At 42.0% G+C, this 121,896-nt stretch overlaps 1 protein-coding gene across 2 annotated transcripts; it reads right to left on the minus strand.

The window, feature by feature from the left end:
* Nucleotides 1-22,355: 22,355 nt before the first annotated feature.
* On the minus strand, nt 22,356-115,812 carry DCAF5 (DDB1 and CUL4 associated factor 5). 2 transcript variants are annotated; one of them, XM_027552257.1, is made up of 9 exons: nt 115,697-115,812; nt 89,817-89,960; nt 87,270-87,306; nt 86,185-86,324; nt 84,304-84,433; nt 64,792-65,005; nt 49,132-49,198; nt 32,692-32,819; nt 22,356-27,025 (listed from the first exon to the last, which is right to left on the minus strand). In XM_027552257.1, exons 2-9 carry the CDS (start codon nt 89,926-89,928, stop codon nt 25,256-25,258), a joined length of 2,598 nt encoding a protein of 865 aa, XP_027408058.1. In that variant the 5' UTR covers nt 89,929-89,960; nt 115,697-115,812; the 3' UTR covers nt 22,356-25,255. The 2 variants fall into 2 exon arrangements, with proteins under 2 accessions (XP_027408058.1, XP_027408057.1); XM_027552256.1 differs by having other exon boundaries at nt 115,518-115,784.
* Nucleotides 115,813-121,896: the final 6,084 nt, after the last annotated feature.

Genomic DNA, 121,896 nt, shown 5'->3' on the forward strand with positions numbered 1-121,896 from the left:
GTAAAGAATCTTCCTGCAAGGCAGGAGACCTAGATTCGATCCCTGGGTTGGGAAGATCCCCTGGAGAAGGAAATGGCAACCCACTCCAGTATTGTTTCCTGGAGAATCCCATGGATAGAGGAGCCTAGCAGGCTACAATCCATAAGGTTGCAAGAGTTGGACACGACTTAGTGACTAGACAGAGAGAAGTATAATCTTGTGAGGCTCATACTACGAAGGCAGCCTTGGCTAGAGGTGGTGGGTACAGAGAAGTCATTGTGAGATAAAATACGTGCAGTCATTTTGAATAATAAATAGAATTGCTAGCATTTAAGCACTTAGAGTGTGTCAGGCACCATAGCAACTGCTTTACATACATTGTTTTATCTAATCCTAACAACAATTCTTTAGCAGTGATTCTAAAAGTGCATTTTCCCGGCGTCTGGGGGTCCCAAGACTCTTTCAAGGGATCCTGTAAGGTTTAGAGTATTTTCATTATAATACTAAGATATTATTTGCCTTTTTTTTTTTTTACTGTGCACTTATGGCACAAAAGCTATGGTGAACAAGACTATTGATGCCTCAGCATAAATCAGGGCAGTGGCACCAAACTGTACTAATGGTCATTGTTTTCTTCACCACCACACAGCTGTGGAGGAAAGATTTCAGTTTCAGTAAAGAATGTCCTTGGTGAAACAGTAAACAGTATTAATCTTATTAAATCTCCCCAAGTACATGTCTTTTTACTCTTCTGTGTGACAAAATGGGAAACACACAGAAAGCACCCCTACTGCCTTCCAAGGACAACCATTGTCTCGGGAAAAGTACTCATATGACTGAGTTGTGAGCTATATCACCCACCTTTTACATGGAACATCATTTTTATTCAAAAGAATGCCTGAGAGACAAACCACGGTTATTCATATTTGAATGTTCGGCACACGTTTGTTGAAAATAGACAAAAATGAGCCTGCTACTTCCAGGAAAACAACAGTATAGTAGAGTGTTGTAAAACTTGTATCTACCACTATGATCGCAACACTTCTCATGCTTAAAGACTTCCCGGATGAAATCAGGGATGTTGTTAGCCATGTGGTTTTTCTAGGTTGATAAAAAAAATGTGTCAACTTTTGGAAGATTTGGATAGTCAATAAAAAGTACTCTCTAAATGACCAATGCACAAAATTATACAATCATGCATAGGAAAAAAAAGATTCACTTAAACTGTAAGATAGACCTATGGATTTTAATATGACAGACTATGAAAAGATTACTGAATAGTTTTTCTCAGTAAATTTTTTTGTTTTGGAAAGTTCAAGTAACTTTGAAAAATTAAAAATAATTTTCACGTATAATGGATTGGACTGTTTTATAAATTTTATTTATTTATTTCTTGGCTGCACTGCGACTTTGTTCCCGTGAGCAGGCTTTCTCTAGTTGTGGCGAGTGGGCTGCTCACTGTGGCCGCTTCTCCTGCTGCAGAGCACGGGCCCTAGGGCACATGGGCTCAGTAGTTCTGGCACACGGGTTTAGCTGTCTCTTGGCATGTGGACTCTTCCTGGACCAGGGATCAAACTCGTGTTCCCTGCATTAGCAGGTGGATTCTTTATCACTGGACCACCAGGGAAGTCCTGGATTGGATTGTAAAATGTTTATTATTTTTTATTGAGGTATGGTTGATTTATAATATTATATTAGTTTCAGGTGTACAACATGGCTATTGCTATTTTTAAATGAATAAAGATGTTTTCATTTCTCAGTTTTAATGTTTAATATGGTAAATCTATGAGTAAATAAATATATTTATAAATAATAAATAATTTGGTAAATATGTGGATATCTAAATATATAGCTATAAACCAAACAAATACAAGCTCTTTGTGGTCTTTCATACTCCGTGTTCATGCTGTTGTTTTCCTGGAAGTCACAGGTCCTAAGGCCAAAACTGCTGCCTTCGAGGTAAAATTATTAACCAAATCTATGGCTGAGGAAACTGAGATTTAGAGATTAAATCACTTGCCTGGGTCACATTGTCCCTGGGTAGCAACATCAAAATCCAAGTTCTGTTCACTGCACAATGGTTGTTTAAAGGCATGACATGCTGTAGCCATTCTGAAGGTCTGAGCTATGCCCCTGGCTTACATAAACTGTCTTCTATTTGTATAGGCTGAGAGCTTGCCAATGAAGCATTTCTGCACAGGTTATTTAATTTGATCTCTGTGAAAACTTTGAGTGGGAGGCTGGGCAAGTGTCACTGTTCCATTGTACAGAAGAGGAAATTGAGGCTCCCAAGATTAAGTAAGAAATTGATCATTGTGGGCACTGATGACTTATGAGAGAGGGGTAGGAGAATGATTATCTTTACTTTATATTCTTTTATGCCTTTTGAAAGTTATACATATGCATGGATTAACTATTCAAATAATCCCATTAAATGGCTTTTGTAAATGAGGTCAAGCAACTCTATGAAGGTCCCAGAACTAGTAAGTGACGGCACACTGGGATTCCAGCTCTAGTCACTGGGCTCCGGAATCATATCTTAACCATAATGCTTTCTGCCCTCCTAGAATATGCTGTCTTCTGGCTTTAAACACTGTGAAGCATGGACATGAATGCAAAATATTTGTATCATTATTAATAATAGCACTAGACAGAGGGCCTTTTGAGAGGCTGAGACTTGGAACTGTCAGGAGCTGCTTTTGTCTAATGAAGTGAGTTAAGCCAGTTAAAGGGGGCAGGGGTACCATCCTTGGACACTGGGGAAGGACAGCTCCTCTCCAACCCAGTGCTGATGAAGCAGAGAAAGCTGGTCCACTGAGAGAGCAGGTGAGAGACGATGGACCACTGAGATCTATGAAGGCGGGTCATCCACTGATTTGCTCGTTCCCGAATCCAGATTCCCTTCCATCCTATTAACTACCAGCTACAACCAATTAGGGCTTCCCTGGTGGCTCAGGTGGTAAAGAATCTGCCTGCAAAGTGGGAGACCTGGGTTCGATCCCTGGGTTGGGAAGATCTCCTGGAGAAGGGAGTGGCGGCTACCCATTCCAGTATTCTTGCCTGGGATATCCCATGGACAGAGGAGCCTGGCAGGGTAGAGTCCATGGGGTCACAAAAACAACTGAGCAACTAACACACACACACACACACACACCCAACTAGGTGATGGGTTTCTGCTCCTGGAAACTAACCCAGTTCTGACAGAGTCCATGCATTAGGCATCTACTGGCCATGTTCTTTGCTTTCACACTTGATCTGCTTCTCTGGCCAGGATTATTATTACAGCCTCCCAGCTGGTCTTCCTATTTCAGGCCTTGCCCTCTGCTTATTGTCTACACAATAGCACACACAGGATGATTCTGCTAAAATGTTAGTCAGATCATTTCATTCCTTTGGACAAAATCTCAGAGCAAAAGCCAAAGTCCTTTCTACAGCCCATAAGACCCTAAACATTGCAGGTCTTGACCCGTCTGACCTCATCTCCCATCACTCTTCCCTCACTTAACCACAGTTACACGGGCCAGAGAGAGTCCAGAAATAAAGTCATATATCTATGGTCCATTGGTTTTCTATAAGATTATCAAGCCATTCAGTAAAAAAAACTGTCTTTACAACAAATGGTGCTGGGACAACTGGACAGCCACGTGTAAAAGAATGAAGTTGGACCCCTACCTCACACTTCATTTAAAAATTAACTCAAAAAGGGTCAAAGATCTAAATATAAAACGATGAAAGTCTTGGATGTAAATGCTTATGACCTAGAAGCAACCAAAAAAGGGGAAAAAAATTCGACTATAATACATTAAAAAAAACCATCAAAAGGTGAAATGAAAAGCCACAGTACAGAACAGTGTACTTACAGATCATGTATCTAATAACAGTCTAGTATTCAGAATGCAGAAAGAACTCTTAAACTCAACAATAAAAAGACAAACCACCCGCTTTAAACATAGCCAAAGGATTTGAATAGACATTTCTCCAAAAATGATATAAAAATGGGCCAATGTCAGTAATCATTAGGGAAATGCAATTCAAAACCAAAACGAGATACCACTTCACACCTACTAGAATGACTGTAATACTTTTGTTTTAAAGAAAGAAAGTGGAAAATAATGAGTGTTGGCAAGGATATGAAAAATTCAGAAGCCTCATACATTGCTGGTAGAAATATAAAATGGTATGTATGGCCACTTTGGAAAACAGTCCTTGAAGTTCCTCAAGAAGTTAAAGCATAGAGTTACTATATGACCTAGCAATTCCACAAGAGAATTGAAACATATGTTCACACAAAAACTTATACGTGAATGTTCACAGTGGCATTATTTGTAATAGCCAAAAAATGAAAATAACCCAAGTTCCCATTAACTGATGACTGGATAAACAAACTGTGGTATGTCCATACAATGGAGTATAACTCAATAATAAAAGGGATTGAAGTCCTGATACATGATACATGTGGATTTATGCTAAGTGAAGGAAACTAGACATAAAGGCTACACAGTGTACTATTTAATTTATATGAAATGTTCAGAATAGGCTAATTCATGCAAACAGAAAGTAGATTACTGGTTAACAGGGGATGGGGAAAGAGGGAATTGAGAGGTGTGGGGTTTCTTTTTGATGTGATGGAAACATTCTGGAGTTCAGTAGTGGAAATGGTTGCTCAATGCTGTCAGTATAGTAAATACCCAATGAATTATACACTTTAAAATGGTTTCAATAGTGAATTTTATGTTATGTGGAATTTATCTCAATATAAGAAAACTTAAGTAAGTTGATTAAAAAAAATCTTTCCATAAAGAAAATTCCAGGTCCAGATGGCTTCAGTAGTAAATCCTACCTAATATTTAAGGAAGAAAATGTATCAATTATACACAGAAAATGAAAAAAAAAAAAAAAAGGAACACTTCCCAACTCATATTTTCAGTCAAGCACTACTCTGATACCAAATCAGAAAAAAATTTGATTATAAGATTGCAAGAAAAGAAATAAATTTCTAATGAACATAGACCCTTAACAAAATTTTAGCAAATCAAATCTAGCAACAGATAGAAAGGGAAATGAGGTATGACCAAATCAGGTTTATTCCAGGAATGGAAGGTTTGTTTACCATTTGAAAATTAATCAGTGTAATTCACCATACTAGCACAATTTAAAAAAAAACAAAAATTACCAAACAACTATATGATCATCTCAATAGCGTTGCAAAGTTTTTTGACAAAATTCAAAAGCCATTCAGTAAACAAGAAGTAGACAGAACCTTCATAACTTAATAAAGGACATCTATGAATAATCTCCAGCTAACATAATACTTAATGGTGAAAGACTGAATGCTTTCCCCCGAAGACTGGGTAAGGGCAAAAATGACCACCTTAGCCCTTGTTTTCCACATTGTACTGAAGGCCCTAGAGAGTGCAATAAGGAAAGTAAAACAAATAAAAGACATATAGATTGAAAAGGAAACTATCTTTATTCGAAGACAACATGATTGTCTACTTTGGAAGTCCTAAGATAGCTACAAAAAGCTATCAAAACTAATAAGTAAGTTTGGCAGGGTCACATGATACAAAGTCAATGTACAAAAATCAAATGTATTTCTGTATATTAGCAATAAATAGTTAGAAATAAAAATATAAAATACCATTCACAATAACACAAAAACCTAGTATCTCAGGGATAAATTTAACAAAATATATGAGGAACTCTATATAGGAAACTATAAAATATTCCTATGAAAATTTTAAGACCCAATTAAATGAATGTTAAATGGACAGATACACCATGTTTATGGATTGAAAGCCTCAATATTGTTAAAGTATAAATTCTCCTCAAATGAAGCTATATTTGAAAAGCAAATTGTTCTACGAAACCCCCAATTAGGTGCCAGTGGTCTTTTTTCTTTTTTTTTTCAAAGAAATTGAAAAAAAGCTGACTACATCTGTATATAAAATAGGTAAACAATAAGGTCCTATTATATAGCACGGGGACCTATATTCAATATCCTGTAATAAATCATAATGAAAAAGAATATACACAAATAACTGAATCATTTTGTTGTTTATCAGAAACATGCACAACATTGTAAACCAACTTCACATCAATTAAAAATTTAAGGATTGGGAGGGACATGGGTGAACCTATGGCTGGTTCATGCTGATGTTTGGTAGAAACCAATGCAATACTGTAAAGCAATCATCCTTCAATTAAAAGTTTTTAGAAATTAAATAAAGAGAAAATGTATGTGGGAATAGAAAATACCTAGAATAACCAAAACAATTTTATAAAAATTGAAGAACATGGAGGGACTTCCCTGACAGTCCAGTGGTTAAGACTATGTGCTTCTACTGCCCAGGGGCACAGGTTCAATCCCCGGTCTGGGAAATAAGATCAGTGCAGCCAAAAATTAAAAAAAAAAAAGAAGAAGAACAGGGAATTCCCTGGTGGTCCAGTGGTTAGGAGTCTGTGATTTTACTGTTGAGAGCATGGGTTTAATTCCCGGTCAGAAAAGTAAGATCCTACAAGCTGTGCGGTGCGGCCAACAAGTAAGAACAAAGTCCAGCTAAAGAAAAGAATAAAATTAGAAGACTTACTTTATCTGATCTCAAGACTTATTACAAAGCTACATAATCAAGACAATGTGGTATTGCTATAGATTATAGATCAATGGAACATTATAGAGCCAGAAATAGGCCAATACATATATAAACAGTCAGATGTTTTACAGAAGTGCCAAGGTTATTTTATGTAGGAACAGCGTTTTCAACAAATGGTGCTGGAACAACCTGATATCCAACTAACTTCAACCCTTCCCTCACACCTTCTTATACAAAAGTTTTTTTTTTTTTTGCTAGGTCACTTCAGTCATGTCTGACTCTGTGGGACCCCATAGACGGCAGCCCACCAGGCTCCCCCGCCCCTGGGATTCTCCAGGCAAGAACTCGGGAGTGGGTTGCCATTTCCTTCTCCAATGCATGAAAGTAAAAAGTGAAAGTGAAGTCGCTCAGTCGTGTCTGACTCTTAGTGACCCCATGGACTGCAGCCCAGCAGGCTCCTTCGTCCATGGATTTTCCAGGCAAGAGTACTGGAGTGGGGTGCCATTGCCTTCTCCGATACAAAAGTTAATTCAAAAATTAATACTAGAAATACAATTGATTTTTGTATATTGACTTTATATAATGTGACCTTGCTGAACTCACTTGTTAGTTTTGGCTAAGGAGATGGGTAGTCGGGATGGGGAAAAGTGGGGTCGGGGGGTCATGTGTGAGACTGGCTAATTTAGAACTGGTGGTCAGGGAAGCCCTCCTGGGAGAGGTGACATCTGAATAGATTTGAAAGAGGCAGGGAAACCAGACATGGAGTTCTTTGGGAGGTGGAATTGGTGTCTCCCAGGTCTGCCAGAATTTATACTCACAACAAAGCTGGCAGCAGAATCAGGGGCTGAGCCCAGGTCTGCCCCTTGGAAAAAGTCTGAGAGAAGAGGCTTCTTTGGGGTGGGGGCAATCAGCCAGTAACTTGAGACACAAAGACACAAAGACTGCTCAGGTAGCAGGCTGACTGCCTGGGGAAGGGAGTGCCTATCCTCTGGGTGGAGTGGTGTATGGAAAACCATTTGTCACCTCCCTAGGGTGGCTGGACACCAGCACTCTAGCTGGGGGGCCAGTAGCTTCCCCAGTGTCTACTCGGACACAGCATATGTCACAGTGTGATACTTCATGTATTCATTCACAGGAATTCCTTGGCGGTCCAGTGGTTAGGACTCTGCGTTTCCACTGCAGGGGGCCTGGGTTCAGTCCCTGGTCAGGGAACTAAGACCCCATAAGACACATGGCACAGCCAAAAAAAAAGAAAGGAAAATATATATTCATTTACTTATCTGTCATCAGTGTCATGAAAACATGAGCTCCTTGGGGACAGAGACCCTCAAAGAACAAGCAGGTGATTCACACAATTTCTGTGTGATGAGGGACTTCCCTGGTGGTTCAGTGCTTAAGACTCTGCACTTTCAATGCATGGCACATGGGTTTGATCCCTGATCAGGGAAGTAAAATCCCACATGCTGTGTGATGTGGCCAAAGGCAAAATAAAACAGATCCATGTGATGAGCAATCTGGCAAGCCCTCCATTCCCCTCTTAAGAGAGGAAGTCAAAGTGGAAGGCCAGATGGCCTGGCCCAGGGGTAGTTCAGGCTCTGGGAAAATACTTGAGCTGAGGGTGATTCATAATTCCCATCCCACGCAGTGAAACCAGAGACTATGTTGCTTATACTTTTACTTCATTCAGTGCTCACAAATGCCCTCTAAGATAGATTATACTCTCACCATTCCCAGATGAAGAATCCCTGCCTCAGTGTTGAGATACCTTTACAAGGTTACATAGCTGATAGATGGCAAAGCTGCTTCTCTCCAGGACCCAGAGTCTGTCTTTCCACCCTGAGCTTTAGAATGGGGTTTGAAGTCACAGGTGGTTGTTATGGCAATGGGGTGGGATGGCAAAGGTGAGCTCCAACAGGTGTTTTGACTGACTGCTGGCATCTGTTAGACACCAGAAGCCCTTTGGCAGGAGAGGTGACTTGGGTCAGATCCTGCTCCACTCGGACAGCCATCTTGCCCTAGAAACACTGAGTATCACACAACTCTCTGATCTGGCCAAAAGTCGCAGGCCCAAGAGTAAATCCATTCAAATGGAGGGAGAATCCTGTGACAAAGGGTATCGTTATCCAAGGGCCTAGCTTGGAGCACCTGTGAATTCACAGGGGAACAGCACACCCAGGGAGTCATCAGGTTTAAAGCACCTGGTTCTGTGTCTAACACACCGTAGGTGCTCAATCTTGGGTTGCTGTTATTATGATAAAGACACTATCCTTACGCAGAAATTAGTAATAAATTGGAAAGCTGAATTTCCTTCTGGGCTGAGAGTTGGAGAGCTCCCCAGGGCCAGGGTTGTGGGAACCAGATGAAATTTGTTCCTAATGAGGGTTCTGTGGAAGCTCAGCAAGTAGTTCTATCAAATTAACAGGCCCAGCGGACACAGGGAGCAGATTTCTTCCTGAGCCCGGGCCCTGCCATCCCTCAGCCCTTGGAAATCAGATTATCGGGTGGGCAGGGCCAGGGAGGAAACTGAACTAAATACAATTACCAGCCCCTGCTTGTCCATCTGAGCCTGGAACAGGGCAGGGAGGAGGGGAAGGCAGAGGGGAGTCAGAGCCTCGCTCAGGAAGTTACAAATCCAAGGAAGTGGACAGGACAGGCCCATCCCTGCTGGAGGGCCTTGTTTCCATGAGCCCATCCTGGGATTAATTGTCTCATCCCCATGCTGTTCCCACAAAACACCAGTAACCCAGGCCTCCTTCCTTGGAGATAAGTGCAGTAATTCCTTTTATAGCTATGATCCCATCCAGCCTTGGCTTGAATCTCCCTAGTGATGGGGTGTTTGTTACCCATCAAGTTCTTCCATTCCATTATTGATTCAAAAGCAGCCAACTGTAGGCAAAAGCCACTGATATCTGGCCTTAGATCTGGCCACAAAGTAGATGTAGAACCGCGGGTGGGCTTGGCCGCATTTCCTCACCCGTGAGATTTGTGGCTTGTGGGAGGCACTGGGCGCGTGTTCTCCATGTCCTTCCACGCTCTCCCATGGTGAGTTGTGACTTTCCAGGCGGACTCTGGCTCATTGAAGGACATCAGCCCATCATGGTCTTGAGTCGACCTGGGCATTGCCTTGGCTGTGGTGGTCCAGGCAGAGCCACCCCTTCAGACTTTCCTGCCACGACTGCAGGAAACTGCTCTTGCCAGATGAGAACAAGACAGCCTTTGCTCTGAGTGCTGATGATGAGGGCTACCCCGCCGCCATGGAGGAAGCCAGCCTGACACAAAGCAGACACACACGGAGGCAGAGCCGAGAGCTGCGGGGGAAAGGATAGGGCCTGAGAAATAAATGTCCACTGTATCCCAGAACTTTTCGGTTATGGGGGAGCCGATAAATTACTATCATTGTTCCATGCAGTTGGTTTAAGCTGCCTTTTCTGCCACTACCAGTCTCTTAATGGGCGGAGATGCCTTAAACGTGTGGAGATTTTTCCTATAAACCGGCTATACCTCAATGAGGAAAATAATAAATTTTATTTAAAAAGTGAAAAAAAAAAAAGTGTTTTCCTAATAGGAAACTGGCTTCTCGGAGTTTCGATTCAATGGCTGTGGTTATGGCACTGGCCATGCACACTGTTTCCACAGGAAGCGAGACCAGGGATCTGCTGACAGTCCCTCAACTCCCACCCAGGTCAGCAGTAAGCCAGGAGGGATAGGAGTTGTTCTCAGCTCATCCAGAGAAAATGCAGCAGAGGAAGAGGAGGAGGAACAGGAGTCCCAACAGCTCAGCTCATTACTGAGCCACCGCATTCCCTTTTCAGCTCCTACCGAAGCTGGGTTTAAGTTGGGTTTCTGTCGCTTGTATAGACATCCGACTCCTAAAACCATTCTTTCCATCTCTGCTCCCCAGCACCCAATACTGTCTGGCACATAAGAGACTCTCAGTTAAGATTATGCCTTTACTTCCCATGATTTGGAGCCTTCTACCAATTTTGCCAAATTCAAGAATATGTTAGTGTATGTGGTTGTCTCTTTGGAGGAGCAGGTTCGATTTTTGGAAGGCAGGTTCAGCAAACGTCTCTCAAGTACTGTGCCAGGGGTTTTCACATATATTACTTCATCTACTATCCAAACCGCTGTAGGTAATTCTGTGCCCATTTCCCAGAGAGAGAGAAACTGAGGCTCAGAGAAAGTTAAGCAGCATTTTAAAGTCACCCAGCTAAAACTGACAAAACCAGGAAGAGAAGATATGTCTTCTTAGAGTGACGCTGTTGACTGGTGATAAACTTTCATCTAGTTAAGAGAACACCAAAGGCCTTGCGGGTCCCTTTCAACTTCCATTGTGAGAAAACCCTCCCCCACAGGCTGGCTGTGACCCTCTTTGGGCACTGGCGGACATGGTCTGCGTGTAGCTATAGTCAGTCCTGCCCTGGAGTCAGCTTTGAGTCAGTCCCAGGGAGCCTTTGCCAGTGCTGGTTTTTGAATCAGAAATTGTTCGCTGTGTTCTTAGCAACTTCAACTTAGAAGTTGCTAAGTTGTGTCTGACTTTGTGCGACCCCAGGGACTGCAGCACGCCAGGTTTCCCTGTCCTTCACTATCAAAGTCCATCGAGCCAGAAGGGCCAGAGGTAAAAGTGCACGTTTGAGGGAAATGGCCAGCGGGCAGGGTTAAGGTAGGTGAACTCACCCAGTTCCCTGTGAAACCAGAAGCTCAAAGAGGAAGAAGTTACTGGCAACCATGTGAGCATGCCCTCCCCCTCTGCCCATTCAAAGTGTACAACAATTGTTTTTGATACACACACACACACACATATATATACACATACAGTTGTACAGCCATCACTATAATCTAAGTTTAAAACATTTTCATCACCCAGAAAGAGACCTTATACCCATTAGCAGTCACTCCCCATTTGCCCTCAATCTCCCTTCCCCCAGTGCTAGGTTACTTAATCCACTTTCTGTTTCTTTAGATTTGCTAATTCTGGACATTTCATAAAAATGCAATCACACATCTTGTGGTCTTTTGTGCAGGTTTCTTTCACTTAACATAATGTTTTCAAAGGTCATCCACGTTGTAGCATGAATCAGTACTCTATGGCCAAATACTACCACATTGTATGGATGTACCAACTGATGGAGTCATCAGTTCATGGACATTTGGGTTGTTTCTACCTTTTGGTTATTAGGAATCATTCTGCGATGAACATTCAGGTGCAAGTTTTTGTGTGGTCCTGGTTTATTTATATATTCATCTCCCTTCCCCATTCTCAGGTTCCTTCCCACACAGGTAACTGTTTCAGTTTATGTAATGTTTTTTAGTTAATGTGTTTCTGATTAATGATTCCTCTTGGGTGTGTGCATTTTTAATTTGCTCACATGGTGGTATTATGTTGCAGTTCATTTTCTGTACTTTTCTTTACTCAGCTCTGTAGTTTGGGGGTCCGTCCATGTTGCCATGAGCAGCATCTGGTCCACTGTGCTATCAGCTGTGGGTCCTTAGGGGTGGGCTACTACCACATTTTGGACCCCCATTTCCACTTTATTGTCCACTTTGCTGGCACCACACCCAAACCCACAGTGGACATCTGGTATGTGTCCCCTTCAGAACCTGGCAAGAATGGCTAGAACATATGTCTGAGAGAGGATTCCTGGGACATAGAATATGTGCGTACTTACTTTGAGTGGTGCCTGACTATGAACAGTCTCTGCTGCTGGCAGACAAGACTGGGGCTGCAGAATTGTTCTTTTCATCCAATTTCCCCACACGGAAATAATAGCCTCAACAGATACTTGCCATCCCGACTTGCAAAGCCTCAGGACATCAGTACTGAGATGTACCATGTCTACTGAACGACAGAGATAGACACACCTTTTATTTCCTGTCTCACATCTCTTTACTAAGTTTCTAGGACACTGACTACATTTATACTTCCTGAGCTCATAAAGTGAGGTTGTTCTTTATCCCTCGTGGATAAAATTTATGAAGAAAAACTTTCACAATTTTTGTTTTGCTCTTGGGGTGCAAAGATCTTTGACCCTATAATGACCATCTTCTTTTTTTCTAACCAGGAGGTGAGTGGGAGGGGACTGGCTCCTTAAACTCTCCCAGCACTAGGAGCACCAAGGAACTGGGAAGAGAAGGGAGGATTCAAGGGATCAGCTGGGAATTTCTCTGGGGTTTCTGCTGACTTCCTAGAGACAGACTAAAACCCTTATGGATGGTGGAAACTGTGAAATTTCTTCCCTGGGAAAATGTCCTACATTTTGGGAGGATCAACCATCTGGGCAAAGCCCGAAGTTAACACATCCCTTGGAGTCTCCTAGGGGACTGGTTTCTTTTTGTTTGTTTGTTTTGGCTGCACTGCGGGGCATGCAGGATCTTAGCTCCCTGACCAGGGATCGAACTCATGCCCCCTGCAGTGTAAGTGCAACAGGGAAGTCCAAGTGGTTTCTTTTCAAGGGACTGGCTCAGAGCTTACCCTACAGCCCTACACCCATGGGTGCATCTTTTCACAAAGCACGTGCGTGTCATCATAAGTCTTTTGCAAAGAATCCATTTGTATGTAATGTGAATCCCTTTGTCCTCATTCTGGTTCCCTAAGTTCAGATTTCTCATAACTGGCTTTTCTTAAGTGAAGGCTATCCTCCTACTGGACAGACCAAACCCCTGCTGGACGGTCCCAGTGAGTCACTGGTAGGGCCTGGTGGACAACTGGGAGTGGCTGCTGTGCCTGTGAGGGTTAGAGCTCTCTCTGCCTGTCGTCACTTCTTTTCCCTCACTGGCTCCTGGTTTTCAAATTCTAGCTCTGCTAAGTGGCTTCTGTGGCTGGCTTTATTTGAAAGTATTTAGGACAAAGAGAGAACCCAGCATTTCAAAATACTGAGCTGCACTTCCACGCCGCTTTCTCATAAATGCTGAGAGGGAACAGATTAGGAAAAGGAGATGACGCCTTTGGAGAAGTCATCCTGATTTTTCCCACTTCCAATGTCCTCAACATTTTGCTCAATACTGGCATCAAAGACATGAGGTCAAAGGTCAGCAGGTCACTGGACCTGGAAGAAGATTATTATTCCTTAAAACAACCCATTTAAAAAAATTTTATTTATTTTTTAATATATTTCTGGTTGCACTGGGTCTTTGTTGTTGCGAACGGGCTTTTCTCTAGCTGTGGAGAGCAGGGGCTATTCTCTAGTTGAGGTGCATAGGCTTCTCACTGTGGCCACTTCTCTAGTTGCGGAACACAGGCACGCGAGGGCTTCAGTAGTTGTGTTCCTGGGCTTAGCTGCCCCGCAGCATGTGGGATCTTCCCCAACCAGGGACTGAATCGTGTCCCCTGCGTTGGCAGGCAGATTCTTAAACACTGGACCACCAGGAAGCCCGAAGACAAGATTATGATGAGACAAAGAGCGGCACTCTTTATCCAGTGCCTACTTGATGATGGATGTTGTGCTAATACTTGGGCCACTGGATGTGAAGAGCTGATTCATTGGGAAAGACTCTGATGATGGCAAAGATTGAAGGCAGGAGGAGAAGGGGATGACACAGGATGAGATGGTTGGATAGCATCACTGATTCAATGGAGATGAGTTTGAGCAAATTCCGGGAGATCGTGAAGGACAGGGAAGCCTGGTGTGCTGAAGTCCATGGGAGTCGCAGAGTCAGACACGACTGAGTGACTGAAAAACAACAAATATATATATGTATGTATGTATGTATGTATACACACACACATATCCCTTTCCCACTAACTGTGACCATATTATTGCAAGGTAAGCCTTATCTCAGCTTTGTGTAGCCTACAACCCCAGGGTACCCTGGACACCACTATCTACCCAACTAAGACCCTCATCTCTCTCTGACTCACTCTTCTGCTATTCGAAGGTGACTGGGCTCTGACTCAGAGCATGGGGAGGAAGAAGATTCCTTGGCACCAGGAAGGGGAAAGGGACGCAGGGCTGTTAGTTCCCTCTCTGTGGGACCGAAGGCAAGCAGGGGCAGGAGAGAAAGGCCCAGGAGTGGGCAGAAAGGGGCACAGAGGGTCTGGTCACCAGAAGGCAGGGATGGTGCGGAAGCTGTTTCTCAATCCCACCCTCTGACCCCTCAGTCCTTCATAGAGCAGGACCCACAGAGTGTCCCAGGGGGAGGGCTGAATGGCAGAAGCACCTGGGAAACCGCACAGCTGACCCTCTCTTGGCCTTGAAGTCACCCTGAGGGCTGAGAAGAAGATTCCTGTGATGTCAGCCTGGCAGGGGTCACGGATGTGTGGTGGGCTCAGGTTTTCCCTCCACCCGGCCTGTGCAATGACCTGGTCCTTGTGCTAAAGGCTGGTCAGAATAGGGGAAGGAAGGGAGACTGGGGAAGGGAACCCTGTAGGGAGGGAGTCCACAGTGCACTTAGCAGAAGGGTGAGGAGAGAATGAAGGAGACTGGGACTCAACATGCCTCCTTTTCTGGACTGGGAGCGCCACTGGAGGGGGCTGGCAGGATCACGGTGTGCAGCTGAGCAAATGGTGCCTCCCACCGCACTGGGAGGTGCCAGTCATGTAGACCACAGTGCAGATGGCAACCCCTAGGGTCAGGCGCTCCACAGGCTGCAGGGCATAGGAGTAGTCACGCCCTCTGTGCCTAGTTGCTGTTGTTTAGTCACTAAGCCGTGTTTGACCCTTTCAGGCCCCATGGATTGCAGCAGGCCACACTCCTCTGTCCTCCATTATCTCCCAGTTTGCTCAAATGCATATCCATTGAGTCAGTGATGCTATCTAACCATCTCTTCCTCTGCCGTCCCCTTCTCCTTTTGCCTTCAATCTGACTCTGTCTGAAAAGCAACAGAATCTTTTCCAATGAGTTGGTTCTTCGACTCAGGTGGCCAAAGTACTGGAGCTTCAGCTTCAGCATCAGTCCTTCCAATGAATATTCAGGTTGATTTCCTTTAGGATTGACTAGTTTGATCTCTATGCAGTCCAAGTAACTCTCAAGAGTCTTCTCCAGTACCACAGTTCAAAAGCATCAGTTCTTCGGTTCTCAGCCTTCTTCATGGTTCAACTCTCACATCTGTTCATGACTACTGGAAAGACCATAGCTTTGACAGTACGGACCTTTGTCTGAAAAGTGGTATCTCGGCTTTTTAATACATTGTCTAGGTTTGTCTCTGTGCCTAGAGAACATTTTAGAGGCTACTGCCTATTCTAGACTTTGAAGGTAGGAGCACTCAAGACTTGAGCATTGTCCAGGAATTGAAGAAGCCTTCTGAAGAGGCCATCATCAGTCATAAGGTCAAGTGGTTCTGGCAGGGGCCTGGCCAGAGAGGCCTTCCTGACTGCCATGTCTTGTCCCTGGCCCCATAGGCACCCAGGACTGAAATGGCAGAGTTCTTGATCTTTCCCTGCATCACCAATCACAAGAGTCAATCCCAGTTAAAAAGAGAAAGTCTAAATAATCTCAGGCACACATGAGCCAGTCCTCTACAATGAAGACACAGCGTTGCCTCTTAGGCCTGCTGCCCCAACCGTTCCATCTAGCTTCTAAGTTTGACTTCTTTCCAGTGGAGACCCCAGAGGCATGCTTGCCGTTGGTTCTTTGCCTTTTCAGGTCCCCATCCCTCCTCCTGGATTCCCATCAGTAAAAAGAGTGTAGATGTTTAGTGGGCAGGGGGCCCAAACCCCACCCCTCAGGGATGCCTCAAGTATACTCGCCCATCTTGGGGGGAAGCGAGGTTGCCCAAGGGATCCCAGATTAGGGGAGCAGAGAGAGGAAGTCAGTAGTCAGACGGAGCTGCTCACTGGACTCAGTTGACCTCACAAGGAAGACACACAGCACCCCGAATCAATAGGAGCCAAGCCTAGGGCATCCTCTCCAGTCTCTCTGTAGAAGGACACTCTGGGAGAGTTGTAGGATTTGGACACTGGCCTTAGCAGAAGGACAAACTTGCCTTTGTGTCAGCTCTTGCCCCCATGGTCAGCCAGACATGAACGAGGCAGGGTCTCTGCCAGCTCTTCCATCTGTTGGGGCTGCCCTGCTGTCCCCAGTCAGGCTAAACTAGGTGGCACCTGCTCATGGAATGCCAACCCAGGCAGGTGCTTGCAGAGCAAAGTGTTGGAGTTTTCTTTGAGCAGGGAAGTTTAAAACTGAGATAAAGATGAAGAGATCTGAACTGTAAGCTGCTTCTCACAGCTAGTTTAGGAAAAAGATCTTACCAGGACCCCACAGCCAAGATGAGTACAGAGATTTGGACAGTCTTCTTTGGTCTCCAACTGGGTAGATTCCATTTGAAATGTGTTCCTTCCTCTTCTGGTCCTTGGGTGCTCGTAACTGGAAAGTTCTTCTCTCATTCTTCAGTGCCAGCATACCTAAAACCTAATGAGCTTACACAAAAAATCTACAAACAATAAATGCTGGAGAGGGTGTAGAGAAAAGGGAGACTTCTTGCACTGGAGATGCCTTTAAAAACTAGGAATAAAACTACCATATGACCCAACAATCCCACATAGGCATGTACCCTGAGAAAGTCATAATTGAAAAAAGTTACATGTACTCCAATGTTTACCGCAGCACTAGTTACAATAGCTAGGGCATGGAAGCAACCTAGATGTCCATTGACAGGTGAATGGGTAAAGAAGCTGTGGTACATATACACAATGGAATGTTACTCAGTCATAAAAAGGAAAACATTTGAGTCAGTGCTCATGAGATGGACGAACCTAGAGCCTATTATACAGAGTGAAGTCAGTCAGAAAGACAAATATCGTATATTAATGCATGTATATGGAACCTAGAAAGACGGTACCGATGAACCCACTTGCAGGGCAGCCGTGGAGATGCAGATGTAGAGAACAGACTTAGGCACATGGGGATGGGGATGGTGGAGAGGGTGGGGTGAATGGAGAGAGTAGAACGGAGACATATTCACTAACATATGTGAAATAGATAGCCAGTGGGAATTTGCTGTATGACTCAGGGAACTGAAAGTGGGGCTCTGTGATAACCTAGAGAGGTGGGATGGGGTGGGAGGTGGGGGGAGGTTTAAGAGGCAGGGGACATATGTATAGCTATGGCTGATTCATGTTGATGTATGACAGACACCAGCACAATACTGTAAAGAATTATCCTTCAATTAAAAATAAATAAAAAACCTACTGGCCATCCTCTGATCCCTTTGATCTTTTCTTCCAGTCTCCCAAGATGTTTATCAGTCCCCTCTGAAATTCACCCAAGAGATGTGCTGACCTTTCTGGGCACTGAAACATCAGGATGGCACTCAGCACCCTACGAGCCATCAGAGCTGCTGAGAGGTGCAGCGACAAGAAACGTTAGTCTGAGGGTAAGGGCCCTGGTGTTGATTTTCTGCAGGTGAGGGCGGTCCAAGCTCAGCTGTCTCTGGTCTTCCTTTGCACAAGGCTCTTCCCTCCTCGCCCTGCCTCCTTACAGGCCATCTTCAATCCCCCACTAGGGCTGTGTACTGTCGTCAGAGCCCTGCTGGAGTCACACTGAGGGTGGGGAGATCAAGGTAAGTGCCCCCCTTCCTCCTCCCCCTAAGAACTACATCTAGGAACAGCATGATGTAAGGCAGGTGTCGGACTCAGAGGCCAGGCCAAGCCACTAACTGGCCTTGGGCTCTCCTCAGAAAGGAGAGGGTAGACTAGACAATACAGCTACCCACCCCACCCCTTCAGGAGCAGCCCTTCCACCCTTTCTTTAGCTTCTCTTCCGGCAGATGTGTTTTATCTAAAAAGTTCCCCGCCTCACCCAACCGCAGTATAATTTCACTGTCTCTTTTCCACCAGCAATTCAAATCCATCCTTTCTCCTATTCCTCCGCTTACCCTCTTCAAAGGCCTGTGCTCTTGAGATCTCTATTCCAGATCTGGCCTGAGGCTTTAGTGGGTGGGGACTGAACTCTGACCATTTCCGCTCTTGGCTTAGTCGGACTTCTTTTGTTTTTTTTATGGTTGAACTTCTTCTTAAATTAGATGTTACAAAATATTTAACACACATACACATGTGAAACAATCCTGCATGGAAAACTCTGGTCAAAACTTTTCTTTGGCACAAACACAGAACATTTCCATGGCTTCCCACTTTCTTGATTCTCTAGGGCTGGCCCATGGCCAGATGGAGGAATTTTAGCTCTCAAGGCCAGAGAGAAGTTTGCTGTCCCAGCTCCTGAGGTCTGGGTCATCTCCAGTACCACCATATTAAGACTGTAGTTTAATAAAATCTGCCAGTATACCCCGCCCCCTAGCCCCGAAGGCTTGCTAATAGCTAAGCAAGGATCTATGGGCCCTGTCAGCCAAGTCTGGTTCTTTTTTAGAAGCTCTTAGACAAAGCCTTTAGACAGCTGGCTCCCTATGTAGGAGGTAGTGTCCAAGGCCTCAAGCTCAGCTTTAGTCTGGTCCATTATAATGGGGATAATTTACTCTTTTCTATGATTTCAGAGTAAGAATAAGGTTTGCTTTTGTTGAATCTGTGTGCATGCTCAGTGTCTGAATTTTTGCGACCCCGTGGACAGTAGGCCACCAGGATCCTCTGTCCATGGAATTTTCCAGGCAAGAATACTGGAGTGGGTTGCCATCTCCTCCTTCACGGGTTTCCAACCCAGGGATAGAACCCATGTCTCTTGCGTCTCTGGCATTGGCAGGTGAATTCTTTACCACTAGCGCCACCCGGGAAGGCCCAAGGATTGCTGCTGTTGCTGCTAAGTCACTTCAGTCGTGTCCAACTCTGTGCGACCCCGTAGACAGCAGCCAACCAAGTTCCCCCGTCCCTGGGATTCTCCAGGCATGAACACTGGAGTGGGTTGCCATTGCCTTCTCCAATGCATGAAAGTGAAAAGTGAAAGTGAAGTCGCTCAGTCGTGTCCGACTCTTAGCGACCCCATGGACTGCAGCCTACCAGGCTCCTCAGCCCATGGGATTTTCCAGGCAAGAGTACTGGAGTGGGGTGCCATTGCCTTCTCCGCCAAGGATTGCTAACAAACAGTAAATTCTTTCTCTGAAGGAGAAGTTACTTTCTATATTCCTTGGCAGACCCCATCCAAAAAAGCCTTCTTCATGGTTGCTATCAACAAGCAATGAGGGCAGAGTAGAGAGGAATAATGAATGCAAACACTTTAGTGCTTTCTATACATCGGGCTCTAAGGCACAATAATATGCACGCACCCATGCACGCACATGTGTGCAAATGTTTTATCCTCTAACAATGTACTGGCATTTTCCCCCATTTTACAAATGAGGAGCTTGAGGTTCCGAGCAGCTGTATACTTACCAAAGATCTTGGCTCAGCGGTCGGTTCTGGTGGGCACTATAGTGATGTCTCAGGAATGAGAACTCATAGGAATGGGATGTAGACAGTACATGGAATTGTTAGGGGAAACACACTGACTGAAACTGCCCACCCTGGCCAGGCACCACAGTAGCCATTTGCACATTATTTTACGACAGGAGGTCCTGGTAAGGAACACAGAACGAACAAGCTACTGCCAACCAGAATTCAGGAAAGGTCAAAGGCAGATGCCAGGTGTCCTGCCACCTCCCAGAATCCTTCTCGCTGGCACCCATCTTGGCTGAGCAATGCACAGGGTACCAGGAAGGACCCTGACTCAGAGTGACTGGCCAGAGAAAACCCAGAAGTTAATCCCATCACAATAAAAATGGAAACTGCAAGCCACGTGCCTGAGCAGTCTTCCTAGGTACCCTTACCTTCCTGCTTTCCACCCAGGTGCCCATTTTCCCAGTAAAGTTTCTTGCTTTGTCAGCACATGTCTCCTCAATTAATTTCTGAATGTTAGACAAGAGCCCACTCTCAGGTCCTAGAAGGCTCCCCCCCCCCCACCCCCCCACCCCGCAAACTTCCTGCAACAGTATGGAAAGAATGACATTTTGGAGTTGAGAGGGACCTCGATTGTACAGTTCTCAAGAATCTGAGTGATCTGCCCAAGGTTCATGAAGCTACTCCATTGAAGAATCAATACAGAATCCACTTCTTTTGTTATTTCAATGCTAGTTCTGTCCTGCTCACAGGTGTCTCTTATGAGGGAAAACAGATATTAGCTTTAGTAATTTAAGGTAGGGTCTTGGAGAGGCTAGAAATGTTAAAAAAAAACACTGACTCTGAAAGAAAAAATAAGTAAGGGGAAGCCCGAAATAGTGTCACGGACCATAGCATCTACGAACAGTCCAACAGGGAGATGTTACCCTCTGAAAGCCTATACCAACCACTAACAATCATACTCATCTGTTTTGGGTACTTGTTTCAGTGTGCTGGTTCTCAGGATTATTTTTTCTTGGAATGTATGCATTCCAGCAAAGCAAATTTCTCCCAAACCAATCCTTCACTTTTATGACTTCCATTATAAATTTGGCAATTTTCAAGAATCTTGATGACCCGGTGTTTGAGGCTGATGTGGCACGTTCAACGCTAGTTCTGTGATCTGGAAGCAGTGCGAAGGCACCTAGCATCTCACTCCTCCTACTGCAGCAGTCCTATTCTTCCTCCCTTCAAACATCTTCCATGTCAGCTTCCCTGGACCACATCTCTCGTGGCTAAAGATCTGGGTTAGCACCCTGGTAACTTTTTGTTTTACTACCTTTCTCCAGCCTTGGTGGAGGTACTGACAAAGTCAGATACAGGGAGACTCGAAAGCTAGCACTCTATATTTCAGCTGGAATATTCCATTAGCTCATGGCTTTGGGCTCCAGAAAGGAGTCATTTCCCAGAAATTTGAAATACTAGATACTCGATTTCCTTACAATGTGACTGTCTTGTAGATAAGCGCTGTGGGCCCCTGCTGCACAGCTCAAGTAAACTGTGGGTGAACAGGACTGACCAACTCTTCCTGCTGTCCCTGGCCAGGTCAGCGCTGGCCCAGTCATTTATCTTTGCCTTTCAGCCTCCTTCCTTTTTACTTTGCTTACCACCTTTTTACTAAGAGTGAAATGCAATTAGGGTACAGATGGCTTAGATTTTCTTTTCATATACATTTTTCTTCTGCTGCATGTGGGAAGCACTGTACTTTGAAGAAATTCAAAATTATTCCCAAGACACTTAATGTTATTTTTACTCCAGCATGAGTGCTCAAGGACAAATGAGCACTTAAGACGGAAACATCCCGCCTGAGAGAAACACACAGCTTGTCCAAAGCCCTTATCCTGATGCTGTGGGCAAGTCTGGACTCACCGAGCTGTACTTCACCTTTGTATTTCAATTGCTGGCATGTTGCCTTGCTTAGGTCATAAGGGATGGATAGTCTTCCTTTGGCAGTATAGATTTTCCTCACAAGAATTTTGGTTGGCAAGAACTTTTCAATTAACTGAAAGAGGCAGCTTTATAGGCAGGAGATATATGATGGGTTGGGTTTATTTTTAATTTCTGTTAGAAGTTTACCATGTATGTCTGGGACAGGGCAGGAAAAGCAACTTGATATTTGGAAACATCAGAAAACATAATTCTTTTGAGGCTGTCTGCAATGTCACTTTGCTGCATCTTTCCCTCAGTTCTGACTAACAAAAGGGTCAATTCCAGGATTTCAGTATCCTAAGTCCATCTAAGCCTGGGAAAGGAGATCAAGTAGATACTTCCTCCAACTCTAAATTTTGTGGTCCTAATGTGACCTTTGTCCCAATACCTAGAAATGACCTTGACCACTGGCATTGAGGCAGTGTACCACAGCTTTTCTTCTAGTGTTCAGGGTGGCTTTGAATCAAGTTTCCAATTAGGAAAGAATTGAAACAGGAAAGGAATAAAGGAGGAGGGGTGTCTAAGCAACCAAGTCTTCCTTGGAAGAGAAGAGGAAGCCATGAGAAGTGAATAATAGGTTTATTTGCATATACATAAGAGAAGAGCTAGCGTTGCTGGGAGAGAGGCAGGGCTTGTGAGGAGGTAAGGCTTCAGCAGAGGAAGGCACCTTGACAAACAAGGACTCCGGGCTCAGTAAACCAAGCACAGTTGCAACCTTCTTTCGCCCCAAGCCCACTACTCATTTAACTCATTTACCTGTTGTCAGAGAGACATGGGAATCACTTACAAAACCAGGTGGTAAATAAAGTGGAGGGAACCAATTTTATAAATCTGGACCAGCCACTTAAAACTTTATGTACAGGATGCAGAAAAAACCCATAAGAGGCACCTTTGAATAGTTCAAACCTAATCAAGTGCCATCTGCCCTGTTAGTAAAAATAGCTATCACGGAAGAATCTGGGGATTAAATGTGCCTCCAAAGTTGAGGCCTCAATCCTACAAGTTTAGGCAAAGGGACCCTAGAAGTGGAAGTTCCTGCCAGGTTTGCAGGACCATGATCACAGACAGGAGATCTCTGGGGATCAGAGTGGAATGGCTACAGAGACAAGCATTTCTCAGCCTGCTTCTGTGGCTACGCTGTGGGGCCGAGCTCCTGGCAAGCAGAATCTGGGGTGTCTCCCAAGGATGGAAGGCATCCTTGCTAAAAACATCTTTTCTTGGATTCTAAAGTTGAACCAGAATGAACTTTGACTTCTCTTCTGAGTACCCAAATGAGATAAAGGCTCTTAACACGAAAAGATCAAGTTCTGCATTTGGGAACAGTAACTACCCAGTGGCTAGTTCTCAAGGGAGCTTTACCTACTTCTTTTTCTCCAGGAAGATATGTGGATTGTCCTTAGAGAAGTCAGAAGTGGCCAGCTGCTGCTAGATGCAGTAATATAAAACAAAAAGATTGGACATGCTGACTAGGAAGGGGAAGAGAAACACACACTGAGTGATTATATCTTTTTTTTTTGTATATAAAGGATTAAAAAATTCCAATTTAATAATAAATTTTGGAAAAGCAAATGTAAAATGACTTGGGCTTATAAAACCAGAATTTACAATTATCTGTGTATAGTCAAAGACAAATCATAGAACCGTTCTGATTACAGATTAAAGTAATTCTACTGGTTACAGAATCACTGACCCACTCCCCGGTGAGATTACAGTTGTTCAATTGTAAGCATCTCCACTACTACTCACACTCCTTTGTCTCCTCCTCCTCAGACAGTGTTTTCACACCCAAGTCACAGCACACACACCAGGCACGTCTTTCTTTTCACAAAACTTAGCAAGATGATCCCTCCTTCTGGCTTAGATCAACAACCTTCTTTTATAAATAACCCCCCTTCCCCTGGTCACTAAATGCGTCCACGTCTTCATCCTCCACAGGCTCCCTCCCCTTGGTCCCAGTTCCAGTAGGACATGTTCATCCCTAAAAAGAACGCTGGATTTGTGAGGCCACACCAGTCACAAGCTAGGACCTCCCCAGGCCCATGGCGCTGGGCTCCTGGTTGTCCAGTGCCTTTGTGCTCAAGAAAGCTGTAGTGTTCTCTCCCCCTCATCTCTGCCCAGCATTCTCCTGCCCTTTCATGACATCCACGCCAACAAGCTGTCTGCCATTCTAGGTTTCCCTGTCTTGTACAAGCCTTCATCAATAACCAAGTGACTGTAACTACCACGGCAATGCTGAAAAGATCCTTGTCTTTTCCTCTCTCAATCTTTATCTACCTTCATGAACAGAGTCTCTTCTAGAGGCCAGTGACTCTTCTCTCCACACACTCTGCATCCTGAGGGACCTACTCAATAAGAATCTGTTACTCTGAGATACCTACTCTGCAAGATCCAGTCACAACACCACAGCCTCTGTGAACTGCAGGCTGGAGGGAAGATGCCAGGCCCACCAATTCTGATCGATCATTTCGGGTTAAATTAAATGAACGCAGTACCACACTCTGCTCTTCCCTACACTTCTTCATTAACACACCTATAACATCCACTTTAGTAGTCTGAGCACAAAGCTCTTGAGAGCTGTCTTTCCCCTTCTTTCCATAGGCCGAGACACCACCAGGTGGGGCCAAGCAAGTGCCTGCTGGCCTTCTGAGTGCCTCTTAGGAACTAGCACCTAACTTGTTAAAGTGTTACCCACAACCAGTTATATTCTACGGCCCCTACAGAATGGTGCTGCACCATCGATCAATTTGCAACCAGTGAGCTTTATCAGGGATCTATGTTCTCTCGAATCTGATCTTAACTGCTAACCTCTCATGAGCATGAAAATCGCTCCACTTTTAGTACACCTACTTTAATGCTCAATGAAGAAGTGCTACTGAGAAAACACGGAAGATTTCTTTAAGAAAGGAACCATGCTTTCCTTCCCAGCACAGCCAGTGGGCTGAAGGCCTGTTTCCACTCGTCTCCATTCTCTCAGCGTGAATCCACTACTCACTGGCAACACAGTCTGATTTAGCAGGCACTCGTCATTAAAACCAGAACATCTATGGCATATAAACGAGGTGAGATGGCAAAAAACACAGATCCAGAGAGCCTTTCTGATGGAGAATGGAAAGACAAGTCTGAGACAGTGAGCTCACGTGTGCCAGTGCACACACATGAGAACGAGTCAAACATCTCAACAAGGATTTACTGTAACAGAATCTGCACAGGTACACTATGCTCAAGTCTTACTAGAAAGGACTCACTTGCATTTTTTCCCTTTCTTAACGCAGCACGACCAACGGCCAGCTAAACATCAGACCCATTGTTGAATAGAAGGGAGCAGCATCAGACACAAAATTCCAGGCCCTGGTTTTACGTGCCTTTAATACTATTTTTCCTTTCCTCTGTGTTCACTAAACAGGATTTAAAATTTTTGTAAAGCTACTTTTCATAGCTTTTTGTTTTCCCTTTGTATTTATCATGTTTTTAATTTCTTCTCTGAGGAGGAATTCTCCGAATCTGGGTCTTCCAATTCGATTCGGTGCCTCTTGAGGCCACTATGGCCATGAACAGCCCTGCTGCTGTCTGTGTCTGGGGGGTCAGTGGGGTCCTCTCTCGTTCCAGCACTGGGGGACTCACAGGCCATTTCAGACCCACAACAGTCTTTGTGTAGGAGTATCCCTGTCAGGGACAAGTTATCGTGGTCAGTGTCCACACGTCCTGGGGAAGAGCAGGCCAGTGCCTCCAGCTCCCCGAAGTTCTGCCCATTGCTGTGGGGATGCGGGGGGCGGGGGTGCAAGCGTCCATTGTTGTGGTTGGCACAGATGGTTTCGAGGCTTCTCTCCTCACTGTCATCAGACTGGGTCCTGAGACAGTTGCCAGACCCGCTGCTCAGAGTGGAGCCAGACGCCTTGGGGACAGGAGGGGAGGGTGGCTCCTCAGCCCGGCTGCTCAGGGCCTTGCTTAGGGCCTTTCCATTGAGCTTCTTGGTTTCAAAAGTGTGTTCTACAGTGCCACCATTGTTGGAGTCCTGAGAAGCATCCTCGGGTGCCTCTGCCCAAGGGTGGCCACTGGGCTCGGGGCCCGGGCCATTGTTGGGGCTTACGGCAGAAGTCCCTTCTTTAAAAGTGTCCTTGCTGCGGCCTTCCGGCGGCATGTCCTGGGTCCTCTGGGCTACCGCCGAGTTTAGACAGGCTTCCTTGCTGGAAGAAGGGGCTGGGTTGTCCTTGTGGCTGGTTCCCGCCCTCCCTTCATCGGCCTCCCCAGACACGAGCGAGCTCTCTCCATCTTTGTTGTTTGAGTAGGAGATGTAGGAGTAGCGGAGCCACTTGTAAGCTTTATAAATCTTCCGCTCAACTGACTCTATGTCGGAAGTTGGCGATGCTCGGCTTGGCTGAATCTCCAGAGTGGACGCGCTCCGATCAGGGGAGGAGGTGGGGGAGGAAGAGAGGTCATCTACTTTGATCTGGGGGTAATCATAGTTGTCTTCGCCAATGTAGGTGTCGGTGGGCTTGGGAGGGGCGCCAGGCCTCTCTTCTCGAGGCGTCTTCTGACGGCGCCGCATGGCATTCCGCTGCCGGGTGGATGCGCGCCGTTCGTTCAGCTCCTCCTCTTCCTCAGAGCTGCTGGAGCTGCTGGAGCTGCTGGACTCGTCTTCGGGGCTGGGAGACCGTGGCCGGGGAAAGAGGTCTGTGTCCAGTTCCACCTCACAGGCATTCTCTTCAGAGTCAGACTCGTTGGAAAGGGCCAGGAGGCGTTTGTCCTGGTAGCGCCGCAGGGCAGACAGGCGCTGCTGGCGAGACGTGGCATCCTCACATGAGGGCAGCGGCGGGGTGGACGCCACCACGTTTGTGGCAGTGACCCGCAGGGGGCCCAGGTGGAAGGCGCTGTCGGCAGACTCATCCACTGTGGGCGGAGGGGAGCGGGGCAGCGAGGCCGAGGACTCGGAGTCGGTGTAGCCAGAGCGCTCGCTGACCCCCGCGTGCAGCTGGAGGATGGTGCTCTCGCTGAGGTCACTGTCCGAGTCAGAGCTCCAGCCCTCGATCTCGCGACGCACCAGGGAGTCAAAGAAGGCCATCATCCGGGGGTCTTCCTGCACAGACTGGTTGGCGTAGTCGTGAGACAGGCCACTCCCACTGTTCAGCACAAGGCTGATGTACTCTTCGTGGGTATAGAGACAGCGAGAATCATCCTCAATCCGACCGTCCAGATCTCCGGTACATCCTGGCTGCTTGTACGGGCTCCAGATCTGCACAGAAAGTGAAAACAAAACCAAGGAAGCCTGATTGGAATGTATTCTAAAGCTGTTGGCCATAAAGAGCTTCCCCAGACTCTCCCTGTCATTTAGCCAGGACTTGCTAACCAACTTTAAGCCCAGGATAAACACATACCATGACTCCCACTGCCCCCCTCCCCTTTAGCTTCCTCTACCAGTAGCCTGGAAATCACAATAACCCCCTACATAATATCAGAGGACAGAGGATGACTTGAAGATTGCCCAGTGTGTTCAAAACTCTCAGAAGACTGGAGAGGTACCACTTTTCCAAAGTGAAAACAGACCAGCAGTCAGTCCTCTGCAACAGTTAATATTTCAGCCTATAACTACTTCTCCCCAAATGCAACATTTCTATTTTTAACTAATGGGAATTGCTTAGTGGAGCTTGGGAAGAACAGCCAGCTGCCTACACTGCAGTTCCCTCTTGGACATGCAGGCATCAGTTACCCAGGAAACTGGGTTCCCTTACCCAGGGAGCTGCTGGCTTGCTCCCCAACTATTCTGTTAGCTATTGGAGTAGGCAGGACTCACCCTCCAAGCCCACAGACCCATCTCTTAATACATTCCACAGTCAGACCTTCGCGCTCATAGCCAAAAAGTGGCAGAACTAGGATTCAGACTAAAGTCTGTCTGAATGCAAAAGCCCAGCTTTATGAGCTGAATTAAGTTATGCAAAAGTGGAGTTCAAGGTAATTAAGCTGTCACTGCAGATGAGAACGATTAGCTTCACCTGACTCTGCCAGACTGGTCCTGAGCAGCACAGAGAAGCTCGGTTATATCAACTGGTAGTTATGGCAACTCAGATGAAATTCCAGGTGATTTTCTTGCCTTAACAGGCTCCTGTCTATCTTTAGATGGCACCCAACCCAGAAAGTAGTGGCTTCTCATTCCCTATCCTCTATCAAGCCAATGGCTTTGCTTCCCCAAAGTTATCCAAGGACAAATTCGCCTTCCTGTGAGCATGCTCCTGAGGCCTGCTCCCTCTATGCTTTACTTTGATCTCCCAGGAGGCAGCATCTCTCAGGAGGATCCCCAGTTCAAGAGGGGCTGAAGAAACCTTCTAGACTAGGTCTCTTCACCAATTCCCAATTCAGATTCATTCCTCCTTCAACTTTGTCCCCTGCCCACAACTCCTCAGGTGTCCTCCCACTCCCAGCTTCACAATCTCACCCAGGGGAGGGTTAAGGCAGTGATTCTCAAACTTTGGTGTGAATGTGAATTACCTGAAGAATAATTAAAACACTGACTCCTGAGCCCCACCCTCAGAGATTCTGATTTAGTAAGTCATGGGGAGGTTACCAGGGCTCTGCACTTTTAATAACCACTCAAGGAGTGTGAAAGTGGAGGCACCAACTTTTAAGAAACACTGGAATATATTAATAGTTAGCATAAAATAAGTTGCATAAAATAAAGGCTTTGTCTGAAGCAATTCTCAAATTCTTTGTGAGACTCAATGTTTGGGAAACATTTAGATCTGGTCTTTAGCAACAGGCTCAAGCTATAAATGACTATCTTTGCAAACAGATGTCTCTGGGAATAAAAGTTTGGTGGCTTAGGAAAAAAACTGAAAGGTTCAACAAGCAAAAGCCCTTAGGATGTTTCAGAGTCGTAGTCTATATGCTGGGCTAAATCTCACTCCCCCAGTTAAAAATGGAAAATGTTACTAACCATGTTATATAATATGAAGATAAATCCTTATGTACTTCCCAGAAACTCAGAATTTAACAGAAGAACAAAACGTTCATGGTGAGATGCTTGCTGGCCCAACTATCCAACGAGCCTGGGTTTAGTCTACTGCCCAGCCCCCTGCATCTTCACTTCAGGAATGAAAATCACAACACTGAAAGCTGGCATTTATATGCACTCTGGAATGTATTAAGCTGAGGTAGACTTCATTCCTGAAGCCTGGAGTAATGGAACAAAATGCTGGATCAGAAGGCAAGAGGCTTGAGTGTGGGTTCCCACACAGCTCTCGTTTGCTCAGCTCCCCATCCAAACAGTGAAATTAGACGGGTCTCATGCAACCCGAAGATTCAGAGCAAAACAAAAGATCCATCCCAGATGGCCAGTCTCCAGTCCTCAAGGGACCTATAGCACAGAGCTGTGGGAGAGGCAGAACAGGTAGGGACCTGAGCCTCCTCACTCACATGGCCCAGAGCAAATGACTTCGCCCTTGAAGGCTCTTTCCTCAGTTGTAGACATGAGAAGGATGAAATGATGCAACATATACCAAAGTACCAATAACTGTAGTGCTTCCTCCTTCATTTGGCAAACGAGTACCTTAACTAGAGGTTTGAGACTCATCCTCAAACAGACTTTTGAACACCAGAGGCACTGACCATCCCAATTATGTTAGTCCTCATCCTTAAAACATCAATTTCAAACATTTGTGAAATTATCTTTTTAATACTGAAAGTCAACAACTCAGAAGTGAAGCAATGAAAGCACAGCTTCCTGTTGCATGTGAACTGTGGCTAGACATCCCTCCTCATGGGACAAGGTTCATGAGAAAAGGAGGAGGGATGTGCAGCTTTCTCTTGAAGCCCAGTGACAGTGACAAGTTTAGCTCAAGAGGCTGTTGAGCAAACAGATGCAGTTCAATTCTTATTCAAAAATCATCGAGATGGAACACAATTTCAGTAACAAGTGTTCTGACCCACACAGGTGACCGTGACATGCTTGATGTAGCATCTCTAAACCCTCTTCTCTCTCTGCACTATTATACTAAATTCAGACATCTGGCCACCTACCAAGAAAAACGACACAGACAGAGACTTAAGTTGTTATTCCAGGAGCGCTTCACACTCTCTAATCTGGATTCCAAGACTCCCTGGGCCCACCTGTGGCCTACACCTTCCCAGTCTTACATCCAAGCCCTCCCCTTTCTGTGCTCTTCACTTTGGCCAAATGATCATTTCTTAAACAGGCCCTACACTTTGCTGCTTGTGAGCATTTACTCATGAGCATACTACCTGGAGTGCAGTAGGTGATCAATAAATATTTATTGATTCAGTAAAATAAATATCCAATCTCTCTCTTTAAAATGGCCTTCCCATCTTATTCCTTTTCTTTTGCAGACTTTTTTCTTCAAAATCTGGTTCAAGTATTACTTGAGATAGTTCAAGTGTACTGAGATTACCCCAGATGGGGGGAAAAAAATCTCGGCCTCCCCACACAGCAATGTTTCTATCTCTCATGTACTTTGCACTTTTCATTACTTTTATTTGTCTTCTCTCCTACTGGGTCATCAATTCCTATGGGGACCTGCATTCCTCACAGGGCCTAGCGCAAATCACACACAGTAGGTATGGTTCACAAATACTGGGTGAATAGACAAATATTGGTCTTTGAGGAAAAAGAAAACGCCAGCAATTGTTCATCTTTCTCTCTCTTATGTTTAACTACAAAATAACCCTGTTTTTTTGCTAAGTGTGGGCATTCAAGAGGATATAAGATCTGTTGTGGGTGAGAAGAGGCTGGCCCTGACTCCTTTCCTCCAGGCTAGTAAGGCATCAGTAAAGGACAAGTCAGGGAGAAGAAGGTGGAGCAGAGACAGGTGGAGAGAGAGGCTGGCTGGATTAAAGTATGGTGGAATGATGCTCTTTGAGCCATTGACTCTCTCAGAAAAAACACAAGAAAGAAAGAGATTGTTTTTTTAAGTTTTTTTTTTTTTTTTAAGTGGACTATTTTTAAAGTCTATTGAATTTGTTACAGTACTGCTTCTGTTTTATATTTTAGTGTTTTGGCCATGAGGCAAGTGGGATCGTAGTTCCCCGACCAGGCATCAGACCGGCCCTCTCTGCATTGGAAGGTAAAATCTTAACCATTGGATTGCTAGATAAATACCTGAAAGTGACTTTTATTAAAATAGAAACTGTCAGGCACAGGTAACCTGTAAGGCACTCCTAGGTGTCATTCACTTGACAGATGGGAGACAGATTCAAAGAGCTGCCCAAGGGTACTAACTGTTACTGACTTAAGGTTTCCAGTGGCTAAACAAGCCTCCTGGTGGGGCAGGGTTCAGACCCCACTGGAACCTGGAAGCAATGAGTTCTACAGTTTAGTCTGAATATTTTCACAGAGAAAATATTTTCTCCTTTAAGAACTTGGCTAGTCTCCAACCTCTAACCTCTTGGTTAAGGATTCCAACTGACTAAACAACGATCGGAGAGACTTAGCACAGAAGCATCCTAGGGTGTCAGCCAAGCAGGAATCTCTCTTCTAAAGGAGATGCTCAAGCAGAGCTCCCTGATAAAGAGAATGATGTCAACAGGACTACGGAGGACATGCTACTATGCCAACCTGTGAGTCACATGCTAAAGGAAAAGGGAAAGCAACGCAAGGGACAGGGCGGCTCAGTGATCACCCAAGTGAAGGACTGCTGAGAGGAACAGATACAGCGGGAGCGCCAGGCCACCTGCTGCCTTCCCACCAGCACGGGAAGGGCGGCTGGACACCGAGGAGAGCAAAGAATGGGGCCCGGTGCTGGCCTTACCACTGCTAGCTATATAATTAACCCCAAACAGTAAATTTATAATTTTCATCTCATCCTCTGCGAAAAGAAAAAGTCTATAAAAACCGTCTAAGTCTAGGTCTAGCCCTGTTTATTTATGGGTAAATAAATGTATGCAATCATGAAAGTCAGCCCTGATCAACAATAAAACCTAAATAAAGGGAGTTGGAATAATGACAAATAAAAATACCGACCCATACTCCAACATTACATTTCTGATAGTTTCCTCTGTCTCAGACTTAAGTTGGATAGTTTTTAAAAAAAGAACAAAAGAAAATGAAAACTATCCATTTGTTACAAATCAATCTTCACATTTCCCCTGAAATCTCCCTCAAGTTTTCAATTGTTATTTTGGGGGAAAGTGAGGAGTTTTATGTTTTGCTGGGGGGAAGAGGGAGGAGATATCACCTATCTTTACTTAAAAGTCAAGTCATCACAGGGTCCTCAGGAATTCATCATTTGTCTTGAGCCCTCATTTTCTCAGCTGTGGAGAAGGGTTACTAGCAGTCCACTGGAATGTGAGTGATGGGCAGTGGGCCATCCTTCCGTGGACACAGGCCAGACTGGGTCTCTCATTTACAAGCTCTGAAAATATCCCTTGGCAGGGTTACGTTCATTCAGTCAATGCACAACTGATGCCAAGTGTTCATCCTCAATCACAATCACATCAAGTGGTTTCTGATATGTCCTGAGACAAGTTAGCTATGGTTCTGGAAGTCACTTGTTGTATCTGTGCCATATGAGAACAGCAATTAATGCAAAGTGCACACCCAGTAACTGAGGGGATGGTAGCTTCTTTATCTCCAGATGGGGTTTGGAAAGCAGAATTCATCAGACTCCAGATCAAACGCCATTGGAAATGCAGCAGCATACAGGTAGTATTTGGTTTCAAAGCCTCGTGACTAATTTTTAAGAAAAGAGTCCCTCCTGAAAGGAGGGTTTAAAAACCGCTCTATTTATTATAACATAAATTTTTCCATATTTTGTAATATGCCAAAAGAATTAAGAATTCTGATAGACCTTTAGTTATGTTTAGCTATGACGTGCTACATACATTGTTTTGTTTTTTTCCATTTATTAACTTGCAGTGATTTCTCTAAAAGGACAAAAGGGGAATGTGCCTCACCTTGATAATCTTTTCTACACCAGAAGAGCAGATCATGTAGGTGTGGGGGTTAAATCGGACCTGGTTAACAATAGACCGATGCCCTTTCAGCACCATGAAGGCTCCGTTGACCACCCTACCAATGCCACCTGGGAAGACAGAAGGAAACAAAAATCAAATGATGAAACAGATGGAAGTAAACAGGCTCCAGTAATAGCAAACAAACAGCTCTGAACCAGAGTCGAAATTTTTTACTAACTGATCACCAGCAGAATGCCTAATCTTACAGATAAAGTTGCTATGGAAAGAAGGAAGATGAAATATCTCTCAACATATGTGCTCTTACCCAGAGCCTTTATTTAGCCTTTAAGCATTGCCCACACCCACCCACTGCAATTCCATTGTCAATGAAGCCACAGCCACTTAAAACATTTCTCAAGTTTTTGATCCTTAGGATAGAATCCCAGTGTTACCTTAGAAAAGGCCAGTCATAAGCAAAATGAGACTGATCTGCTTGGGAACAGTTAGGCAGCTAAGCCAGGGACATGCAGAACCAGAAACATATAATTACTTAAGTGTACCCAAAACATCACTGATCTAGTTGCCCTCAATTTCTATGATGAAAGTAGCAAACAAAACATACAAAAACCTCTGGGAAAATAATGGAGAAAATTCTGTCTTCACTCTGATAGGGAGAACTAAGGATAAAGCAAGGAGATACGGGTCACTTTCACAGTAAGCAGACTCCAAGTATGGAAAATTACAGAGGGTGGGCCTTGAAGACATCATGTATGGAGGCTGCTGATAGAAACCAGTATCTTATGGACCATCCTGTAGGCTTTCTTTTTTGATGATGAGAAAAGTACCAGAGGCCTAGAACTTATAACACAGATGAAAATGTCACCATTTATGAACTTGGGATAATCTTAAAGGTTCAACTTCATTGGTAAGGGCATCACACTCCCACAGGACACAGGCACCCAAGTCTTGAAAAAGCTCACTTTTAAGCAGCCATCAACAGCTCAGTACACACAGGCTGACATGTGCTCCTGGTCGACTGGCAAACTGTGATGCATACTGCCGCTGCTGCTGCTAAGTCGCTTCAGTCGTGTCCGACTCTGTGCGACCCCATAGACGGCAGCTCACCAGGCTCCCCCGTCCCTGGGATTCTCCAGGCAAGAACACTGGAGTGGGTTGCCATTGCCTTCTCCATTGTGTGAAAAGTGAAAAGTGAAAGTGAAGTCGCTCAGTCGTGTCCGACTCTTTGCGACCCCATGGACTGCAGCCTACCAGGCTCCTCCATCCATGGGATTTTCTAGGCAAGAGTACTGGAGTGGGGTGCCATTGCCTTCTCCGGTGATGCATACAGACACAGACAAATGAGTGCTCATTTATTTAAGCAGGGAGAGCCTTCCCAGACCTTGTCAGGAGTGCGGCATCGCTGGGGCACAAAGTGCCATTGGCACCACCTTGGCTCCATGTGCTCCACCCCAGGGCCAACTTCACTCAGTTCAAACATTCATGCCAAACATTTCTCATCTCACTATCTGCAAAGAAAATGGCTAGAACAATATCCCTCTTCCAGGGATAATCCAGTTCTGCAGAAGGCGTCTTCTGCTTTTGGCCTCCTGACACAATTCCTCTTTCACCTGTCCTGCCTCATGAGAGATATTCCTCTCTACTGACATGTACATAACGTATCTTTTTTTTTTTTTGGCAACAGCAAGAGGTTGGAGATTGCACTGATTTACTTCTGAGTGGTGTCAACTTGGCTAGCACCAGGTGCTTACTCTACTTGCCGAGTGACAAAAATGTTCTTTCCCTAAATTTTGCCCCATGTCTGACATTATTAACATCTGAATAACCCAGAATGGACACTACACTTATAGCTATTCGTATTTCAGCCCAACATCATCACATTTGCTAATAAATCATAAAAGAGAAGAAAGTAACTGGGACATAGGTGTGTTTTTATGGAGACAAAAGAGTCAGGAAAGGTTTAAGCACCCAGGTAGGCTGCCATGACGGGACCACTGAGGCATCCTGAGTGTACCAGGTTCCTAAGGTGGGGAGGGAGGAGGGGAAGGTAGCCTGAGCCTAGTCAAAACAAAAAGAAACTTGAGAGAACTAAGAGGGATCCATGGGAATCTAAAACAGTTGTCTCAACACACCCCCAAAGAGTTCCTTTGGGTCTGTTTCTTTTCTATAAATGGTTGATTCAATAAGCAGCAATCCGGCTCACGCATTTCTTCTCAATCCTACGTTTCAACAGCCCACTCCTATCCATGCCTCCACTGGGGTGGTCACTAGCAAAGAAATTTAGGCTTGAACCCAGTGCCAATGTCATTGAATCCTTCTGCTTCTAAGAAAAAGAATTTAAGTGACTCAGAGAATTTCACTGACTTCTTCCAACTAGCTTGGCAGAGCCAGAATTTGAACCAGAGTCTGTTTGGTTTTAATGCCTAATATCCTTTCCATTGTATAAGTGGCCTTTAAGAGATGAAAAGGTTTGAATAGGGATAGAATCAGAAGGTCATAACCAATTTCTAAATCCTTCTGGCAGTCATCATATAAGTTGGTTTTCACTTTAAGTCCTAAATTTAGTAGCGGGTGGGGTGCTTCCCAGGCGGTGCTAGGCGTAAACAATCCACCTGCCAATGCAGGAGACGCGACAGAGGCGGGTTCGATCCCTGGGTTGGGAAGGTCCCCTGGAGGAGAAAACGGCAACCCACTCATGTATTCTTGCCTGGAAAGTCCCATGGACCAGAGGAGCCTGATGGGCTACAGTCTATGGGGTTGCACAGAGCTGGACATGACTGAGTAACTGAGCACAGGCAGAAGCGGGTAAGGAGAAGATTCTATCCAATGGTATCCTGAGTGCAAGGTCTCTAGTATCAGCACAGGACATTTCATTCCATTGCCAACACCAAACAGTCTATGAAGGAGAACTGGATCTCCTGCACACCTAGAACCTGGAGTGCAACACCTGAACTAAAGCAGGTAACCACTGTTGAACAGACAATGTTTCAGGAGAGCGCAATTCTAGAATAAGTACCACTAAAGGAGGACTTTGGTGAGATAGAAGGTCGCATGTCTTAAAGAAACAGCTACCACAGAACCAAGGTTTATTAACTAAACCAATCTTTCTGTCGAAGATGACTTACAATACAATTACACTAACTTTCAGATCTAAAGAATAATTGAAGGGTATCAGTGCTTGAAAAATTCAGACCACGGAAAATCTGTTTCTACTGCTCTTTCACACGCTGTGACCTCATTTGGTTTCTCTTCTTGGCAGTAATTTTAATACAAGATAGTGTCTCATTCCTACCCAAGAAACCTGAAAAAGAGGAGGACGTCAATAAAGCCAAGAGACTAAAAGTGGAACAGGTACAGAAAGAATTACTGCTGCCATCTGTATAAAGTAATCCAGGCTATTCACAGAATCACAGCAATGAATAGGCTTCAGAGAGGTTCTCTATAGTCCCTTTCCAGTTTTCAGGTTTCAAGTGATTGAAAACAGCTGCTACTGTACAATTTACATAGAATGAGTTTAGACAAGAAATTTTTATCAGTTCTGGAGATGTGTATAAATCAGATAGATTCCTTGAGTCTCAAATGACTAATGTCAAGACGCCAATACCAGTAAGAACTTGGGTTCTCCTCTCCTCCATTATCCAAGCAGAGCCTGCCCATCAACAGCAAAATCAAGCTTAAAAAACTTAGGCAGGGAATATTTTTGATAAAAACTACATAACCTACATAATCTCCCTTTAGGGTCATCACTCATCTGTGGGTAAGAGGCCTGGTAAGGATCAACTCCACCCCATGGTTACTATGTTATTACTAATAATGGTACCAATAAATATAACAGTACATACTCAAGAATAAGATCCCTGGTCATTCTTGAGTTGTCATTTGTTTATAAAGTTCTGTACAAACCAATGGTCATTTCTCTAAACCATCTGCTCTGGCTGGCTCAGCCAAACGTGCCGGTACCATTTTGTAGGTTTCTTTTTAAGCTGAGGTCAAAGTTTCCATATATCCATCTTTCCTTTGTTTCAGAAGGGATACTAGGGAGGTGGGAAATGTTATATCTTATCTGTTCTACTTCTCTATTCTACTGCAAGACCTCAGAAAAGAAAATGAGTGAGAGGGCCATCTCATAAGACCCCAGCATTAGTGATTCACTCACTATCCTGAGATTCTAGGCAACACAAGGCACTCAGAAAAAACACCTTGTTCAGAACCCTGATAAAGACCTTTCTAAAATGCCATGGCCAAATGTTCGCACAGAGAAGAGAAACGACTAAGCCAACATGTGTTCACTGCTCTCTTTTCTTAACTATGCTCTTTTCATAAGATTCAGCCAGAGATTTGTCCCCTCAAGCCTCTCAAGAGGGTCAGGACACCACTCCCACTTCTTGCCAACTTCAATTACTTCTGTTTCTTGTCAATTTCATTCATTTTCAACAAAGTCCTCCAAGAATGAGGATGTTTTCAACCCAAAAGCTAAAAGCACCCTGGTCAGGATTTCTAGATGCTTTGGTTCAAACAGAAACTTATCCACTGTGCTAGGGTGTGATCCTCAGCAGCACTTGGGACTGACTACAGAACAGGACACTGAAGTATTTTGTTCTGAAATAAACTCCGAATCAAACTGGGTAAAATGGCAGTATTAGTTTTCTTGTTACAGCCTTTGGATTTTCCACTCCTTCCTAAGAGTCCATTAATTAATGGGCAGGACAAACACCTTTGTGAGAATGGGAAGGAGAAACAATGGACAACACAGAGATTAAGGAGGGGGAGCCTCACAGCAAGAGTGAGGAACCAGAACAGGGACTAGATGACTGGAAGGGTCTGTTGGAAGATAAGAAATTAGGACTGCAGGAGATAGATTTGTGTTTCAAAAAAATAGAGCACTGGGTCCTCATGAAGAGGGTAAACATCCTTGATCTTCCAGGATTTCTATGTTGATATGTCCAAGGATAATAAGAGCTGGGTGTATAAGGACTTAACAAATGACGGTTAAATTGAAATTAGTGGAGAACACTGTTAAGAGCAGTGCTTCGCAGGTGGCTCAGTAGTTAATAGAATCCGCCTGCCAATGCAGGAGACACAGGAGATGAAGGTTCAATCCCTGGGTTGGGAAGATTCCCTGGAATAGGAAATAGCAAGCTATTCCAGTATTTTTACCTGGAAAATTCCATGGACAGAGAAGCCTGGCAGGCTACAGTCCACGGGGATCACAAAGAGTTGGAGAGGACTCAGCACTCACGCGTGTACTGTTAAGAGTGGTATTTTTAAAAACTTAATACTCAAGTTAAAAAAACACAGATTATGGTACAGGAAATGCTTTCAGCACTTCATGGGAGGACTTCATCTGGTAGCTCTAGATTAGGGCAGGACACGGACGGCTGCAGAACACACGGATGGGGCGAGGTGGCCAACGAGGACGTAAATGGCACCACGTTACAGAGAAAGAAGCTGGAAAATCCGGTAACAATGGTTATCTCAGTGATGCAACTGACTTCAAAACTCTGCAATTACCTAGTCCTCCCCTAAGCAATGAGACTTGGCTCGGTGTTTTTCACCAAAGAATCCAATGGTTAATTCAGTTTTCATCCTACTCATCTCATCTGACTTATTGGCAAGATTCAGCAGAGCTGCCTCCTCATGTGATGTTTTTTCCACTGTATTCCTAGGCTTATCCTCTTATGGTTTTCCTGCTACTTCACTGGTCACTCCTTTTTTTTTCTTTTAAATTTTTTACTGAAGGATAATTGCTTTACAGAATTTTGTTGTTTTCTGTCAAACCTCAACATGATGTTCACTCCTTTTTGATTTCCTTTTTGGCTCTTCTCCCTGGCTTCTTGACATCAGACTGCCTTAGGGTTCAGTCTTTGGTCCCCTTCTCTTTACCTAGTTATACTCACTTCACCCACTGCTGACCTCATATAGTCTGTGGCTTCAGATACTACCAATGTCGTACCAAAACTTCAGACAGCACCTACGTGCTGATACCAAAACTCAAAATGTTACCTCTAGTCCAGGTCTTCCTTGAACTCCATACCTCTACATCCAAACTGTTTACTCAGCATCTCTAGAGACATCTCAAACTCTACCTGCTCACCTTTTCTCCCAATCTACTGTATCAGAAATTCTGATGGCTTTACTTTCAAAACCTAACTAGACTCCAACCCCTATTACCTTGGTTCAAACCACCATCACTTACTCACCTGTATTATGAGAGAATCCTGTTGGTTCTCCTCATTTTTATCGCTGGCAGTCCCATTCCCATCATTTACCCCCAAAACTCAGTAACCAGAGTGATGCTGTTAAAACATGTCAGATGAAGTCACTCTTCTGCTCGAAATTCTCCAATGGCTCCCATTTCACTTATAGGAAGAGCCTACATGACTGGACACCCCTATATCCCACTTACCTCTATGACTGAGCTCTATTCTTCTCCCCTCTCTCATTCCGCTTCAGCACATTGATTTCCGTGCCATTTCTCAAACATAACAGACACACTCTCACTTCAAAACCTTCATGCTGGTTCTACCTCAAATTCTCTTACCCTGGATTTCTGCAATGCTCCCGCACCATCATGAGGTTTTATTCAGATGTGACCTTTTCAATGAGGACTATATTGAATATCCTATTTAAAATGACATTTCCCTGATTCCCTTCCCCACACTACTTCCTATCTCCCTCATTCTGTTCTAATTTTTCCTTTTCCAAAGCACCTTTTACACACACTATGTAATTTATTGTATCTATTGTTCATTGTCTGTTTCCCCAACTAGAATGTAAGCTCCATTCTAGCAGGGCTGTTTTGTTCTTCTGCTGTACCCTAAGTTTCTAAAACAGTGTCTACGTAGCACATGGTAAGTTTTCAACAAGTATCTGATGAATGAATGAAAAGGCATGTATATTAGACTTTGGAATATAAGAATGCAGGAAAAGAACCTAATCTCCACTGGTGGGCTTCAACATCCAACATGTGGATTATCCAAGTGTCTCTCTCCATCTTCCTGATGTCAATTTTGGATGTTTCTTTTATAGCATTTCTGACTACAGTAGGAGTAGAGAAATAAAGAAGCTAAGATTCTACCTATCCTTCATGATCCTTTGAAACACTAATTCCATAAAAACTTGACTGATTCCCCAAATCTGTTCAAGCTCTCCTTAATTATCTTTTTTATAGGCCTTGGAACCCATTTTAAAATTTAGCATGCGCGCGCACACACACACACACACACACATACATATACCCTTTTCTCATCTCTCTTGGAGTAGAAGTTCTTGGAGGGCAAGAAAGTGTTTATCTTTCAATCACCCATTGGATTTGTATAACATTTTATCTAAGGGTACTCAATAAGTGAACAAATTAAAGTAAATCTCATTATTTTCTCTGGAACAAGGCTTGAAGGAGAAGGCTAAAGCTATTATCTACTAAAATGAGGTCTGGTAAGTCCTGTTCAAGCAGTTAATCTATTTCATTCCTGACTCTACCAGCAGAAATTAAGAAGGGCTGTGAGGGGCAAGAGACCACTACTTTTTCTCACTATATCTAAAAAAGAGTTGTCCAAACAATCTCTTAGTAATTCCAAAAGGTCTGCATGAACATTCCCAGGGCTCCAAGTTTCCAAACATAAAGAGAAATACAATCAGGGTAGTGACAATACAGAGAGAGCAGTGGCTGCTTCCTGGGGATCATGTAACCACTTAAGAGCTAAGAAAAGCCAGATGGGGATAGTCAGTGCTGTCAGTAAAGCTCAAAAAGGCCCACAGACAGCAACACTTAATTGTACAAAAAAGTCAATTACACTAAATTCTTCTTTCATCATCTGTATTTCACATGTGTTTGCAACCAACTACTTGTGAACAATTAAGAACAGTTGTTCCTCCAATTACTTGGGAAAAAGCAGATGCCCAGGTCTGACTCCCTGAGAGTAAATGCATCTCTGAGAGTAATGAGAGGAGAGACAGAGTATGCACACACAGGCAGGCTCATGGAGATGCACCGACAGCTGTTTCCAGCCTCCCTCCTCAGCCTGCTGGCAGTGGGGGTGGCTGCAGTGAAGAGCTGTATGCTTCCCCCTCCATTCAAGGAAAAATCTGTCATAGGACTTTCCCCTTTTAAACTATCAATGAGTCAAGAGCAGCCTTCGTGCAAGAAAAATGTAACTGACCATTCAGGAGGGTACCAGATAAGGCCCAAATCTTGGTCTCTAAGGAGTTTTTCAGAGGAAAGTTAAAAAGGAGAAAGCTTTTAAAATGAGAAATAGGCAAAACCAATACAATATTGTAAAGTAAAAAAAATAACAATAAAAAAATTAAAAAAATAAATAAATAAAATGAGAAATAGCAGCACTTATTATAAATAGCAACTCAGTAGCTACTGAGTACACTTAAAATATCCCTAAGAAACTAGGTATTATTATTACTGTTGTTATTGTTTACATTGTTAATATTCTTATCTTACAGAGAAGAAAGTTTTGGCAAGATTAAACAATTTTCCCAAAGCCTCGGACTAGAAGGTGAATGTATCAGAAATTTTAAGCCCAGGCCTACCAACTCTATTACACTGTGCTTCTTTCCATAAATAGTACGGCCTTAGTGTAGAGGCATATCTGAGGGGAAGCAACTCAATCAGTGAAAACCCTAAAGCCCTTTCCAACAAAAATTAGGAAAAAGGGAAGGAGAAGGTCATACGAATATTTTCCAGAGACACCCACCTCTACCACATGTTATCAAATCCTCCATTACTTCTATTACCTAAGTTACTAGGGAGCAAATACTTTGGAAACTATGGATCTATGAGCACTGATCTTATCCATAGCAGTAACGATGTCTTCCATTTGAACACATCTAGTTTTCAGAAAGCCTTCAAGACTGTTAAACCATTCCATGATATGAGTTGGTAGAGTGAGGGGTGGGGGTAGCAATTTTACAGAAGAAATTGAGACCCACAATTGCTGTTACATAACCTGCCTAGAATCACTCAATCCGTTATTGGAAGTACTGGACTTGAATCCAGGTATGATTTTAAGCCTAATGCTCCTTCCTATATACCATGCTGACTCTATACATAACTGTCAGTCTGTTTATCTTCAGAACTGTCACATAAAAACAGATGCTCTTCCTACGTACTTCAGAGGTGTAAAACATATTCTGATGGGTTGTTTTTTCTTTGCCACAGTGAAATTCCCAGTTCTATTCCTTCCTCTGATTTTTAAACAGGTTTTTAGAAATGAGTTGTTATTTGAAATCAATTGAAAAAATTGAGCCTAATTTTCCAGGTAGGAAGTTTTATCCTGAGTATTAGGTCTTACATCTTGAAATTATTTCCTCAACCTACTAGCAAGCCCTTTGTGAATTATTTAGCCAACTGGCTAATTCTGTTTATATAATAATGGCAACCCCTGGTGGCTCAGAGGTTAAAGCGTCTGCCTGCAATACTGGAGACCAGGGTTCTATTCCTGAGTCGGGAAGATCCCCTGGGGAAGGAAATGGCAACCCACTCCAGTATTCTTGCCTGGAGAATCCCAGCCCTATGTGAATTACTTAGCCAACTGGCTAATTCTGTTTATATAATAATACTAAATTCTGTTTATATAATAAATAAATTTCATCTCTTCGGCATTTGTGTAGCAAAACATTTCCCCAGTGATTGTCAGTCTTTCTGAACAGAAGCGTGCAGAAGAAAAAGATGCCCTTGCTCTTGGCTCACACTTAGCACTGCTCTCCATCTAGTTCTCAGCATTTGGCATGCACTGAGAAGCACACGGCAGGCATTCAATAAAAAATGTCGACTGCGTGTCATCTGATTATGCCATTAAGGCATATAACAGCAAGCCAACTTCCCCACATAGCCTGCCTCAGTATCTTACTCTGAAATGGCATGAACAGAGACAGCAACTCAGCCTCATTCCAGATCTGTTAAGTCAAAGAGGCAGTACATTAGATTAGGAATTTCCTGACAGACTTTCCATCATCTAAGCATTCAAAGCTAAGACTTAGGGCCACTTTAAGCCCTTATATGTTATGTCTGGCTCACTGAACCTTGCTAAATGTTTCTTAAAACTACAAATGGCCAACAGTTAAAAATAGAGAAATTACATAGAAGAAATTTCTAATCACTGGAGTTGCTCTGGGGCAACAAGCATGCTATCATGGTGGGCAACCTAGCAGAGGGTTTCAGTTAAAATTCCTCAATAAAAGTGTACTTGAATATATGTTAAGTTATAACTCAAAAAAATTATTGTGGGGATGGGTATGTGAGCAGAAAATTCTATAGACCACTGATCTGGGGTAAATAAACTCCAGCATGTAAATGCCTTTGCTGGGATATCATGTTTTCATTTTTATTCATTTAATAAAATTTTACTTCTATTGTGATTTTTCTTTGACAAACGTTTATTCACTAGTTTTTTATTTTCTTTCATCAGGGAATAAAAAAAGGGTACCAAAAATAGCATAAAAAGTATAAGTTAGGGCTTCCCTGGTGGCTCAGTGGTAAAGAATCCACCTGCCAGTGCAGGAGACACAGGTTTGATCCCTGGTCTGGGAAGATCCCACATGCCACTGGGCAACTGAGCTCATGCGCCACAACTATTGAGCCCGTGCTCTAGAGCCCAGGAGTTGCAGCTACTGAAGCCCCTGTGCCTGGGGTCCCATGCTCTGCAATGAGAGAATCACTATAATGAGAAGCCCTTGCACCACAACTAGAGAGTAGGCCCCCCTCCCCCGGTCACCGCAAATAGAGAAAAGCCCACACAGCAACAAAGACCCAGAACAGCCAAAAGTAAATAAAGGAAAATCATAAATCAAATAAAATTTTAAAAAGTATAGCTTAATGAAATTTTGTAAGATGAACACCTATATAACCAACACCCAGGTCAAGAAATGGAATTGTTCTTGGCCATTCAGAGGCCTCTATGTGCCTCATTCCTATTACAGCCTCTTCCCTTCCCTAGAGAAATCATTATCCTGGGACTTCCTGGGTGGTCTAGTAGTTAGGAATCCACCTGCCAAGGCAGGGGACATGGGTTTGATCCCATATGCCGCAGAGCAACTTACTCGGGGCTCGGCAACCACTGAAGCCTACATGGCCTAGAGTTCAGGCTCCACAGCAAGAGAAGCCACCACAATGAACAGCCCGCACATCTCAATGAAGAGCAGCTCCCACCTGCCGTAACTAGAAAAAGCCCACACTCAGCAAAGACCCAGGGCAGCCAAAAAAAACAAAAACAAAACCCCCACAAATACACCATTACCTTGACTTCTGTATTAATCACTTTCTTGCTTTTTAAAACAATTTTTATTCATTTCAGTATACATTCCTAAATACTTTTCATTTGGGGAGGGGGCGGTGGGCGGTGGGGACACCACACAGCTTGTAGGATCTTAGTTCTTCAACCAAGGATCAAACCCGGGCCTTCAGCAGTGAAAGCATGGAGTCCCTAAACCACTGAACCGCCACTGAATTCCTCCAGGGAATTCCCTACTAAATACTTTTGCTTTGGTTAATATATCTTTTGGATTTTTTATACAATAGGTTACCCCCTGTCCATCCTTTACCATCAGAATGTATCTGTTGAAGAACATAAGATCATTTCACCTATAGTTTCTGACAGTCTGGGTTTTGTGGATTGTATCCTCATAATGTAGTAGTAATACAATACACCCCTCCGTCCTCTGTGCTACCTGCAAATTAAAGCTAGATCCTGAGGTCTGATCAGATTCAGGGTTGTTGTACTTTGCAAGACTCTAGGCACCGCCATATTTCTCATCAGCATGCTCATGTCTAGCTGCCTTTCTTTTTGTAATGCAAATAACCAGTAGATGCTCAGTGTTTAGATGGATTAATTCATGAGGGCTGCTAAGTAATTATATTAAAACTCTGCAATTTCTTTTTTTTAAATGCCTTTTATTTTACCTATATTTTTGAAAGATATTTTCCTCGTGTATAGAATTCAAGGTTGGCAGGTTTTAATTCTTTAAGCACTTCAGAGATATCATTCTGTTACAGTCTGGCTCCCATCGTTTGATCATCAATCTTACTGCTATTTATTTACAGGTAACTTGTCCATTTTCTCAGGCTGCTTTTAGGCTTTTTCTCATTATCTTTTGCTTTCAGTAGTTTGACTTATGATGTGCCTGGGTGTGTTGTATTTACTCTGCTTGTTTGAATCTGTATTGTTATATTTACTCTGAGTTTTTGAAACTGAAAATTGGCATATTTCATTTGTTCTGGAAACTTTCAGCTATTATTTCTTCATATATTACTTCTGCTTCACTTTCTCTTATCCTTCTGGGATTTCAATTTCATATGGGATATGTTAGATCATCTATGTCCCTCTTGTCTCTTACATTCTGGTTTAGCTCTTTCCATTCTCTATTCTCATTGTCCTTCAATTCAAATGTCTTCTATTGACCTGTCTTCGATTCACCAAACCTGTCCTTTCACAATTAAACCCAGCCAAAAAATTCTTAGTATTAGACATATTTTTCAGTTTTAGAATGTCTACATGATTTTTTTCTAAGTAGATTCCAATTTTCTGTTGAAATTCTCCATCTTTTTATCCATTTTGTCCATCTTTTCTATTTTCTTTATCACATTTACAATATTTAAAGTTCCTGATTATTTGACTTCAATATCTAGATAATATTGTGGATTGGCTTCTTTTGATCCCTGACCACATTTTCCTGTTTCATAACTTTTTTATTGCATACTGGACACTGAGAATAAAGAACCACAGTGACTGTTATGGACTGAACTGTGTCTCTTGCAAATTCATATGTCAATGCCCCAACCCCTCAAAGTGACTATTTGGAGACAGAGGCTTTAAGGAGATAATTAAGGTTAAACAAATTATAAGGGTAGGACTCTAATCCAATAAGACTGGTGTTCTCATAAGAGGAGGAAGGGACATTAGCAATGAGACATTAGCAAGAAAAGGCCATGTTGAGGGTACAAAGAGAGGACAGTCATCAGCATGCCCAGGAGAGAGGTCTCAGGCGAAATCAAACTTGCCAGAACCTTGATCTTGGACATCCAGAACTGTGAGAAAATACATTTCTGATGTTTAAATAACCCAGTCTGTGGGATTTTGTTATGGCAGCCATAGCAGACTGATACAGAGATGAAAGTCATGTCCTCCATCAAGCATTTACCCATTCTACTTCTTTGTAGAAGTAGATTGATCATCCTCAATCCAATCAGGAGGGACCAAGTCAGGGCTGGATTGCTTCTTTAGTCAGACTAAGTCTACTTCTGGTTTAAAATCTCTCAAAGGCAAGGCCTGTAGACTGCATGTTGCAGGTCTCTTCCACTAATGGGAGTTTGTGTCCTCCACACCAGGAGACTGCAAGAGACTACACTTTGCCTTTCTGGTCCAGCTCCATCCTCGAGTGTGGCCTCTTGGGCTTTTGATGGACAGCCTGTGAAACCTCTGTTCTCTGCTTCTGTCCTTTGGAGATTTTAAGCTTATCTCTTTGTTATCCTTTTCCAAGCAGGTTCAAAATGTCCTGTGGAGCAGACCCCTCCCACTAGGGGAACTCTGTCTCCTAAGCACTGTATACCATAGGCATTTCATTCTGCTTTCCAGTCTAGTCCCCTAACTCTCAGTGCAACCCCAGCACCCAGCAAATGTCCTACAGAGAAGATGGGTCTTGTGCTTGGGTTCCTCTGAATCTAATATATCCTATCAACCCACGTGGCTGTTGAAAACTCTGATTTCCTTTGACCCTGGTAGAGGCTGTCTCCACGGCAGCTCCATTGACAACCTGGGCACAGATGCCATCAGGACAGAGCACAGCCAGACCTTCTGCTCAGTTGGGAAGGTTCTTCCTTCTTCAGAACTTTAGTTCTTCTCACACACTATTACCACAGCTCTCTGACATCTTTAAAAAGGTGGCTTTTGTAATTTGAGTTTTGTACTTATTGCAGTGGGAACTTGCTGCATCCTACACGGACTCTTCTGCTGCTGCTGCTAAGTCATTTCAGTTGTGTCCGACCTGTGCGACCCCATAAACGGCAGCCCACCAGGCTCCCCCGTCCCTGGGATTCTCCAGGCAAGAACACTGGAGTGGGTTGCCATTTCCTTCTCCAATACGTGAAAGTGGAAAATGAAAGTGAAGTCGCTCAGTCATGTCCGACTCTTCGCGATCCCATGGACTGCAGCCTACCAGGCTCCTCTGTCCGTGGGATTTTCCAGGCAAGAGTACTGGAGTGGGGTGCCATGAAGTCTAACTAATTTTTAATAGAAATTTTACATCATTCCTTTTTCCTCTTTGAAATAACATTTCTACTTTACTTACTTTCCCCCAAATTTCAACACAATATATTTTTATAAAAATTCTATCAGACTCACCAACAAAACTGTAAATACAAATTCAATTTTTTTTTTATTTGCTGTGACCGTAAGGCTCTAAGTGTTAACATTTTGGTACTGTATAGGATTAGAGTTATCATTACAATTCTTTTGCTCAGTTGCTCAGTTGTGTCTGACTCTTTTGTGACCCCATGGACTGTAGCCCGCCAGGCTCCTCTGCCCATGGGACTTTCCAGGCAAGAATACTGGATGGGTTGCCAATTCCTTCTCCAGGGAATTACAATTCTTACTGGAACACAACTGATCAAAACAGATACACTTTTAATGTTTTATAAAAACCAATTATTATAAAATAAAGAAGCAATTTATTGTATAAGAAGATAAGGGAGAAGGGAGGGGGCGGGTTGCGTTATAGCCCTATGATGAAAGAATTCTTTTTTTTTTTTTGCCACCTTAAGAGATTTTTATACCTTAGGGGCAATGCACCATGCCAAGGTTCAAGTGGTCAGATATTTCTGGAGTATTTCTGATTTTCTGGTATTTTTTGATTGTCTGTCTGTTTGCTTCTTTTTCTGTAAAGTGGGAGAAGGACAATGGGAGAAGGAGGTGGGAACAGCCAATACACATGGAATTTAAGAATCTACAAATGGATTCCTTTAAACTAACTGTGCCTGTACAATCCTTGGAAGGTCCAGGCACCCATTTCCCAGTTTCAGTACTGCAGTCCTATATCAGTTCTGAGGGTCCCTGCCAACCCAGAGATTGCATAATCATCTACATATAAAGGCAGCCTAACAGTGGCCCATACCCTAAGCCAGTACAGAAATCAGCAGGGGAAAAAAATCTACAATACTACTGCTAATTCTTCCCCCTTCTCTCAATACAAACATGAAAAAGATTCCAGAGAACAGTCCTGGGAGAGGGAAATTGTCCACCTTCCATTTTAAAAGTCACATAGACTTAATAATGAAAAGTTTTCAAGATCATGTAAAAGATACAATTAAGCCCAAAGTTTATTTCTCAGCTAATCAATCTAAGATGTATGGGGGTGGGAGACTTAATACAGGACTAATTCTAGAGATAGAACATCATTTTTGTTCAGATAGACTGTTGCTGTCCCATCTGGTTGTACATCAAAGGTAAGATGCTTCATTCACACTTTCCAAATTCCAGAAGGGGAAAAAGGCCTTTTGTAACTTGTTTAGTAACCAGAGCATAGCAATAGGATAGTTTTTCCAAAAGTAAGCCTCATCAAGTTCTGAAAGGCAGATGTTTGGTAACAATATTGTTAATTCAGCAATAGGCAAGGCAACAACTTTCCTCAACTCTAAGCCCTTGACACATTTTGTGTAATATTATCAGCACAGTCCTCTATTCCTTCCCTACCATTTTCCAGTTTGATGCCATGTATCACCTGGAGCAGATGGCTGTATTGAACTGTCCTGAGAATAAAAAATAGGCATTTTTCTACCAGTAGGAAGCCACCAATGAAACACTCATCTGAGCACGTGAGGACACTGGTATCAAGAATGATCCATGATGCCTGAAAGCTCAGATGGCCTAGATCCAAACTTATAGAAAGCTGTCTCAGAATACATCTAGAGCAAATGCAGAAACATTTCTTCCTAATTTCTCTCATGTATGGGATCAGCCAAACTCCAGGGAGTACAACTGTCCATTAATAAAGAAAGTTTCCTTTTAATTAACATCACCAGGGAGGCCAAAGGAAGGGCAGAGGCCCTAACAACTGTTTGTAGAGTAATAAGTGGAGCAGGAATGTGTGCATCGATAAAGGAAAAGCAAGGTAAAAAATATTCCAAGTGTGAAACAGGAGAGAGGAAAATGAAGAGGAGGCGCTCTAAGAAGTTTAAAGAAAAGTTCTTAGGAGAAAAAAATCTGAGCATGATTATGTCAGATAAAGGTATGCATGAAGGTTATAGCTAAATCTGGCTTCTAATTTTTATTTTAAAGTTTACTCTCTACTCTCTAATAAATTTATTATATTAAAGGAGAAATATTTTCCTCTGTTTCTACAGATCTGCCCTTTCAGGGCACAGCATGCAGAAGGTCAATAGTGCCAACATTAGCAGCAGGTTCATACTAAGGATATGCTCACCTGCTTCTGGATCTGCAGGAATTCTCCACATGTACAGGTTGAAGTCATCAGAGCCTGAAAGGATATACTGTTGAAACAAAAAAAAAAGTATTTATTACTTATGTACTGATTGATAATATATGTATCTACCTATCTATACAGGAAAAGATTTTTTAAAAATAAACAAGATAAATGAACATATAGTCATAAGGCACAGCACAGCACTCTCTTAAAAGTATCTACAAATCAGAAGACTAGTTGGCTAAAACTCAGCAACAAAAACCAAACTGATTTAAAAATGGGCAAAGGATTTGAATAGATATTTCTCCAGAAAAAGTATAAAAATGGCCAATAACATGGAAAAATGCTTAACATCACGAATCATTAGGGAAATTACAATGAAAACCACAATGAAGTACCACTTCATACCAATTAGGATGGCTGTTACCAAAGGCAAACAAGCAGAAAACAAGTGTTCGTGAGTATGTGAAGAAATTGGACCCCCTGTGCACTGCTGGTGGGGCTATATAATGGTGCAGTCATTGTGGAACAGAAAATGGAGGCTCCTCAAAAAGTTAAACATAGAACTGCCATATAACCCAGAAATCCCACTCCTAGGTATATAACAAACAACTGAAAGCAGGAATTCAAGATATCAGTATACTAATGTTCATAGTATAAAGCTCACAACAGCCAAAAAGCAGAGATGACCTAAATGTACATCAAGGGATGAGCAGACAAATAAAATGTGGTGTATACATCCATACAATGGAATATTATTTAGCCTTAAAAAGAAAATTCTGACACGTGCTACAACATGAGTAAAAATTAAAGACATTTTGCTAAATGAAATAAGCCAGATACAAAAAGACAGCTGCTGTATGAGGAACAGAGAGTAGTCAAATTCACAGAGACAGAAAGCAGAATGGTAGTTGCCAAGGATGGGGAGGGAAGAGAAATGGGGTGCTACTGTTTAATGAGTATCGAGTTTCAGTCTAGACAGATGAAAAGGTTCTGGAGATGGACAGTTGTGATGGTTACACAACAATGTGAATATACTTAATACCACAAAACTGCACACTTTATAGACGGCTACAGTGTTAAGTTTTATATTACATATACTTTATACCACATTTTTTCCAAAAAAAATAAAATTTAGGAGCTTCCCAGAGACCTTTTATGCAAGCCCAAGCATCCTGAACTTGCCTGTTGTCATCTGACATCATTGAGTCAATCCAGCTATGAGTTAGCGCCCCTTTTATGGGGTGGCTTCAAACTGCCTGATCTCAAAAAGACCGGACACTAAGCCAGATCTATTCTAATTAGAACTCACAAGAGCATTGTCTAACACTGTCTAATGGCAACCAGTGAGCAATTCTATGAGTTCACTTATTTCCAAAGATTAACAAAGTGCTCTACCTTACGTTTAGCTCAGCATTACTTCCTGCCTTTTGGTCCCATCTGCTTATTTACCTGGAAAAATAAAGGCCTACAGTTTTCTAATGAAAATTTCTGACTTAAAAATGACACTATGAACATCCAAAAAAAGTAAAAGTCCAATATAGCACAACCCCATGCCTAATAAAAATACATTATTAAATACATTATAATCATTAAAAATCAATTTACCAGTCTTCAAAACACTAGTGCTGCTAAGTCGCTTCAGTCGTGTCCGACTCTGTGCAACCCCGTAGATGGCAGCCCATCAGGCTCCACCGTCCCTGGGATTCTCCAGGCAAGAACACTGGAGTGGGTTGCCATTTCCTTCTCCAATGCATGCAAGTATAAAGTGAAAGTGAAGTCGCTCAGTTGTGTCTGACTCTTAGCGACCCCATGGACTGCAGCCTACCAGGCTCCTCCATCCATGTGATTTTCCAGGCAAGAGTACTGGAGTGGGGTGCCATTGCCTTCTCCACAAAACACTCCACAAAACACATGTCACTACTAAGTGACATGATAAAGGAGATAAAGAAACTTGTATTCCAAGATGAAGAAAATGTTATCCATAGGGACTAGGTGATTTGGCCCAGGGCACAGTGGAAAAAGAAGTGGGTTCAGTTTCCTCACCTGGTTGCTCGTTGCTCTGGTCTGAATGTTTGTGTTCCCCCAAATTCACATGTTCAAATCCTAATGCCCAATGTGGTAACAGAAGATGGGGCCTTTGGGAATGATTGTATCTTGAGGGTAGAGCTCTCATAAATGGGATTAGCACTCTTATAAGAGAGACCCTACAGAGCTCCCTAGCCCCTTTCACCAAGTGAAGAAACAGTGAAGTCAGCTGGCTGCAACCATGAAGACAGCTTATACCACAATCCAATCAGGTTGGCACCCTGACCTTGGACTTCCAGCTTCCATAACTGTTAGAAAGAAATTACTGAAATTATAAGAATCATAAGTCACCCAGTCTGTGGTATTTTGTTATGGCAACCAGAAGAGGCTAAGGCTCCTTTAGTTCTAGGATTCTATGATTACCCTGTGAAGGAATGATGGAAGCCAGATCAGGGCTGAAAGTCCCTAAACTGCTGGCCCATGGTTACTTGACAAGTCACTACATAAGTATGTTCAAAATAAAGAAACTCAGTCTAGTCCTACTACATTTCAATTAAAAAGTTTCCTCAACAACAAAACCCAAAGATTTTTAAAATGGGCAAAGTACTTGAACAGACATTCTTCAAAGAAGAAACATATAATGGCCATATACAAATGGCCAATAAGCACATAAAAAGAAGCTCAACATCACTCATCATTAGGGAAAGGCATATCAAAACCACAATGAGACACTGTCTCACACTCATTAGGATGACTACTATCAAAAAAATAGAGAACAGTTCCTCAAAAAATTAAGAATAAAATTACTACATGAGTCATCAATTCCACCTCTGGATATATATCTAAAAGAACCGAACGCAGGATCTCTTACAGATATTTATATAACAATGTTCATAGCAGTTTTATTTATAACAGCCAAAGAAGCAACCCAAGTGCCCATCATCAGATGAATGTATAAACAAAGTGTGGTATATACACATGATGGAATATAATTCAGATTTCAAAAGGAAGGAAATACTGACATGAGCTACGACACGGATGTATCCTGAACACTGTGTGTTCATGACAAAAAGGCAAATACTGTACGCTTCCACTTAGGAGGTTAATAGAATAACTGAGTAGTCAAACTCATAGAGACAGAAAGTAGAATGCTGCTTTACCAAGAGTGGGGGGGCAGGGGAGAGTTGGGAGATAGTGTTAACTGGGTACCGAGTTTCAGTTTTATAAGATGAAAAACTTTTAGAGGCAGATGCTGGTGATGGTTACAGACCAATGTTAATGTACTTATCACCACAATATTATACACTTAAAATTTTTCCTTTAAAAATAAAAGAAAAAAAGAAAGATGAATCCTCCTTGTCTTGATTTAAGGTCCATTCACTAACTCCCTGCAGTTTATGATACTATCTTATTTGAAGTTAGGAAGCTGGAATTCAGGAGCCCAAGGCTTTCCTCTCACAGTCTGTTTGGCTAAACTACCTAGCAGTTAGGGGGAAAATTCACTAATTACACAAGAGCCAAGCACTTACATGCCAGGCACTCTGATGTTTACAAAGAAATATAAGGTAATATCCAGATTCCCAAGGAACTTAATTTAAGTAGAAAACTTACATGTGGGTACACAACTACCATGCCATGAAGCAGACATCACTAGGTGCCGTTATGAGAAATAAGGTGCCTGGTGAGTCACAGAGGTCAAGGCAAGACAGATTTGAGCCCTGAGCCACCCCCAGGTAAAGCTGTGGTAGACAAAGGCTAAAGCAAAGCGCAAAGATAAAGCTATGGTACTCATGTAGTTTTAGCAGAAAGCAGAAGCATGGGTAACTCACTCCTTCATACCCGGCTCATGTCTCTCAGGCCTTACTGCTCAGTGTACCTGATCGCCAAGGGCCAGTATTCATATCTCTTAGTCGAAAGTCTTCTCCAAGGCCCAGGAGGCTGCAGGCTGCTCTAGGGAATGAACCTCCTTGGGAGCAGGTTCCTACAATGATTCAAGGAAGCTGGCACATCAATATTCAACCTGCCTTGTTCCCAGGTAGAACAGCCTGAAGTGTGTGTCCTAAAGGATCTCCTGGTGGCTCAGTGGTGCTAAAGAATCCACCTACCAATGCAGAAGCAGTAGATGTGGGTTCGATCCCTGGGTTGGGAAGATCCCCTGGAGGAGGAAATGGCAACCACTCCAGTATTCTTGCCTGAAAAATGCTACGGACAGAAGCGCCTGGCGGGCTACAGCCCACAGGATCGCGAGTCAGACACAAGCGAGTACGCACGCATCTCATGTGTTCTATGTCCCTTCCCCTCAGGATCAAACTTCAACTGCCCACAGTTGTAGTTGGCTCACTAAATCATCCTTCCTTTCCCTGTTTCTCTTTTCCACTCCTGTGATATTTCCTGCATTTCCAAATAAACTACTTGTATCTGAAATCTGAACCCAAATTAAGACACACAGCGGAGGGGGGACAGAACACAAAAGAACTGTGCCTAATAATTTATATATAAAATACACGTATTACTCAACAGCTCATCATTTCATGTTCTGTGTTTAAAAGAGGCTATAAAACTTCACACAGAGAATTCCCTCTACCCTGTGCCCACCCCCATACTTTTCCCAAACTAAACAAACAAAAAATAAATATGAAAAAAGGAGTGAGCTGAGGTTGGGGTTTTCAGAGGTTTTACTATTAATACATCACTGCGAAGGATCAGTGCTTCCCTCCTCTGTTCAACTATTCACCAGGGAAAGCTATGACAAGTTCAAGGGGACTCCCAGACAGAATGCTGACTCAGAAGAGTGCCTTAGAAGGAAGAAAACTCCCGCAGAGCTAAGGCCTCTTGGATTTAATATGACAGCTCCAGAAATACAGAGAAAATGAGTACAACGTACAGGCTTCCTCTCAGGGACAAGGGCAATTCCCGACCCTTTCTTCCTCTTGCAACCACCACAAGGGAACAGTTCGGGATGATTTCCAAGGAGGGGGTCTTGACCCACTGCCGTCTAGTCAGACCGTTTAAGTGTTCACACACACTAGAATCACATAACTGCCCTGAGGAATTCATTTATGGCATTTCTTGCTTGTCTGCTGGGCCCCTTCCAACATTAAAAGTTGGCTGCCTGGGATCCTGCTGACTGTGGGAGAGTAAAATAAAAATGATTTCATCCATGTATTCATTAAACAAATATTTATTGAATGTCTACTATGTGTTGGGCACTGTCCCAGGGAAAGGAGCACAGCACTGATCAAAAAAAGACCCTGTCCCTACCTTCATGTGAGTTACATTTTATTGGGTGGGAAGAGGAAAAGAATTTTATGCATATATACTGGAGAGTGAATAGGGGGAAAAAAGTTTAAATATATATATATATATATATAATATGTCCAGTAACAGTGTTACAGAGAAAACTTAAACAGCAGCTTAGAGCATATAGGGAGTGCTGGGGGTGGTTAGTTCCACTTTATGTAGGGTGGTCACAGAAGGCCTCTCTGATAAAATGGCATTTTGAGCAGAGCCCCGAAGGAAATGAGGGAGCAAGTTACATGGATATCTGGGAGAGGAACATTCTAGGAGAAAGACTAGAGCCCTGGGCTATTTTAAAATACTAGGAAGCCAAAAGAGATCTGTTTCTTCGCTTTTCCAATCCTCCCTTACTTTCTGTCTCTTTCTTTCTTTCTCTTCCTCTCAACCTCCTTCCCTTTCTTTCTCTGTTTAAAGCTCTGCAAAAATAAGCATCATTCCAAGTGGGCTGAGTCCAGAGATACATTTAACATCATCAGAGCAGTTGGAAAGATCCCTCTCCTCCCAGGTTGAGGGAGGTTGAAGCCTCTGAGGGGTGAGTGACAAATTAAAAACTCACTTCCCATGAGTGTCTCACCTTGTATCCTAACACAGACATACAGGGCAGGGTACCAAAGGAGAAAGAATGTTTTAGGGAATCCGTTTTTTAGGCAATAGGAGCCCCACTTCCTAAAATGCTGAGGTATAGTGGGGTTGGGGAGGTGGGAGACCCACAGGCTACTTTAGATCAGCGAGTAGAAGACATACCCAGTTTTCACTTGGCTTTGTGGGTTAAGACAGGTGACACCAGTGCAAAAATGAGCATAAGTTCTTGTGTGGATGCACACCATCCATAATCCTTCTCAGCTGGCCACAAAGCTTAAAGGCTGGCTACACTTTAACCTCATCTCTTACTGTTCATTCATTTCATATCCCAAGAGGAAAGCCTGTTTACTGATCTTGATGCAACCCAGTCATCTTAAGCAGAGTTAACCTGAGGCCAGTGCATGTTATCTAACCCACTGTCAGTATGGAGATACTAAGTTGTTCAAGCACACAAGAGCAACAATTGTTCCTCTTAATAGGTTCAAGAAGCACCAGCATGACCACCGCCACCACCAGCCACCCCACCCAAATCACCTAATAGCACTCTCACTATTCTATTCACCCCCATGTCCTCTGTCAATCTATTAACCTTTAGAGAAAACAGGCACTCACAAAATACCCCCTCTTCTGGTAGACTGCCATAATGCCCTCCAACAACTCCCGCTCCTTCTTCATCTTTTAGCATTCTCAAACCAAGCATGCTCTCAAGAAAGGCTTTTTTCTACATGCAAAGGCATTTTGCTAGCTGGACTCCCAGAGAGGCCCATGCTTCTAAATATAAAGACCAACTTTGTAGAGTGACCTAAGTCACAAGTAATTGTTAATAACTTGAAAGTTCAAAGAAGGATCTAAATATGGCCTGCCACGGGAAAAATGCCTACTAAACAGAAGCTTACTGGGAAAAAAATTATTTATTAGCCATCTTCAAGCAAAGCAATAGTTTTTTTTCCCCTAACGTCTTTATTTAAGCCTTAATGGTATCTAAAACAAACTTATGGTGACCAAAGGGGAAATGTAGAGGGAGGGATAAATCAGAAGCCTGGGATGAACATTCACACACCACTATTTATAAGACAGAGAATCAACAAGGACCTCCTGTACAGCACAGGGAACTCTACTCAAAATTGTGTGACAACCTACGTGAGAAGAGAATCTAAAACAGAGTGAATACATGTACATGCATAACTGACCACTTTGCTGTACCCCTGAAACTACTACAACATTGTAAATCAACCACACTTCAATAAAAGTAAAAGAAAAAAGAAAATGCATCAGTAAAAAATTTAAACATAAATAAACCTTAATGGTTAAACAAACCAAATAAAGGGACAAATGTGGAATATAGATAACTCCCTATCAATTATATTTTAAGGCCTCACTGGGTTTAGAAACAAACAAATGAAAAAAGTCCCCCTATTCACACCCACCAAAATCTATATTAAAAAGAGGAAAAAGTTCTAGAAGGCAGGAGGAACAGGCTATCTACCAGATACACTCCAAAAATAACCCAGAATATGTCTTAGGTTCTTTACTAACACAGAAATCTCTTTCTGCTCAATTTCTCTGCCCTACCTCTCTCTCAAAGTGTACACACACACACACGATGTGTATGTGTAAGTGTAAAGTGTGTACATACGTGTGTTTGCACAGTATTTGATATTCCCCAATATCTGCTAATGGAGAAAGAAACATCAGTCAGCTACTATTCACTGAGTACTGATCAATTTACACAGTTCTAAGGTTCTTCCCATAATAACTGATTAATTATTTCTCCAGTAAATGGCATCCCTGTCCAATTAACTGTATTGACTAGGACAGAAAAACCAGATGGCTCTCTGGCCTGGATCAGCAAGAGGAGAGAAACTGCTACTAACATTTAAATCAAACACAGTTCTCATTTCTCCCTGACCTTTGTCAGAAGGGGGAAAAAATGTGACTGAACAATTCTGTAATGTGCTCTCTATGAGATTATTTTCAGTAAAAGGCTTGCCTATTGGTATATAATATACCTTTGATCATATCATTTATACTGAGTGCCTGCCACAAATACCATCCAAAGAAAACAAGAAAATTTTTCTTTGGAAATGGCCAAAGCCATAGGTTTATTTGATTTTATTTGGTAAGAGAAAATAGAGGTCTGTTGGCTCCCAATAAAAGCAAACAAATATGCATACTCATAAGATTAACACTATTTTTTGCATGTGAAGTGATACGATTTTTGCTTCTTTGGATCATTTGCCATGTCAGCTCCACTAGGCTCCTGGAATTCTTTGGTTTATTACAGTAACTAATGTTTATGGGTTCTGAGTAGGAAAAATTCTATTAACAAAGAAACGTTCCATAAAGATAGCCAATAATTGTGAAATAATCAGTAGGAAAGAAATTTTTTTAAAAAGCTCTAAATCTCTAACAACTGCTTGTAACAAAGTAGCCTGCATTACTTAAAGATGAATCTTTGGCAAAACTCTTTTGGAAACCTGGGCAAGAAGAGGCGTCATCAACCAAATGGCCTTCAGCAATCAATTTCTCCTCTGTGGTAAAGCTACTTAACGGAAACTCTACAAGGAGCACAGGGCAAGTAGGCAGGTTATACTCTGCTCCCATCATTAATATCTACCAGGGATTTCCAAGTGGAGCCCAGACTCTTAGTCAGGAACTATACGTTAAAGGAACACTACCATGCTGCGTTAGCAGATCACATCAATTCCATTTGTTCCTAAGAAGAAATCAGGTCACCTAGTGTTTCTTTTCAGTTTAACAATTAAAAACTAGACCTTTTCTAGTAGGTCTGCATATACCCCAAAACCTTTAAGCTTTCTAAGTTCTACATCAGCAAATGAACCAAAAGATGGTTTAATACTTGAGTTAAATCTTAATTCAAGATTGCTAATACTTGAAACCCCTACTTTTCAGGAATTCCATAAACTCCTTAACATTATATGCAAAACTATGTGCGTATGTACATTTTTCTGAAATGAGTGTTCAAAGCTTTTAGACTTTCAAAGAGGCTCAAGATTAGAAAAGAACTATAAATGGCTGATTTAATAAGTTATTTTCATGCTACCTTCTCTTTATAGAATAAAGTTTCCTAAAATATTCACCTAAAAAATACATACAACAAGGAATTCCTCGGCCACAATATTCTGTGTTCAGCTCTTTCTCATCAACCCATGGAAGAGGCTATCACCACTTGATCTGACAACACAGGTGGCAGCATGCCTAGGAGGAAGAAGCTACATCACAGGCAAGGGGCTGAGTCTAGTCCTGGTTCAGCTACTGACTGGATCTGCAGTTTCAGACCACTCTAGACCTTAGTGTCACATGGGGATCGAACCTGTCCAACCACACCCAAAGGTCGCTGGGAGGACTAGTATGACATAAAAGTACTTCTGAAGCTAAAGTGCCAAAAATGTGTGTGTGCGTGCTCAGTTGCTCAGTTGTGTACCACTCTTTGCAACCCCATGGACTACAGCCCACCAGGTCCCTCTGTCCACAGAATTTTTCAGGCAAGAATACTGGAGTAGGTTCTCATTTCCTCCTCTAGGGGATCTTCCCGACCCAGGGACTGAATCTGCATCTCCTGTATTGGCAGGCAGGTTCTTTTCTGCTATGCCACCTGGAAAGCCCAAAGGGCTAAAAATAAATGACATAAAAAAGGAAAGAAGAAGAAAAAGCTGACACAAAACAAGTCAAAGGAGATAGAACCCAAGAGTTGAATCTCCTCTGTTAAAAGGGTGACTTTATTTCAACTGAAGGGGAACATATGGCACACTAGGCCCCCAAGTGAGCTTAATCAGTTTTTACTGTTGCTGTTGTTTAGTCGCTCAGTTGTGTCTTACTGTTTGTGAGCCCTGCAACACGCTAGGCTTCTCTGTTCTTCACTGCATGGAATTATTAGGGAAAAAGAAAAAAGCAAAGCTGTAACTTTCTAGGTTGCTTTACTGGCCTGGATTGCACTTCCTGACAAATTCCTATACCTCTGCTATGCCCATACAATATCAACACAGAAAGGTTGAGTGGTGATGTAATGTCTGAGGCCAAGCCAGGTATACAAGGCTATTTTGTTGGCTTCACAGGGTACAAGTCAGGAGATGAGATATGGTGATTTAATTATCATGATTTTAGGGGTTCTGCCATCTATCAAGTTCAAAAGAAAGACCTGTGTAAATGATACCAATGTTCAGGCACTCAAGGGCTCAGCCCTTTCAAGAAAACTTTATTCCCTCTCCTACTTTCAGCAAGATGTAGTGACTATTAGGCCAGGTGTTAAATGAGACTAAAGCAAAAGAAGAATTTTAAATTACCACAGTCTATCTCCAAGCCACACAAACCCATTAGCCTGAGCTCCTCTGCTGGACTTGAGCAATCTAGCACAAGAGCCATTTAAGGAATTGTGAAAGAAAAGGAACAAAAGCCGAGTGCTGTCTTAAAAGTGAGTGCCAGAAAAGCTAGCAGGTGGAAAACTGGCCTTCTTTTTTAACCCTGTTAAGAGACTGACTCACTAAGTATACAGAGGGGAATATGAAGCTTGGGAGACAGAATGTACCTAGTCAGGCTTCAGGGAGAAAAGCAAAAACAAACAAACAAAAATCCAAGTATGACACACAAGCAAGGAGGAGAATCCTTTAGATTTAGGCAGCCTCCAGAGGAAGGAATGCTATTTGCTGTTTTACTGAAAGATTCCTCATTATACCGCAAGACTGGAAGGCAGGCTGCCTTAAAAAAAAAAGTTAAGGCTTTATTTGGGGCTAATTGTTTCTGTTGATACCCAACCAATCTGATGTCACTTATGTCACCTTATCTGATGACAGACGTTATCAAATTTGAATAAGATTGTGCTTAATCACTCAGTTGTGTCCAACTCTTTGCAACCCCATGGACTGTAGCCCACCAGGCTCTTCTGTCCATGGGGATTCTCCAGGAAAGAATACCGGAGCAGGTAGCCATGCCCTCCTTCAGGGGATCTTCCCAACCCAGGGACTGAAACCAGGTCTCCCGCACTGCAGGCAGATTCTTTACCATCTGAGCCACCAGAGAAGCCCTATATTATTATTATTATTATATGTATCAATAAATAAACTGTGTATCTGTAGCCAAAAGTGGGGGTGACAGAGTGTATACAAGGCTTTGAATCAAAGTCTCAAAGAGGATACAAACTGGCAGTCATGTAAATGTGTCTACCACAGCATGTGGCACACAGTAGATGCTCAGTAAATATCTGTCTTCTTATTTTATAAGATGGAAGGGGGAAAGGGCATGAAGTTAGGACAGGTTCAGTAGGAAACAGGAAAAATGGATGTTTTCCTGCTGAAGCAGAGGTTTGAAACTTGTGGCTCTAGAACAGAACAGATGCACCTGTTCATTTAATTTATACAATGAAGTATGAATTTGCTGCAATACTTAAAATTCAAGAAACTTCATTATCAGTTAGTCAGTCAGTTCAGTCACTCAGTCGTGTCCGACTCTGAGATCCCATGGATTGCAGCACGCCAGACCGCCCTATCTATCACTAACTCCAGGAGTTTACTCCAACTCATGTCCGTTGAGTCAGTGATGCCATCCAACCATCTCATCCTCTGTTGTCACCTTCTCCTCCCGCCTTCAATCTTTCCCAGCATCAGGGTCTTTTCCCATGAGTCAGTTCTTCACATCAGGTGGTCAAAATATTGGAGTTCAGCTTCAGCGTCAGTCCTTTCAGTGAATATTCAGGACTGATTTCCTTCAAGATGGACTGGTTGGATCTGCTTGGAGTCCAAGGGACTCTCCAACACCACAGTTCAAAAGCATCAATTCTTCAGCACTCAACTTTCTTTATAGCCCAACTCTCACATCCATACATGACTACTGGAAAAACCAGAGCTTTGACTAGACAGAAAAGGAAAGATATACCCATTTGAACGCAGAGTTCCAAAGAATAGCAAGGAGAGATAAGAAAGCCTTTTTCAGTGATCAATGCAAAGAAATAGAGGAAAACAACAGAATGGGAAAGACTAAAGATCTCTTCAAGAAAATTAGAGATACCAAGGGAAACATTTCATGCAAAGATGGGCACAATAAAGGACAGAAATGTCACATAACAAATCTTTATTTCTGGTTTCTCTTGAAAAAAACCAAAGGCCCTCTTGGCCACAATAGGCTGAAGCTGAGTCAAAGCTTCATTTACATGGCATGCACTTAGATTTAGGTAGGGTAAATCTAAGTCGTGGCTATAGTCCCCACCACTCACTACTGCTTACTTCTAGCCCAACTCATTCATCTTTGCTGCTTGCCTTGCTTCTGTTGGCATTAAATTGTGACCTTCTATACAACGAAAAGGAGCCTCTATTGAGAGCTCAAAAATCTGGGTCTAGCCCTACTCAAACCTGTATGTCTTAACTTGTTTTAACTTAACTCTCTAAGCCTGTTTTCTCATCTGTAAAAGGCCCTCCTAGGGATTGAACAAAATCTCTAAAAGCTCTATAATTATTACTGATCCACAATGGTGGCAATGAGCATGCAGAAGACACAAAACACTATTCAGTTTTACACTTTATTCCAAGTCCAAGATCTTGAAATGTTAGTTTCATTCTGGGCCTAATGAATTACCTAGTGAACCTAGGATAGTCTAATAAGAAATACAGACTCTCTTGCATAATGTTTTGATTTGGGTGGACTGCATAATCTCATTGTAATGAAAAGCCAGAAGACTGTCTCAGATAGATAAGTCACTCACTGCCTTTCCTGACCATGTTCATTCCTATTATGGAAATTCTCAGATTCCTCTCTGGGATGGTTACTTACCCAGCCTATGACTAAATGAAGAGTTGCAGAGCACAGAGCTTCAGGCTGTGGGCGTTCTCAAAGTATACAAGAACAAGATCAAATGTAAAGACCTGATATAAGGAAAGAGTAGGCTTTGGAATTTGAAAGCAGCTAAAAAGATCCTGTTCGAACTAGTCAAAGAGAATCAGTCTTACAGATCATACAGTAACTATGGCAGTCGCTGCTTCAGCCCAAAGTGTGTAAAGGCAGAGCCCATAAATCACCTTTGAGAGACATGTTTCAGAAATGAGACAATAATTTTGGCCTCCTGTGTAACACTTAGAAGTATAAGCTCAGCTGATTAGTTTCACTGAAAATCCATTATTTAATCATCCTCCTAAAGCTCCTGGAAGTTGAGCACGAAAACAGGTATTATCAGTCCTGACTTACAGTTAGACAAGCCTTAGGCCCAGAAAGCTAAAAACCACATACTGACTAAAATACTTAAGATTCACTTCAACAAATATTTATTGTGCTCTCAGTACACCAGGCACTGGAGACAAGATAATGATGAATTAGCTAACATTTCTTAGTCCCTAAGGGGTGAAGAAAACAGCCACACATAAATCTCTGTACATCTCATTCCCTAGGTTATATACTCTGATAATCTCTATGGGGAATCTAAACAGACTTTAACTCTGAAATGGATCTGAAGTTAAGACTCAGTGACTTCCCACCCTCCTTTATCCATGGCAAACCACTTAGCCCATCCAAAAAACAGTCTAGTTTGTCAGAAAGGATACATTACCCAGACTCTTCTCATAAGACGTACATAACCGTCAAATCTGAATAGAGAAAATCAAAAGCCTTCCCATGTTTTTAATCATTATATATAACCTGAAAGGCAAAAAGCACCACATCCTGTCAATGTAGATAACCAGGATCACTACAAAATAACTCATGTGGTTCTGACTATGTACTTGACCCAGGAATTGAACCGGTGTCTCCTGCATTGCAGGCAGATTCTTTACCAACTAAGCTATCAGGGAAGCCCACTTGTCCCTACGTATCTCATAACTGTAACTTAGGGCAAAAGTTCTCACCTGGGGCAATTCTCCACCCAGGAGATAAACCGGCAATGTCTGGAGACATTTTTGGTTGTTTTGGGAAAGCTGGGAGAGATGACACTGGCATCTAGTGGGGAGAGGCCAGGAATACTGCCAACTATCCTAGAACGCACAGGACAGCCCCTCACAATGAAGAATTATCTGACCAAAGTGTGGACAGCGCCAAGCTGGAGAAATCATGGCCTAGGTGCTCTTATATCTCAGTTAGAAGCCTTTGTTCTCCAACTTTCAAGGACTCCATGCAGACAGGTTCCGGCTGCTAACACAGGAACCGACAGAAAACACAGCATCCATTCCCCTTCACCTCTTTTCTTCTTTTCCTCAGGCCCTGTGTCTCCGGTAATAAAACCTAATAAACCACTTCATGAAGTACTGCCTGCTCTTTATTGCTCAATGAAATAAAATTCACATGCATAAGAGGTTGACGGAAGATGGAAAATCAACAAAAGCAAGGAAGAAAGGTAGAGAGAGAGGGAGGAGGCGCTTGGTTGTCATTTCCACAGCTAAATGAAACTAAATCAACCATCTGCAGAGCAGAAAGCTACCTCTTCTATCAAGAGTCAGTTCATCTCTAGAAACTGCTTCTTTCCGCCCAAGAAACAAACTGCCTAATAAAAACCAAGTCTATAAAGAATTGTGGTCTCTCAAGGGAAATTTATCACTTATATAACTGAGGCCACCTAGTGGTTTTAAGTGAGGATCGCAGCTAAGTAGGCCCTGACTCGAATATAAATTCTGAATTTAGACATATATTCTCTATTTGCAAAAGGGGAAATCCCTAGTCTGCGCAACTTAGAAGATATTCTCAGCTTCTTTAACAAGCAACTCTAATTAAAAAGCTTTATTGTGTTCCTACTACATATGCTAATCCTTAAGCTATGATGTTGGAGAGCCTCCAGCAACCTCAGCTAGGGAGAAAAATCCTAGCTACTGCTTTCAAAAAAATAGGATCGTCACAAGTTCTCAAATAACTATTTCTTTTATGCCCCTTGCCCACAAACAACTTTAAAGCAGTGGCATAGAGCATGTGAGAATTACATGTAAAAATCTGACATAGCTGATGGATCCAAGAGAACACAAAGAATTAGCAAGAAACTAAAGTTTCTTTTTCCAATCTAGATGTGCAACAGCAATAAGATTTGTTGTGTTTCAGAAGAAGAAGAAAAAAAAACATTATTTGATCAATCTTCCTTTATATTTGTCTTTGCTAAAACTTGGTTACTAGACCAGTCCAACTGGTCCATTCACTGACACTCACTTCAGCACTTCTATGGCCAAGATTGACAAGGTATTGGTATGTTTTTAAACTGCCAGCTCTAAGGCAACATCAGTATTTCGACTCCCAGTAAGACTGTGAAAAGGCAGGAAACTTCACAGCTTTGGTTCTCCTTCCCAGTTGTGGTGCTGGCAATATAAAGGAAGAGAGTCAGCATCTGGCTTCCTCTCAAAGTTGCACAGCCCATTTCATCCAAGAAAAAGATGCCACCCAAAAGGGCCATTCAGGATGTATGTCTCTTAGCTGGTACCCACAGTGTTTCACTGATACCAAAAAAAAAAAAAGGTGTCCTTTTTGGCAGGCTAATTTTCTATGGACTTCCTCCTCTCTTCTGATATGACACATTCTTAGAATCTTAAAAATCTGTTCACAAACTTGGCAGATGTAGGTTGCTCAGAACTATATTGTGGTTTATGGTGTGTACCTCATATTATCCAAAGGCAACTCTGATGAAGAAACTCACTATTAAGCTGGAATGTCTCCAGACACTTACTGTTTCCCTTCAACTGTTTCTACCTGACATGGCTAAAGAGAAATAAAGACCAGTCCAGAAAGAACAATCTGAGAGCAAAGCCTGAATGTGGGATGCAGGAGGCAGAAGGCACGTACCTGGTCACGATCTCCAGCAAAACAGCAGCTTTTCATGGTGCAAGAGTTGAAATAACCCTGATTGTCAAACTGGAACACAGGCAGGCGGGAGTGGATGTCATAGAGCACAGGGGGCAGGCGACGCCTCAGAGCCAGGAGCTGGGTCCCATTGCTGTTGAATCGCACACTCATGGCACTTTGGAGGGACAGGTTGCCCCCATACCGCAGGAGAGAACTGGAAGGCAGAGAGCACATGGATCAAGCATAAGGCAGGCAGGATGAGAATCTGCAAAAAAAACACTGCATTTCATAACCAGGACCTCCTGTCAGGCTTGCACATCTGAATTCTGGCAGAAAGATGTTTCCACGCAGTGGGCTACAAGGTAATAAAAAGGACAGAGATGACTCCTTGATTACATTAAAGCAAGTTATTTAACTTGGCGGTTCCTTTCTTCAATCTCCAAAAGTTGAATTACCACTAAGTTTATAGGAATGAAAAGACATATTAAAATGATTAGTTCTTTTATTTACCTGAGCTACAGAAGCAAACAGTTCCTTGTCAAGATCCTGAGAAGTCAGTGGTGTCCACCCTAACTGACCATCATGGATGGTATTTAAGAAATATATCTGTCTTTTGAATTAGAGACACAGAAACCATCAGCCAGAAAAACACGATACTCTAGTTTATTCTGGATTTTTAAAAATAATAATGACTTTATTGCTTATGCACTTATTTTTTAATTTCCAATCTGTTCAGAGAATTTTTATATTCCATATGGCATAACTCAAGAATAAATATTAAAGAAAAATTTAAAATTAAATACAGAGCCAGCAGTTACAACAATTAGAAAAGCAGGATGACTTGCTTCCCTTTATAATTCCCAATGAGTTTATATTTAGCTTTAAAATATACTTTGACTAATATATATAATTCCATTTATCCAGCTTCTACTAGAGACTGGTATATTCTGATTCACCCATTATTCTTCTGTAGCTTCATAATGTTCATAACATTTTTAAAAAGTCAGATGGTATGGGTCAAAATTATTTATTATGATGATTGAAAAGATACTTTCAATTTTACAGTTAACTAGGATGACCATGAACGTTAACAATTAAACAGTACTAGGTAACTTATCTTTCTAGTAGTCAGTCTCCTTGACTACCTGGACACTGTTTCATTATAGAGACATGACTATTCATTGTCCATGCATAACCAAATTACTGGTAAGAAAGTGAGATTACGTACACTGATCATGTGCATTGGAAATGCTACAGAAATGAGGGCCACATTAGTGCTATTAACTCACTCTGTTTCAAAAGACATTGTGATCTTGCAAAGAGAGTCTAGTAGTTTAAGAAAAAAAGTTTATACATTTAGGGAATCAGCATTGGAAAGGGCCTTGAGACATCTAAATTAGAGCCTGGAAGATTTATTTGAAATTTATTAGTATTAGCATGTTTGACCATTTGACATAATTTTATTCACAATTTTAGTTTTTTCAACATGCTGTTTTATTAAACATAAATCCAAGTAGTCACCTTTTCTCTGAAACTCTCTGATATTAACTTTGGTTTTGAAGACTCTTTAATACATTATTTATATACAATTAAATTTATTTCATTATACAGATATAATAAAATGGTATGTGATATAAAACTTTGTAACTGACTAAGTGCTATACAAATTACAGAGATTACTATTAAAAAAAAAAAAAAAGGAAAGAAAGGAGTCCCTGGACCATAGTCCAAAGGAATTTGCCAACCTGTCCTGGTCATAAAAACATTCTGCACCACCGCTAGCCAGTCAGTCCTTTGTCCCCCAAGGCAGTCTTTTCACCTGCCTAGGGAAGAACTCTAGTACCTCAGTTATGTGTGAAAACAAGGCTTGGGCAAGCAGACTTTAATCCTGTTAAGTGTGAAATGGAAGGAAAGAGAGAAGTGGCTTAGAAAAAATGGTCCCTAGAACTCCAAACATCACGGAGAAGAAGCCTAGTCTTGCTGTAGGCCCCAAGAAATACTTCCTACAGACTGATGTTCTTAAAACGTCCTAACACTGGCCACACGCACACACATACAGGGAATGAATGACAGGGCTACTGAGTCCAGGTATTTCCTTTACAGGGTGTCCTAGCTGCCACAGGCACGCGGTGTTTCCTAAACACTAAGCTCCAAAACAATGAGAGCCTTTCAAACTCGAGATCAGCCTAGAGTGTGCAGATAAACCGGCATCTGTTGGGGGTGGAAACAAACTCAACAAAAAGAAACTTGGCCAACCCCACCAGCCACAGCAGCAGGGGTTTGCATCAGCTGAGGCAGCCCTGACGGGAAAGCTGGGGCCGCTGGCAAAAGCCCTTTGCATCCGTTAATAGCAACTTCCTCTGCAGATTCCAGTCAGACCTGCAGGACAGGCAGATATCTAGGCCCATCCCATTCCCACCCAAGTTCCTATGTCCACCACTCTGCAGGGGTCTGTTTGTGGGTTCCACAAGAGTCACGAACTTTTCCCTTAGCTTCTGGGCAGGGGACTCCTATCTCTCACACAGAGACGGTAGGTACATAGGAATCTTGCTCCTAAATGTTTAAGAGGACAGCTACAAAAACAACAACAAACAAAACTGTAGCAGCAGTTATTAAAACTAAATACTTTATGTTTGGGGGCAAGAATCCTTTCAGAGGGATAGACTGACACTTGAAATTCAGAAAGTGAGCTACATTAACTATAATTTCTCAGCAGGGGTTCTGCTGCTGGCTCCTCCCTATTGAGAATGATAAGAATGATCTAGTTCATCAGAAGAAAAGGCTTAGCAGTAGTTTTCTCTCAAAGTCAAGATACAATGTCAAAGATCCTGTTGTTTATGATTCCAAGTGTAAGATGCATGATAAATCATCTGGTACTTTTTCTCAAATGTAGATTCTCAGGTGCAGATAGTCTAATTCAATCTGAGAAGTGGGCCCAGGAATTTGAATTTAACGAGCAACCTTAATTAATTACGATGCATGTGACTTCCAAACCACTCTTTGAAAAACATGGTTCCATTTTAGAATTTAGGGTGAGTGTGAAAATAAGGTGGAGAGAAAGCAGATTACTAGAAGCTAAATGAAAAGCCAACTACCCAATATGGCACTTTTTTTTACAGCCCAATGCCTAACAGGAGAAAGGACTCCAATTCCTTTTAAGATCAGAGTTCCACTCTACCCACAATGCCTGAAATGCTTTTTTCCTGCCCTCAACACATGCCCTGAAGGAGAAGTTTCTTGTTTACCCTTTGGAGAACTGACGGTACCTATATAAAAGAATGCCTCAAATTTGACAGTGTCTCCACTCCTCCAGAGAAGTGGCTACCATTACACACCCAAATGAGATGAGTGCTATCTTGAAGGGAGTAGCAACAAGTTGAAATGAATTCAAATCAAAATATCCCTATAAGAAAAAGGAAAGCAAAAATCAATTCCTGGCTTATCTTCACACATTGGTGTGAATGAAGGGGTTTGTTTGGTGGTGTCTCAGAGAATGAAGAATCTGCCTACAATGCAGGCGACCTGGGTTTGATCCCTAGGTTGGGACGATCCCCTGGAAAAGGGAATGGCAACCCACTTCAGTATTCTTGCCTGGAGAATTCCATGGACAGAGGAGCCTGGGAGGCTACAGTCCATGGGGTTGCAAAGAGTGAGACATGACTGAGTGACCAACACTTTCACTTTCGACCTATCTTCAACCAAGAATGTGTAACAAAATGCAACAAGAATGGGACGGAGGTGATCCAAGGGTTAGCATGTAAAAGGCCCAGGACAAAAAGCAAGAGAACCTCAGAGCATCAGGAAAATACTCCTCATTAGTGTGCTCCTCTGTTTTCTTTTTTTTGCTTTTTTGGTGTTTTGGCCCCTCAGAAATAGTCAATTGGATTTCTTTATTGCTTTGGCAGGATAAAAAGAACATTTACAAAAAGTCTTTGGCCAAGGTTAAAGTCTTGGAACAGAAGAGAAATAAACCAAGGCTGTTTCCAGAAAAAGTGACTGGGAGTATCACATTTAGCACAAGATAAAGCACTCGTAAACATTCCAAGATCTGGCTGCATGAAGCTAGACTTCCATAAATTTATGACTAAGTAATTCATCAAATAGTGCCAACAAGATTTTCTAAAGCCCACTGGCATGCATTTCCTCGGAGTTACTATGTGAAAGTTTCCTAACACCTGTGAAACGGCTGGAGTCAAGGCACTGCTATTCCAAATCACAGACATCAGAGCTGGTGCCAGTCAACCAGAGAGGAAAATTCAACGTCTCATAGGTAGGAAAAAATCTCTCCCCTTCTGTTTCTGCTTTAGGACAGGATGACCTATAAGGAATACAGGTGGCATTTTGTACTTCCTATAACACAACACAGAGAACATGACAAATCCTAGAGGATTTGTTAATGGAATTAAGTAAAAAGTGAACAAGTTCAAAAAGTTACAGCCTGTATCAGTTCCGTTCAAGTATATTCAAGATCTTGGTAATCCCATAAACTTTTTCTTTCTTTTTTAAAAAAAAAATACACTTTAAAAAATAATTTTATTTATTTATTTTTGGCTGTGTTGGGTCTTCATTGCTGTGTGGGCTTTTCTTTAGTTGTGGTAAACGGGGGCCACCCCCTAGTCGCAGTGCATCGGCTTCTCGTTGCGGAACACAGGCTCTAGGGCATGTGAGCTCAACAGCCGCAGCTCCTGGGCTCTACGGCAGGCTCAGCAGTTGTGGTGCACAGGCTTAGTTGCTCCACAGCACTTGGGATGTTCCCAGATCAGAGATAAACCGGTGCCTCTTGCAATGGTAGGTGGACCTTCCACCACTGAGTCACCAGGGGAGCCTTCTTTCTTTTTTTAAATTGAAGTCTAGTTGATTTACAACATTGTGTTAGTTTCTGGTGTACAGCAAAGTGATTCAGTTACATATATGTGTGTGTGTGTGTGTATATTCTTTTCCATCATAATTTATTATAGGATACTGGATATAGTTCCCTGTGCTCAGCAGCAGGACCTTGCTGTTTATCTATTTTATATAGAGCAGTTTGTATCTGCTAATCCCAGACTCCTAATTTATCCCTCCCCTACTCCCTTTCCCCTTTGGCATCTAAGTCTGTTTTCTATGTCTGTGAGTCTGTTTTGTAAGATTCCACATGTAAGTCATATCATATGGTACTTGTCTTTCTGATTTACTTAGTATGATAATCTCTGGGTCTGTCCATATTGCTGCAAATGGCACTATTTCATTCCTTTTCGTGGCTATATAGTATCCCACTATATATACACATTATATATACATATACATAATATATACACACACCCCTCCCATCTTCCTTTTTAAAATTTTATTTATTTATTTTTAAAAATGATTGTGCTGCACACGTGCCTGCAGGATCTAACTTCCCCAACCAAGGACTGAATCTGGGGCCACAGTAGTAAAAGTACTGAGTCCCAACCACTGGACTGTCAGGGAAATCCCTAGCACATCTTCCTTAACCATTTCTTTTATGCAAGTTGGAAGGGGAAGAACCTGGGCTTTCAGGTACTGCAGAGCCTCTAATCACCACCTTCCAGAACAGGGGCATCACACCCAGAGCTGAAGTGATCTACAGCCCATGTTTTTGTCTTTGGCTCAGGGGATCCCAAAAGCCACATATAACCCACCAAGATCTCAACTCTATACAAGATCTCAAAACGAATTAAAAGGCAGTGCCAGAACAGATTTGTCCTAGGACACTTGTGATTTTTCTGTAGAATTAGGGACTCAGCATTCAGTCATATCAGTTCATCAGATGATTTGCTTATTCAAAAAATCCCGCTTTACTGCAAGCTGTGGAAAACAGAGAAGGGTTTTATAAGCAGTCATTTAATCTTCATCCTAAGATATTAATGGCTCTACCTTCTGACAGATGTTACAAAGCATCAGCCCTGACCTCACAGTGTAGAAAGCTGGAGGGAGAGTTTAATGAATACAGGTTGGTAGGAGGAAGAAAAAAGTCAGAGGAAGGCGGGAGACTGAGATGGCAGTTGCTACAGCAACATAAGGGTGCAGAAGGAGTGGGTGGGAATACAGGCAGGTAAACAGGCAGTCCCTGATGGCAGAAGAAGAAACTAGGTGGGTGTGCTGACTGTCAGAGAACTAGGCCACAAAGCCAGAGGGCTGTTAAAGGGGAAAGAGGCAAAGCCTAGAAAAAATGCTAAGCAGAAGAGGGTTTGAAAATAAAAAGCACAATTTGATCCCTTCTACGAGAACACTTATGCAAACAGTGGAAAAGAGGAAGAGAGGAATGCAATGGGAAGGCCAAAGTGCTGACTGATGAGACGTGATTATAGGAAGACAGCCTGTTTCATATAGGAGCCGCTTACTGAGAGTGTCCAAGAACCAAAGTCAGTTCTAGTTGGCAAAAATATAAATGCCTTAAGATAATGGTTTCCAAACGTTTTTATAGTAACCCTTTATAATAAGCTTATTTTATACTGTATTCCAGTACACCCACGTTTATTTAGTATAAATTCATTAAACAACTTGCCATCTAATGTGAGCAGTGCACTGATATTCCATTTTGTAGTTAATAAATACTTGTGACCACCTAAATCAATTCCACGGCCCTATGGATTACTGAAAGAGTTTCCTATCTTGTCTTCATGCCTCTACTCTTGGCCCATGCTTCAGTTCATTCTGAATATGACAGCCAGAGGGATGCTGAACCATGAGTCAGACTGTACCATTCATTTGCCAGTGGATTTCAACCAGGTTAAAACTCAAACTCTTTATAATCCCAACAGAGATCCTAGACACCTCTCCCCACCAATCCCTCATGTCTGACTCTACCTCCTGGCACTCTTTTTCCCTTACCCTACTTCAACCACATGATGCCTCCTTAGAACACATCAAACATCTGCTTCAGGGTCTTTGTACTTGCAAATTCTGAGGGAATGTTTCTCCCCAAATATGAACATGGTTCATTCATTTACTTCTTTACTCAAATATCTTCCTCAATTAGTCTGTTCTGATACCCAATGCAAAAATGAAACTTCCCCAATGCTCCCTGTCTCACTTGCCTGTTTAGTTTCTACTAATGAATCACCATCTTACATACCATTTATTTTGTTTCTTATTTGTCCTTTCCCACTACACTATCACCTTTTATACCACTTCCTATGCATTCCAAGTGCTTAAACAGTGCCAGACATGTACCAGCATTCAATAAATAGATGCTGCATGATCTAATGGATCATGAGCAGCAATCTGAAATACTCTGACTTTACAACATTTAAAAAAAAGGCTCCACAAAGGTTTTACCTGGCTCCTGACATTTGTCTGCTCACAAAACCTAATCTTGAGAGGGAAGCAACAGAGCAGGAGAAAAATCAAAGAAACAGCAGGAGGCTTGGAGAACATCTAAGTCAAAGTTTTCTATTACAGCAAAGAACTGTGGACCAGAACGTAAAATAATTTGCCAGCGACCACTCAGGTATTCTCTGCACTGACACCACCACGCATCCTTTAAATCAGTCAAATTTATGTACCTGCTAATAAGTAGTCAACAAGAAGGAATAGTTTAACAGGTAAACACGTATCTTAATTGTATCTTGTACTTTAAAGCAAGTTTCTGGTATTTGTAGGATAAAAGTTCAAAAGGAAAATTAATAGTCAAACTTTAGGAAGTCAATTACAAACTAAAAAAAAAAAAGAAAATTCATTTACCCCTTTTCAGAAAGTAGACAGTGAATTCTATAGGCTTTGAACACATGCCCTACCCAATCATATCTAAAATTAGATAGTGATAAACATTTAGTTTGATGGATATACTGAGAACAATAAGAAGATATGTCAATCAAACTATAGCATTTAGTTAATTTATTTTTATACCTTTCACTTTATTTTCTAAGTTTTCCTACAATGAACATACACTTCTGTAACCAGAAGAAAATACCTTATTCTAAAATGTCATCTCAAACATACTCCTTCTTTAATTAAGGGACCATAGAAGATAGCTTTGAGGGAAGTATGAGAGAGCAGAATTTAAAGAGCTTAACTGAAATTTCAGATAATATGCTGCCCTACAGGATTCTGGTGCAGATGCAAATCTGAAATTAAGCCATTGTTCTAAATTCTTTAAAAGACAGTTAAAAATTTGCAAAGGACTCTAAAACTACCAGTGTCCCTCACCATCCTTCTCAATGAAGGCAAATAATATCCCTCCTTTGAAAGGATTTTAAGTAATAAACATGCCCCACCTTGGTTAGCACTGGACACAGTACCAAGTTAGATCTGAAACTATACTTAGTTTGGTTTCTCTTTGCAGATACACCATCCCACTTTCCAGGTACCTATAAATAAACGGCAAAGTGTATTACTGGAATAAAAAACAAATTCAAAGTATTTTATGTAGAATCCAGAAACATTAGCAAGGTTCCTGGAAAGTCTTCCATACACGGGTATATTCATGGATAAATGAAGCCAAGATTATTCAGAGTATACCAAGATATCCCTGTCTAAAATACGTGACTCACAACAGATAAAGTACAAATGATCAAACCTAAGATCACAAAATAAAAAGTTCAAACTATGAAGAATTCACCGATTCTTCAGTGATTCTTAAAAGAATCAGATCACAACAGATACCCTTGAAGAAGCAACACGTTTTTCATTAAATTTAATTTCCAAAATGTTTACATATACATTGTATCAACTAACCCTTACAATCACCCTATAAGGTGGACAGTGAAGGTAACATTATTTTCATCTCAAACTGGAGGAGACCTAGGTCCTAAATGTTTATATGACCTGGCCCTGACCATACAAAAAATAAGAAGCAGAAATAGGGCCAACAAGTTGTTTTCTGCTTCTTGGTTCAACAAGATTTCACTGACTACGTGGTGGAGATGAATTATTCCACCCAGCAAAAAGAACAGCATCAGATGACAATACATCAAGGCCAGAAGGATTCATCTAAGTAATTCACCTCAGATCCTTCCCTGTAGTTCAGTAACTCATATATATATAACTCATATATGCATGCCTTTACTGAATAACCATTTATTGAAAACCTAACTATTCTAGATACTATGCTAAGCACATGGATTTAAAGATGAAATAAGATGGAAAAGACATCCTCAAGAATTAATGAAGGACAAGAAAGCCAGCAGTTTCCTTCTATAATATGAACAACGTTGTAATAAGGGGAATATGTGCTGTGCAAAACATAGCGAGAATATCTATCCCTCCACTGGGAACACAGGAGAGGAGCAGTCACAAAAGACTTCCTAGAAGAAAAATCTAAGCTGACTCTTCACAGAGAGAGAGAGAGATGACTCAAGTTCTTAACTGGCAAAAGAAACAAGATAAATCTGGATATGTTAATACATGGATAAATTCCCAAAACATACTGATGGGTGAAATAGTCAAGTTGTAGAATAACTGCATAGCAGTACATCATCCGTGTGAAAAACATACCTCCATATAGAAACAAAAATCATGTATTTTCTACAGGTACATGTATAAGCATATAAAATCAAAGAAAAAGTTCTGGAAGCATATACAAACATTCATTACCCTCAGGAAAGAGGGCAGGAGACCAGGACTGGAAGTAGTCAAGAGGAATTTTAGCCTTATTCATAGTTTTAAAAGGAGAATGCTATTATGTATTACTTACATTTAACGTTTTGTTTTGGAATAATTATAGATTCAGAGGAATCTAGGGTTCCCTGGTGGCTCAGATGAAAGAATCTGGCTGGGAAGATCCCCTGGAGAAGGGAATGGCAACTCACTCCTGTATTCTTGCCTGAAGAATTCCATGGACAGAGGAACCTGGCAGGCTACAGTCCATGGGGTCACAGAGGCAGACATGACAGAGTGACAGTCATTCTCAGAGGAATTTGCAAAGAAATTTTCTTATAAAAAGAGTTTGCAAAGAATAAAAATCATATGATCATCTCAACAGAGATGCAGAAGAAGCTTCTGACAAAACTCAACAACAGTTTATAATAAAACTCTCCAGAAGTGGGTGTAAAGCGAACATATCTCAACATAATAGAGGCCATATATGACAAACGTACAGCTAATATCATACTCAACAGTGAAAAGTTCAAAGTTATTTCCTCTAAGATCAGGAACAAAACAAGAATGGCCACTCTTGCCACTTTTATGCAGCATAGTTTTGAAGACCTAGCCACAGCAATCAGAAAACAAAAAGAAATAAAAGGGAACCCAAATGGGAAAGGAAAAAGTAACATAGTCACTGTTTGCTAATAACAGGATACTATATACAGAAAATCAAGAAGGTTCTTTGAACCCTTTACCCAGACTCTCCCAGTGTTACCACCTTGCATGACTAGTATGATATCAAAACCAGGAAATTTACATTGGTACAATCTATAGAGCTTATTCAGATTTTGTCAGCTATACATGCACTCATTTGTGTGTGTGTTGCTCTATGCAATTGTATCACGTGTATAACTTCAAGTAGTCACCACAATACTTATGTGTACCATCACCACAAGACTTCCTTTTATAGCCACATCCACCCCTTTTACCACTAAACCCTAACACCTGGCAATGACTAATTTGTTCTCCATCTCATGAATGTTACATTAGCTCATGAACGTTATATAAACGGAAGCATGCAGTATGTATCCTTTTGAGATTGGCTTTTTTATGTAGCATAGTTCACTTAAGGTTTATCCAAATTGTTGCACGTATCAACCCTTCAGTTTCTTGTTTTTTATTGCCAAGTAGTATTCTATGGTATAAATGCACTACAGTTTTCTTATTATTTTTTTAAACTACTTACAGATTGAAAAACATATGGGTAGTTTCCAGCTTTGGGTATTATGAATGAAGCTGCTATGAACATTCATGTACAAGCTGCTATATGGAAATAAGTCTTCCTCTCTCTTGGATAAACATCCAAGAGTGCAACTGCTGGGTCAGATAATAAGTTCATTTTTAATTTATAAAGGAACTACCAAAACATTTTCTAGATATTTTGTACTATTTTACATTCCTACTCACAATGTATGAGTGATTCAGTTTCTCCACATCTTCACCAGCGTTACTTGTATTTTAAAAAGCTGAACTGAGAAGTTAGTCAATGTGTTTTAAAACAAAAGACAAAACCAGACATTTTTGGCTTCCTTATGGATATATACAACACTACCTATGAAATATTTTTGTAACCCCCACCAAAAAGAATCAAGCCTAAAACTGTTTCAGTCCCTAGACCCAATACCAATTTATGAAAAAAACTGAGATAAGAGGGAACATGCTAAATGATGGTATAAACATGCAATCAGTACAGCTGCCCCTTGGCATCTATGGGGGACTGGATCCAGGAACCCCACAGATATAGAACCCAAGGATACAAAGGGCCTCCTGTATAATCTAAAATGTGAGAAATTTGGTAAAATAAATAATCCAGTTTCTTTAACGAATAAGTTACAAAAGAAAAAAATGAAAAGTAGGAGTATCCAAAAACTTAGAAACCATGTCAACTAATTGCTTGGTACAGACCTTATTCAAATCTTGATCCATAAGAACCAACTGTAACATTTAGGAGGCAATTAAGGAAATGTAAACACTAAATATGCAATGGTATTAAGGAATTATTACTAATTTTTTAGGTGTGATAATAATATTATGATTTTTAAAAGAATTATCTTTTCATGGAAAGTAATATGGCAGTTATGGCAGTTCCTCAAAAAGCTTAACATAGGCTCACCATATGATCCAGCAACTACACTCTTAGGGATGGAACCCAAAGAACCAAAAACAGGTACTCAAACAAATACTTATTCATAAATCTTAATAGTAGCACTACTCAGAATAGCCAAAAGGTAGAAAAGACTCGAATGTCCATCAGTAGGCGGATAAACAAAATATGGTATATACATCCATACAACAGAAAATTATTCAGCCATAAAGAGGAATGAAATACTGTACTGATACATGCTACAATGTGGATGAATCTCAAAAACTTTATGCTAAGTAAAAGAGGCAGACTAAAGGTCACAGCCATAGATACAGAAAGCAGATTGGTGGTGGCCAAAAACTAGGGGCGAAGTATTCTGGGGAGTAGCTGCTTCATGGGTGTGGGTTTTATTTTGGAATGATAAAAACGCTTCGGAACTAGACAGAGGTGGTAGTTGCACAACACTGTGAATGAACTAAATGCCACTAAAGTTTTCACTTTAAAATAGCTAATTTTAACAATTTAAAAGAGTTAATTTTATATCATGTGAATTTTATCTCAATTTTTAAAAAAGAATATCTTTCAGAGATACATAATAAAGTATTTACAGAGGAAATAATACAAAGTTACATGGAAATGGAATCATCTCAGTGGAAGAATAAATGAAGTAAGATTGTCCATGGGTTAATTATCGAAGCTGGGTGCTAGGTGCAATGGCGTTTGTTTTACTATTTCTCAGTGTGTGTGTGTGAGAGAGAGAATTTTTAAACATAAAAAGTTTTTTTAAAAGAAAAAGAGTCAAGCCTTGATTTTAAAGTAAAAATGTCTACTTGATTTAGGGGACTGGTATCACCTCCCCCTGGGTAAGAGGAGTTGGGAAGTATTAAAGGGAGGCTATGAAGTGGAACATGCTTCCACAACTCCCACCCATTCACCAGGCATTCCCCAGATGCTCTGGTCTGAAACTAAGCCACTTGCTATAAAAAGGCACATTTGTGTTTGGTGAGAATGAATAGACACAGGGAAGCTCTAGCCTAAAGCCGGAAGACCCTGGGTCCAAAAGAACACAGCAGCAAACTCAACACAGATCTCTGAAAAATCACAGCTTCCACCTTGCAGGATAAGCAAAGTTGCCAAATCACCTGGGGTATGTATTAAAAAACGGCAGATTCACAGGGTCTGCCCTGGATTGACAACTCAATCTCTGGGTCTGTGCTCCAGGAAGCGTCACTTTAACAACCTCCCCGGGTGATTCTCATGCCCTCTGAAATTTGAGAATTACTGGGTTGGGATAATGGGGCCCTGGTGCCTTCTTGCAGCGAAGCTGATTCTAGAGCTCCACCTTGTGGCCCAAACACTAGAAAGCAACTTTGCCACAATTCTTGACTTCCTTACATCGCTAGTTTAACTCATTGACAACCGTTCAAAGCCCTGCAAGAACCCTTACAACCTCCTCTAAGGGTTTTTCTCTACACATGACATTTTGATCCATGCTATTACACTCAGGGAGTTAATGAAAACATTACAGAGAGCTAGCTTTGAAAATACATACTATTTCGTGATGAGTGTAACACTGCACTATTTACTGAAGGTCATAACATTCTCTAAGCATTGTGCTAGGCAACAGATATAAAACATGGCCCTGTCTTTAAAAATCCACAGAAAAACATGCAAAGTAATAGTACAGATTAAGACAAGTTCTTCCTTTCTGAGAAGCAATTCCCAAGCACTAGAAAGAAAAGACATAATCTTTTATCTGGAGATAAAACATAGTCATAGTAAAGATAATCAATGATGGCAAAAACGGTGACTAAGACATGCAACATGAATGTCATAGACCCTAAGTACTTTACAGAGGCGCTGGAGAGAGGGATCCTTTCTGCCAGAAGTGAGGGAAAGCTTCATTCATTCGACATATACTCTGCACCAAAACTGGGCTAGGTGCTGGGGACACAGCGAGTAAAAAAAGGAAGGACGCTTTAAGAGAATGCAACGGAGAGATAGAGCAAGGACGTCTGCACCGATGGGCTGCCATTTGATCTTGGACCTTGAAGGGTAACTAGAATTTGAATAGGTAAAGAAAAGATAAATTCTCCTTTACGCGTGTTTGTATGTAGAGGACAAGCTACAAGGGGAAAAGGGACACTGGCACCAGAGAAGGGGCTGCCTGCTTGCTTAACAAGTTTCCATTTCGTCCATAAACCAGGTCATCCATTCATTAAAAAAAAAAAAAAATTTCTTGGAGCATCCCACATTACTGGTTCTGGGGAATATGGCCATAAACAAAGATAAGAAGCAGCCTCTAGAGCTCCTGGGTAGGGGAATGGCAGAAGCATGTTTTAAGGACGTGTGCTGTGTGCCAGAAGCAAGAGCAAGTTAAGAAGCTAGCCGACACCTTAGAAGTCGACACCTTATGGAAAGAGTAATATGGACCTGAAATAGGACAGAGGCTTTAAGAACTGAAAATAGTAGCCAGGCACTAACACAGAGCAAGGCTGGTTATGGCAGATAGAGTAAGAACTAGAAGAGGCATATGGGACTCTGGATTTTAGCCAGGATCATTCCAAGAGTGATGGTGACATTAATAAAGAACTTGAGGAAGGAATATAGTTTCAGGGGAAAAACAAGCTTTTATTATGGGTTTAATAGACAGAACATTTGCCTGAGCACTGGATAGGTTCATATAAAAAGTAAAGATGGGTGAGTGGGAGAGAAGAGATAGAAAGCAGAGCATGAATGATTTTTTCCCCAGCCTTTGAAGCTGAACTCTTGAGCTCTATTTTCCCACAACAGTATGAGCAGCCCTCAAAGGGAATGTGGCAGAGACTGCCCGGCTGTTCAGAAGACAGAGCTACACTTAATTTGGTCTCTACAGAAGTAGGATTGGCCCAGGCCCAGAAAACAGATATCTAGGCCCCAAAGCCAGGTGAGTTACTAAGAGTAAGCAAGTCCTTCTTGACAGCAGGAATTTGCATTTACTGCCCATTTACCCAACACATAAAAGCACCAGCTTATGAGGTAAGTCTGCAGGAATTCCTGGCTTGCCCTAGTTTTATTATCGAGTGGGAAAGAAACACTCTCTTTATTATCCTTGTCAAAGAAAACATTGTTACCTGTCACAGAACTAATAGTTCCTGACAAAAATTGACAGAAACTATAAAGACACGAGAAAGGAGAGAAGTAGTGAGTGAGCAGACAGCTAAAACGGGCAATCATAATGGTGAGACAAGGAGAGTAACAGCTGGGGAAACTACACTTTTCCTTAATGCTTTGGATGTTCAAGGAGCTCAGTTCTGAAAACTGCCCAGAGGTCACTGCAATAGACCAAGCAAGACATCACAACTGGGACCTTGGCAGTGATAAAGGACAGGATGGTTGTGAAAAGACACCAGCAGAAACAATTTACACGAAATGAATGAAACCTCACCCAGACTTGCAATTATACTTCTACATGTGAAGTTTTCTCGTATCCAGTCATTATACTCAAGTTACCTACCTATGGTCCACGCACGTGCACTCAAATCCCCAAAGCAAACCTTCCAATTCCAAAGACTACAGGGCCAGGGAAGTAATATAAATGAGAGGAAACCACCTGGGTTAAGACATGAAGGAGTGGTGGGACTTGTAACACATCCTACAGGTTTTAAGAGGAACGAACCCCTGATTCAGCTTCGGCTGCTGCCATATGAGAATAAAGGTCCAATGATTTCAGGTCTTTTGACTTTTTCAAGAGATGTTAGAAATTTTGATCTTTTTCTGTGTAATTTTCTAAACACTATTATATCATGTAGGTCAATCAAAATATCCCTGTGGGTTGAATACGGCCTATGGGCACCGAGTTTACAACTTCTGTTCTAAAACTTTACAAAAGAAAAATTAATAGCATGTTCAGATTTCCAGGGTTAACAGAGCAAAAAATTTGGAAAGTCAGTGTGCAAACTGGGGCTGGGCCATAAGACAGTGAAAAGTGAGGCAGAAAGTCTAAAGGACTCAGACTTTAGAGTTGGTAGGTCTGTATTAGAAAAATTTGAGAGAATTTTGACAAAGTTTTATTTCCAGGAGGCACAGATCAAAGAAAACTAGGATATACAGGGTCCCTAATTGATTTAAAAGGGGGAAGGAAATAATACACATATACACATGTTATTTCACCTCTCTGTATGTACCTTGACTTCTTTATCATTAAAATAGGAATAACAGAATCGATTTAATAAGGCTGTCATAGGATTAAAAAGGAATTATTCATATAACTGTCATTTTCCCCAGCAAGTCATGTTTAATATATGTTAGCTATTATTTATTATTATGAGGCACCGAGAGGTAAAGTAACATGCTCAAGATCCCATGGCTATTAAGGTGTACTGCCTAGCTTTGTATCCGGGATGTACTTCAGATCCTATTCTCTAAACCATTAAGCTCTTCTGCCTCCGTTTAAATTCTGTACGAGTAAGTCAGATCAGATGATAACTGAAGTCCCTTCTAAAGCTGACACTTTATTCTAAAGGCCCGACCTCTCATCAGCTTATTTCAGGGCAGCAGTGGGATAAACAGGAACCTGTCCACACTCCTATGGGCTGCCTGCTGAAGTGGAGAGACACAGCTCAGGCTTGGGGTAGGGTAAGAAAACCACTCTAGCATGGAACTAACCCTACGGTAAGGTAGGAAGGAAAAGGTATTCAATGTGAGCCCCCTTCGTTGTTCCACGGAGATATATTTGCTTCTAGGAAGCCAGTGGACCACTCAGGCCCAGAACGCACAGATGTGCCCAAGCTACAAGCTGGAAGTTACTGAGAAGTCGGCTAAGGAACCACAATAGGCTCTAAATCAAGAATCTTTAGAACACCGAGCAACTCATCCCCTTGGGATTCAAGGGTCTCTGTGAGAACCTGGTAAAAGCTCTCCTCGTCCCTAGAAAAAAAATGCCCCATGTGCTCACTCAGATACACAAGCACATATCATTTTACCTGCGATTATAAGGGCTCATAAATTCTCAAAAATCTCTCCCTAGACATTAAAGTACCCCTGAAATAGATCATCTCTCCTGTTCTATTCTATTAATCTCCTGTTCTCCCAGGTGATTCAGAAGTGTCCCAAGATTTGGGGGCTGGGGTTTCCAGGCAGCTGTGTTAGGAGACAAATCATCCACTGCAACGCAGCATAATTAATCCCACATGGAAAAGACAAAGGGCTGTCTCTTTTTCCCCACACCAACTTGTACTAAGAAAGTTCAAACGGAAAAGAACTGCACTTTAATCTCCAAACACTAGAGGATGTGGAGAACAGGACCCCAAGAATATCTCATAGCTGTTTTCTGCCTCATATCCATAAAATTACACAGAACCTTAGAAAAGATGAAATAAACAGGTAAAAACATCCTAGTCTCCACAGCACTGTGCTCTTCCTTTTACTCCAAGAAAGGAATCAGTCAAGAATGCCAATTAGCTTTACTAGATGACTTTTATCCCATATGGGCTTTGAAAACTATAGGTTGCCAAAGAAACCACATAACCTTATGCATAAATGAAGTAATCAAAACAAGAACATAGTATTTTCCCCCATAAGACTTGTAACAGTTTAGGTGTTAATGAAGGACTATTAACGAAGGACTATGTGTTACTGAGATACATGTGGTCTTGTGCAGTTGAGAGATTTGTAAATCAGCGTAGCCTTTCTTGGTGGTGGGAAAATTTGACAATTTTTATTTTAAAAAGATGTAAAAACATCCATTCTTTGTCTGATGCAGCAATTCCCTAGATATTTTGCAAAGGTAGGCCAAATATGTGTGACCAGGGTCAGTGAAACATAGTTTATAATGGCCCAACAGGAAATAAGAAGTCTGGTTGTTGGGTACATCACATGAGTGGAAAACTAAGTAGCCATCAACAGAATATGCTAGATCTGTTATGTGCTGATATGAAAAAAGCTGCAAGACATATTATTAATTGAAAAAAGACGCCGGAAACAAGGTATCATTATGTGGTTCTTTTAGTTTAAATTCTTCTAAGGATATGTATTCTTTATGCTAGTCATATGCATTAAATTTTGTTCTTGACAGATACCTAAGAAACTGTTCACTGTAGTTACTTTTGGAGAAAGTGACCAGAGACCAGCAAAGAGAAGAACGGTACTGACACAAAACATTTAAAAAACATACAAGCAACAGAGATCAGCTTGAGATAGGATCCTCTTTTTATCTTTTTCTTTACATTTTTCTGGATACAGACCCTAAATTTAGTAAGTGTTACTATAAAAATATAGCAGAAATCTCACTTAGAATTTTTTAAAGAGAAAGAAGCCATGTTTAGTGAAGGGATAAGTAGAAAGGGGAGGAGGACCCAAATACAATGCACAGTACGAAGCTGGTGGAGGAAAATCGGGAGAAACATTAACATTCAACCACCCTCTTCTCTCAAGATACTGCTGACATCATGAGCTACTCAAGCTTTCCACTGGGGATGAATAGCTCAGGCCTCACTCCAGTTGCCAGCTATTCATTCTCAGTACGGAAGATAGCAGGCTGGGAGAAAGCTGGCATCGTTAGTCCAAATTCTGCCTTTTGTGATATGGAAAAGGCAGAACAGTTGCGCCCGAAGAGCGCAAAGTGCAGAGAATGCTAAAGCTAAACACAGGAGACTGTCTTCCTGGCAGAGAACAAGCCTCCCTAAGCACACAGTGCAAAGGCACCACAGGGGTCCTGCCACTACACGCACTCCCGTGGCATAGAAAAGGAAGAGCCAGGTGCACATGCAACAGAGAGCAGGAGAAATCTCTGCTGCCCTACGGAGCCTCAGGGATTCCCCACTCAACACCAGGGATCCCCCCTTCTGGGATCCCATAGTTCCAACCTCATCAGACTGGCCCAGAGAGAGAATTAGCTAGGACTAAAAAATCACCAAGGAAGATAATCCTCTGTGCTTAATTGCCCCTTTCATCTGAGGCCCATGAAATAAACCATAATCTTGTTTACTCTGCATGATACTCTTCTGCAATAGTGCCTTAAAGTGGGAAGTTACTACCATATGGAATTTTCAGAAAAGCTAGCAATGCATGCAAATCTTTCATAAAGCAAGGTTTGGTTTTATATGCCATAAAAGGTCATAGGTGCCATAAAAGGTCATCTCTCCCCCGTGGGATTTAAGGAACATGAAAGAGATTCCTACTTGCCCCATCCACATATTTCTCTTAATGATGTCTGATATTCCCCCGTAAGTGATTTGAATCGTCGGCTCAGAATTGCCCTAAGAGTACTCTTTAATAGTGCAAACACAGGGGACATACCCCTAACACCGCGGTGGCGGTCTTAGCCTTTACTGTTGTAGTCACTGGTCCTTTGGAGAAATGGAAAGAAAAAAAAACTTCCTCCTCACAAAAACACACTTAGGTGAATACACAATATAATTCCCATGCAATTTGGGGATTCACAATTCTCCTGAAGTTCATATCCCCTTCAGTCTGGGGTTAAGAATCCCCAGTTCAGTAGTAATGAGTTTAATAAATCACCATAATTCCCCTTCCATGCATCTGGGGAACCATGGACCTAAAGATAGAAGGCAGTGCTAAAGCAAGGCTTTCCCACTGCAAAGTTTGCCTAGAACTGATCCTGTCTAGAGCCTAGACTACAATTTATGACTTTTCCTTAGCAAGGAGTGTGGATATCTCACACTGCCTGCCCCTTGGGAATAGAGTTCTCCTGGCTTCAGAGAAACCCGGATACATTAGGAGATGTCCAACCGAGATCAACTGCCAACCAGCTTCCCACAACACATGCTGGCTGATTATATTTCTTGAGAGTTCAGGCAGGGAAAAGCGGTAACACCTTCTGAATAAAAGGAGCTCACCTCTGAGGTTTTCGAATATCCCAGAGTCCCACTCCTTCCTTCGAATTGGCTGTGGCCAATAACCTGGGCTCCACAGGGTTAAACATGACACTGTGAAAGGCTGATGGATAGTTGGCCAGGCAGAAGGGCTCTGTGAAGAGAAAAATTCTGATCAGTCCACTTCAGGCACTTCTGGGCCAATGGCAGGTAGACAAGGAGGAGTGTGAAGGCAAGGAAGAGCACAGCCTTAACAACTACCACTAGCATGCTTACTCACAAAGTCCCCACAAGTCCTGGCACACACCCTCTGTACACAGAAAGTCTGAACACAGCAACTTAAACACATATGCACGAAGTTTAAGCTATAATATAATACTGAGAAATACACATAGCACCTATTTAGATCCCGTAACAAAACACAAATGGTCATTGTAACCAGGAAGGTAAGCTGTTTCACAGTAAGTAAAACTGAATTCCTCATGAGCTAAAAAAAATTCACACTCAATTACTGGTAGTAGTATTATACCTTAATCCAAATTTACCAGCTTTAGAAATTAAGTTTTATAACTATATAGACTTAAAATAACAGTGCAGTTTTTCCTTCTGGCAATACTGTTCCCTAAATTGAAAAGAAAATGGCTTCAGTCTAGAATTTTAAGATTTCATTTCCAATGTTGAATACTTCAAAAAAAAAAAAAAAGGACGTCTAATACTTGAACTTCTCTTGCGTCCAGCCAGCACCTATGTATATCAACCTCCCCTAGAAACCCTGTAGCCTCTTGCACACACTAGCTGGCTCCAGGTGAGGAAGGAGCCACTAGGCTGCCTGGGAGGACTCAATCCTGTGGAAGTTGTTTAGAAGCCGAAGGCGGAAAGCACTTCTCAGTCCATGACTCTGTACAGGCCTCTGTGGGGGGAGAGGGCACAGGGAGTGCTCAATCATCTCAGCCAGGAGGCAGTCCAGACAAAGGGGAATTTCATCTAGGAAGCAAACCATTACATTCAACCATAGATGCTGCTTTGGCTACCTTATCTTCCTGACCCTAAGAATAGGCTTCTCCTAAAGCCTGAACCTCAGTAATGAGCACAGACCAACATATTAAATGCTCCGCATATAGAATAAAGACTCAGAGCCTGCCAGACAAGGCAGGCAGGATAGGAACTTGGGTACAGAGGTATGGCGCTGACAAAGCTGCACCAAGAGTGGGGCTGTGGGTGGCACTGAAGGCATGCTGGAGCAAAGAGCCTTTGAAGATAGAGCGACTGAACTCTCTCTGCAGGAAATGAGCTGAAAAGGTGAATTTCCTGAAGAACTTCAGAGAAAGTCAACAAGACAAATTCTTCATTTTACATTTCAGAGATGCAAAGAAAACATTCAGAAGAGGAACTCACCCAGACAATCCCCCTTAAACAGAGTGTATCTGCTATAATTTTAAGTTTCTATACACAGTTAAGGTGAGGGTCTGTGGTTCTTCCAGCAAAATAACAACCTTGGAACTAGGATGCAACAAAGTGCACGATGCCCCCACTCTCTTAAATAACCAAGAACATGCGCATTTCAGCACCATGCGCACAGCCGGCCCTTGTGGCTCCCCTCCACCAATGAGGCACCACACATTCTATTCCTTGGGGCTACCTCGCAACAAGACACTGTGGTGTTTACACCACTGCAAAGGTCTGTGGACCACAAGTGACTGGAAGAGGACTGGCAAAGGTGCCTCACTTCTGACTACTGGGGGGTAGGATTGGACCTCCAGAGACACACATTTATGTCCCCATGAGAGTTTCCTCTCCCTTTACAGCACTTCTGCCCAGGTTACTCAAGTCATAAACTGGATCTGTGATGAAGCTGATATCAAACTCTGCAGCACAGTCCAGCTACGTTGTGCACAGGGGCCCTACCTCCATGGGGAGATTCCCGGATGTCCCAGATGAGAACCCGGCCATCATCGGAGGAGCTGGCAAAAATGTTGTCATTCACAGGGCTCACTGACAAGCCATACACCGCATCTTCATGAGCGAACACATCTAAGGTCTCACTGCTGAGAGACAGAGAGCAGAGAGAGGCACACAGGCACACACATACACACAAAAATAGTGCAGAGTCCCAGCCCTCTAGTTCCTAGAATGAAGCTCTCTTCATTTCCAGGAGAAAGCCAACCCAACTAAACCCCCCAAAAATACCTACTTTTTTACTAAAAAGTAGGTATTCAACTTTCAGGTTAAAAGAAAAAGGTATTATTAAAGAGACAAGACCTCACAACAAGTTTGTTTTTTGCCCTGAGTGTATTTAAAAGTGACTCAAGGGAATTCCCTGGCAGTCCAGTGGTCAGGACTTGGTGCTTTCACTGCCAGGGCCCAGGTTCAATCCCTGGTTGTGGAACTAAGATCCCCACTGTACTCCTCCTCACCACGTGCCCACCAAAAAAGTGACTCAACATATGAGTTTCATGTTTTGACTTACTACAGACTGCATCTGCTTGTGTACAGACTTGGGGAGTGGTGCTGGATTTCCAAAAAGTGAGGGAAAACAATAAAGCAGCCCTGATGCCAGCAAGGGAAGAAGAGGAATTCCTGATGTCTGGCATGTGAGAAAATGCATGGCCCAAAGCCAGGCTGCCTCAGTTCAGATCCCAACATCACTTGACCTTAAGTTACCTAACATCTCCATGCCTCAGTTTTCTAATTGAGATCATAATAGTACTGCCTCATAAAATTACTGTGAGGGTTAAGTGTTTCCTTCCCTTCTAACCTTGCCCTTTAAAATTTCACCAGAAAACTATAATTTTATAGCAACTTTGTAAATCTTTTTATAAATCAAAATTTAGTTTGAAAACTATTACCGAAATCTTTTTTTCAGCAAAAGACAGTTGATTTTATGCTATTTACTTCAAAAAAAGAAGAACTATTTTGGTCTAAAGAGATAACTGCCTTTCTTCATATGAAAAACAGAGTTAATCACTTTCACATATCAACAATCTATTTACCTTTCAACATCATGGAGGATAACTTGCTCATCGTTTCCTGTAAGGGAAAAAGGAGACATTTGACAATTCCTGCAAAGTGGTCCCGTTCATATTACAATTCAGTATGTTAAAGATTTCAGGGAAAACAAATGGACAAAGTCAGTGTTAATAAAAATTGAGTGCTAATTAGAAAAAAGGTTTATAAAAATCATTAAGGATAGAATATACTTATAGAGAATTTTAAAAAGCATAATAGCAACTAGAAATAACAAAATAACAATCTCCAAAATGCATTATCCAATGATTAAAAAAACAAAACAATGGCTCTTCAGGAAAAGAGTAAGTGATCACTGGCAAATCAATCAACTACTCCAAGCTATGTTTTTTTCATTTGTTCTTTTTTTTTTTTTTAAACAAAACATTCATTATCCGTGAGACCTGGAATAATATCTGTTACTTTTCTATGTCTCAGCACAACAGGAATAATTGTGTCTACTTCATAGTAGTTGTGAAGATAATAGTGTAAAAGCATTCAGACTAGAACTAGGCCCCCCAACAAATGTTTGCTACTATTCACATCCTCATCTTTTATAACATTAAAATTTAATGATGATTTAATTAAAATTGGATGATGATGATGATACTAAACGAAGGGAAAGTTTTTATCCACAACTTTTTTCTCTTGCATTCTCTTTATTCCATCAAGGCATCTACAAATACTATACATTCATGATATGTATAGTCCTGCCTTCAAGTGGTTTATACAGCTAACAAATAAAAACTCCAAAATGAAGACAGCAAAAAAATTTCCCACTCTATGCTAAAAGTATAAGCAGTAGAGATGTGGCTAGGTCATCTTAAAGTCCTCCCTGTAACTCTATTGTGGGTTCATATGAAGTAAATCAAACCCGCGTTAATGCCTTATAGGTAACAGGCACAGTGTGAAGTGCTGAGGATCTGAGAGGAATAAGTGAGGAATTCACAGTCTACCTGCACGAACAATTAACAGTGATAAGATGGGTTATCTTATAGTGATATGCTCTACCATGGGAACACAGATAAAGGGGCAATTGTGTCCTTTATGAGCAGGGTGAAAGTACATGGCAAATATGTTTTTATGGGAAAGGAGACACTTGAATAGAAACTCAGAATTCTAACCGATCGAAGGCTTAGGGTAATTGGTGGGGTTGGACAATGATTATGGCCTGTGGAAAAACAGTAATGGCACTTAAGATGGCAAGTGACTTAGGAATCTAGAGCACAAGATGCGGGGGAGGAAAATGAGGCCAGGCAGGGAGACTGGGTTCAGACTTTATCCTGTGGACAGACACTGAAGGTCAAAGGTTCACAGGACTGATTCAACTTTTCAAAGAAAACTTGTATAAGCAATGAGTAAGAAGATACTGGTAGCAGAAATCACAGAAGGACACTACAGTAGTCTAGGCCAAAACTGAGGACCTGAATCAGAGTAGTAGGTACAGCAGCAGAACAGAAACTGAAGGATGAATATGAGGCTTTCAAAACATTAATAGCTGGTGACTTATGAGATGTAAAAATGACAGAAAGGCACGTTTGGTGCTGATTTTGAGATTTCTATTAGATTGAACCATATAAAATTGTCATTGTTGTAGGTTGAAAATGCTTCAATGTCAGCGGTTCCTTAAAAGTTAAACCTAACAATTTAGATAATTACTTGAATGGTGATAATAACTGAGAAACGGAATCCGTGAAACAAGAGGAAGTATTTGTGCAGGTGAGAAGAACTAAAATCTTAGTTTTAGATCTGCTGCATTTAAACTACTTTTGGAACACAAGGTAGATATCCAGTGGGGAAATCTGCAGCGCAGAAGAGAAAGTGTTAGTCGCTTAATCATGTCCGACTCCTTGTGATCCCATGGACTGTAGCCCATCAGGTTCCTCTGTCCATGTAATTCTCCAGGCAAGAATACTGGAGTGGATTGCCAGTCCCTCCTCCAGGGGATCTTCCCAACCCAGGGACTGAACCCAGGTCTCCTACACTGCAGGAAGATTCTTTACTGTCTGAGCTACCATGGAAGCAGAAGAGAGGTCAGGCCTAGAAATGTAGTGGTCAGACAGGAGTGTGATTGATGGATGCCATCAAGAGGCTGGCTTGACTGCAAGCCATTCCAGTTATACCCCAACATAACATGTTTTCAAAAAAGAGCCACTAATGGGTCATAATACCAACTGGAATCAAAACCTTTAAAATCTTTAAAAACAGAATAGAAAAAAAAAAAATCAGAGTGAGTCACACATAGTAAAGTTAAGTACTCTTTCTAATATGTATCTGTGTACCAGACTGCAATGTGAAGTTTTCTACCAAAAAAGATAGAAAGAAACAAGAGCAAAGGAGAGAAAGGACAGACAGACATTAGTCTGATATGTGTATCTAAACTGCTATCATACAGAGAAGACAAGCTACGGGAAACCAATATTTCCACAACTCAGTGGGCTAAAAGAAAGGAAATTTGGAGTAATTTTAGCACTCCTTTATCTGAAATCCCAGCCACAGTCAATTTCCCAAGGGGAAATCTCCCTTCTGCTCACCTCCAGAGAATACTTTGGTGTTCCCACTGTTGAAAGCCAGGCAAAAAATGTTGGAATGATGCTCTCCTTTCAGCTGTATGGGCTTAACTCTGGAGTGGATAGCTTGTTCCATGTGCCATAGTAGAACCCGACGATCATCTCCTCCTTGAGAGGGGAGCAAGAATCTAGGGTTAAAACAGCTGGCATTTCAAGGCTGATACTTCATTTTTCCAGCCTGAATCCCATACTTTTCAAAACTGCATCTCCCCACCTCCATGAGACTCTGATGCACATAAACCCAGGACTCTATCCCCTTAATCTTCAGTGGACATGTGGCCTCTAAGTCACTCACTCTTCCCCAGGAATTACATCTTGGACAGACACACAGAAATTCCTGAATTTTCAGAGACCCAGTCATTTACACATTTCTTCATTTGCTACCTAAAATTCTTCCACTAAAGTTTCCCCACTTTTTTTCTGGTCTAACAGAACCTGAGTTGCTTTCTACTGCTTGCAAAGAACTCTAAAGAAATTATCCCCGAATTTAAAGCATAATAGTTTTCCAAAGCACTCTCCTTGATGAGATCTCATTGACTATGGGACACTAGACAAAGGATAACTGAGGAACTGCCTGTCACAGCAGCAGGATCAAGACAGAACTTGGCTCTCAAGAAGCTCGGTCCAGCTCTTTCCTCTGCACAACTCTCTATAGTCTGAGTAGAATGAGCAATATTCTACTGCATGCGCCAGCTCCTAGAGAATGAGAAGATACATGTTCTACATATTCTTTATTTTTGCAAATGCATTATACATGTCTGGAAGGATGAACAATGGACTGTTAAAAGGGTTTACTACTTCCAGGGAGTAGGATTAAAAAAGAGTTAGAACACATGTTAGAAAGTTTTTACTTTTATAGATTTGGCATGGCTTGACTCTTTATAATAAGCCTATATTATATTCCTAATAAAAATGTAACTTTCAACAGGGCAGAAAAATAGTAAGTTCTATACTTCAGCCTCCCCTTCTCCATTCAATATAATAGCTACAAATTGTATCACAATCATACAAAAGCGTACCACTAGATGCAACCACTAAATCAATAAGTCTATAAGAATTAACACAGAAAGATGACCACAGGTCTTTGTCAGGGGAAAAACATGAAGTGTAAAATAGTATGCATACCAACATCCTTTTGTGTAAAACAAATTTTTAAGAAGCTCCATGACAGCAGGAACCTTGTCAGTTTTGTTCACTGCAGACTTTCTAGCACCTAAGTGAATGCCCCAAGGAGTAGACACTGAATTAACATGCTTATGTTTGCATGTCTATGCTTGTATTTGCATATCTAGATGGCTGTAAAAGGAGTTGTTTTCAGTGGACACCACTTCTAGGCTAGGGCTACTGGGAGACTTTTCACTGTGATAAAATTTATGTAACAGAAAATGCAGCATTTTAATCATTTATGAATGTACAATTCAGGGCATTAAGTATATTTGCAGTGCTGTGCAAACATCACCATTATCCATCTCCAGAACTTGTACATCTCCTCAAACTTTTAGTTTGAGTACTGTACCCAATATTTATTCTGTACCCAATACACGGTCTCTCTCCCCAGTGCTCAGTAACCATTATTTTACTTTCTGCCTCTATGAATTTGATTACTCTAGGTACTCCCATATAAATGGAATCATGTAATATTTGTCCCTTTGTGTACGGTTTAGTCACTTAGCATTAACATCTTGAAGGTTCATCTATATGGTAGCACATATCAGAATTTCATTCTTTGTAAGGCTGAGTAATATTTCATTACACACATATCATTTTTTTAAAGTTCATTCATCCATCTATAGATATTTAGGTTGTCTCCACCTTTCGGCTATTGTGCGTAGCATTGCTAAGAGCATATGGATGTATAAATATTTGTTCAAGCCCCTACTTTCTGTTCTTTGGGTATATACTGTTGGAAAAATCATTATGTTTTAATTATTACTTTATACCTTCCTTTACTACTTGATGTTTTGCCATAAACATATTTCCTCTTTTAGTTAAAAAAAGTAGAAAATAGAGTAGCCAAATCAAACTTATTCTCCCTCCTCCAGAAAGAAGTTGCCTTCATTCCTTGAGTTCCTTTGTTTCTTGGGATTCTTCTTCCTTCCATTGTTGGTCAAAATCAAGTTGTGTCCTCCTCCAAAGTATTTCATTTATCTACCAGAATGATCCCTTAACTATGACCCACAATGTTCTTTGTTTATGATTTGCCTAATTCAACTAGGCTGGCCTGGGATGGTTATTTAAATCCCATATCTCTTATAAAGTTAAAGTCATGAAAATAAAGTTTGGGGGTTTGTTTGTTTTATTTTAATGGAAAATGGCATAAAGGGGTTTTCCTCCCTATTCACAGATTTGACAAGCCACGGGCACTTTAGTTCTACATAGTCTCTACTCTTTCTGATTTCCCCCACCACTTGAGGCCACAGGTCAGAGACTTGGCACTGTTTTTGCTACTCTGTATCTTAGAGAAATATTTTTCTGTGCCCACCTCTGTATCAAAAGTGCAAATTAAAAGATAAAGAGGCCCACATGTTTCTTCCACTTATTCATGTTTCTAATCTAATCTCTCTGAGCCTGACTTTCATCAAATACATACCTAGGATCAGCTTTACTCTCATGGGTTTTACGGACTATAAAGTCAACTACAAGAGAGTTAAGTAATTTGCCAAGGTAGTAACTGTAAATAAAATGGTTGGTTAATCAAGATTCAAAGGGCTTCCCTGGTGGTTCAGCTGGTAAAGAATCCACCTGCAACGCAGGAGACCTGGGTTCGATCCCTGGGTTGGGAAGATACCCTGGAGAAGGGAACAGCTACCCACTCCAGTATTCTGGCCTGGAGAATTCCATGGACTGTATAGTCCATGGGGTCACAGGACTGAGTGACCTTCACTTTCACGATTCAAAAGGAAATAGTTAAAAGACTCCATAGTCCCCACTCTCTTAACCATTATTGTAGATTGTTTGCATTACAAAACAAAAAACAAACCATAACCAACAAAGCAAATTCAGTTGATGAACAACTGAAGGGATTCTCTGCCTTGGTAGCACAACTCAAAACACAGTAGGTAAAAATAAAACAAAGGACCACAGGAATAAAAACAGAAATCAACTTAACTGGAGTTAAACAGAGGGAGCAGAGACAGGGACCAAGAAGGGACTGCCTGAAATGATAAAAGATTCTAGTAGCAACACACAAAACTGATCATGGCTTATTTCAAAGAATACACAAGAATTTCTACAAATCAATTTTGAAAACCACTAGGAAAAGAGGCAGACATGACAACTCACAGAAGAGGAAAATAAAATGGCAAATAGATATTATAGAGGATCTCAACCTCTAAAGTAATTAGAGAAATGTAAATTATAGAGCTCTTCTTTCAAAATGGCACAAAGAAATGTACAAGAATGTCCACTGCCTCACTGTTCATAATAGCAAAGAAAAAAAAAGTAGGTAACACAAATATCCATCAATATATGAACAATAAAAACAATTGGGATGAAAATACAAATAAAATCTAAGCTCAGTGGAACCACTACCCAGCATTTAAAACGAGCTAGATACATGTACCAAAATGAATAAACTTTGAAAACCTAATTTTAAGTAATAAAAACAGGTTTCAGAAGGATATGTAAAGGAAAACATTAAGTATATATAAACATGCAAAACACCACCATATTATTTAAGAATAAACACAAACAGTAAAAGGGGACCTCAAATGTATGTGTAAAATCTTGTTTCTTTTTTAAAATACTAAGATTAGAAGCAAATTCAACAACCAACCAACACACTGTCAAATTCGATATATCTCTTCCTATTTAAATATGGCATGACATTGTTATATCTTTTAGGTATAGCAATGGTATTGTGGTCATGTTAAAAAAGAAAAAAAACTTATCAGTTAAGGATGCATTCTCTAATGGGGTTAAGTGGTGAATGTCTGGAAGTTCCTTTAAAATATTCTAGAAAAAAAAATGGAGGTGAATAGGTGATAAAATATTAATTGTTACAGATGGGTATACTACATTTTTGTATATGCTTGCACATTACCAAAGAATTTAAAATATATATATTTTAAAGATTTTTTTAAAATGTGGACCATTTTTAAAGTCTTTACTGAATTTGTTACAATATTGTATCCTTTTTTATGCTTTGGTTTTTTGGTCATGGGGCATGTGGGATCTTAGCTCCCCAATCAGGGATCACACTTCATCCCCTGTATTGAAAGGTGAAGATATAATCACTGGACCACCAGGGACATCCCTATATATTTATATATATATATTAATGTTCATGATAGAAAAAGAAAATAAAACTCTCCAGGATGTGCCGGGATATCCACAGAAAAGAAATATAACTGAGGGAACCTCTGTGTTTCATTAAGATATCAACAGGCAGCACAACCTCTCTCTGCCAGCAGCACGACCTCTCTTGAACTGCACTAGCATTAAAAAAAAAAGTTCAGTAAAAAAGGAAAAAGAATATCTATACCTATGCACTCAAAGTCATAACCATTCTCAACCAAAGAATCTTCCCCTATCACCCAGATTATCTTTAATCTTCATTTTGGATTTAATTTTACAAAATAAATACTTGGGGATTTAACATGAATGGTTATTTGTAGAGTGCCTCGGGATCATGTAAAATGATGTGTTCTTAGTACCTAAAATGATAATGGCAGCCCAAGTCCACAGGAGACTGGAATCACTGAGGCAGAAACCATCCCTGTGACAGGGCCTGCTTCCTCTGCTTGCCCTCAAGGGCAGTGTCAGAAGCCGCTAGGTGCACATTCTCCCCGACCCTGCCCCATTTCCTCAGGCAAGGTATTAAGAGCCCTGTACAAAGATAACACTTTTCAACCATGTGTTGGCAAAAAACACAAAAGATACAAACTGAGGCATTATCTGAAACCGTTGGGCTGCTTTTTAGCCAGTAGAGGGAGCAGAACAGCTGTGCCCAAATTTCTGACCCCAAAAAGCTAAGGAGAGCTGATGAAGCAAGGATAGATCAGTTTAGAACGTGAAAAAAGCTCTACAGTTTCTACAGTTCTGTCTCTGTGAGTCATCTGGTCAGTTCAAAAAGGACACAGGTTGCCTGTACCACTTACTACCTATGTACCTTTAGACAGGTTGCTGCTGCTGCTGCTGCTAAGTTGCTTCAGTCGTGTCCGACTCTGTGTGACCCCAGAGACGGCAGCCCACCAGGCTCCCCCATCCCTGGGATTCTCCAGGCAAGAACACTGGAGTGGGTTGCCATTTCCTTCTCCAATGCATGCAAGTGTAAAGTGAAAGTGAGGTCTCTCAGTCGTGTCCGACTCTTAGCGACCCCATGGACTGCAGCCCACCAGGCTCCTCCATCCATGGGATTTTCCAGGCAAGAGTCCTGGAGTGGGGTGCCATCGCCTTCTCCATCAGACAGGTTACCTCTCTAAATTGTATCCTCTCATCTGCAAAACTGAGAAAATAAGGACCTATTGTCTATAGTGTTATTGGACTTCCCTGGTGGTTCAGATTATGAAGAATCTGCCTGCAATGTGCTTGATCCCTGGGTCAGGAAGATCCTCTGGAGAAGGGAATGGCAACCCATTCCAGTATTCTTGCCTGGCAAATTCCATGGACAGAGGAGCCTGGCGGGCTATAGTCCATGGAATCGCAAAGAGCTGGACATGACTGAAGCACAAACACATGTTAGGATTAATGATAGATCTGTGTGAAAGGCTTAACCCACTGCCTGATAAATAACACAGGTAGATAAATGTTAGCTAATGTGTTAGCTAATTATTATGCTATTTGAACTAAAACAATAGCTAACATCAGTTAAACCTACTCTGGGTGAGGGACTATCCTAAGGGTTTTACATGTAGTGGATCTTCTAATCCTCTTAATAACCCTATGAATCAGGTATTATCCAGATGAAACTACAGAAAAACTAAGTAACCTGAAGGCACACAGCAACCAAAAATGTGAGCTGGGATCTGAATCCAGGTAATCTGTCTCCAGAGATGGTGCTCCTTACCACTATACAATCCAGCCTCTCAAGTACACAGAGGCTAGTCAGCAAAGCAAACGAGTGAAACTTGCCAGATTAAACAGCAAAGGAGAGATTACACAACTTTGTTTAAAAGAAAGCCACTACTAGGCCAGAGGAGTACAGGCTTAAGTCATATCTCCCAATGGTTTAAGAGAAGACAGCACCTTGATTTTTGCAGGCTGAGTGCAGGCTTCAGTGCAGGCTGCATGCAATTAGCCAATGGAGAGGTTAAAACTGGGTGATTTGTCCAAGGTCACAAAACTGGGGTCGAATGGCAGTTCCCAAATTAGGGAACTCTTTCAAGAGAAGACTCTACACATGGACATCACCAGATAGTCAATATCGAAATCAGACTGATTATATTTTTTGGAGCCAAAGATGGAGAAGCTCTATACAGTCAGTAAAAACAAGAGAGGAAGCTGACTGTGTCTCAGATCATGAACTCCTTATTGCCAAATTCAGTCTTAAATTGAAAAAGTAGGGAAAACCACTAGACCATTCAGGTATGACCTAAATCAAATCCCTTAAGATTATACAGTAGAAGTGACAAATAGATTCAAGGGATTGTATCAGATAGAGTGCCTGAAGAACTATGGATGAAGGTTGGTGACACTGTACAGAAGACAGGGATCAAGACCATCCCCAAGAAAAAGAAATGCAAAAAGCCAAACTGGCTGTCTGAGGAGGCCTTACAAATAGCTGTGAAAAGAAGACAAGGGAAAAGCAGAGAAAAAAAGGAAAGGTATACTCATTTGAATGCAGAGTTTCAAAGAATAGCAACAAGAGGTAAGAAAGTCTTCCTCAGTGATCAGTGCAAAGAAATAGAGGAAAACAATAGAATAGGAAAGATGAGAGATCTCTTCAAGAAGATGAGAGCTACAGAGAGAACATTTCATGCAAAGATGGGCACAATAAAGGACAGAAATGGTATGGACCTAACAGAAGCAGAAGATATTAAGAAGAGGTAGCAAGAATACACAGAAGAACTATACAAAAAAGATCTTCACGACCCAGATGATCATGATGGTATGATCACTGACCTAGAGCAAGACATCCTGGAATGTGAAGTCAAGTGGGCCTTAGGAAGCATCACTACAAACAAAGCTAGTGGAGGTGATGGAATTTCAGCTGAGCTATTTCAAATCCTAAAAGATGATGCTGTGAAAGTACTGATATGCCAGAAAATTTGGAAAACTCAGTAGTGGCCACAGGACTAGAAAAGGTCAGTTTTCATTTCAATCCCAAAGAAAGGAAATGCCAAAGAATGCTCAAACTACTGCACAATTGCACTCATCTCACACACTACTAAAGTAATGCTCAAAATTCTCCAAGCCAGGCTTCAACAGTATGTGAACCGTGAACTTCCTGATGTTCAAGCTGGTTTCAGAAAAGGCAGAGGAACCCGAGATTAAATTGCCAACATCCGCTGGATCATGGAAAAAGCAAGAGAGTTCGAGAAAAACATCTATTTCTGCTTTATTGACTATGCCAAAGCCTTTGACTGTGTGGATCACAATAAACTGTGGAAAATTCTGAAAGAGATGGGAACACCAGACCACCTGACCTGCCTCTTGAGAAATCTGTATGCAGGTCAGGAAGCAACAGTTAGAACTGGACATGGAACAACAGACTGGTTCCAAATAGGAAAAGGAGTTCGTTAAGGCTGTATATTGTCACCCTGTTTATTTAACTTATATGCAGAGTACATCATGAGAAACACTGGGCTGGAAGAAGCACAAGCTGGAATCCAGATTGCCAGGAGAAATATCAATCACCTCAGATATGCAGATGACACCACCCTTATGGCAGAAAGTGAAGAGGAACTCAAAAGCCTCTTGATGAAAGTGAAAGTGGAGAGTGAAAAAGTTGGCTTAAAGCTCAACATTCAGAAAACGAAGATCATGGCATCCGGTCCCATCACTTCATAGGAAATAGATGAGGAAACAGTGGAAACAGTGTCAGACTTTATTTTTCTGGGCTCCAAAATCACTGCAGATGGTGACTGCAGCCATGAAAATAAAAGACGCTTACTCCTTGGAAGGAAAGTTATGACCAACCTAGATAGCATATTCAAAAGCAGAGACATTACTTTGCCAACAAAGGTCTGTCTAGTCAAGGCTATGGTTTTTCCTGTGGTCACGTATGGATTTGAGAGTTGGACTGTGAAGAAGGCTGAGCGCCGAAGAATTGATGCTTTTGAACTGTGGTGTTGGAGGAGACTCTTGAGAGTCCCTTGGACTGCAAGGAGATCCAACCAGTCCATTCTGAAGGAGATCAGCCCTGGGATTTCTTTGGAAGGAATGATGCTAAAGCTGAAACTCCAGTACTTTGGCCACCTCATGCAAAGAGTTGACTCATTGGAAAAGACTCTGATGCTGGGAGGGATTGGGGGCAGGAGGAGAAGGGGATGACAGAGGATGAGATGGCTAGATGGCATCACTGACTCGATGGACGTGAGCCTTGGTGAACTCCGGGAGTTGGTGATGGACAGGGAGGCCTGGCGTGCTGGGATTCACAGGGTTGCAAAGAGTCGAACACAACTTAGCGACTGATCTAATCTGAAAATCACTGCAGATGGTAACTGCAGCTATGATATTAAAAGACGTTTACTCCTTGGAAGGGAAGTTATGACCAACCTAGACAGCATATTCAAAAGCAGAGACAATACTTTGCCAACAAAGTCCATCTAGTCAAAGCTATGGTTTTTCCAGTAGTCATGTATGGATGTGAGAATTGGACTATAAAGAAAGCTGAGTGCCGAAGAACTGATGCTTTTGAACTGTGGTGTTGGAGAAGACTCTTGAGAGTCCCTTGGACTGCAAGGAGATCCAACCAGTCCATCCTAAAGGAAATCAGTTCTGAATATTCATTGGAAGGACTGATGCTGAAGCTGAAACCCCAATACTTTGGCCACCAGATGTTAAGAACTGACTCACTGGATCACTGGAAAAGACCCTGATGCTGGGAAAGATTGAAGGTGGGAGGAGAAGGGGATGACAGAGGATGAGATGGTTGAATGGCATCACCGACTCAATGGACATGAGTTTGAGTAAACTCCGGGAGTTTACTCAGGGTTTACTCAATTTACAGGGAGGCCTGGAGTGCTGCAGTCCATGGGGTCGCAAAGAGTCAGACATGATTGAGCGACTGAACTAAATTGAACTGAACTGAAATTAGGGAGAAAAAAATCAAATGGTAAGTGCAGGCAGGGGTGGAGAGAGAAGGTGGTATCACATGAATTTGACTCTTCACTACAAAGAAGTAGCCACAGGAGTAATACTTCTGCTATTACTCTGCTCTTATCTAGTATCTTTATCCTGAAAATAATTCCACTCATCTACCGATTATCTCATTTTTCCACATATCCGATTAAGTAAGTAAGGTAGAAAAATTATCCCCATTTTAAGGATGTGAAGAGTAAGGCAATGGTTTGCCTCAATGAAGGAAGCCTCGACTCCTAGTTTGAAACACTTTACACTAAGGGAGAAGCAGAAATTAAAGTCGCAGCAACACCCTAAAGAGACAACTAGAACACTGGGAAATAAAATGGTTTCTCTAAAATCAGATCACTAACAGCAGTGGAGTTTAATAGAATTAGGGTCTTTAAATCCTAAGCCAGCACATCAATCCCTAGAAAATGTCTCTACTTCCTAAACAGAAATAGAGGGGAAAAAATCCATATCAGAATCACAGAAGAGAGTCCGAAGACACCTAACAGATCATCTTCTCCAATTTCCCCATTCTGCCAACGAAGAAACTAAGGCACAAAGAGGCAAACTCCCCCGTCCCAAAATACACACCACCAGTCAGAGGCAAAGTGGGATTCAAATCCAAGATGACTGAGTCCAAAGCCCCTGTTTCTCCTAAAGTGTAGTAAGCAGAGGCCACTGGATGATTTCAGACAGTAGAGAAATGACTTTAATAATTATGTATTTTAACGTGTGTTAGGGGGAAAAAACTTAGCATATTAAACCCATGATTTCACAGACATTATAGTAATATAAAGTTTCCTTTCAAATACTGTTTTAAGGAGTCAATTTAGAAAAAATGCTAAATAGCAAGGTGATATATGAAAAAAAAAATGAAGAGAAAACATAAAACAGCAGAGGTGGCCTAATTTCAATTTAATTTTTTTAAATATACACATATAAAGACTAAATAAAGTATGTCCCATATGTCCAAAATGGTCATCCTGAGTAGGTGTGATCTTTCTTTAAATATCTATTTTCCAATTTTCCCATAATTAATATATGACATTTAAAAAACATGAATAAGTGGGAAGTCTGTCTTATAAGTGCCATAATCTGATAAATTGTATGACTCAACAGGAAATTCTCAATAGTAAAGTATGGGAGTAGTGAAATGTCAAAGGGCAAAAGCTCCTCAAATAGAGCTGTTGAGTGCTCAGTCGCTCAGCTGTGTCTGATTCTTTGTGACCCCATGAACTGTAGCCCGCCAGTGGAATTTTCCAAGCAAAAATACTGGAGTGGGTTGCCATTTCCTACTTCAGGGACTCTTCCCTACCCAAGGACGGAACCTGGGTATCCTGTGTCTCCCACATTGGTAGGAGGATTCTTTACCACTACAGTCACCTGGGAAGCCCCAAATAGAGCTAGGGCAACACTAAAAACAGATTCTCTGGGCCTCAACAACGGTAAGAATTTACAGGGAATTTATGAGAGTGGACGATACATTCATTTTGAGGTATTCCCAGACCACAGACTGTCCTCATGTCCTGTCTCATTTCTGCCATAGAGAACTAACCTGGACAATATGCTTTCCCGATTAAAGCATAGATGGTCTTCATTCATTCTGCGAAGTTTCTTATTTTTACTTTTTTCTGTGTTTAAGAAAACTGCCTGCCTAACTTTTGCAGAAGCAAGGAACAACACAATAAAGTTTTCTTTTACCCTTCATAGGCAATTTCTAACAATTAAACCAATGTAGGCACCAATGCTTAGTCCCTCCAGGAAGGTAAACAGAGAGGTCAACTCTAAGACTAAATCAAGTTGACGGTGGTTGCCAAACATGTCAGTTTCAGTTGTTTCTTGCCGTATGTCTAAGGCAAAACATGCTGCAGCCACCTATGGCAGGAAGCCATAAAATATTAGTATTTGGTCATCAAACATAGTTAAGAAATCTACAAAAAAAAAAAAAAACAAACCAAAACCCACCAAAACTATCCTCAGAGACTCCAATTAGTTACCTGGCTTTAAGGAGTAATACCAAATACACAACCAGAATTTAGATACAAGACTTTAATGGAAATTTAGAATGAGGAAAGTTGTATAACAAGATTTTGACAGGTATCTGGATTTGCAAAAAATTCCTCCTCCTGAGTAACGTTCTTGGAAGACTTTTTAAAATAAGGAAGTATAGGCAGGCTAAGAATTAAAACTAGAGAGTCAACCAGATTGACAGTCTGCCTCCACCCTGGAAAATCTCTACTACTCATCTGCAAAATAATGAGGCATCATCAACTTAATAAAACAATCCCTTTCAGAGACAATAAAACTGCAGAGAGAATGTACTGGTGGAGTAAGCCACTTTGAGGAAGTCCTTTATAAATGCAGAACCTATGTTCCCTGCTGAGGGACCACGTCAGAAGACCCAGATTTTAATCTTGCTTGCACTGCTTTCTAGTTGTGAGCTACTGGGCTAATCATTTTACCTCTTTACTCCTTTATGTTCTTACATGTAAAATTAAAGGGGTTCAGTTAGATGATCATTAGTTCTTTTCAGCAATAAAACTGCATGATTCCACAGGGGCAGAACATCAGCAGCCTAAGATCACAAGACGGGTGAAATCAGGCCTTTAACCCAGGTCTCTTAAACCTCTTCAATGACACTCTACAGCCAACTGCCCACATACCTGAAAAACTACAATATCTGAAAACTCTTCACAGGGCCAACCTATACACTTGAAAGTCAACTTTCATTCCAAATGTACCTGGTGCTAGACAGATAATCCACAAAACTAAGCCTTTAGCATGGTTTCAATATCTATATCACATCACTTTGGGTTAAAAACACCTCAGGAAAAAAATTCCAACTCAGTGGAGAATCATTCATCAAAATGCCTTTCCTCAAAATCAACTCTGCAAAAAAACCAAGCCACAGGGAGAGTTTTTTAAAAAAGAAAGGAAGGGGACTTCCCTGGTTGTCCAGAGATTAAGAATCCACCTTCCAATGCAGGGGACACAGGTTCGATCTCTGGTAGGGGAACTAAGATCCCACAGGCTGCAGGGCAACTAAGCTTGAGCACCACAACTGGAGAGAGGCCCGCACACTGCAAATCCTAAGCCCGTGTGCTCTGGAGCCTGCAAGCTGCAAACAGGGAAGCCTGAAGCCGCTGCAATGAAGACCCAGCACAGCCAAATATTAAAGAAAAATAAATAAATAAAAAGAAAGAAAAAAGAATGTACAAGTGAATAGCAGGACAAGAACTATAAGAGGAAGTACATGGAAAGGTAGAGGTAACTTAGCCTCTAGAGCTAGCATTTTCTTAATGGTTTTAACATGTTTTTTGGCGGGGAGCGGGGTGGTTTCTAGGACAAGGAGAAAAATGACTAACCACCCTCTTTGCCTCTCAAACTTATACCTTCAAAGTGGCAGCTGAAAGACGTGACATGGGGAGAATGGAGGCTTGGAGGCTTTTCTAGCAGAGGCATTCAACAGTGAATAGGAGGAGTGAAGAGACTAAGGCTTTGGTTCTACCAGAGCTCCAGACAGCTCTTATGATCATGAGTAGGTGGCCCTAGACTTATCATCCAAACCAGGACCTTTTTAGGAATGAAAGAGCACTCATCATTGTATTAGGGCTATGGGGAAACTGGGTCCCAAGTAAATCAGATATATGGTCATCTTAGGTGTTAAGTGCCCCAGCAAAGGCAGGGGTGCTTCCCCAGTGGCTCAGCGGTAAAGAATTCACCTGCAACGCAGGAGACGCGAGTTCAATCCCTGGGTCGGGAAGATCCCCTGGAGGAGGAAATGGCAACCCACTCCTGTATTCTTACCTGGAAAATCCCATGAACAGAGGAGCCTGGAGGGCTACAGTCCATGAAGTTGCAAAACAGTCAGGCATGACTTAGCAACTAAACAACAACAAAGCAAAGGCAGGGGATCTACAGAGTTAGCTGATCGACCATATGACGAAACCTTACCTCACCTTATCAACCACAGGAGCCCCAGCAGAGGCAACAGGGAAGATGGAAATCAGCCTTTCAGCTAATACCATCTCTGCTCCTTGGGTAGAATATAAACTTGTCAGTTACCTCTGGTGCCATTTTCTCAGTGATTCCTACGCGTCACAGCCCTCTAGAATAAACTCCTTTATGACTGGTCCTAACAGGAAAACAGTACTCAAAGCACACAGACCTGCTCTCCAATGGATATCAACTCTGTATCCCAAGAGGTACATGACAGAATCTCGGGTATCTAACACTGCAAAGTGCAAGGAGTGAGCAAGGTGACAAAGAAGTGTGAACATGAAGGCATGGGAAGAGCAGGTATCTGAAGTGACAAACCGCTGTTGTCAATTCTTCCCCTTAATCCCTGACCTATAAAAACTGACGTAAGGGCAAGTGGAATCCAAGATCAGAATCTGAAGAGTAATCCTCCTTTTTCACCCAGTCAGTGAGTAACTCCGGAAGGAACCAGAACACCTTCTTTTTTACAGAAACAGAGTGACACTGCTGGTGACAGGAGTTAACCTGACCTGCAAGAGCACTATGCTCCTTGTTAGTGTTAAAAGTGCCTCCAAACGACTTATGGGCAGATCTCCCACGTTGCATTGTTTAAACCTTCTTCCAAAAAGCAGTTTATTCTGAAGCACATTATTTATCTCTACCCCAGGCATAGATATTTTCTCCCCATGTATAATTATAAGGAAATACACTTATTTCTGTCGGCTGGAATTCAGCCAAACATACTCAAGCAGCATACTTTCAGCAGAAATCAAACTCAAATCACAGGCTCAGTGAATACATATATATTGTTTGTACTTCTAGTGAGGTAAATGGGGAATAGGAACTAACTTGGTAACCAGAGTATGTATAGCCACTCCTATTCAGACTAAAGCAGGTGAGTTTAACCCAGTATGAAGTTAGTCACATGGTTTATAGAAGCAAGCATGAAACATGCAGTGTTAGGGAAGAAGACTTTAGAAGACTCCCAAAACCAAAATCCAGGTGAAGTAAGTTTTAGTCCTGAGAGAGATCTTGAGAGGTGAGAACTGAAGCTGTGATCAGAACTGTGCCTATTATTGGCTCCAAGCCCATGATCCATCCCCTCAACCCCACCAACCCCTTCCTGTTTTCACATAAAGGGGAAAAAAACCATTTAGCACACCAGAGTGATAGCATAGGGAGATGAGAATATAGGGGAAAGGTCAAATCCTTTTAAAATGTATGTAACATTCTAAAAATTTCAGAGCAGTTAGCAGCATGTCTCAGAACTCATGCAGACCCAGGCTGGAAATCCAGCTTCACCACAAACTACAGGTTTCACAAGTTACTTAACTTCTCTAAGCTTCAATTTATTGTCAAACATTTTTTTCTTTATTCCTGTTTTTGATAGCACTACAATGGGATCTTAGTTCTCCGTCCAGGGATGGAACCCGCACCTCTGCAGTCGAAGTGCAGTCTTACACTGGACTACCAGATAAGTCACTGTTAAACATTTATTTTTATAAACAGTAATATCTCAAACACCAGATGACCCATTCCTACTTAATGTGGTACACGCTGGGGAGCACTATAGATTTTTGAGAGATCAGCAGGAGATATAAGATAATGAGTTAAATTTTAGGGAGCTTATATTATGTTGGCAGTGGTGAGTAACAAGTATTAAAGCTGAAAAGAACAAAAATTTGGAAAGCAGCTATTGGAATCAAATTTTCTACAAAGATTAAGGTAATATATAAGGTAGTAAAAAACTCTTATTTCATTCCTAGAATTCTATTTCATTTTCTTTTAACGAGAGACAATGAATTCCAGTATCCATTTTTCCACTAATGCCCTGAGTGAGTGAATGAGTGTTAGTCGCTCAGTCACTCTGACTCTGTGGGACCCTATGGACTGCAGCCCACCAGGCTCCTCTAACCATGGAATTCTCTAGGCAAGAATACTGTATTGGGTAGCCATTCCCTTCTCCAGGGCATCTTCTCGATAACCCTGGTTTCTCACATTGCAGGCAAATTCTTTACCATCTGAGCCACCAGGGCAGCCCACTAACGCCCTACCTGTTCTCATTACAGAATCCTCAGCAGTCATTTATCAGTGTCTTCTTTTGATTCTTTAGCACTTAGTTATGACAATTAATACAAAACCTTCAAATCCCCTATCTTTCTAGATCATAAGTAACACTGGCTATTCTGCAAGTGGTAAATAAGACATACAAAGTGCTTAGCAGAGGGCCTGGCATTTCCACACACTATCTGCTAAATAAATGTTTTAAAAAGTAACTCAGAGGTATTATTGAGATTAAGGAGGCAGACATAGTGTGTTCTCAGTAAATATTTTAAATGAATAAACATAACATACCTATTTGAAATAAGTTATTTAATCAAAACATAGCAATACAATTTATCATCTAAGAAGAGCAACTAGAGTTGGACATGTGCTCAGAAATTGCTAACATTCAGCTTTGAACTGTTTCGAAGAGCTCCAGAAAAGGTCTCCTGCCTGATAAGCAGGGGCAGAAAACTATTAAAAGGTAACCTACAAGCAGCACTTGCCTAGGAGCAATGAGTCCTACTTAGTCCTCACTGCCAAAGACTAACCAAGCACTCTGGGCAAGTCACCTTTCTACTTCTCCACTCCTTCTTCCATAAAATGAAGATCTTTCCATCTCTCTGATTCCATGAGAAAGAAGGAAGAAACCAAATAGGTTTTCTAAAGTAGTATTTCCCAGTCAGTCAAGATCAACTTTTGATTTTTGCCGTATCTACATAACACAGCCACTGTCATTTTTCTTTAAAAGAACTTTAAAAAATTTAGCCTCACCTTAAGCAATAAATCCATGAAAGCTATTTTATACATGTTAGTTAACTTTTCTAATCTGTATAAAATAAATGTACTATTAAAATGTAAATATTCATTCAAAGATCCCTTAAAATCAGCTTGTATACCCACACTTTGGCAAATGGTAACCTAACTAATGTAGGTTATTCATAACTTAAAAGCAAAAAATTTAAAGAACACAAATTAAGTAAAAAATAAAAGTAATTTCATGTTTCCACAATAATCTAAGCATTCAGTCAGTTCAGTTCAGTCGCTCAGTCGTGTCCATCTCTTTGCAACCCCATGAATCGTAGCACGCCAGGCCTCCCAGTCTATTACCAACTCCCGGAGTTCACCCAGACCCACGTCCATCGAGTCAGTGATGCCATCTAGCCATCTCATCCTTTGTCGTCCCCTTCTCCTCCTGCCCCCAATCCCTCCCAGCATCAGAGTCTTTTCTAATGAGTCAACTCTTCGCATGAGGTGGCCAAAGTACTGGAGTTTCAGCTTCAGCATCATTCCTTCCAAAGAAATCCCAGGGCTGATCTCCTTCAGAATGGACTGGTTGGATCTCCTTGCAGTCCAAGGGACTCTCAAGAGTCTTCTCCAACACCACAGTTCAAAAGCATCAATTCTTCGGCCCTCAGCCTTCTTCACAGTCCAACTCTCAAATCCATACGTGACCACAGGAAAAACCATAGCCTTGACTAGACGAACCTTTGTTGGCAAAGTAATGTCTCTGCTTTTGAATATGCTATCTAGGTTGGTCATAACTTTCCTTCCAAGGAGTAAGCGTCTTTTAATTTCATGGCTGCAGTCACCATCTGCAGTGATTTTGGAGCCCCCCAAAATAAAGTCTGACACTGTTTCCACTGTTTCCCCATCTATTTCCCATGAAGTGGTGGGACCGGATGCCATGATCTTCGTTTTCTGAATGTTGAGCTTTAAACCAACTTTTTCACTCTCCTCTTTCACTTTCATCAAGAGGCTTTTGAGTTCCTCTTCACTTTCTGCCATAAGGGTGGTGTCATCTGCATATCTGAGGTGATTGATATTTCTCCTGGCAATCTTGATTCCAGCTTGTGTTTCTTCCAGTCCAGCGTTTCTCACGATGTACTCTGCATATAAATTAAATAAGCAGGGTGACAATATACAGCCTTGATGTACTCCTTTTCCTATTTGGAACCAGTCTATTGTTCCGTGTCCAGTTCTAACTGTTGCTTCCTGACCTGCATAGAAGTTTCTCAAGAGGCAGGTCAGGTAGTCTGGTATTCCCATCTCTTTCAGAATTTTCCACAGTTTATTGTGATCCACACAGTCAAAGGCTTTGGCATAGTCAATAAAGCAGAAATAGATGTTTTTCTGGAACTCTCTTGCTTTTTCCATGATCCGGCGGATGTTGGCAATTTGATCTCTGGTTCCTCTGCCTTTTCTAAAACCAGCTTGAACATCAGGAAGTTCACAGTTCACGTATTGCTGAAGCCTGGCCTGGAGTGATCTTAACAAATCAATATTCAGTTCTTAAACTAGAAGAGATAATAGTTTTAATATAATGTGGGTCATCAAGAATTGAAAATAAAATTGATTCCTTCCTAACCTACATAATCTTCATTTGAATTAGGATTTTGGTTCCTTTAACCTTAAAAGGCTATAATTTCACCCTTGAGTATTTAAATTCAGACTAAAACAGTAAGAAAAGCAATTACTTCTTTCTTGAAACCATGAAAAAGAAAACAAAAAGATCAAAATTAAACACTGTTTATAAGCAATGAAAGTGCTCTTCACCTTGCTCAATGCATGAGAAAACAAATGAACCCACTTAACTCAGAATTCAGAAAGCAGCACTCCTGGGTCTCAAGTTTTACTGGTCAATAAAGTGTCCTTGATCTAAATGATTCCAACTACTTCACATCCAAATCTACCAGTAATCAAGTGAATGAGCACACACTTGTACCTGGCTGACACCTCTCTTCAGTGTGGGGCCAGGATACACAACTGAGGGCCACGGCTCTTCAGAACTCTTAGGGATCAAAAACTGTACTAAATTCAGTGATGATCCTCTGAACAATAATGAACATAAAGACAATTTTTTGATGTACTTATAATGTCTAATGAGACTGGTGGCCATCAATTAAAACTCACTAGGTTATTTTAAAGCAAAAGTGACACACCCAGCCATAATTTTAAATTTGCCAGTCTTTGATAGAGAGCAATTAGTTGACTGAAAAACGAGTGGGAAAAATAATATGTGTCTATAAATATCTGTGATACCATATCCTTGTGACATGATCTCTAAAATTTATCATAGCAGTGTCCTCCAAGGCCATTTCTATAAGCCATCTTTTTTTCCTACTCAGGCTAACAGAGAAGGGGATTTTTGCTATATTAAACACTAAAAACCAGAGAAAAATCAAATATCTATTAAAGTATCATAAAGCAGAAGAGAAAATTTTTAAAGGACCATGCACTGTTACAACTGAGAAGTAAAGGTTCCGCAAATGAAAGCTTAAAAGTATGATTTACACCTGATTCATCATCTCTGCACTTCCCATAGCTCCTGTCTTATAAATAGTATGTGCTCAAAAACTATTTGTTGAACTAACAGACCAAAGAATAAAATTTAACACCTTCACAGCAATGAATTATTAGTAAATAGAAAAGCCCAGAAGAAAATCCAAGAATTGATTCTCCTAATCACCATGTCAAAATGTATGTAACTACAAAAGCTTCTGTCAGAAAGCTGGCCATATTTCTCCTGATTAACTAACCCCTGGACCAAGATATTCATTCTAATTAAACATGTGAGAAGTTTATTAATAAAGTCAGAATTCATTTAACTGGCTAAAGCCAAACACTTTACCTACAGGTAATATGTTCTTACAAGAGTTAATTTACAGAAAACTGATTCCATAAAATGAAATATAGGGACTTCGTCAGTAGTCCAGTGGTTAGACTGCGTGCTTCCACTGCAGGGACCGTGGGTTTAATCCCTGGTCAGGGAAGATCTAAGATTCCTCATACCTCAAGGTGAAGACAAAAAAATTAATTTAATTAAAAATAAATAAATAAAGCTTAATTACATAAACTTAGTGGCCCAACCCACCCCCCACCCCCGCAAAAGAAATACAGCTGGTGACTGGGCAACAGGAAATGATCATCAGTTAACAGGTTCCAATTAAGCATATAGTTATTATCACAGCTATTATTTGATGCTTAAAATTATGCTGTGCCAATAGTATGGGGTTAAGCTTATTCATAAAGCGTTTCTAATAGTTCCCCTCACTGAGATCATTCTTAATTTTTCACACTGTTCTGTGCCATCTGCAATAAATGTTAGATGTTGAGGTGTCACTCTCTTAAAAGCTTTTTTGTGAGGTTCAAGTTAAACAACAACAGTAACAACAACTGCAGCAGGAGCAGCAACCAGAGCAACAGTATGGTCTAGATCCTTGTTAGAAAAACTTTACAAGTATTATTTCATTCAACACTTATCACAACCCCGTGAGATGTATCACTGTCCTTATTGTATGAACACGGAAACACAAAGGATGAGTGACTTGTCAAAGGTAACCCAGTAAGCAAGCAGTTTAGTTGATTTTCATCCCGAGGCACTCTCAATCCAGAATTTATGCTCTTAACCTCTATGTGTAACTGTGGATACTTATAATGATAAGTGAAGTCGGAGACCCACAGAAAACAGAAATAGGACTAAATAGTGAGTCCAATTATAAATATTATGACCAAGTAATTAAGTGCCTCTCCCCATTCACAGCTCCTACTTAATTAACACTTTGAAATAGTGTAGTTGCTGATGGTATCTGAAAAGGTTCTGAAGGTGCTTTTTCTACATTGGGTCATAAGGGTTAAAAAAGAGATCATAATCTCTCACCATAACTCAAAACTTCTCACTATGGGCTATTAATCTGCTGGTGCTACAAGTTCCAAGGCCTTAAGCATCAATTCAGGGTAAATGATATTACAGCAACTCTTATCCCAAAGAGCTGAATATTTTTGTTTACTGCTAAGTCTGTTTATACAAACCATTTATAAGATACAAGAAAGCAGAGATATATATATACAGAGCTACATTTTTTTTTCTTTTTTTTTGGCTTCCAGGATCTCAATTCCCAACCAAAGACTGACCCTGGCCCTGGCAGTGAAAAATGCCCAGTTGTAACCACTGGACCGCCAGGAATTCCCCCAGAGCTACATTCTGATTGGTCTTACAATCAGATCTCAGGAAGATGTTAATCTTCTTCCCCAGGAGAAAATAAAAAGACTTTGAAGTAAACATATTTCCATTCGAGGGAAAAGGAGAAACGCAAGAGGAGGCAGGGCTTCCCTGGTAGTTCAGCAGTAAAGAATATGCCTGCCAATGCAGGAGACTCAGGTTCAATCTCTGGGTTGGGAAGATTCCCTCGAGTAGGAAATGGCAACCCACTCCAGTATTCTTGCCTGGGAAACCCCATGGACAGAGAAGACTGTCAGGCTACTGTCTAAGGGGTCACAAAGAGTCAGACATGACTTTGCAACTAAACACCAACAAAGAGGAGGCAATGGAGGCAATTTAAAAAATCAGATGCAACCAAAGACTCAAAAGGTAAGCCTAGGCTATGCCCTAAATAAGTGCACTAGCATAACCTCTTTGATGGTGTTAGGATCTCTCATAAGCAGCATTTCAACATACATTTGTTGTTCCTTACCTCTCTCAAAAGAATCAACACCCTTAAATACTCTAAGATGAAACCTGCAAGCATCAAGCATAAGCTGTCCTTTATAGACAGTAATGTTCACTCAAACCTATGCAGTTTGCAAAGTACCTTCACATATAACATTTCACTGAATACACCTTCTTGTTAGGTAATGACAGTAATTTGATAATCCCAGTTTACTGATGAGGAATGATTAGGACTTGCCTATATTCAAACAATTTGAGAATCCCAGTTTACTGATGAGGAATGATTAGGACTTGCCTATATTCAAACAATTTGAGACTAGAAGAGCTTCCAACATCATGTGACACCAAATTCCAGACTTTTTCCATACCATTCTGTGCCTCCTCATTCCACATCAAAAAGTCACAAAACTATCCTGTCTGCCCCATTTGCACGTTCATTACCAGCACTCTTAAGAACAAGAGTCAGCTAATTACGACATGAGTTTTAAGTATAAACGGGAAAGAAAACAAACTCAGCATTTTTTCTGAGAGGCCTGGCACTCTGTTCATTACCCAAACCAAACCTGGCCTAATGTAGTTGTTACAACAGCCCTTCAGGTGGGTGCTGGTATTCCCTGCTCACATCAGGAAAGAAAAGTTTAGCAACTTGACTAAGTGAAAGTGAAGTGAAGTCGCTCAGTTGTGTCTGACTCTTGGGGACCTGTGGACTGTAGCCCACCAAGCTCCTCTGTCCACGGGATTCTCCAGGCAAGAATACTGGAGTGGGTATTCTTGACTAAGGTCACACATTAAACAATGTGTGCTGTGCTGTGCTAAATCGCTTCAGTCATGTCTGACTCTTCGAATCCGTGGATCGTAGCCCACCAGGATCCTCTTGTCCATGGAATTAGCAGTGATTTTAACCATGTGTATGTTATACCACACTGCCTTGTGTGATACCACAGTAACACCCTTTACAGTAACAAACAAAAATATTTTTTAGGTTAAAGTACTTTTGTATTTTAAAACGCCCCCAAACCATCCTCCTACTTATTGATGTCCTACATTCACTTCCCAGCTGAGCACCTTTTCTCCTTCCTGGTTTTCTCTGCTTTACTCTTAATATCTTCTGGACTTACTGTGCCCTGGAAAAGGGGCTAGCTGTTAGAACAAAAAACCAATGACGTGTCCTTAACAAACAGAATTGTTTATAAGGCCACAGGATTCATGCAAATATTTTTGCCCTAGGTCTAAGTTAATTCTAACAAATAGTATGTACCAGGGAATTCCCTGGAAGTCCAGGGGTTAGGACGCTGCGCTTTCACTCCCACAGCCCCAGTTCAATTCCTGGTCAGGGAACTAAGATCCTACAAGCCTCCCAGCATGACCAAACAAAATTTAAAAGAAAAAACAAACAACAAAAAAACCCTACCCAGATAGCGTGTGTCAGTTGAAAGAAATGTGAGCCTGCCTAAACAATTAGAAAATGAAAACAGTGAACAAACTAAGGACAATCTATCATTTTAAAAAAACTGTTCTTCCAGTTTTACTGAAACATAATTGACACACAGCACTGTAAGGTGTACAGTATAATGATTTGGCTTACATATATCAAGAAATGATAATCACAGTAAGTTTACTGAATGGTCCACCAGCTCATATAGATATAAAATTAAAGAAATAGAAAAAAAAATTTTTTGTTATTGGAAGGACTGATGTTGAAGCTGAAACTCCAATACCTTGGCCCCCTGATGCGAAGAGTTGACTCATTTGAAAAGACCCTGATGCAGCGAAAGATTGAGGGCAGGAGAAGGGGAAGACAGAGGCTGAGATGGTTGGATGGCATCACTGACTCAATGGACATGGGTTTGGGTAGACTCTGAGAGTTGGTGATGACAGGGAGGCCTGACGTGCTGTGGTTCACGGAGTCGCAAAGAGTTGGACATGACTGAGTGACTTGAACTGAATTGAAAGATTTACTCTCTTAACTTTCATATATAACATACAATAGTGTTAACAATTGCACTATACATTTCATTACTAGTACCTGTTTATCTTATAACTGGAAGGTTGTACTTTCTGACTGCCTTCACCCAATTCCTTACCCCTTGACCCGACCCCTGCCTCTGGTAACCACAAATCTGATCTTCTTTTCTATGGAACATTATATCATCATAATCATCACATTTGAGGGCTTTAACCAATCCAGACAAGATTTAAGAACTATAACAAAATGCATAGAAGTAATCTCATCTGACCTCTTACCACATTTTGGTGAAACATTAGGGATAGATAGCATAAGCCTCAAAATACCTGGTGCTCTTCCCCTCAGGTGTTAACTGCTAAAGAACAATGATAGATAAAATGTAAATATGATACCTTAAATAGTTTTAAATTTGGGAGGATTACTGAAAGACTTTCTAGAACAAAATTTAATTAGCTTTAACAAGTGAAGGTATATTTATGACTCCCAGAGGGGGTTTCCTTATCTGAAGCAAACAGGAGGACCTTTCTGTTGTATAAGTTATATTCATAATACAAAAATAAACTAATAAGGCTTTTAACCAAAACTCTACCTACCTTCTGGGAACAACTAAGAAAAGCTAACAAAAGCTAACACTACCTGAGCTAAACTGGACGAGCAGGAAAAAGCCTACTACAAGACTCGGAAAGGGATAGGAGTATATAAAAAGCAAATAGGAAGAACTGAGCTAGAGGAAGTGTGAGGGGAAGGAGGAGAAAGAGGCAAAGAAGGCTGGAACCCAGGAAGTACTGATGCAGATGGGCTACTTACGCCTAGAATCAGAAGGTTCACCAGAGCTGCCCTGTGGAAAGGGCCCTGCTCTTCTATAGACTAAAATTAAGATACAGAAAATGAACTGGTCAAGTCTAGAGAAAATGGGGCTCATGTAAGACAAAAGGGAACATACAACACAAGGAAAACCGGTAGAGAGGAGGCAACTTTTTATCGCCTTAAAAAAAAAAGTTCTAATGAACTTTAAATGGATGAATTGTATGGCATGTGAATTATATTTTAATAAATCTGTTATTTTTTAAAAGCGTGTTAAATTGAGCAATGTATGACTGCATTTATCATTTAATCAACATGCTTAATTAGCTCAGTCTGTAATAGCACCTCCCCGTCCCCCCCACCTCAAAATTCCCTCACTCTGTAGGGTACATTTACTTGGGAATATCTCTGTAGGAATAAATCAGTCTAGGAAGGAGACAGAGTATGATGAATACAGAAGTAGCAGTAGGGGAAAAAACTGAGCTCTTGTAACAGCTCTTCCCCTCATTCTTGCCCTGTGGGGGAAGGAAGCTTTTGTTTGGGGTTATGCCTCGAAGTGGAATATCAGATGTCTTCAGGAAATTATCTAGGGCCAAACTCTACCTAGTCAAAGAGAAAACGATACGATGTGGAGAAGTCAAGTCAGTCCTGAAGAAACCCCAGAAGGCTTATCGTGAAAGGATCCCAAGTCTTATCTCTGCTACCCCAAAACTGGACGGCACGCCCCGTGCCACTTCGCGAAGAGTTACTCGCGAAGACGATAGATGCTTTGCCAGGATCCCAGAAGTTTCTGGCGAGCTGCCCACTGACGTAAATTAGAAAACCATTCAGGGACCGGGCTGGGTGAAGCGAAGCGCCACGTCCAGCGCAGGGCTCCCCCTTCCTCCCTCTAGACGTAGGAAAAGGGATAGGGTAGGGAGGGTAGAAGGCGAGCGGGAACGCCAGATCAGCCGTCTTCGCCCTCGTACCCTGGGCCGGGTTTCGGGGAGCCGCCCCCAGCGTACCCCATCCCCACTCGCCCGCCTTGGGCCCACGACCCCCCAGATGAGGGCGGCGGCGAGCGCCCCCAGGGGCCGCAGGCGCACCTCCTCCGGGGCAGCTGTCGCCACCACCCGCCCGGCTCCGGCCTCCCCGGGAGCAATAGGCTATCGATTCAGCTGCCTGTCGCTAGGAGCCCCGGGAGAGCGAGGCCTACATTGCCCGGCCGGAGCCCCGGCCTCGATTTCACCACCTACCCCACACCGGAGGGAGAGCCACGGGAGTGGGGCGGGGGGGAGGCAATCAAGCCCAGGTGGGCGGGAGGAGGAGGCACAGAGACCACCTGCAACGGGCAGGCGCGGGGGGAAGGGGGTGCGGGCTCGCGGCTCCCGCCAACCAGTCTCCCGGGGTCGCCCCCCCCACCCCCCCCCTCACCCCCTGCCCTCACAAGTTGCGCATTCAAGTTCAGGCCGGTGCCCCTTGGCCTTCCAGAGTCCTCGGCACTCCCGAAACCAGAAGAAAAACAAGACACGGAAGAGGCCACCCCCAGGACCCGAGGAGATGGCGCTGGGGCCCCTGAGGGCGCCGAGGGGGGCGGCCCACAGGGACCCGCCCGTCACCTCCCCTCGGCTCACCCGGAGTCGCAGCCCCGACCCTGTCACCGCCCTACCACGGCCCCCCCAAGGCCCCTTCCCAGGACGCCGGCAAGAGGGGAGCGAGCTCCCCCTCCCTTCCCCCCAACCCCGGCCTCAGGCGCGCCTCGGCCTCCTCCCCCTCCAAATCGCCCAAAGGCCCCCCGCACCTTTTAAAGTACACGAAGGCAAAGAGTTTCCCATCAAACTTTGTCAGGCCGTAACCTCGCCCCCCCACCCACCCCCTCGCCAACCCACACTTCCAGGGCAGTCATCAGGACAGATCACTTTACACTCGGGATAAAGCGAATTAAGGACCTGTCAACCATTTTAGGTCTTTTTTTTTTTTTTTAATAGAAGACATCCTCTTCTTTCCCCTTCCACCCTCCCCCAGCCAGGGTTTTAATCTGACACCCACCTTCCCACCACCGAAGAAGGGGGGGGGGTGGTGTGGGTTGAGGAGGGAGGGGGTACGGACGGAGGGCAGGAGGAGGGTGGCGAGAGAGAGAGAGAGAGAGAGAGAGCGGAAAGGGGAGGTTGGAAGGGGGCTGGGAGGCGCGGGGAGGGGAAGGGGGTTGATTTACCTGAGACCAGCCACTGGCCTCCATTGTTGGAGAATTCAATGGCATTGACACAGCCGAAGTGGCCGAGGAGGTCCTTCTTGTAGAGGTTTCTGCAGCCTCGCAGGCGTCTCCTCTGAAAGTCCTGAGTGAGCAGGGGGTCCCCATGCAAGCCCCGCTGGGACAAGAAGCCCACCACTGACCTCATGCTGCCCCCCAGGCCAGCTCTCCTCTTCATGCTGGAACCGCCGCCGCCGCCGCCGCCGCCGCCGCTCGCTCGCGCCGCCGCCCCTCCCTCGGCCTCACGCGCGGCCGCCGCTCTCCACCACCCCCCCACCCGGCCCTCCCCCCGCGCTGCGATCCGGCTGGTTCTTTTAACCAGCCATAGCAAGAGACGGAGCGAGGTGTGCAGACACTCGGTGGCGTTCGCGGCTTCCTGACGGTCCCCTCCCTCCCCTTCCCTCCACCCCCTCCAAGACTCCTCCCTCTCCTTCTCCGCCTCCTCCAGCAGCTGATCCACAGCTGCGGCCGCGCTTCCGCGATGCGCGAGGCCCTTCCGCCGGCCGCAGGGGGCCGGGAGAACGCTGGCGGCGACGGCCCCTCCCCCGCCGCGGGCTGCGGGGCCGGAAGAACGCGGGCGGCTGGCCTTGAGACCGCGGGCGGCGGCTGGGGCTTTCGCACCGCAGCTCCTCCCCCGTGCGAGGACCCAGGTCGCTCTGGGCGGAGGCCGGGCTGCACCCCACCGGCCCCCTCCCCGACCGGTGCACTCTGTGAAGTTGGAGGCGCGCAACAATCAAAGTGGCCGCGGGGCCGCGGACTCGCCTTCCTCCCCTGGTGGCCCACGGTCCATCACCGCCCCGAGGCCCGGCGGGTGCCGGGACGAGTGTGCTCCTCGCTCTTTTTTTTTTTTCCGGTCCAGAAAATGCAGCCCGAGGTGGCACAGAGGTGGAGGGAGGGTTGCAGACGGAGGCTCCGGTCGGTCTCCCTCAGTTCGCCTCATCCTTGGGCCGTCCAAGTCCTGCCCAAGAGAAGGGAATCAGGAGTTAGGACTGGACACTTGGGGGTAAGGTTGCTTGAAAGTGAAAGTCGCTCAGTCGTGCCCCGACTTTCTGCGACTGAATCGACTATAGAGTCCATAGAATTCTCCAGGCCAGAATACTGGAGTGGGTAGCCTTTCCCTTCTCCAGGGGATCTTTCCAACCCAGGGACTGAACCCAGGTCTCCCGCTTTGCAGGCGGATTCTTTAACAGCTGAGCCACAAGGGAAGCCCAAGGTTGCTTGGCGCCCCGCAAAGGTATTTTTAACACCACCCTTCCCCCCATTCAGTTCCCTAATTTTCCCTTCCTCCAGCCATTCAGTGAAAAAGAATGAACTGGGTTCCATCGGTTAGATGATAAAAGTGGTATATGGTGGGGGTGGAAAAAAAAGAGGGGGAATAAATTTTTCAGATCTGGCAAGAAAATTGCCAAAACCGAGTTGAGAAAGGTCCAGGTGAGCAGAAAGGACTTCTGTTCATTAGTTCCAGGTACATCTGCAAAACACAAGACCGCGTTATTCGAAAATAATACTACATGTTATTTAAGTGGGTGTGGTGAGGTCCTCTTCAAGGTCTTGAGTGTGGAGCTCTGAGGCTGTACAGCTGTTAACTAGCAGCTTCTTACCAGGCCGGAAGCAGCTGCATTTCAGTGGCCTGGAGCCGGAGCCTCTGCAATGACCCCAGTGAGGAGAGTGTTAAGTGCTTTGGAATTTTATCAGACGCTAAAAAAATAAATAAATAAATAAATCACCTTATTCAGTGCACTGTATTAGGTTGGGGCAAAAGTAATTGTGGTTTTGGACCATGAATTTTAAATCATTATAATTAGGCTCAAACTCATCTTTATTGATCAAAATAGAGACTATTAAAATCAACACACTTTTGCTAACAAAATAACTTTGTTTATTCCTGTAGCATAAAAATCTGTGCTTTGGGATATGAGGAACTTTTGGAAAGCTTTTTATGCATCCTGCTGGTTGAGAAAGCGTTTTCCCTGTAAAAGGTTATTGAGATGCTTGAAGAAGTGGTAGTCAGTTGGTGAGAGGTCAGGTGAATATGGCGGATGAGGCAAAACTTCATAGCCCAATTCGTTCAACTTTTGCAGCGTAGTTGTGTGAGGTGCGGTCAGGTGTTGTCATGGAGAATAGGGCCCTTTCTGTTTACTAATACTGGCTGCGGGCGTTGCAGTTTTGGGTGCATCTCATCGATTTGCTGAACATACTTATAGATATCATGGTTTTGCCAGGATTCAGAAAGCTGTAGTGTATCAGATTGGCAGCAGACCCCCAAACAGTGACCATGACCTTTTTTTGTTGTTGTCGTAAGTTTGGTTTGGGGTTGTGCTTTAGGAATCACTGAACTAAAATGGACCGGAATGGGTGAATTTAATTCAAATGACCATTATATGTATAACTGTGGGCAAGAATCCCTTAGAAGAAGTGGAGTAGCCCTCATAGTCAACAAGAGAGTCCGAAATGCAGTACTTAGGTACAGTCACAAAAATGACAGAATGATCTCTGTTCGTTTCCAAGGCAAAATATTCAGTATTACAGTAATCCAAGTCTATGCCCCAACCACTAATGCCGAAGAACCTGAACAGTTCTATGATGACCTACAAGACCTTCTAGAACTAACACCAAAAAAAGATGTCCTTTTCATCATAGGGGACTGGAATGCAAAAGTAGGAAATCAAGAGACACCTGGAGTAACAGGCAAGTTTGGCCTTGGAGTACAAAATGAAGCAGGGCAAAGGCTAACAGAATTTTGCCAAGAGAATGCACTGGTCATAACAAACACCCTCTTCCAACAACATAAGAGAAGACTCTACACATGGACATCACCAGATGGTCAATACCAAAATCAGATTGATTATATATTTGCAGCCAAAGATGGAGAAGCTCTATACAGTCAGCAAAAACAATCAGAAACTAACTGTGGCTCAGATCATGAACTCCTTATTTCCAAATTCAGACTTAAAATGAAGAAAATAGGGAAAACCACTAGACCATTCAGATATGACCTAAATCAAATCCCTTATGATTATACAGTAGAAGTGACAAATAGATTCAAAAGTTTAGATTTGATAGAGTGCCTGAAGAACTATGGAGGGAGGTTTGTGACATTGTACAGGAGGCAGTGATCAAGACCAGCCTCAAGAAAAAGACGTGCAAAAAGGCAAAATGGTTGTCTGAGGAGCCCTTACAAATAGCTGAGAAAAGAAGAGAAGCTAAAAGCAAAGGAGAAAAGGAAAGATATTCCCATCTGAATGCAGAGATCCCAAAAATAGCAAATCTTTCCAATGCAAAGAAACAGTGGAAAACAATAGAATGGGAAAAACTGGAGATCTCTTCAAGAAAATTAGAGATACAGAGGGAACATTTCATGCAAAGTTGGGCACAATAAAGACAGAAATAGTATGAACCTAACAGAAGCGGAAGATATTAAGAAGAGGTGGCAAAAATACACAGAAGAACTATATAAAAAAGATCTTCATGACCCAGATAACCACAATGGAGTGATCACTCACCTAGTGTCAGACATCCTGGAATGTGAAGTCAAGTGGGCCTTAGAAAGCATTGCTATGAACAAAGCTAGGGGAGGTGATGGAATTCCAGTTGAGCTATTTCAAATCCTAAAAGATGCTGTGAAAGTGCTGTACTCAGTGTGCCATCAAATTTGCAAAACTCATCAGTGTCCACAGGACTCGAAAAGGTCAGTTTTCATTCCAATCCCAAAGAAAGGCAATGCCAAAGAATGTTCAAACTACCACACGATTGCACTCATTTCACATACTCGCAAAGTCATGATCAAAATTCTCCAAGAAAGGAGGCTTCAATAGTTCGTGAACTGAGAATTTCCAGCTGTTAAAGCTGGATGTAGAAAAGGCAGAGGAACCAGAGATCAAATTGCCAAAATCCGTTGAATCATAGAAAAAGCAAGAGAGTTCCAGAAAAACATCTACTTCTGCTTTATTGACTACGCCAAAGCCTGTGTGGATCACACAAACTGGAAAATTCTTAAAGAGAAGGGAATATCAGCCCACCTTACTGCCTCCTGAGAAATCTGTATGCAGGTCAAGAGTTAGAAGCAACAGTTAGAACTGAACATGGAACAACAGACTGGTTCCATATTGGGAAAGATGTACGTCAAGGCTGTATATTGTCACCCTGCTTCTTTAACTTATGTACAGAGAACGTCGTGTGAAATACTGGGCTGGATGAAGCACAAGCTGGAATCAAGATTGCTGGGAGAAGTATCAATAACCTCAGATATGCAGATGACACCACCCTTATGGCAGAAAGTGAAGAAGTGCTAAAGAGCCTCTTGATGAAAGTGAAAGAGGAGAGTGAAAAAGCTGGCTTAAAAATCAACGTTCAAAAAACTAAGATCATGGCATCCAGTCCCGTCACTTCACGGCAAATAGATGGGAAAACAATGATATCAATGACAGACTTTATTTTCTTGGGCTCCAAAATCACTGCAGATGGTGACTGCGGCCATGAAATTAAAAGACGCTTGCTCCTTGTAAGAAAAGCTATGACCAACCGAGACAGCATATTAAAAAGCAGAGACATTACTTTACCAACAAAGTCTGTCTAGTCAAATGTATGTTTTTTCCATTAGTCATGTATGGATGTAAAAGTTGGACCATAAAGAAAGCTGTGTGCCTAAGGATTGATGCTTTTGAACTGTGGTGTTGGAGAAGACTCTTGGGAGTTCCTTGGACCGCGAGGAGATCCAACCAGTCAATCTAAAGGAAGCCAGTCCTGAATATTTTTGGAAGGACTGATGCTGAAGCTTCAATACTTTGGCCACCTGATGTGTAGAACTGACATTGGAAAAGACCCTGATTCTGGGAGAGATTGAAGTCAGGAGGAGAAGGGGATGATAGAAGATGAGATGGTTGAATGGCATCACCCACTTGATGGACATGAGTTCGATCAAGCTCCGGGAGTTGGTGATGGACAGGGAAGCCTGGCATGCTGCAGTCCATGGGGTCACAAATAGTTGGACACGACTGAACAACTGAAGTGAACTTGGAGATTCTTCTCAGTCCAATCACTGAATTGATTCTTACTGGGAGTCATATAAAATCCACTTTCATCACATGTCACAATCTGATCAAGAAATGGTTCATTTATTGTTTCATAGAATAAGAGAAAATGATGCTCATTTTGATTTGAAGTCAGCTCATGAGACTCCCATTTATCAAGCTTTTTCACCTTTCCAATTTGCTTCAAATGGTGAATGACCATGGAACAGCTGATGTTGAGTTCTTTGGCAACTTCTCATGCAGTTGTAAGAGGATCATCTTCAATGATGCTCTCAGTTAGTTGGTCATTGTCAACTTCTGATGGCTGGCCACTGCACTTCTCATCTTCAAGGCTCCTTTGCAAAACTTCTTGAACCACCACTGCACTGTACATTGGTTAGCAGTTCTTGGTCCAAATGTGTTGTTGGTGTTGTGAGTTGTCTCCACTGCTTTATGACCCATCTTGAACTCAAAACATCACTCAAATTCACTTTTTGTCTAACATCATTTCTGTAATATAAAATAAATATAAAATAAACAGAAGTAGTAAGTTATTTGCTGGGAAAAATTGAGGGCAAGAGGAGAAGGGGGCGACAGAGGATGAGATGGTTGGATGGTATCACTGACTGAGTGGACATGAGTTTGAGCAAACTCAGGGAGATAGTGATGGACAGAGAAGCCTGGCGTACTGGAATTCATTGGGTCACAAAGAGTCTGACACAACTTAGTGACTGAACAACAACAACAAGAAGTAAGTTATTAGCAAAAAAAAAAAAAAAAAGGAGCATTAAAACAATGTATAATATAACCACACTTAAGAATGTATTCCAATATCAAATGGCAAAGTTCAACTGCAAAACCGCAATTACTTTTGCACCAACCAAATACTTTCCCCAGAAGTTATCCACTGTGGTTAAACAGTAATAAACTACAATAGGCAGATGTCAGTTTTGCCCTTTTAGTTTAGCAAGAATTATATCCTCTGTATCAGAGATAACACACAGGCAGTCAAGTATACCACCATGAAAGATGAGCTGAAATGAAAAATACACTCATCAACCAAAATCACAGACTTCTACTTTTCATATAAGGACAATGATAAGATTAATAATACTAATAACAAAAGTGCAAGTAAATGTTTACTTTAAAAGTCAACATTATAACAAATGTTACAAAACTTAACAGAAATTCTCCAAATTCCAAAAATTATGGTTTTAATGGAGTATTATTTTCCTAAACAGGAAAATGTGTAATACTTTCTTTTAAAATGTTTAATTCTCAGGATGCTTCATAGTGTTTATTCATTGTAATAGCACCATAAAAATTAGTAGTGA

The sequence above is a fragment of the Bos indicus x Bos taurus genome, chromosome 10 (assembly GCF_003369695.1).
Source record: "Bos indicus x Bos taurus breed Angus x Brahman F1 hybrid chromosome 10, Bos_hybrid_MaternalHap_v2.0, whole genome shotgun sequence".
Taxonomy (NCBI): domain Eukaryota; kingdom Metazoa; phylum Chordata; class Mammalia; order Artiodactyla; family Bovidae; genus Bos; species Bos indicus x Bos taurus.

What these genes read in the sequence shown, in the direction of transcription:
- DCAF5 (XM_027552256.1), bottom strand. Translation starts at nt 115,731, where the DNA reads ATGAAGAGGAGAGCTGGCCTGGGGGGCAGCATGAGGTCAGTGGTGGGC. An exon ending in CCGGGAATCTCCCCATGGAG is followed by an intron (nt 84,434 to 86,184) that starts GTAGGGCCCCTG and finishes TTCTCTTCACAG; the next exon opens with AGCCCTTCTGCCTGGCCAAC. An exon ending in TCCTGCAGATCCAGAAGCAG is followed by an intron (nt 32,820 to 49,131) that starts GTGAGCATATCC and finishes CTGTCTTCCCAG; the next exon opens with GTGGCATTGGTAGGGTGGTC.